At 41.8% G+C, this 144179-nt stretch overlaps 2 protein-coding genes across 3 annotated transcripts; one reads left to right on the top strand and one right to left on the bottom strand.

Annotated features, from left to right (window-relative positions):
- Positions 1-49954: 49954 nt before the first annotated feature.
- Positions 49955-59704, top strand: gpr26.L (G protein-coupled receptor 26 L homeolog). The gene is made up of 3 exons (XM_018225137.2): positions 49955-51129; positions 55494-55607; positions 59363-59704. The coding sequence occupies exons 1-3, from the start codon at positions 50462-50464 to the stop codon at positions 59595-59597; spliced, it is 1017 nt and encodes a 338-aa protein (XP_018080626.1). The 5' UTR covers positions 49955-50461; the 3' UTR covers positions 59598-59704.
- Positions 59705-61893: 2189 nt separating this feature from the next.
- On the bottom strand, positions 61894-121531 carry cpxm2.L (carboxypeptidase X (M14 family), member 2 L homeolog). 2 transcript variants are annotated; one of them, XM_018225136.2, is made up of 15 exons: positions 121238-121527; positions 120630-121015; positions 115116-115214; positions 108933-109042; positions 106026-106165; positions 96662-96746; positions 91609-91759; positions 91186-91274; positions 90829-90952; positions 88615-88811; positions 87149-87328; positions 85410-85707; positions 83981-84120; positions 80537-80636; positions 61894-64284 (listed from the first exon to the last, which is right to left on the bottom strand). In XM_018225136.2, exons 2-15 carry the CDS (start codon positions 120940-120942, stop codon positions 64034-64036), a joined length of 2277 nt encoding a protein of 758 aa, XP_018080625.1. In that variant the 5' UTR covers positions 120943-121015; positions 121238-121527; the 3' UTR covers positions 61894-64033. The 2 variants fall into 2 exon arrangements, with proteins under 2 accessions (XP_018080625.1, XP_041426196.1); XM_041570262.1 differs by lacking the exon at positions 61894-64284 and adding an exon at positions 80211-80317 and having other exon boundaries at positions 121238-121531.
- Between the last annotated feature and the right edge of the window lie 22648 nt (positions 121532-144179).

Raw genomic sequence — 144179 nt, 5'->3', positions numbered from 1 at the left:
AAGTAGAAAGTATGCTTGTGAACCAGTCAATAAAACCCCCAGCAGTGGGCATAAGGATTATGTGCTGGTTCCTTAAGACACAAAAGGATGAAACTGAAATATTATTACACACAACAAACACCCTTGTTATGTTTTACTGATACAAAGCCGTGTTGTGTTAACCTGGGGTCCTACAAGGTTTTTGGATGGCGCTAGAGCAGACCGGCTAAAATCCAAACTTGCGGGGTTCCAAAGGGGTGGACATAAAAAATAATGTACCTGTACTGTAAAATATGAGGATCGTAGAAGTCACTGAGGGGTTCTGTGACCATATAAAGGCACAACGCTGCAGGCTGAGTTATACAGGGAACTTTGAGTATCACTCATGAATTATAAGGGATAATGTACCCCCTACTGTAAATTATAAGGATATTAGAAGTCACTGAGGGGTTCTGTGACCATATAAAGGCACAAGGCTGCAGGCTGAGTTATATAGGGAACTCAGAGTATCAATCATGTATTATAAGGGTTAATATACCCCCTACTGTAAATTATAAGGTTATGAGAAGTCACTGAGGACCATAAAAAGGCACAAGGTTGCAGGCTGAGTTATACAGGACATGGAACTCCAAGGTGACTCCTAATAATGACCTCATTATAACCGATGATGTCACTAAGTACTATTTATAAGGATATAAGGATATTGAAAAGGAGCCCCCACTGAAACATGGATTTTTAAACAGGTGGGTTATAGACATTCAACTGCATTTTGCTCTTTATTAGAACCATCCTCTCAATAGTTCATTGAAGCTACATTCTTATTTCTTTAAGGGTTCTGCCTGGCCCCCTAACAGAGGCCACCCTAATCCTGCCAATAACTGCTCAATAGAAAAGGCAGTACAATGATTGGAATACAGATTCTCTGTTCAACCTTGACACAAGGTCCTTGTAATTCTTTTGTCAATACACAGTACAGTGAGTTTGGCTCTGGACCCTGACACTCCCTGAACAAATCAGCCATGCTTGTCTAAATATTGTGAGCAAGAAAAAAGTTTATTTATAATTTATTAACGCATCACTTACATGTGGAGATGTCTTCCTATTTGCGCTTGGAAATTATTTGCATGAGAGTTGCCCAAACAGAAAGTCTTAACGAATACAGGTATGGGGCCTGTAATCCAGAATGATGGGGACCTGGGGTTTTTCAGATAATGGATCTTTCTGTAATTTGGATCTTCATACCTTAAGTCTACTAAAAAATCATGTAAACATTAAATAAACCCAATAGGCTGGTTATGCTTCCAATAAGGATTAATTATATCTTAGTTGGGATCAAGTACAAGCTACTGTTTTATTATTACAGAGAAAAAGGAAATCATTCTTTAAAAATCTGGATTATTAATCTATGTGAGACAACCTTTCCGTAATTCAGAGCTTTCTGGATAATGGGTTTCCAGATACCTGTACTACAATTCCCAACATGCACTGAGAGTCTTCATTAAATATGCTAAACGTGATTTCAGACAGCCGCTGAAGATACTGGGAGATGTAAAGGGTTAACACAGATGCTTTTCCTTCCCAAAATTCTAGTGTCAACTGCACCGGATGTTTCAAAACGAAGCGTACCAATAGTGAGTTGCATCGACAGCCATGACTTGCACCCAAAGAATCAATTGCTAACAGCGGAGTAGCTAGAATGTGCTGGGCCCCACTGCAAAAAAAACTTCAGAGGGGCCCAGCGCACTCTGATTCCCATCCTGCCTCTGCCCACTTCCTGTACTGCCTCTGCCCACTTCCTGTCCCGCCCGACTCCACCCACTCCCGCTGACTTTCTTCCCTTTTCCTGGCCAGTAAGAGAGAGTGGCTGGGGAGAGGGATTTTTTAATTAACTATAGAGGAAGCAGACCCCACAGTCCAGGCCCCCTGCGACTGCGGGTTCTGCTTCCTTTATAGTTACGCCACTGATTGCTAATTCCATTTTAACACCCTAAATGATGCAAAATGTTAGCAGCAATTGGCACCTAATTCATAAAAACCTGCAAGAGCAATTGTGTCTGCAAATCAAGGCAAGGGCACAATAATGGCAGAATTCACTGACATAAAACCAACTGTATCCACCAATGCTTATTCAAACTTGGTTGCCTCCTCTCCCATTTAAACACCAGCAGGATATTAAAAATGCATGGTGCATCGCTAATTAGCTACTAAATTAGATGCATGCAGCATACTGCACTTATTTCTGTGCAACCAAGCATACTCCATCTACTGATGGTGAGTCATTCAGTGAGCAGATTTTAGGGGCCACTTTGTAGGGGCCCTATGAATGACACTTTTGTGGCTTTCCATTGAGAAATGAATCATAGGGATTTCTGCAGGTAGAGCAGATAAAGGTGTTTGGGTGCAGCCAGTGTGTGCATATGAGTGGCCTCAATTTGTCAGCGGTATTGGAATGCCTGTTTGGGTGTAACCGGAAATCCTTGCGTATGTCACCCAGGCACCCACCCGCATCATCACACACAAATAAATGAGTTCGGTCAAACACTGTAGATTTTATCTCACTGTGAACTGAAAACAGAGTCGCTCTCGCGGCCAAAGGGGCAGAGGGGGGTCGAATTGGACAAGTGGTGAACCCTTTTTGACCTACGAAGAGGGGGAGGAGGAAGGGAAATGGGGGGTAAGAGAAGGATCAGGCACAGGTGCAGCTACACACATCTCAATATCAGAGTCAAGTGTACGCTCTTTGTACGAGCTCTGAGAACGCAGTGTCTGTCTCTCTCTCTCGCAGCTCCCCTGAGGATGCTTTGTATTCTCACTGTTACCTGTGCCAGGTGAGGGGGAGGGATCACTAAATCTGCCGCTCTCAAAAGAATTCAGCGCTGGCATTCCTGTGCTGGGAATGGGAAAAGGCCAGGCATTAAAGGGGAAGTTTCCCTGAGACCGACGTTAAAAAAATATGTTGTGATTAAGTGTCGAGGACAACGACATGAATGCCATTTCATCACAATCGATAATTATGTCATTATATACCCATGATGTTACATAGTCATTAAGGAGTTCCATAATCAGATAAATATATGATCACTATAAAACACGCCAGTGCGTCCAGGACTTTAAATGATGTTTTGATTGCCACTACTCAGCAATCACATACATGGAGAGTAACAGTAAGGCTTAGGGTAGAACTACACGGGCGTTTTGACATCCAATACCTTCCATTCCGATGCAAAGGCGTCATGTCGGATGCGCCTAATCAAAAGTAAGGAATAGAAATGTCAGACATTGACGCAGCGTGCATGTGACATGACACAACTCAGTTTCAGGTGCAACATGCAGTCCGACATTCCTATTACTTACCTTAGATTTGGCGCATCCGACGTGACGCCTGCTCTTCGTCGCATCGAAACAGAAGGTATCAGATGCCAAAATGCCTGTGTAGTTCTACCCTTAGTCCTGCAAAAAGCAATATATAATCCATACAATATAAAAATAGTGAATAAAGTAACCCCTATTGTAAAATATATAGTGAATAAAGTACCCCCTTTTGTAAAATATAAGGATATTATAAGTTACCGAGGAGTTTCATGACCATATAAAAACACGAGGCCGAAGGCCGAGTGTTTTTATACAGGTCATGGAACTCCGAGGTAACTTCTAATATCCTCATATTTTTCAACTGGGGGTACTTTATTTATTATAATACACAAATTTCAGTGAATCATGTGACAGAAATGACATCAGAACTCACCGTTTATAACAGATGACATCAGAACTCACCGTTTATAAGGATATAATTTACAAGATATTTATGGCTTTTGTGAATTATAAGGATATCACCAAGGTGACTTTATTTAGTACATTATTTATAATAATACATACGTTTCATTGAGTCATGTGAGAGAAATGACATCACTACATACCGATCATAACTGATGACATCATTAAGCACCGTTTATAAGGATATAATTTGCAAGATATTACAATACACAAGAGTCGTGAATATCCTGTAAATTATCCTATAAATGATGTCCTTATAAACAGTGCTTAGTAATGTCATCAGTGATGATCAGTATGTAGTGATGTCTTATTGAAACTTGTGTATAGTAATAAATAATGCGCCCCCTGTTAAAAAATATGAAGATTAGAAGTCACCTCGGAGTTGCATGACCTGTATAAATTGGCCTTGTGCTTTTATATGGTCATGGAACTCCTTGGTGACTTATAATATCCTTATATCATTATATATTATACCGTTTATATATTATATAATACACAAAAGCCATGAATATCCTGTAAATTATATCCTTATAAACGGTGAGTAGTGATGTCATCAGTTATAAACGGTGAGTAGTGATGTAATTTCTGTCACATGACTTACTAAAATTTGTGTATTATAATAAATAAAGTACCCCCAGTTGTAAAATATGAGGATATTAGAAGTTACCTCGGAGTTCCATGACCTGTATAAAAACACTCGGCCTTCGGCCTCGTGTTTTTATATGGTCATGAAACTCCTCGGTAACTTATAATATCCTTATATTTTACAAGAGGGGGTACTTTATTCACTATATATACATTATTATATTTTATTTAATAAGAGCCTGATGATGATGTTGCTTTTATCATATGACCAGTGATGGTTGAATCTGGGGCGTTTCGCTTTGCCGAAAAATTCGTGAATTTCCCACAAAATTTGCGAAACTGCGAAAAATTCGCAAAACGGTGCTGGAGTCCGTTTTTGGAGAAATTGTGCCGGCATCCAAAAAAACACGCTGGCGTCGTTTTTTTTTTATGCCGGCTAATTTTCGCTGTGGTTTCGTGAATTTATTCAGTGGTGAATTGCGCGAATTCGTGCCTGGTGAATAAATTCGCCCATCACTACCATTGACCCCTTATCTCCAGCGGGAGCTCTTATGAGAATGAAAACGTCCCAAACAGCCCCTTGTAGGTATAGGGGCAGTCACTGAAGTCATAGAAGAGATGTATTTCCAGTTGTAACCATGAACAGTTATCAGGCCCTCCTAATAAATATCATTATATCGTGGCAGGAGCAATACTGGGTGTAGGTTCCACTTCATTAACTGGCATAGCATCAGTTGCTTAGTGTGCACCTCAGGTGCAAAATACAAAAAGCAGACACAAGTACACTGATTTTTTGTACTTTGCACCTTGCCTTTGCTTTTAGTACACCTAGAATAAAGTGCAAAGTGTTGCATCTTGCTCTGAAAACACCACTACCTGCAATTTGCCTGCACTACATTTTTAGTGGGCAGGAGGTGGAAGGGACATGGGCATCCTCTGGAATCCCCCTTGCTTGTGTGCCATTCAGAGGGTGCCGTGCCAGGGGTGCTGCAAGGTGCAGGGGTTCAGACACAAGTGCTGTGTGCATGGGCACTAAGAGGTATAACTTCACACTTGAGTCTAGGTCAATAATAGATAAGCCCTAACACTGGTTGTCTTAAATCCCACCCTTACTTGTGACTATGAGTTTTTACTGAGTGTATACAGAAACTACATCCTAAACAAAAGAGATCCACTATAATTCTAAAACCTACCAACTTAGATTTACAAACCAATAAAAAAAAGTAATTGATCTGACAGGTGTGCTTGGCTGCAGTTTTATTGTCATAACTATTTTTTTGGCATTGATTTAAGTTTTGACCTCTCAAACGGGCATTTGTCCCATGTGTGGGCCCAAAACAATCATCTACCCAACTGTCATCTGTCCAGGACTTGTTTAGTTTTTGGGCCAGGTACAAAAATGCTGGTCTTCAGCCAATGGTTCTTCATATAATTCCATCATTGGCTTCAGATGAGCTCCACCAGGCCCACCACTTGGTAACTGGGATTTGCTGCCTATTCATGTAAGAGGTTCTTGATATCTATGGCTAGCTTTCAGGCAGTTTTGGCCAGGTTTTAGAATATCCCATGTGCTTATGCCCAATTGCACTCAATTAGGACATCCAGTAAAATAGCTGGGCCACTTTGTGTGCAAAGAACTCAAACCTCATTTTCGAGCACTATTGTAGTGGGACTCCTTTATCAACAATGGGCAAATTTGCACCTGGGCAATAAACCATAGCAACCAATCAGTGATTTTGATATTTTTTTCAGCCAGCTGCAGGTAGAACCATCACTGCCACAATTTGATTGGTTGTCATGGGTTACTGCCCAAGGGCAAATTATCCCCAGCAGTTCTTCTTATTCTGCTTGCTCTAAAATAAAAAAAATGGATTGCACACTCTAATACAAAAAGAAAGTTTTATTCACAAAAAATGTTAGAAGTGATACTACTAGCATGTGTATACTCCCTACATACCAGTATGAGATGACAATCCCACGGAAGCTGCCCATGAAAGTCTCCTATTTAATAATGGAAACTGGATTGCATCATCAGGTAACTTGCCCTACGCGTTTCGACCAACAAGTGGTCTTCATCAGGGAAAAAATTACAAAAAAGTTGGTAGTTTTTGTCCTTGATGAAGACCACCTTGTTGGTTGAAATGGGTAGGGCAACTTACCTGATGATTTAATTTTTTGTGAATAAAACTTTGTTTCTTTTTGTGTTAGAGTGTGCAATTCATTTTCTTTATTTTTGAGTATTACTGTATAGGAGACTTTTATGGGAAGCCTCTGTAGGATGAGCACCTCATATTGGTATGTAGGAGTATGTGCTTTCTATTAGTTTTTTTGACTCACTTCTACCTGCTCTAGTAGAAGTAGAAACTCAATGGGGGTAATTCATCAACACTGGGCAAATTTGACCATGGGCAGTAACCCACACAACCAATCAAATTGCTGCATGCATTGTTCTGCTTGCAGCTGGCTTTAAAAAGCTAATCACTGATTGGTTGCTATAGGTAACTGCCCATGGGCAAATTTGCCTAGTGTTGATAAATGAGCCCCGATATCTTCAGCTGCTGTTGCACTACAACTCCCAATATCCTTAATGTTGTAGTTCAGCTACAGCTGGAGGCAACAGAACGCTGCTCTATGAAAATTAGCGTGCTACTGAGAAGGAGGAAAAGCCAAATGCTTCATCCAGAGACAGGCCCTGTTTAACAGAAACAAATTGCTGAGCAGTTTTCCATGACACGGCCATAGGCGGGAGCTCCTTCTACCCACTGAGCTCCCAGTCTGCCCAGGGATCCGGTTCCCCTGCCTTTGTTCCCCCAGGTCCCCTGGAAACCATAGGGAATAGAGAGCGGTTAAGTATTGCACTGGCAGCTCACACATAGGGCTGATGAAAAGTTCAGAGCAGCAGCACCGGTAGTGAGTCCCTCAGCTGCAGGCTGTGCCCATGAAAGGGGCTTCTGTCCGGGCTCACTCAGCCGAGCACTGTAGGAGCCCCATGAATGAAAGACTCTTGTTTTCCTTGTTCTCTTAAGTACGGAAGCACAAAACTGTATATTGGTACTAGCGCTGTTTGAGGTGGCCTGATCTGATGGGCCTTGTGTGTGACTCAGTCGCATTGTTACTACCTGTCCCTTTGAAGGTCACCGTACCTTCCTGAGATCTTCACGGCATGAGGCGAGGGGGACCAGCGTGCAGCAAAATCAATAAATCCATTTGTAGCCCTGGCATTTATATTGACCCTCATTCATAGACTGAATGTGAGAAACGACATATTCCTTTAATATCAAGGGTCGCGGGGGCACAGAGCACTGGCACAGTTAACCCGTAAGCCACAGTGGGCTTAATATATTCTGGCTTGTCCTTAATTAATTAACAAGGTGTATCAGCTGCGCCTTTTGTGCTGGGCTAATCATCCGCTGATTTGCATACCCTTTGCATATCATAATTATTATTATCGTCAATTATTTACTCCTCTGAGCAGAACTAATGGGCAATAATGGATATGGATGATGATTAAATGAAGGAGTGCCTAAGAGAGACGGGCGCTGGATTTACACAATAGCATTTGCTTCAATGGAAAAAAGGCGATATTTGTCCAAATATTTTGGAAAGGGGCACCACTGTTACTATTATGGGAGAAGGATGGAACCATTATTTACGCTCGGGGGCTGATGTGTTAACCCAGGTACAGATATGGCTCTTGTTATCCAGAATGCTCAGAACCTGGGGTTTTCCAGATAACTGATCTTTTCATAATTTGGATCTTCATACCTTAAGTCCACTAGAAAATCATGTAAACCCAAAAGGCTGGTTTTAATTCCAATAAGGATTAATTATATCTTAGTTGGGATCAAGTACAAGGTACTGTTTTATTATTACAGAGAAAAGGGAAATCATTTTTAAAAATTCAGATTATTTGAATAAAATTGAGTCTATTCGAGACGGCCTTTCTGTAATTCGGAGCTTTCTTGATAATGGGTTTCCGGATAACAGATCCCATACCTGTACTACATTGCACCGGTGCAGATACACACAGCAACCAATCAGAGCTTGGCTTTCTTTTTCTAACCTATAGCTGACCAACCAAAATGAGTTATTGTTATGGGTGCATATTTTTGCCCATGTCAGTAAATCAACCCCACCCTCCCTTGTTTTTTGTGAGGTTAAATAGACACAGGTATTTTAAAGGTGTTCTTCACCTTTGAGTTCACTTTTAGTATGATGTAGAGAGTGATATTCTCTTTATTTTTTATTATTTGTGTTTTTTTATTCAGCAGCTCTCCGGTTTACAATTTCAGCAAGCTGGTTGCTAGGATCCAAATTACCCTGACAACCATGCAGGGTCGGACTGGGGGGTCCGGGGCCCACCGGGACTGGTGTCCAGGGCCCCCCTCTGGCCCCCGCTACCTACTTGTTAGGCGAATCCCTGCTCGGCGCCCAGGCGGCGCATCGCGCATGCGCAAACGGCGCGCATGCGCAAACGGTGCTGCTATGCGCCGAAATTTTTTTTATTATTTTTAAAAAACTGTTTGGGAGAGGGGGACTGGCCGGGCCAGTCCGACACTGCAACCATGCATTGATTTGAATAAAGACTGGAACATGAATAGGAGAGGGCCTGAATAGAAAGAAGAAGAATAAAAAGCAACAATAACAATACATTTTTAGCCTTACAGAGCATTTGCTTTTTAGATGGGGTCAGTGACATTTAAAAGCTGGAAAGAGTCAGAAGAAAACTGCAAATGATTAAAAACTATAAAAATAAAAAAAATTAAGTCCAATTGAAAAGTTGCTTAGAATTAGCCATTCTATAACATACTAAAAGTTAACTTAAAGGCGAACCAACCTTTTAATTCCAATATTATTTGTAGTTGAAAAATGGTTTTGTCACTTGCAGTACCACCTCTCACCTCTCTGGGTGGCAGTGGATGGTATACACTTGTATACTGTTGGAATTGGGTCTTGTAAGAACAACCAGTCCCCGCAGTACACAGGTGCTCATTCCACACCGCCAAAGCCGTGGCCTCGTGGCTGTATTTATGGAGTTAATTTCTACAAATACCAATAATATTCATGTTATCACGTGCAATTAAATAACCTATATATGAGGAACATTAAACCACAAATTAACTGCACAACAAAAGAAGCAAGGCTTTCAGAAATGGATGCCACAAAACAGTGCAATGCTGCCACCTATAGAAGGAACAAAGAATTAAATACAAAACAATTGCAGTAAAGTGAAAGAGACAGAAATGAAGTCATTGGACAGAGGTCCCCACCAGGCTCCACAGAGTGCCCAAGGGTAAAAAGGCTGAAAATTGTTTAATATATTACTTTTTTTTATATGGCTGCCGTAGTACAGGTGTATCCTGGCAGTGCACTAGTGCCCCAGATGTTTTCTGTTATTTATGTAGGCAGACACATTTTATACAGTGATCAGTCCATGCTTCAGTGGACTCAAGACCATTGTTTGTTACCTAACTAGAAGGTACTTGATGTCAAAGTCAAGAATCATCTAAGTAAAAATCATCTAAGGCCCCCCTGAACTTTAGGAACAAGACAATTTTTACACACATATATTGAAATTGCTTATCAGTCCCACTGGGCCCCCAGCAAACTCTACTTTCTCTACAGTTACAGACAAGACAGAAGTTCCAACAAATGAGCCATCATATTCCCCCAAACATGCTTTTCCACTCCTGTCACCCAATGTTCTTCCCACCCAGTCACCTACTGTGTCAGACCGGACCTTCTAGGGCCAACCTTGAAAAGATATGTCAAGGGCCCATTCTACAAACCATTAGGTATAATATATAGTAAATAGTATTAGTATGACACTATGGTAGGAAGTGATTTCACAAGAATTGACCTACACCCCCTTGCACCCTGCCACCCATTCAGACAGTATTCTTCCAACCCAGATACCCAATACATCCCCAACCATTCAGCCAATGTTCTACCCACCCATTTACCCAATGCTCTACCACCCATTCACCAAATGCTATAGCCATCCATTCACCTATTGCTCTACCCACCCATTCATGCATTTATCTACCACCCATTCACCAACTGATCTACCCACCCATTCACCAAATCTACCCATCTTTTCACCGAACACTCTACCCACCCATTCATCCATTGCTTTACCCACCCATTCACCCACTGCTCTACTAATCTATTTCCTGTAACTCTGTTAACCCAGTTACCCAATTATCTAGCCACTCCCACTCACACACTACTGACCCCTGAAATGCATTTAATGAAAATGATACCTTCTAGAACCAGTAGACATAATTCATACCAGAAAAGCACATTAATGTCTTTCATAACCTCTTTGTTGGGATTCTTAACCTATAATGATCCTTAACCTCATGATCTTCCTTACTACAGTGATATTTCTTCCTTTGATTGATAATAGTAGATTGAGATATAAAAAGTCATTTTAATTCTTAGGTGGTCAAACACACCCCAGCATTTATATTGGTCTCATCCAGTTCAGCTCAGATCAGCCTGCTCAAACAAAACCTCAGGTCACTGGTAAAGAGCCACGGTCACCTATACTTTCCTGTTGGATGTGCACTCAATCATATGCTCTTTCTAAAAACCTCCAATTATTATCCTTTATTTAATTAGCACGGACACACTTACATAGTGAACTTGCAGAGATTGTTAATCAGTCATATTAGTGGAGTTTAAAATCTCATTAGCCTATCACATTCACAATGGGGTCATCCATGTAATTTGGCCATATCTCACTGTACTGATGGCTGAAGATCACAGGTATGTGATGCATAATTGTTACATCGGCCCACAGTTTCCCAACTTGAAATGTCAGAATGGCTTTATTGATTTGCTATATGTTATTACTGACGCCGGGCAAAGGAAATCAAGGACCCATTTACCGTTTGTCTGCTCATACTCTAAGACTTATTATCTGTCCTGAGCGTCATTGGATCAGCATGGATATCAATCATGCCAGATGCTACACATGGCCTTTTCAGCTCATTTATGGATCTTTGGGGTCTACAAGAGTATCTATAAGGAAAGTCAAGATAAATATGCTCACAAAATACCAGTTCTGAAATACAGCTCATCCCGCCTAGCTTGTACATGCTTTAGGGACCAGTGGCTTAGAAAATAAAGATATTCACCTACAAACATTGTATAAATGCCCTATACATTAGCCTATCCCTGAAAGAAATACTACTGAGCTGGATGGACCTTGGTATAGCAGGAAAAATGAACTACAATGCCCATCACACCCATAACGATTGATGCAAATGCTGCATTGGGGCAAAGTTTTCTTTCTTTGCATGTTAACTGCTCTTAATAAATAAGACCTATAGTCTCAGTGTCCAAAGGACATAAAAACGAATGGAAGGGTTACTGTTTTTGAGTAGTTTAGACTTCAAGTCTAAAACTGCTGGGTTACAGCAGTTTAGTCCATGTTATATGTTACTGTATAGCGCCTATATTTTATATTTGACATTTACCAACACAACAAGTATTAGCAAGACACTGCCTATACCTATTGCCTATCCCTTAGTAATGCAGGTGAAGGTAATTGTTTAGAAGTGGACATGAGTTTGCCTAGGGTCTTTGAATAACACTACAGGCATGTGGTGCTAGTGACCCATGGAGACCTAGTTGTTGATGCAACACTCCTATGGGTAACCGTTAAGTAATTCAGGTTTCTTAGAAGTTTGTTGGCTTTCATTGGGTGGACTTTGAATAAATTGCATGTGCATGTGTCCACCTAGGTTCCTCTTGTCCTTATCCCTGTCCCTTGCCATTCTCCTATCCACAGTCCACTTCATCTTTAGTTATCCGCTCTTCTTTTTTTACTTTGATACTCCTCTCCTACTTTCCCTTGCTACTTGTTAACTTCCCCCACTTCATCATACTACACTTCTTGCCTTCTCTTTCTCAGAATTCCACTGCACAATTGCTTTAAGTGCAATAAGATACCTGTCCCTAATGTTACAGAAAGGCCGACATTTCCTTGTATGCCACAAAGTACACTGCCAATTTCCTTCCCCTTTAGATAAGGACGAGGCAACCCTTGCCCCTTACATTTGACTCTTTGAGCATTAATCCAATGTTGATACATGGGATTCCGGAGTGGATTTCTGTAAATCTTACTCAAAAGACCTCATGACGTTTCTGTCACTTGTTGAAGACTCTTGTAGGCTTGTTTCCACTCCTTGTTACTTTCAGTCAATCACCAATTCAAAATAGTCACTTAAATGTCCATCGGTCTAAAAAAAAGATACCTACAATGACACAGCTCTGTGGGATTTCATTGGCTACCCCTGGCCTGTACACTTCTTTGGATGCTGTAATAAGAGGATGGATTAAAGTCTCAGGCTGCCCTTTGTGTGGGAGAACTCTGGATAATCCCTTGCTTAATCTTCTTTACCTCGGAGCAGCATCTTACGGTAAAACGATACTCCTGGGATCTGGCCGTGCTTCCTGCATTGTCCAAGGTTGGCAGATAAAAGTCCATAAGAAAAGTCCAAAGTCTCTAAACTCTAACCTGACCCCGGCCTCCCTGAACGTTATTAAATTAATCACAAGTGTAAATGGCCAATGCATTCAGGAACGAGGTGGCAGTGGTGCATCTGGCGCTTCGACTGAAGCCAATTCATGCAGATGTTTGGTTCATCAGGTCTATCAAGAAGGATTAATTGTTGGAGAAGTTGCGCAGGGGTCGAAGACAGTTCAGACTTCGGGTTCAATCCCACATAATGATCCTGTAAAAGCAATTTGCTTTAAAAAATGGGTTATGAAGCAATGGCTACGCATATCTGCAAATAATATTAATTGTAAAAAATGAGAGTTGGCCTAACTTTGCCTTTTTGTTAGTGGGGATTGAAGGGAACGGGAGGACAAAACTAGTTATGGACCTTTCATCATTCCCAACAATGATGCATATCCAGCAAATGCCTTATCCATATTACAGCCAACATAGTTTGGGAATGAGCACTGACTTTGCATTGCAAGGGCCCTGGGAAAGCAGAACATGCTGAATTTTACACTTTATCCTCACATTTATTATAAGGATGCAGTGAGAATAATGACCGCATTTCCTCTCTCCTAGTCAGTGCCAGCAGATGAATAGAGGGGTCATGGACCCAATGGCTAAAATGGATCCAAGAGAGCCCAAGTGATACCCATGACCACAGGCATCTGTAACTGCAGGGCCCTAGCACATGGCCAGAGGGACAGGTGTTACACACAAGGAGTTTCTTCCCATAAGTAACACACATTTGAATTTTATAATAAGCAGTGCCACATAGTATTAGTGCCTAAGGCAACACTATTTGGTCCAGGGCCCAAGTATGTTTTGGCCACACCTGCCCTGCAACATCCTACTCAATTCACCTGCATCTCAGTCACCTGCTTGGTCAATATGCCAAGTCTTCATCTGCTACTCGCTCCCCCATTGTGCCCTCCAATTTGCGCCTGATGCCTCTATGGCCTACTCCCCAGTTCTAGCTGTAGTAACAGGTGTAAATAATGTAATTCTAGTAACCCATTTTAACCAATCAGATCCTTTCCTTCATTATTTTAAAAAGAAGTAGAATTATAACTGCTGCTTGCCGGGGGGAAAAAGGAGAGACAAAAAATGTGCACAGCAAAGGGAAGAATTTAAATTAACTTTTAGTAGCTAGAGACAATCTAGATACCCTAGCAACCATGCACTGATTTGAATAAGAGACTGGAATATGAATTAGGAGAAAGTCTGAATAGAAAGAAAAATAACAAAAAGTAACAATAACAATACATTTGCAGCTTTACAGAGCATTTTTTTTTTAGATGGGTCAGTGAACCCCCACCTGAAAGCTTGAAAGGGTCAGAAGAAGAAGGTAAATAATTCAAAAACTATAAAACAGAAAATTAGAATTAGCCATTCTGTGACATATTAAGGGTCAGGGCACACGCTCAGATTCGGGGAAATCTCCTCTACTTTGGGGCCACTAATTTCCCCGAACTGCCTCCCGCCGGCTAGAATGTAAATTGCCGTCGGGATGGCACTCGGAGGGCTTTGTTTTCTGAATTCGCCCAAAGTTTCCTCTTGAGGCAACTTTGGGAAACTTCGGAAAACATATCACTGCAAGTGCCATCCCTCCGGCAATTTACATTTTACCCGACGGGAAGGCAGGGGAGGCAGTTTGGGGAGATTAGTCGCCACGAAGAAGAGGAGGTTTGTCACCGGGCAACTAATGTCCCCGAATCTGCCTGTGTGCCCTGACTCTAAAAGTTAATTTAAAGGTGAATCCCCCCTTTAATTTAAAAACATAAATAGACCGGAGGCATTCACTGTTTCATATAGTGCAAGCTCTTTATTCACCCTTTGAAAATATGCCTTTAAATACCCTATACAAGGTATAGACAACAGTGGTGAACTCTACTCTCACTTTTTCTTAAAAATGCCCCAAAGTGTCAACTTTGCCAGGGCACAATCTGGACAGACTGGTGCCCAAATGGCAGTGGAGGTTAAGTGCAGGGGAGGGAAGAGTGGCATTGGGCTGTAGGTTAAATGATCTGCCCCTGACACCAGATCCTAAGCCAGTTCAAATACCTGTGGCAACTCCCAGTGACCTTGGGATCTTTGGTAAGGACACACCTAGGCTAGGAGCATTCACACATAACAGACTCAGAAGGGTGTAGAACCTCCTCATCTGATGATATAGTGCAGCTTTTTTAAGTATCTATATATTTACAGGATATCCGCTCTGATTCATTTGTAACTACAAGTCTACAATAATGTTCTGATAAAATATAATGTTTTTCTACCTGTTCCCTTTATGCAGTGTCTTAGTGTCTTTATTCTCTTTGGCCATACAAGGGGTAGAGAACAGAGACCAGTTTAGCATTCTGTAGTTTAACTAACAAATTAGAAACACATTTTACAAAACAGGATCCAAATACATCTGAAGACTTCTGCTCTTAGACGGTAATAAAGTATAAGAACAAATGTATTTTCCATTGAAAGGTACATTGGCGACACCTCCTGGTGAGACTGAGAATTGCTCTTCTTATTATCCTGTATAATAAAGTTGAAGTGTCTCTGCGTCCAGTCCCTGTGTCCGTGGGATTGCGATACTGCGCATGTGCCCCACGGACCGTCTCTGGCGAATGTTTGACTACATATGTTCTAGCGCCCGTTAATTTAACGGGCTTAATGTCTAGTAGAATATAAAAAGCAATTTGTAGCTCACCAGAAAGATTCACAAAGGGGTTGTTCACCTTTAAGTTAACTTTTAGTATGATGTAGCGAGGGATATTCTGAGACAATTTGCAATTGGTTTTCATTTTTATATCGTTTGTGTGTTTTGAGTTATTTATCTGGTTGCTAGGGTTTTTGAATATTTGAATAAGAGACTGGAATATGAATAGAAGAGGCCTGAATAGAAAGATGAGTAACAATAACAAACAATATATTTGTAGCCTTACACAGCATTTGTTTTTTAGATGGGGTCAGTGAACCCCATTTGAAAGCTAGAAAGAGTCAGAATTAGAAGGCAGGTAAATAAAAAACTATAAAAGATAAATAATGAAGACCAGTCGAAAAGTTGCTTAGAATTGTACTGTTTGCCTCCTCTTGTCTAAAGTCAGATCCCCTCCTGGCAAAACTGAAGTTCCCACAATACCTTGCAGGCCTATGAAGAAGCATGCAAGGCATTGTTGGGTTTAAGAAGAAGAAGACGACGAAGAAGAGGGTTGTTCACATTCCAACACTTTTTTCAGTTCAGTTGTTTTCAGTTCACCAGAAATAAAGACTTTTTCCAATTACTTTCTGTTTTCTATGTTTTTCTAATATTGAAGTTTAAAGTTTCACCTTCTTATTTCTTTCTACAGCAGTTCTGGGGGGGGGTGAAGTCACCATTACTCTTCGAAATTATAGATTAGTTGACACATTTCATATCATTGTCTCCGCTGAGCAGAATGCCTGAGTTTAATTAAAGGCAGCGGTTAGAATTGCTACAATAATTGCTAGTACTCCAGAGATGCTGCTGAGAAACGGATCAACTAATGGAGCAAATTATAACAGTTAAGAGCTCTGCACCTGAATCATTGAGCTGCCAGACTCAAACACCAGAGAAAGGCAAATTTTAAAAGTTAAACTTTTGGAAAAATGGTCAAAAATAAAACATTGAAAGCAAAAAAGTCTCTATTTCTGGTGAATAATCTGAGATTAAGACTAGGACTAGGGATGCACCAAGTCCACTATTTTTGATTCAGCCGAACCCACGAATCCTTCGTGAAAGATTTGGCGGAATACCGAACTGAATCCGAATTTGCATATGCAAATTAGGGGTGGGAAGGGGAACATTTTTTACTTGCTTTGTGACAAAAAGTCACGCGATTTCTCTCCTATGCATATGTAAATTAGGTTTCGGATTCGGTTCACCGAATCCAAATCCTGCTGAAAAAGGCCAAATCCTGCCTGAATCCCGAATTCGGTGCATCCCTACTTTAGACAGAGTGGTCCCTATGCTGTGCATAATATAGTATCATAGCCCACGCTCTTGAGTTCATTACATACAGTATCTCAAATTGCACCACCTCTGGCTTGCATTGCCTTGCCCACCCAGTGTCCTCTCTGTTGTGCATTCCTAAAGCCACACAGCACCCGTCACAGTCTGTGAACTCCATATGATTGGCCTTTCCTTGTGCCGTTACAACTGCAGTGGAGGAAGCTCTGTGAGCTCTGGATCCAAGAACCCTACTTCCCATATCTAACCTCCAATTGGAGTCCTTCAGGGAGGAACATTATAGGGGGAACCTTTATGGCACAATAAAAAGACCTTGGTACGCTGTAATATTTTTCAACTGTCCAAAAAGTGCTCTTGTGAGCATTTTGTCACCCACAATTTACTAAGACTCAAAAGACTCAACGCTTCTCCCTCTGCCATTGCCCTTGACAGTCGTTTTGCTTTCCAGCTGCCATTACCTGCCTTTCTTCTACTTTTCCATTACTCCGTCACTCTGGTGGTTGTTGTGCCTAGTGCTAAACCCCGTTGCACTTTTAATACTCTTTGTTTCTAGCGTACAAATCACCTTGTCTGGCTCAGGCCACAGCCTGCTCACAAGACTTTTATCAGGGGGAAAAATGTAAGGAACAAATAAAAAGGCCTTTGTCTAGGGAGTATTTAATGTAATGTGATGAAAACACAAGACTAAAGAGTGGAAAGAAAGTGAGGGACGCAAGGTGAGTCCATGGGGTGGTGTAGGGGAGGGGAGGCAGCGAGCAAAACCAAGTAAGCAAAATTACAGAGAGGACAAATACGTTGGAACAGGTTCAGAAAAAGCTTAGGTTTTTTTTAGTTTTGCCAGTCATGAAGGTCATACGTTTTCAAACCTTATGGGTCCAAGCAACCCCTCTCACCGTTATAGCGCTCACCTCCAAATACTGAATACCTAATTAGCTTTTAGGACAGCAACCGATCAGCTTTGTTCAGCACTACTACATTGGATTTAGAGATTACGAAGCATCTTGCCTGCGATGGCATCAAGGGCCACAAGATCTTGGGTTCCTCCTGTTTATCATGTTCATCTGATGGACATAAAGGAAACAAATGCTTAATTAAAGAAGTAAGGCCGACATTTTGTACATTATGTTTTTGGCTTCTATACCAGCCCAAGGCAACCACAGCCCTTTAGTAATGAAGATCTGTGTCTCCAAAGATGCCCCTGTAGCTCCCGTCTTCTTTTCTGCTGATTCACTGCCCACGCCCTATTAGTAAATAAGTCAGATTATCCAATTATTATCAGAATTTAATAATGGGCCCTGCAGCATAAACTTGTATAACAGACAAACCTCACTTTCTGCTTGATGATTAGTGACGACCCCAAAGCTTAGCTTCTCAGAGCTCACTGAGCATGTGCAGTGCCACTGACACTCCTAACAATAGTCAAAATGAGAAACTCCTATGAAAGGTTTAAAAGTCTAGATCGTTACAACTATAGAGATACTAAACAAGATGCTTTAATAAGTTCCATATATAAAATACGGCATTTCTAGCCATATTCATTATTAAAGGGATACTGTCATGGGAAAAACATTTTTTTTCAAAATGAATCAGTCAATAGTGCTGCTCCAGCAGAATTCTGCACTGAAATCCATTTGTCAAAAGAGAAAACAGATTTTGTTATATTCAATTTTGAAATCTGACATGGGGCTAGACATATTGTCAATTTCCCAGCTGCCCCAAGTCATGTGACTTGTGCTCTAATAAACTTCAATCACTCTTTACTGTTGTACTGCAAGTTGGAGTGATATCACCCCCTCCCTTTCCCCCCCCCCCAGCAGCCAAACAAAAGAACAATGGGAAGGTAACCAGATAGCAGCTCCCTAACACAAGATAACAGCTGCCTGGTAAATCTAAGAACAACACTCAATAGTAAAAACCCATGTCTCACTGAGACACATTCAGTTACATTGAGAAGGAAAAACAGCAGCTTGCCAGAAAGCATTTCTCTCCTAAAGTGCAGGCACAAGTCACATGACCAGGGGCAGCTGGGAAATTGATAAAATGTCTAGCCCCATGTCAGATTTCAAAATTGAATATAAAAAAATCTGTTTGCAATTTTGAGAAATGGATTTCAGTGCAGAATTCTGCTGGAGTATCCCTATTAACTGATGTGTTTTGAAAACAAACATGTTCTCTGATGACAGGATCCCTTTAAGGATTAGTTCTCCTTTAAAGGAGAAGAAAAGCATAATTCCCTGGAGGGGTACCAATACATTTACTGACACTTTCTGGTTCTGGCATCCAGTTCATACAGTATGAAGCCCTGAGGTGTACGCTGTATGTGCAGAGGGTTACCATCATATGTGGGAAATTAGGAGAAGAAACATTTCTCTGTTCAGATCAGATTTGCTTTAGTGATGTCATAATGTATCCCCTACTGTGCATTGTAAGTCCAGTCACAGCTCCATAACCCATATAAACAGACTCTGTACCTTTATACCCCGTTTAACATTCACAATTTGTGTTGTTTTTGATCTAAAGTTGAGTTGTTTGCCTTCCTGCACCCCTGGCTTCCCTCTCCCCTCCAGCCCTGGCTGTAACTGACCCAAGTCACGGGATCTTGCAATAGATTTCTGTATAAATATTATTCCATTGCCTAAGTAATTGGTGAGAAGTGTGTGTGACTGTCTTCCCTGCCGACCCCTGCCCCCGCCTGTACAAACTGATGGAACAAGAGGCTCCCGTACATGATCTGCAAACAGCACTTTTATTGTTAGGTTTGTTCTTAAGTTTTCATATCAACTCCGGGCTAAATGAGAGCATTCAGGTAGGTACGGGGTGTGTGTGTGTGTTGGCAGCTCCAAGCAAAGTCTGATGCTCTGAAATGTTTGTTTGGGGTCAGGCAGGGTTGTTATTATTATAAATGTGCCCAGGTTTGATTGAGCCTTTGGATATCCTCATGCAAATATTTACTGCAACTTGGGTTATCGTTAAAAGGAGAAAGCACTACAATAGCAGGGATCAGGTTATAAAAGGCTCCTTGTGTACTAACAAGTATTCATCAGCTGATCAATCTTTTGTGCGGTTTACTGCTTCCATGTGTACAGTTTATATTCTGGGTTGTGCCCTCCCAGCCTGTGTATTATCCATATAGCAGGGTCCCACCTTCATCTCATAGTAGTCTTGGTGATGACAGTTTTTAATATCTGAATGCAAGCTGAATGGCTTGTATTGGAGTCGCCTGCATAAGCTTGGGCAAGGTTAATAAGCAATAACTCAATAACCAATAGATAGAGATCGCGAGCCCTCTGGTCCAGTTTCTGAAACATGTGCCTGTGACCAGGGCCACCATCAGGGGGCCACAGGGATACTGCTGCACTGGGCCCAGGCCTGAAGGGAAAAAAACCCTTAATAAAAAACCCCTAACCCCTTACCCAGTTGTTTTGCGACAACTGCACATGCACCGAAACTCACGAAAGTCATCGGTCTCAATCCAAAGATTAGAGAAGCAGCTGAAGATGGCGCCCGTGAGCTCCGCTGGACAGAATCTGCACGGAGGGGTAAGTAAATAGTTAGGGGCATTTGCCCGGGGTAGAAGCTAAGCTGGGAGGAGGAGAGAGGGGGGTTTATGTAGGGTAGGGTTTTTTTTATTAAGGTTTTGTTTCTCATTTAAACAAATTCTAAACTCTTGTCATTATGTTAACCCCTCTGCCAACCACGTAGAAAGTAGGTTGCTGGCAGCCAAAGTAAAAGTATAAAAGAGATTGGTACGCGGTGCCAATAAGTGTACCATTATTAATCAAAAAGCAAAATATCCAAAGCAATTAATGAAAAGAGACAATACTCACAGTTCACCCCAGTCCACGGGTGCAAAAGTCCAAAACAGCAAAAAGTTGTGAGTTTTCTCCAAAAATAGGCTCTGGGCCTATGTGCAAGTGCCCCAGTAGGCACAAAACGCGTTAGGCGGTTATCTGTATGTCCTAATAAATTATTTGAATTTTTACTTATAATCTTGGTCTTTACTTTTTGGAGAATAATGTGTGTGTAGGTACAGTATAATGCTGGCTAGCTTTGTGAAAGAGCAAAAAGTCAAGAGGGCAGACACCCTTGACCCTTACTAGGCTGGGGGAGAAGCAAACCCAAAAGTTAAAAAAACCCTACCCTCCTACCCTACATAGACCCCCCTCCATCCTCCCCCCAGTCTAAATGTTACACTGGGCAAATGCCCCTAAGTCTTTACTTACCCCTCCATCTTCTTCTCTTCGGTAATCTTCAGAATGAGACCGGCGAAGAGGCGCATGCACAGTTGAAGCAATTTGCTGTTTCACGACAGCGCATGCGCCTAAACTCGCGAAAGTGCCGTTTTCATTCCGAAGATTACCAAAGCGGCTGAAGATGGCGCCCGTGAACTCTGATCCCTGAATCTGCACCGAGGGGTAAGTAAAAAGTTAGGGCCATTTGGCCGGGGTAACACTTAGGGAGGGGGGTCTATGTAGGGTAACATAGTAACATAGTAACATAATAAGTAAGGTTGAAAAAAGACACATGTCCATCGAGTTCAACCTTTTTTTTTTTTTATTATTATTAGCTGCCAGTTGATCCAAAGGAAGGCAAAAAAACCCATCTGAAGCCTCTCCAATTTGCCTCAGAGGGGGAAAAATTCCTTCCTGACTCCAAAATGGCAATCGGACCAGTCCCTGGATCAACTTGTACTATGAGCTATTTCCCATAGGGGGGTAGGATTTTTTTAACTTTTGGGTTTGCTTCTCCTTTAAATTACAGACTGTTACCCACCCCACCAAGGTGAGTCCTGGTTGTAAAATCAGAGTCAGTTGCATAGAATAAGTCAGCAAATGTTAATCCTCCACTGCCTTGTAAAATTCTATTGCCTCTGAAGGGTTTCAAGCCTTATCAGATCAGATACTTGATCTTACAGGGAGCAGAATGCCACCGAATGCTAAGGGATACCTCATATCTACATGTCAAGATGGGGAGACAAGTATCAGATCAACCCTGCACAGGCTCCTCCAGCAAAGGAGAGGTTAAATTTCGGTACGACTAAAATGGACTTCAAGGGCAGAGAATTAGCCTCCCTAATCTCTGCAAAAGGAAAAGCAGTGTCTGCTGAAATCAGAGGAACGTTTTGTCAGAAACCGGAGGCTAATCCTCTTCCATTTAATGGCTTGAGCGGAGCGATTGGAGAGTAAACAGTCACGCAGATTAAACGGGGAAACCTAATTGGGCGTAACCAACACCAACCACAGCATCCAGGCTTAAACCCCTCAAAGGGACTCACTCTCGTGTCTTAAGCCCCTACTATAGCTGCCATTCACAATTTATTTTAATTCAAGCTCAGATTGGAAATGCTGATATCAGGCCCAGCCATCAAGACGCTGTCCGGCCCAAGAGAACGAGCCCAGATGACAAAGAACGGCTCACATAGTTGTGCTTCACTCAGGTTCAAATGGACCCTCTGTATATAAGAGAAGACTGGCAAGTCTAATGAGCTTGTGCCACCTAGTTAGCTCATTAACTAGGCAAAGAAACCATTCTACAAACAATTACACTCATTGGCAATTGGCATGCATATACATACAGTATTTTCTTTCATTACCTATTTACTATGCAAACCGTTCCTTGGATTTAATATTGAGACTCAGTTAGGGGCCCATAGACATATTCTTGTATGCAAATAAATTCAGGCATTTAAGCTGGAGGACCACCAGTTGGCTTTAATAACCCTAGCCTAGTCCATCATATTCAAGGGTAACTGCACAACTCTATAGTTACTTGTAAAGTTACTATTAGGCTGTAGGGTTGAATCTAGAGTTTATCCATTAATGGATTACCATCCATTAATGGGTAAACTCTAGATTCAACCCTTCACTAAATATTGCCATCAGGGACCCCGTCTATGTGGGGAGGCAAGTCTGCCACAAAAGGGGGGCATTACCAATTTAAGGGATGTGGTTTTGATAGGTTGAGCGTAGATGGATTGGGGTGTAGTTAGGTAGGTGTAGGGGGCCCTATGACTTCTTACAGCAACCCTGTATTTACACACATACACTAGTTTCAATTAATCTGCCTGTATATTTTTGGAGTGTGGGGGGAAACTCACGCAGACTAGGAAAGAACATACACTCTCATTGCAGACTGTACCCTGGTTGGAATTGAACTCATGACCCCGCTGTTAACCAGTGACTTAACTTTATTTTCACCCTTTCATAAATATGCGATAGGCCGAAATGATAACTAGTCCTCTATCTGGAAGTGTCACGTTCGGCACCCTAAATCCAGAACGAGTGCTAGGCTCCCTGGTCTCGGCTCTCGCTTCTGCCTTTAACAGCCGCCTTTCACCTTGGGAGGAGCCCTCGGCTAATTGGATGCCGCCTGGTTTTATTAAGAGAGGAGCAAAGTTACAGGTTCTGGATGAGCAAAGGGGCACGATCGTCTCACCAAGGATACTGGATGGAAGAACACAACTTGGAAGGCAGGCCAGACAACACAGCGTGAAACAGGCAGGCCGGGCCAGCACAAGCAGAGTAGAATTAGTCAGACAGGCCGGAATCAGAGTTCAGAATAAACAGCCTGGCAAGGGTCAGGATACAGAGTTCATAATAGTCAGTCAAGCCAAGGGTGACGTCATCACGCCAGTGCATAAACATGGGAAAACCTGCGCGCGCCATAGGAAAACCACATGCCCCATTTTTACTAAACTTTACTAAACTATATTTACTAAAACTAAAATTTTTCTGGTTGTGCTTTTTGGGGCAAAAATTAAAATTTTTCATGGAAAAAAACCCTCAAATTTTTCGAGATTTATGATACCCAGATGCTGCAAAAAGCCAGAATCCAACAATCCGCCATTTCAAACCTGTCGAGGTCATGTATAAGTTAGAGATGCACCGAATCCAGGAATCCTTCTGCCCGGCTGTCACGGTCGGCACCCAACACCAGAACAAACACCAGGCACCCTGGTCTCGGCTCGTGCTTCACCAGTAGTGTGACCGCCTTTGGGCCTCGGGAGGAGCCCTCGGCTTACTTGGATGCCACCTGGACTTAAACGAGAGGTGCAAGATGAGGGTTCTGGATAGGCAGAGGGGCACGACTGTAAAGCAAAGTCTTTGGACAGAAGATCGTAGTACAAGGCGTTTAGGCAAAAGAGTAGTCAGATCAGGCCGGGTCGAGGCAGGCAGAGAATAAACGTTATCAGGCAGGCAAGGGTCAAACCAGGAAGTCAATCAGAGGGTTAATCAGAGGAGGTAGTCGGTAATCAGGCAAGGGTCAGAATCCAGAAGTCAGAATAGTCAAAATAGCCAGACAGGGGTCAAAAACAGGAATCAAACAGGTTCAGAATATAGCACAAGGCTCAGAAGCACCAGGAACAGGCCCGGACTGGCAATCTGTGGGTTCTGGCAAATGCCAGAGGGGCTGCTTATAAGATGCCATAGAAATTCACTATTTAGTGGGCTAATGGGGGCTGTTTGGGCCTCTATGTGGGCTGATCGGGCCTCTGTGTACCTGAAATGCCAGGGCCTATTTTAATTCTCAGTCCGGACCTGACCAGGAAACAATATCCTATCACTGGCAATGTGAAAATCCAAACTGTGCCTTTAATACTTTTAAATTTCGCACCACTGCGCGCTGATGTCACACACCAGCGCGCATGCGCACATAAATCAGGAAGAAACGCACCGCGCGCGCCCTAACCATTCCCCATTTGCGGCCCAGAGGAGCAACGTGGCGGGCGTCCCCGCCGAGGGGGCTGCAGGCGTCCCTGCAGACCCCCTCCCGCTAGACCACCAGGTAAGGTTGTTACACCGGCCAAACTGAATCTGAATCCTAATTTGCATATGCAAATTAGGGGCATTGAGGGAAATTGCGTGATTTTTGTCATAAAACAAGGAAGTAAAAAATATTTTCCCTTTCCTACCCCTAATTTTCACATGCAAATTCGGATTCGGTTTCCGAATCTTTCGTAAAGGATTCAGGAGTTCGTCCGAATCCAAAATAGTGGATTCGGTGCATCCCTAGAATAAGTCAATGGGAGATGTCCCTATCCCAATTCAAAGTTATCGTGATTTGTGCTGGGTTTAGCCTTGAAAATCCGAAAAATTCTGGGTTTTCGGCAATAACCAGAAAAAACTGAGCAGTTCAGGTTTTTGCTCAATTTTATCAAGTTCTACCCCGATCTGACTTTTCCAGTTATTTTAATGATAAATAAGGCAAAATCGTGGATGGGAATTTGGTCGGGATTTTAGTAAATAACCCCCTCAATGTCTAAATCCCATTGCACTTGGATCAGAACATGGAGACAAATTCAGGGTGAGTCCTGTCAGGTAAGGTGAGAACATTAACTCGGGATTATCAGAGGATACAAAACAAATTGGGCACAAATTGGGCTTTTTGGCAATTGCACACTATGCACTAGCGATGCAGCATTGGGAAGGCTCAGGGTGGTGTGGGGGCAGAATGGCCCCTGGAAATGATCCTAGTACATTCCAGAGTAATTTGATTACTTTATTGCATACGGCTCACCATAGGACACATACACCCTTCTCTTGCCAATGTAGAATCGCATTGCTATATATTCCAATATATAATATTGGAATATTATTCCAATATAATATATTGCTACTTTTTATTGCTCCTCTTTCTATTCAGGCCTCGCCTATTCATATTCCAGTCTCTTATTCAAATCAATGCATGGTTTCTACGGCAATTTGGTCCCTAGCAACCAGACTGCTGTAATTGCAATCGGGAGAACTGCTGAATAAAAAGCTAAATAACTCAAAAACCACAAATAATAAAAATTGAAAACCAATTACAAATTGTCTCCCATGTCACTCATACTTAAAGTTAGCTCGAAGGTGAACTACCCTGCTCACCTTTAAGTTAATTTTTAGTATGTTATAGAATGGCCAATTCTAATAAACTTTTCAATTGGCCTTTGTTGTTTATTTTTTTTATCGTTTTTTAATTATTTGCCTTTTTTCGTCTGACTCTTTGCAGCTTTCAAATGGGGGTCACTGACCCCATCTAAAAACAAATGCTCTGTAAGGCTACAAATGTATTGTTATTGCTACTTTTTATTACTCGTCTTTCTATTCAGGCCTCTCCTATTCATATTCCAGTCTCTTATTCAAATCAGTGCATGGTTGCTGGGGTAATTTGGTCCCTAGCAACCAGATTGCGTTGTTTATTTTTTTTATCGTTTTTTAATTATTTGCCTTTTTTCGTCTGACTCTTTGCAGCTTTCAAATGGGGGTCACTGACCCCATCTAAAAACAAATGCTCTGTAAGGCTACAAATGTATTGTTATTGCTACTTTTTATTACTCGTCTTTCTATTCAGGCCTCTCCTATTCATATTCCAGTCTCTTATTCAAATCAGTGCATGGTTGCTGGGGTAATTTGGTCCCTAGCAACCAGATTGCTGAAATTGCAATCTGGAGAGTTGATGGATAAAAAGCTAAATAACTAAAAAAACACATATAATAAAAAATGAAAAGCAACTGCAAATTGTCTCAGAATATCCCCTTTAACGTCACCCTTTAACTTTAACCCCTTTAACTTCACTGGGCCCTACAGACTCCTTTTCATCCAGGGAAATAGCTGAGTAAAAGAGCCACTGGCCGATCACAATATCCAATTCTTTGCCTGCAAAGAGCTCTGTGCTGGGGCCTTTGATAAAGGTGGAGTGATGACAGCAATGGATAAAGTCACCTCTACATCACCTTTAAAGCTATAGTCACGCTGATACCATGCCGCCCTCTACAGGATACATTTTTCTTGAACCGTATTACTAGCAAACCTACAATATTGTTATAGGAAAATATTAATACTGAAAATGAAAAAAAAAACAAAAAAAAAACAGCAGGATAATGTCACACGATTTTAACAGTATTAAATAGCCAGCCAACGATGTAGGGAGCCAATCAGTCAGTTGTATTGGACAATGGGGATCTATTCACAGTGCATTATGGGCTTAAAGGAGAACCAAAGCTTAACTAAAGAAGAGGCTACAGATGTTGTACATTATATTTTGTGCTTCTGTACCATCCTAAGGCAACCACAGCCCTTTAGCAGTAAAGATCTGTGTCTCCAAAGATGCCCCAGTAGCTCCCCATCTTCTTTTCTGCTGATTCACTGCACATGCTCTGTGCTGCTGTCACTTACTGAGCTTATCGACCCACTCACACTATACAATACACATAGAATAGAAATGTCACAATATAAGGCTGATTAGTAATTAATACAGATAATTACTACATGGCAGCACAGAAACCAGTGTAATTAGCATCAGAATTTAATAATCAGCCCTGTAGCATCAGCTTATATTACAGACCAACCTCATTTCCTGCTGGATAATTAGTGACGAGCCCTAAGCTCAGCTTCTCAACAGCTGCTCAGAGCCCACTGAGCATGTGAGTGTCACAGACACTTTCCAAGATGGTGACCCCCTGTGACAAGTTTGAAGTCCTGGATCATTGCTGCTATTGACAAGCTCAAACTTTAGCCTCGTGCAATAAGTTCAGTACATGAATGATGGTATTTTTTAGCCACATTCATTTTGAGGTTTAGTTTTCCTTTAAAGGGGTGGTTCACCTTTAAGTTAACTTTTAGTACGTTACAGAATGGCTAATTCTAAGCAACTTTTCAACTTCATTTTTAAATTTTTATAGTTTTTCAATGATTTGCCTTCTTCTTCTGGCTCTTTCCAGCTACCAAAATGCAGGTCACTGACCTCATCTAAATAAACAAATGTTCCGTAAGGCGACACATTTATTGTTATTGCTACTTTTCATTACTCATATTTCTCTCCTGTTTATTTTCCAGCCGCTTATTAAAATCAGTGCATGGTTGCTAGGGTAATTTGGACCTTAGCAACCAGATGGCTGAAATTGCAAACTGGAGAGCTGCTGAATAAAAATAACTCAAAACCCACACGTAATAAAAAATGAAAACCAATTGCAAATTGTTTCAGAATATCACTCGCTACATCATACTAAAAGTTAATTTAAAGGTGAACAAACCCTTTAAGACTAAAAACATTTGATTCTGATATGGCAACAGCACTTGCTACAAGGGAATGGTCCCAGACATCCATAGAGCTCCTTCAGGCATTGGGTTTGTTTAATGGAGGTTTGTGCCTGCACCAAATAGTACATAATTTGAATGAAACCTTGGCATCCTTGGCCAGGACCACTTTTGGGCAAGCTGCCACCAGAGTCAGAAAAGCCATTGTAAATTTACCCTAGAGGCAAATTTATCAAAATCCTAGTACAGGTATAGGATCCTTTATCCGGAAACCCGATATCCAGAAAACTTCGAATGACGGAATGGCTGTCTCCCATAGACTCCATTTTATCCAAAGAATCCAAATTTTTAAAAATGATTTTTTTCAGTAGGCCAACTGCAGGTTGGGGACTCAGCATCCCCAAAATCTAATGCTGAAATTTTTTTTAATGCAGGATAGTCTCAGCTGGCATTTGCTTGTGTGGCATACATGCCATTTGGGCTACCTCCTCTAGGTCCCTTAAAGGAGAACTAAAACCTAAAAATATGGTTAAAAATGCCATATTTTATATATTAAACTTATTGAACCAGGCTAAAGGTTCAGCATCTCTGTAGTAATAATGACACAGGCCTTCACATGCTCAGTGGGCTCTGAGCAGCTGTTGAGAAGCTAAGCTGAGGGTCATCATAAACATCAAGCAGAAAATGAGCTTGTATGTCATATAAGTTGTGATGGGCGAATCTGTCCCGTTTGCTTTGCCGAAAAATATGCAAAATGGCGAAAAAATTTGCGAGACATCGAAAAATTTGCAAAACGAATTAAAGTCAATGGGAGTCAAAATTATTTTGACACGATCAACAATTTTTATACGTGCGACTATTTTGTCAATGGGCGTCCGAATAATTTTGATGTGCAAAATTTTATGCACACGACAATTCTGACGTGCTCCTTTTTTGTCGTGGTGGATTTTTCATCGGTGAATTTTTGCCGCAGTTTCGTGAATTTATTCTCGGGTGGCAAAAGGCGGAAATTCGCAGCGAATCCGTGCCTGGTGAATTTATTTGCCCATCACTACATATAAGTTGATATTACAGGGCTAATTATTAAATTCTGATGAAACAATACTAGTTTCTGAGCTGACGTAGCAATAATCTGAATTATTTACTTTTTCAGCCTTTTATTGTGACATTTCTATTCTATGTGTACTGTATATTGTGAGTGGGTCCCTAAGCTCAGTAAGTGACAGCAGCACAGAGCATGTGCAGTGAATCAGCAGAAAAGAAGATGGGGAGCTACTGGGGCATCTTTGGAGACACAGACCTTTACTACTAAAGGGCTGTGGTTGCTTTGGGCTGGTACAGAAACCCAAAACATAATGTTCAACATTTCTAGTCTACTTTTTTAGTTAAGCTTTAGTTCTCCTTTAAAATCCAAACCCAAAAATACTCAATTTTTAACCTGTTGAGGTCGTAAGATTCTAATTTGAGATTTTGGCGAGACTTTTCGCACCTGGCGAATTTATTCGCACACCACTAATAATTATTGGTCTACTGAATCCCCTTTTGTTCTAAATTCTGCCAGTAGGTGGTGCTGCATGACCGGATTTAAATCAGTTTGGTCATTATTCTTACCGAGAAAGATTCTTAGGGGCAAATTTACTTACCTTCGAAGTTGCAACAGCGTTGCCTTTGTCACACTTCGCCGCACTTTGCCGCACTAGTTACGCACAAGTTACCGATCGTTTGCGAAGTTGCGCTAGCGAAGTAAGCGGTTCGAAGTTACACTAACGATCGAAAATTTGCATACAGCGTGCAGTTAAAGTACAATGGCCGTATATGCAGCAGAAAACACATTACACTACACAAGGCCAGGGAACCTTAATAAATGTATTCTAATGCCCTACACATGTGCCCACAGTATAGTTTACGTGCCATATGTTATCAAATGTAGGGGGGAAGGCGGGTACCCTAAAAAAAAATTCGCTCTTTTTCAGCCTATCACCCTAAAAAAAAGTAAAAGACGCCAGCGTTTTTTTTGGACTTAGAAAAAATGTCAACTCATTTTGAACCATTCCTTTCCCTGCACTGCTGCTTCTGACTCAAAACAATGTATTAGAAGCCAGGCGTGTGGAGAAGCATTCAAGGCACTGTGCAAATTACAATCTGACCTGGAGGAGAGCTGGCTTCTGCTACTTTGTTTCAAGAGTCAGAACAAGAAGTGCCTTCGATTGCAAGATCTTATTTTTAGTTTACATGCCCTTTAAGTACATTTGGAAAGGCATAATGGGTGAATTCCATTGGGGGCGCCTCGCTGGGGGGTAAGAGAAGCCACACAGATGCCAATTATCAGCTCCAGGACTCCAGGACCAGATGTGTGTTTGCTTGTGTGTGTTCTGTCCGCGTGCTTATGTATCTGGTGTAGAACTAGGCTAACGATATGTAAATGAGGTGTATGAATATTCATGAGGCTTCTAAAATAAAATCGGAGCCGCCAAAGCCACGCACAAACGGAATCCGGGTGTCGTGAGATAAACAGACTTCAGTGTGTATTTGTTTTACCTTTCTTTTTCTGAGAAACAACATACGCTTTATTAACCATCATTTCAAGCCGCGCTGGTATTTCTCCTTTACAATTTAAAGGAGAAGTTTACCTTAAAACAAACTTTTTGCATGATGTTTGCAGTGACAGAATTGCGCTACCGTGTTACCAAGGCCAATTAACCCGGAAACCGAATTAATCCTGAAGCTTGATTTTTAGTGTTATAAGAGGTAATTAGTGATGAGCAAATTTTTTCGCCAGCCGTGAATTCGCTGCAAAATTGCACATTTCGCGATCTGCAAATTTGTTTGGACAAAAACAGTCGCCATAAGAAAAAAAACCCATTGACAAATGCATTTTTACAAAAAGTCGCCAAAAGAAGAAAAAAAAGCCATTGACCTTAATGCATTTGGACCGAGAAAAATCATTGCGCATGTAAAAGTTGTTGTGCGTAAAAAATATTGACACCTGTTGACTTTAATGCGTTTTATTAATTTTTCACCATTTTGTGAATTTTTTCCCATTCCTTAATTTTTCCTCAGTTTCGCGAACTTTTCAGCAAAAGCGAAGCAGAACAGATTCACTCGTCATTAGGGGTGATTTAAACTGATTCTCTTCAAGATTAGTAAATTAGGATTAGAGAATCATCCCAACTACTACTACTACTACTACTACTACTATGTCACTCATCTCATTGTTATCTAACATAGAAATTCTTGCTTTGGGATTTTACACTGTAATGAGACTTCAGAAGGGAGGGCAGAATACTATATTCATGTATTCAGAGTAAGATAAAGTATTTCATGTGCTTTGGCAATGGTCATACAACAACTCCAAGAATGGGGATCCTTATCAGATCGGCTGCATCAGTTGGGGTGCTGGCCTTGTAGGACCTGATAAAAGTTTTAATGTGCACTGTTGCTTTAAAAAAACAAACATCTTTTTGGTTGTGTGACAACAGATTCCATCATGCTTTAACCTGTGATAATACACTGAGGAATTCTGGGAGTTGAAGTCCAGCAACATACTGTATGGGTACAGCAACACTGCTATGTCCTCTCTAAAGAAGAGGTTCACTTTTGAATATATATGTGTTATAGTCAGACCTAGTCTAAGCAATGTGGTTTTCAAATAACCAGACTTCCTATTCTGACTCAATATTGTGTCCTGCAGAAATAAATCTTATCTGGTTGCTGGGGTCACTGTCCCTGGCAACCAAAAAAAATGAAGCTTTGGTTTTATTGTTATGATTATGTTATTATTGGTTATATTTCTGTTCCGGCCCTCTTCTATTCATCTTCTATTGTGACTTCCAGGAGGCCAGGGCCGGACTGGCAATCTTTGCGTTCTGGCAATGTCAGAGGGGCTGTGAGTTGCCATGTACAGTCATTATTTATTGGGCTGGTGGGAGCTATTTGAGCCTTTGTGTACTTGAAATGCCAGGGTCTATTTTTAATCCCAGTCCAGACCTACAGGAGGCTGTCTAGGGTTGCCACCTTTTCGATCTGACCCTACCAGCCGGTGACGTAAGGATGGGGGCGGGCCAGAGAGGGGAGGGATTGTACCGGTCCAGGGGTGGGGTTGTGTCAGTCCAGGGGCGGGGTTATGATGTTCTGGGCGGGATTATGATGTTTTGGGGCGGAGTCACAAAGTTTTGCCAGGAAGGATTGTGCCCTTGGATTAGGTGAGTAGGGGAGAGGAGCGGATCTGAGGACAGGGGCGGAACAGTAGGGATTACAAATTTACTGTCTTTACTACATTGATGGTAAATTCGTAATACCGGCCAGGCCTTGGCTGGTATTTTACTGGCTAGGCAGGTGAAATACCGGCAGGTGGCAACCCTATTGGCAGCCTATATTATAATTGCATATTCTACACTATTCTAAAACTTGGTTTTAGGCTGAATTTATATTTTTTTTGTGCATATTGCAGCCTGCCTTTTAAACTAGGGATGCACCGAATCCAGGATTCGGTTCAGGATTCGGCCTTTTTCAGCAGGATACTGCCCTGCTCTCTGCCTGTTATTTTAGCTGCCTATATCCTCCAAAAGCAAGACACCAATGCAAGAGACCAGTGTAATGCACTAAACATTTCTCTTTGTTTTCAGCTATACAATGACATAGTAACTGAGGTTGACACACTCCCTTGGTCAGTGGTCCTGAAAGTGGTTCAGCAGTTCAGATACATGGAAAAGCAGCTGCCGGGAGAGAGTGATGTAGATAAATGCCCCACTGCTGGTCCGGGTCTAGATGAGCTGATAAAGACATGGATTTGCTCAGAAGAGGAGTCACACATCACAACTGACAGTTAGTGCTTAGCTCAGGCATTCCTGCTCTGTGTCAGGACTCTGATAAGTTCTGTTCGGACATGAATGGGACCCGCCTAGACCCAGGAGCCCTGTAAATTCCTGTGTGTGTACTCCATGAAAAGAATCTGAAAACATGAGTATTTAAAGGGAAACAGCCATGTCATTTTATACCCCTTGATACCAGGCTTGGGCCAGAAAATGAGGAATGGAGGTACCAAAGCCAGAAGGGTAATAGTTCACAATGGCTGCTCTTCAGCAATCCATACAGATGTCTAGTTGCTAGGGTCATCCAGCCTAGCAACAGGGCCAGTGTTCAAATACCAGCAGGGAGAACTACCAAATGGAACTGTATTTCTGCATGGTATCCATTATCCGGAAACCCTTCCAGTCTTTTATTCAAATCACTGCATGCTTGCTAGGGTAATTTGGACCCTAGCAACCAGATTGCTTAAGATGCAAATTGAAGAGCTGCTGAATAAAAAACTAAATAACTCAAAAGCCTTCAATAATAAAAAATAAAAAAAATTCAAATTTTATGTCTAAATCATACTAAAAGTTATCTCAAAGATGAACAACCCTTTTTTTAACAGACTTAAAGAGGTGGTTAACCTTTTAAAGGGATACTGTCATGGGAAAAACATTTTTTTTCAAAATGAATCAGTTAATAGTGCTGCTCCAGCAGAATTCTGCCGTGAAATTCATTTCTCAAAAGAGCAAACAGATTTTATTTTATTCAATTTTGAAATCTGACATGGGGCTAGACATTTTGTCAATTTCCCAGCTGCCCCAAGTCATGTGACTTGTGCTCTGATAACCTTCAATCACTCTTTACTGCTGTACTGCAAGTTGGAGTTATATCACCCCCCTCCCTTTCCCCCCCAGCAGCCAAACAACAGAACAATGGGAAGGTAACCAGATAACAGCTCCCTAACACAAGATAACAGCTGCCTGGTAGATCTAAGAACAACACTCAATAGTAAAAACCCATGTCCCACTGAGACACATTCAGTTACATTGAGAAGGAAAAACAGCAGCCTGCCAGAAAGCATTTCTCTCCTAAAGTGCAGGCACAAGTCACATGACCAGGGGCAGCTGGGAAATTGACAAAATGTCTAGCCCCATGTCAGATTTCAAAATTGAATATAAAAAAATCTGTTTGCTCTTTTGAGAAATGGATTTCAGTGCAGAATTCTGCTGGAGCAGCACTATTAACTGATTCATTTTGCAAAAAATCTTTTTCCCCATGACAGTATTCCTTTAAGTTAACTTTTAGTATGTTATAGAATGGCCAATTCTAAGCAACTTTTCAGTTGGTCTTCATTATTTATTTTTTATAGTTTATTTGCCTTCTAATTCTGACCCTTTCCAGCTTTCAAATGAGGGTCACTGGCCCCATCTAAAAACAAATGCTCTGTAAGGCTACAAATGTATTTGCTACTTTTTATTACTCATCTTTCTATTCAGGCCTCTCCTATTCATATTCTAGTCTCTTATTCAAATCAATGCATGGTTGCTAGGGGAATCTCTCCTATTCATATTCTAGTCTCTTATTCAAATCAATGCATGGTTGCTAGGGGAATTTGGACCCTAGCAACCAGATTGCTAAAACTGGAGAACTGCTGAATAAAAGGGTAAATAACTCAAAAACCACAAATAATACAAAATGAAAACCAATTAATGTCTCAGAATATCACTCTCTACATCATCCTAAAAGCTAACGTAAAGGGGAACAACCCCTTTAAGGTATTAAGATTCAAATGATGGAAAGCCCAGTTATCTGGAAAACCCCAGGTCCCCAGCATTCTGGATAACAGGTCCCATACCTGTATTAGAAATAAAGCAAATTGTCATCTATATATTGTTGTAAAATATCACTATCCCTTCCATTCTGTAAATGAATTGTAGCAACACAAGAACCGCTGATTGCACCGTATGTGAAACGCGTCAGCCTTAGAATGTTATGAGAGGAGAGATAAAGACATTAGCCGCACAGACAGGAGGCAGCGCAACACATTCCACAATAAGGAGAAACATTACAGATATTTAAGCCGCGTCCTACTGACAATCTGCAATAAAGAGTCCCGAGGGGATGATAAAATGTCATGGAATCTCATAAAGAGACAAAAATAACAACATGTTACCCGCTGCAGCTCTAACAACATAGATCCACAGACACCTGCTTCCAGGATAAAAAGGAATCTCATCCTAATGACAGAGCCGGAGTTGGATAATATGTGCCGGATCGGCCGTGTACAGGGTTGCCACCTGGCCGATAAAAATGATGTTTAATCCCAATGTTATTAAAAGATAAATAGATATCGGAAGGCCGGTATTTTTTTCCAGAAAAGGTGGCAAACCTAGCCGTGTAGCGAGCAAGAACAACATGTAATAATATATAATAATAATAAACATAATCAAGTGCTGGACCTAAACATCCCTCTCCACCTAGATCCACTTCCAACAGTATCTGCTTAAATGTCAAATATCGGCAGCATAAATCTTCCATTTACCCAAGTGATACCTACCTGCTGTCGTGTGTAATGTCACAGGACTCTCTCCTTTTTCTATTGAATTGGAAGTGACTACTGTAAATGATTGGCCCTAACCTACACCAGAGGCCGAGAAACCACAGGGCTTATTCATAACTGCTACAGGCAAAGGCACATTTAGAAGCCTTTAGGTCCCTCAAATCCAAAACCCTATCTGCTCCACTTGCACTGGGATTGCACTGCTCCAGTTGCCTGTAGCATTGGTCTCAGAGGGGTTGTTCATTCATGTTCGAGTTAACTTTTAGTATGATGTAGAGAGTGATATTCTGGGACAATTTGCAATTGGTTTTCATTTTTTATTATTTGTGGTTTTTGCGTTATTTAGCTTTTTATTTAGCAGCTCTCCAATCTGCAATTCCAGCCATCTGGTTGCTAGGGTCCGACTTACCCTAACAACCATGCATTTATTTGAATAAGAGACTGGAATATGAATAGGAGAGGACTGAATAGAAAGATGAGTAATAAAAAGCAGCAATAGCAATACATTTGTAGCCTTATAGAGCCTTTGTTTTTTGGAAGGGGTCGGTGACCCCCGTTTGAAACCTGGAAAAAGTCAGAAGAAGACAGCAACTAATTCAAAAGCTATAAAAAATAAATAATGAAGATCAATTAAAAAGTAATTTAGGATTGGCCATTCTATAGCATACTAAAAGTTAACTTAAAGGCGAACCACCCTTTAAGTAATCTCATGCTGCCTGAAGCTTCAGATATTTGAATGATATGCTCCTTCAACAGCTGGAAGTGCTTCTATAAATATCTGTGCTCATTGTTGTCAGAAGTCAACAGCCTGTGAGCTCTAAAATTTGCTCATGTTCAAAAAAAATCTGAGGTTTTATGGATAATGGATCTTTCTGTTATTTGGATCTTCATACTTTATTAGAAAATCATGTAAGCATTAAATAAACCCAATAGGCTGGTTTTGCTTCAAATACGGATTAATTATATCTTAGTTGGGATCAAGTACAAGCTACTGTTTTATTATTACAGAGAATTTGGATAAAATAGAGTCTATGGGAGACGCTCATTTGTAATTCGGAGCTTTCTGTATAATGGGTTTCCGGATAACGGATCCCATGCCTGTACTTACTTTTAAGTATAAACTGTTGTATTTAGTTCCACTGGGGAGCTCCTTATGGTTGACTCGGTTAACCGGGGCTCATTTATAAACAATGGGCAAATTTGCACCTGGGCAGTAACCTATGGCAACCAATCAAATGTTTGCTTTTATTATTCAACCGGCAGCTGCCTGTAAAAAGCCAGTCCCTGATTGGTTGCTATGTGTAACTGCCCAGACGCAAATTTGCCCAATGTTTATAAATGAGCCCCACAGTGTGCCCAGATTTCATTGTGTGCCCAGGACATTGTCAGCTTCTAGCCCATTCTCTTCCCCATCCCACATGAGCAGTACTGTGTTGCCATGCAGAGGAGATCTGGGGGAGCTGCTTGTTTCTATATTACAATATGCTTGGCATTTAATGAAAGCTGTTTGTGCTCTCACCATATGGATGTGTGGATGTATGCAATTTGTGCCTGCCGTTGCTTTTAGTACAATACAGAGCTGCGCTGCCTCTGTTATGCAATGACTGAATAACAATTCACATTATGTGTATACGTTATATAACTGTAACCCTATCACTAACACTGCAGTCCCTTTATACTCAGACTAAACCTTCTGGTATAATATCTAGTAAATAAATTATAGGTTACGGAGGAGTTCAATGACCATATAAAAGCACAAGGTCATGGAACTCTGAGATGACTTCTAATATCCTCATATTTTGCAACCAGGGGTACTGTATTTATTATAATACACAAGTTTTAGTGAGTCATGTGACAAAAATGACATCACTACTTACCGTTTATAACTGATGATATCACTAGTCACCATTTATAAGGATATAATTTACAGGATATTCATGGCTCTTGCTTATTATAACAATATATGGTGATTTCAGTTACTTCTCTGTACTTGGCTTTCCAGTTGTATTTATCTTATGCTTGTAGCTCATCTGTCCTTAGGAGATGTGTCCCATGCCCAAAGGAATTCTCTTGAGTCAGCAGGGACTATTGGACTGTATTTGTTAAGTTTAGTCTTCCTGCCTCGGCCTCGGCTGAAGCAACGTTTGCCCTCCCCACATTACCCCCTTATTCATACCTCCCAACTGTCCCATTTTTAGAGGGACAGTCCCTCTTTTGACAGCTCAACACCCAGTCCCTCGTTTCTACTGGAAAGTCCAGTTTTTCTCTGCACTGAACAGCCAGAAAAAGAAGCAATGTTTCCAACTTAATTGGATTTTGGCAGAGACCCCAGAACAGCCACAGTAGCAGATTAGATACTTTTGTAACAATTTTGAGATAAGCAAATGAGTAATTGTAACAATATAAGATAACAGGTCCCCTAGTTGAAGTTAGACTCACAATTCACCTTCATTAGCAAGACTGTAATAACTGGGAAAAAAACTTTATGAAAAAATATGTTCAAATTTTCTTAACCTGCCAAATTGTGTAAAAAACATTGTAATTAGGGGGTGTGGCCACAAAAATGGGCATGGTCAAAAAATTGCCACGCTATGCTCGCCAACTTTTTTGTCTCTCTTTTTATTTCCAGAATGTTGGGAGGTATGCTTTATTGTCCAGATGCGCTTTCAAATGCTGCTCTTCAAATGCATTTATTTGCAAAGAAGTCATAGGGTGCTCATTCACCCCCTTTTGCCTTTATGAGCAATTCCAGAACTAATTCTGAATTTAAGGTGGATATAACTGCAAACAGAACCCCTGGCAGCAGCCTAGAAGCCTAGCTGATAATGAACACTTTGCACTTTGCACTACAACCCGCAGCTACAGACTTGCTGCTACCCACCATGCCCGGTACAACACTAAAGAAAAATTGACCAGATTGTGGGCAGGGGACCAATGTATAATATTATCTCACTCTCACCCTTTATGCATCTTTTATGCTGTGCAGTATTTGCAGAAGATGCCAAGCATCGCCCCTCTTAAAGTGCAAATGGGATTTGCAGCACTTTCTCTTCCCTAGCTGGGCTCTATTGACTCAACAACACAACACCACCCTCCTGCTTTATTTGCCCTATCCTAACACCAGTTCTGTCCTATGTCCATATTGTCCTTCACATTACTGTCTCTCTAAGGTTTGCTGCCAGAGAAGGAGGAGAGACTTAGCAGCTCCCCATAGCTGTAAGAGGTTCATACTGTCCATCCCCATAATTAGCAGTTTCGGGAGCTGTGGAGCAGGCTGACATAGCAGCACATACACAGGCTCTCAGTACCACACATAAAATAAAAAGATCTCTTCTTGTTGCACTAATGGCTTTTTATCTGGGCACAGGGAAAGCTGCAAAAAAATTTCCAATTAATGTTGTTTATTGCACGTCTGCCCTTCCAATTTTAGGCAATTAAATGACAGTACTACAAGGGGGAAAACACTTTGCAACATAACATAATTGGCCCACTGGGACCAGCCAGCAGCATCCGTATAGGGCTGCACAGGGGAACCAGTGATGGGGAATCGGGACCCCCCCATTAGTGTCTGGCTTCTATCATTCACCCCGGTGGAATTTTGGGCTCAAGAACAAAGCATTGATGCTCTCCTTCTCCACAGACTGTGGATTCTGGTTTCCGCTCTGCTTCCAGCGATCATTATCCTCTCTTCACTGGGTAATAGGGAGATTTCAGGACTTGGTAACAGTGGAGCTCTGACAGGTCTGTGGATGCACAGCACAAGCAGAGCAGAAACTGCTGTAATAAGCCAGAGAGCGGAACCCACCCACTCACGCATCCCCACTCGCCCCCACACCATGGCTCCTTCAGGAATCATAGTGCCTGAGCCAAAGTGGCACTTGCTCCCCCTTCCTCTCCATTGTCTTACAAAATCCTCAATACACATGAACATAGGTGTCACTTAAGTAGACGTTACACCAATCAACCTTCAAAAGTCTACAGATCTCACTGGGGCATCCACCCAAGGTCCATAATTCATATAGTTTATTTATAAAGTGCTAACATATTCCATGGTACTGTGCAAGGGGAGACTAAAATACTATGACATTGACAACGGAAGAAGCATAAACTGAGACATTATTTCAGAAAGCACAGTGCTTGAGAACTTACAATCTCGTGATGCTGTTTTTGTAATGTTTGAGCTCAAGCACACTTTTGAGGGCCAACTGAAGGGCTGAACTATTCTAAGGAATATTGCATGTGCAGCTTTATACAATATATACTTTATGGAAGTGTGTAGGAATTGTTTAGAAGACTCAGGACTTCTCTGAAAAGGTGCATTTACGTTAACATTTTAAAAGCAGGTAAGTAGGATTAGTTACTTATGGCCCAGAGAAGGGAGCTCCAGAGATAGGGTAATGCTCTTGAAGAGTCTTGGAGGAAAGCATTGTAGGAAGTAATGTTAGAGGACAAAAGAAGATCATATGTAATGCTCTTGAGAAGTCCTGGAGGCAAACATTGTAGGAAGTAATGTTAGAGGATGAAAGAAGATCATGGGTAATGCTCTTGAGAAGTCCTGGAGGCAAACATTGTAGGAAGTGATGTTAGATGACGAAAAAAGATCATGGCTGTAATGAAGGTGATGGGTAGTTAAGGTAGTAGTCTTGGAGTATTTTGAAACAAGAGCAGTGATGTATGGAACTAGATGGGCAATGCTTTAAATGTAAGTAATTCTGGAGGCAACAGGGAGCTTGGAGAGGGTTTGGTGAATGGAGAGGTAGAAGAGAAGGAGCTTGTAAGGTGGAAGAGTCTTGCAGAAGCATTCATTATTGGCTCTAATAGAGAGTTGAAGTAGTCTCAAAGACATATGATAAGGATATGGACATAGGCGGTACCTGTAATGTGGTGGGGCAATGTTTTTGTAAGGTAGAAATGAAAGGATGAGAGAGATCGATGATGTAGAGAGTAAATGAGAGGATTAAGTCATGTATAAAACCCTAAACAACTAGCCTGCCAGTTATGAAATCATGGAGATGTTGCAAATAAGAGATGTCAGGGGGCGCATGTGGCATTTGATGGGGAAAAATATTAGTTCTGTTTTCAAGATGTAAAGTTTAGGATAGTGTAGTGACATCTATGAATTTGTGAGGGAGGAAGATATTTAAGATAAGGAAGTGTAAATATTTGTGTCATTAGCATAAAGGTGTTACTAAAATTCATAGGATGAAATTAATTTGCCAAAAGAGAATTTATTAGATGGAGTTAAGAAGGCAGCAAAGGATTGAACCCCAAAAGTCAGGTCTAGTGGAGTGGAAGAAGAATAAGAGATACTAAATAGACGAAGACCAAGAAAGAACTTTGTCAAGTAGAGCCAAATGAGAGCAGTGATGATAAGAAAAAAGGAGGACAATTGAATATATCCAAAAAAGCAGAAAGTTCAAGAAGAATAAGGATGGAGAAATGTCTCTTAGACTTGGGGAATTTGGCAGAAACAAGTAGTCTACATATGCAGTGTGACAAATTTTATGTACTTGTGCACAAGTCTTCGTTTTTTAAGGTAAGGTGGAGATGGAAATTTGTTTGATAGATATTGCTGGGTTGAAGGGTGGGCTTGCATGGCAAGGACATGTTTGAAGGCAGAAGCAACAATTTGGTAATTAGATTCATTATACTATACATTGGGGGATATGGAGCTGATAAGCTGAGAAGAAATTGAGGCAATTGATGGAATAAGGAAAGAGGCTTGTTATTTGTGTAAGTGCTACATCAACATTTATTATAAGTTGAGGAGTATTGTAATGGTAAACACTAGGCTGCTAGGGGTTGCATTTCAGCAATAGCTGGAGGCAGCAAGTTGGACATCCCTGTCAAAGTCTTCTCTTATTGTGGCACTATGAATATATCTGAGCACAGATCCCTAACACACCAAGTTTAATGAGAAGGAGCAAGGCTGTAATGCCCCAGTGCTGATGACAACCAATATCCCAAATGGTTCCTGTAAAATGGGAATATGTTAGAGGTGCATTCTTATTTTATAGACTGGTCCATGTTATCATAAAGCAAATGGCAGTAGTAGTGTACGTGGAATTTATCAAACTATGCAAGTGCCTGGCCCATAATGCTTATAGTGAAAAATATGGTCATGGGTAAAGAGAATTGGCCAGGGTTATATCTGAAACTGAATCTGAACCCTGAGTTTATGGAGTTCCATTTTAGTCATGTAACCAGTTTCCATAGGAAATTGAGCCTTTTAAAGGGGTGGTTCACCTTTAAAGGTGAACTAAAGCTTTACTAAAGAAGTAGCTAGAAATGTTGCAGGTTGTGTTTTTAGCTTCTGTACCAGCCCAAGGCAACCACAGCCCTTTAGCAGTAAAGATCTGTGTCTCCAAAAATGCCCCAGTAGCTCCCCATCTTCTTTTCTGCTAATTCACTGCACATGCTCTGTGCTGCTGTCACTTACTGAGCTTAGGGACCCACTCACAATATACAGTACACATAGAATAGAAATGTCACAATATAAGGCTGATTAGTAATTAATACAGATAATTACTACATGGCAGCACAGAAACCAGTGCAATTAACATCAACATTTAATAATCAGCCCTGTAGCATCAGCTTATATTACAGACCAACCTCATTTTCTGCTGGATAATTAGTGACGAGCCCTAAGCTTAGCTTCTCAACAGCCAATCAGAGCCCACTGAGCATGTGAGTGTCACAGACACTTTCCAAGATGGTGACCCCCTGTGACAAGTTTGAAGTCCTGAATCATTGCTGCTATTGACAAGCTGAAACTTTAGCCTGGTGCAATAAGTTCAGTATATAAAAGATGGCATTTTTAATTTATTCATTTTTAGGGTTACTTTTAGTATGTCATAGAATGGCTAATTTGGAGTAACTATTCAGTTGGAAAAATTTATATCAAAAAAGATATATGTCCCAAGGCCTCTTAGAGTAAAAATAAGAATAATTTATTGAAATTCACATTTAAAAAGTATTTTTAAAAAGTCGACACACCTATGATTAAGCGCCGGAAGGTGCGAAACGCGTAAGGTGGGATATGTGGGGTGGTATGTACTGAATACTTTTTAAATGTGAATTTCAATAAATTATTCTTATTTTTACTCTAAGAGGCCTTGGGACATATATCTTACGCGTTTCGCCGGAAGGTGCGAAACGCGTAAGGTGGGATATGTGGGGTGGTATGTACTGAATACTTTTTAAATGTGAATTTCAATAAATTATTCTTATTTTTACTCTAAGAGGCCTTGGGACATATATCTTTTTTGATATATATTTTTCGGACTTTGACTGCCTTGGAACTGGGGCTGGTCCCTTCGGCCATGCTGAATAGCTGTATGGATTCCTGATCTTTCAATAACTATTCAGTTGGACTTCATTTCTTCTTCTTTTAGTTTTTAAATGATTTGCCTTTTTTTCTGACTCTTTCCAGGTTTCAAGTGGGGGTCACCAACCCCATCTTAAAACAAATGCTCTGTAAGGCTCCACAGTTATTGTTATTGTTACTTTATATTATACTCATCTTTCTAGTCAGGCCTCTCCTATTCATATTCCAGTCTCTTATTCAAATTAATGCATGGTTGCTAGGGGAATCTGGACCCCAGCAACCAGGTTGTTGAAATTGCAAACTGGAGAGCTGCTGAATAAAATGCTAAATAACTCAAAAACCATAGATAATAAAAAAAATTAAACCAATTGCAAATTGTCTTAGAATATCACTCTCTACATCATCCTAAATGGTAATTTAAAGGTGAACATCCCCTTTAATACTAATAATTGTGATGGTGTAAAAGCCGGAATATTTCATTAGGAAGTATAACTAGGACACAAAGTCAATATATAAGGGCATTATATAGAAATAATCTGTTAGGCAGCATTCCTTCTGCAAGCAATGTGTGTGGGCAGCCATCTCCAAGCTAAGTGTCGACGCACCATGTTTAGTAAATAGTAAAATAAGTGAACACAAGAAAGAAAATGTACAAAGAGTGCTGGGTCACCTCATTCCTTGCGGTGAGTTGGAGGCTCGTCTTCCGGTGACAGAAGTGACGGCACAATGCACACTAATGCAACCGGGTGCTAAAGGGGAACTCAACATCTCAATTTCCTGATTCATTTGTTGTGAGTGTTCAGCTGCACACACACAAAAGAAATAAGGTTAAAAATAACACATTCTTTACCCTATGTTTTTAGAGCGAGGTGCCCTTGAGGATGATTGAAAATTCCAGGTTCACAGATCAAAGCCAATTTTACAGCTTTATAAAAGGGCTACATTAAACGCAGAGTGGAACTTGCAGCCCCCGCGCATTATCTTACCAAATGAAACACGTCTGTTCATGAAAAGGTGTTACTGATATAATGAAACAAGGAACGAAGCCTTAGAAATCGTATAGATTTATAAATGGTACTTAGTATTGGAATCAGTTATAATATGTGCTTTGTGATGTCTCGCTCAATGTTTCATGACTCATTGTAAGTTGTGTATTGGGAGAAATAATACAGTACATCTCCTACTTTATAATATAAGTACGTAGGAACTGTTTCATTCAGCCTGTGGAGCCTTGAAATGAAAATGCATGAAAAGTACAAATACATCAGTAGAACACCTTAATGAAAACAGTCTGATTACTGGTAACTTGTAACTTACTTGGTCTTACCTAGACTCACTTCTGCCCATTGCAACTCCTGGTAGAGCACGGGTACATACTCTCTTTCCCTCTCAGGTGGGCCCTCTCTATACTGTCGAAGGAAGGGTAAACCAAACGGAACCACACACAGAACTTGATCTCTCGCTGTGAGCTTTGCTAAGTGAAGCTCACAGTGGACCTCACTCCAGGAATCTCCTATCCCGGAGCCTAATCACTTGAGTCTCTATACTGGTGGGGGACACTATAGGGTACTAACCAATCCTGGCCTCCTTGTTGGAGCCTCTGGCTGCTGTACTAACTATCCTGATCCTGCCTCTCATGACGCCCATAGACTTTAATGGGCGTCAGCGACATTTCACCGGCGGCGAATTTTTGGCGAAATGAAACGGGTCAAATTCGCCCATCCCTAGTAAATACAACTTTCTGGTCACTAGAAGTTCAGCAATCACAAATAAAGTGCATCTGTGAACTAGAACCAGTTGACTGAATATTTTGCCCCTAAGGCAATGGCCACATGAGTCAGATCTTGGTGAAACGCAAAGGGCTGCTGCCCTTCTGTCCACTGTGCATAAACTCAGAAACATTACCTATGCTCAGGTGCAGGTAGACGTGGCATGAAATGCAAAATCTTGCGTTTCAACCCAGTAATCCTAATGCCCCAACAGCAAACAGAGATGCCCTGCTTCCCAAAAGAAACACATCACAATTTCTGATTCACTTGCAGGTCTTTGATATCATTGTTTTTCTGTGCCAAGGGACAGGGTAAAAGCAAAAGTGGGTGTTTATAGAGCAGGCATTGCGATTTATCCTAGCTGTCACTGCCATCCTGTGCATTTCAGACAGGGAGTGAAGCTCTTTTATCTGTGCCATATAATGAGGTGCTGTCATTGCAAGGAGAGGTGTGTGTGTGTGTGTGTGCTGTCGGGATGATACATATCTCTATCCTGGCGGAAGGAAAACAAATAGGAGTGGGAGGTGAGCCATTTATATCTCATATTCTGAATAAATAACTCTGTGTTTAATTTGTTGCATAGAAAGTCTCACCTCTGAGTAACCTGAGCCTCGTCAACCTGAGTGTTCAAAATAATGTGTCCTGCACTTTGCACTACTGGTGAGTTTCTGATGGTTTGTGAGGCTTAATAAAGAGTGAAATGCTTTACAGGAAAAACTTCATTATCCCTGTCATAGACCCAGGGCCAGAGTTCTGCACCTTATGGCAAAATAAAAAAATGAGTGCAAGCTACAGAGTGCAGCAGACAGTTGCAAAGGGCCCTGCACTTGCCCTGTACTTCGAGTCCCGGTACTCCCCAGTTTGTACATTGCTAATGTTGCCAAATCTAGCGATATTTCAATGGATGCCCATGTGTTACCCACTCCCTTCTGTATGCAGTGCTGCCAAACAGAAAGCCAGGCCAAGTAATTGAGAAAATCTATTATCTATCTATCATCTATTATCTTTCTCTCTATTATCTATGTCTATCTATCTATCTATCTATCTATCTATCTATCTATCTATCTATCTATCTATCTATCATCTATCCATCTATCCATCTATTATCTATATATCTATCTATCATCTATTATCTATCTATCTATCTATCTATCTATCTATCTATCTATCTATCTATCTATCTATCTATCTTCTATCATCTATCTATCTATCATCTATCTATCTGCCATATCATCTATCTGCCTGCCTGTATATTTTTGTCTGTCTATCTTTCTCTATTAATCTCTATCCAATCTCTATCCAATCTCTATCCAATCTCCTGATTTATCTAATTCTTCTTAGCTAATCTAATTGTATCTTTTGATCTAAGCTTTCTTTATCTAGCATGAATCCCTTCATTTATCTGTTAAACTATGAAGCAGTGGGCTAGACTAGTGTATAGTGTATGTATAGGCTTGCATTAGCAATTGCACAGAGCTGATCATTTCTGCAAGTATCTCTTACATTCCAGACAGTTAACATCTCTCCCACGGATATCTCTCTGGGGAGATGACTTGATATCTCTTGGGGGGATGAGTTGTTGCAAGTCAAAACAAATATAGGAGATGAATTATGGGGATGATTTATTAGCCCACTAGCTGGAAAGAAACCAATGAATGCCAGAGATAACTAAAAGTATGGTATTAGAGACCTGTGATATAGAGGTATATTTTATTGTACCAAGGTAACAATCATGGGCGCTGTGATGGGAGACTGAAGGTATCTAGCTATGTGTATAGAAAATATATTCAGTTCATGATGGATTTACCCACAGGCCTTTTAGTTTATCAAGTATTAGATTTTCTCTTTTGTTCCTTCCATACATTGGTTAGTATTTCTACTTTCCTTTAGACACCAATTTTACCTACCTCCTCTTTCCTTACTCGTATTTTCTCTGTACATCTTTCCTCCTCCTCCTCCTCTCCTTCTCACTTTATCAGTGTTTTGCTATTTCTCCCTCCCTTTCCCATTGTTCGTGCACTACCTTATTATATTTGAGCTTTGCCTAGAAAATGTTAATCCAACTTCATTTATTGCTTTTATAAAACATTATAACTTTCAAAGCTTGATTGATGGTAAAGTTATTTTGTCAAAGCACTTGTTCCTACTTCTCCTTACCCTGAGCTGTGCCAGGCATGGTTAGTGGATTTGGGAAAGATAATAGTAGTTAGCATACAATCTGTACAATGCTTCAGGCAAATTGTCATCAATATATCCACATGTCTTATATAGGATGTGTTTATTCCTGTCTCAAGTACTCCTGTACTACATGCAGCTATCACATTAATCCTGCAATGTCTGCAAATACAACTGCTTTAGAGATGTTATAATTCACGGAGATAAAAGAAAATTTCAGATTACTGTTCTTGGCTAAAGGTAATCCCATTATGACTGCCCTTTCTCTTTGCAGCGTGGTTTCTAGTGTTGACTGGACCTAGACAAAAATAGATTTTGCAGGGGTCTATTATTTACCCACAGGCACTTCCCAGAGGTTATTATCCATACTGCTACAATAGGCACCATCTCTCTCTACTATACCTGCTATCCCACAGTCACACTCCCTTCCCAGAGACTATTATCCACTGTTACTATAGGCACCATCTCTCCCTACTATACCTGCTATCCCACAGTCACACTCCCTTCCCAGAGACTATTATCCACTGTTACTATAGGCAACATCTCTCCCTACTATACCTGCTATCCTGCAGTCACACTCCCTTCCCAGAGACTATTATCCACTGTTACTATAGGCACCATCTCTCCCTACTATACCTGCTATCCTGCAGTCACACTCCCTTCCCAGAGACTATTATCCACTGTTACTATAGGCACCATCTCTCCCTACTATACCTGCTATCCCACAGTCACACTCCCTTCCCAGAGACTATTATCCACTGTTACTATAGGCAACATCTCTCCCTACTATACCTGCTATCCTGCAGTCACACTCCCTTCCCAGAGACTATTATCCACTGTTACTATAGGCACCATCTCTCCCTACTATACCTGCTATCCCACAGTCACACTCCCTTCCCACTGTTACTATAGACACCATTTCTCCCTACTATACCTGCTATCCCACAGCCACAGTCCCTTCCCAGAGACTATTATCCACTGTTACTATAGGCACCATCTCTCCCTACTATACCTGCTATCCCACAGTCACACTCCCTTCCCACTGTTACTATAGACACCATTTCTCCCTACTATACCTGCTATCCCACAGCCACAGTCCCTTCCCAGAGACTATTATCCCACTGTTACTATAGGCACCATCTCTCCCTACTATACCTGCTATCCCACAGCCACACTCCCTTCCCAGAGACTATTATACACTGTTACTATAGGCACCATCTCTCCCTACTATACCTGCTATCCCACAGTCACACTCCCTTCCAAGAGACTAATATCCACTGTTACTATAGGCACCATCTCTCCCTACTATACCTGCTATCCCACAGTCACACTCCCTTCCCAGAGACTATTATCCCTCTGTTACTATAGGCACCATCTCTCCTTACTATACCTGCTATCCCACAGTTACAGTCTGTTCCCAGAGATTATTATCCCACTGTTACTATAGGCACCATCTCTCCCTACTATACCTGCTATCCCACAGTCACACTCCCTTCCCAGAGACTATTATCCCACTGGTACTATAGGCACCATCTCTCCCTACTATACCTGCTATCCCACAGTCACACTCCCTTCCCAGAGACTATTATCCCACTGTTACTATAGACACCATCTCTCCCTACTACACCTGCTATCCCACAGTCACACTCCCTTCCCAGAGACTAATATCAACTGTTACTATAGGCACAATCTCTCCCTACTATACCTGCTATCCCACAGTCACACTCCCTTCTCAGAGACTATTATCCCACTGTTACTATAGGCACCATCGCTCCCTACTATACCTGCTATCCCACACCGTCCTCTCTCTGAGATTATCTCTCCTTGATACCCACAACCCTATTTACCTGTCTTGCTCGGTCCCAAGCTGGGACCAGTGCACTTTGTCCTATATTGGCCTACCCAAAGACCATTTCAAATAAGAATCTTTCCTACAGGTCCACAAATAACACCCCTGGGAAAGATCATAGAATTGTAATTCTTTCATCCTGTTTTTTTTTCAGTAGGTTTCAGAATTCCACTGGTCACACTCCCTTCCCAGAGACTATTATCTCTCTGTTACTATAGGCACCATCTCTCCCTACTATACCTGCTATCCCACAGTCACACTCCCTTCCCAGAGACTATTATCCACTGTTACTATAGGCACCATCTCTCCCTACTATACCTGCTATCCTACAGTCACACTCCCTTCCCAGAGACTATTATCCCTCTGTTACTATAGGCACCATCTCTCCCTACTATACCTGCTACTCTCCCTACTATACCTGCTATCCCACAGTCACATTCCTTTCCCAGAGACTATTATCCCTCTGTTACTATAGGCACCATCTCTCCTTACTATACCTGCTATCCCACAGTTACAGTCTGTTCCCAGAGATTATTATCCCACTGTTACTATAGGCACCATCTCTCCCTACTATACCTGCTATCCCACAGTCACACTCCCTTCCCAGAGACTATTATCCCACTGTTACTATAGGCACCATCTCTCCCTACTATACCTGCTATCCCACAGTCACATTCCTTTCCCAGAGACTATTATCCCTCTGTTACTATAGGCACCATCTCTCCTTACTATACCTGCTATCCCACAGTTACAGTCTGTTCCCAGAGATTATTATCCCACTGTTACTATAGGCACCATCTCTCCCTACTATACCTGCTATCCCACAGTCACACTCCCTTCCCAGAGACTATTATCCCACTGTTACTATAGGCACCATCTCTCCCTACTATACCTGCTATCCCACAGTCACACTCCCTTCCCAGAGACTATTATCCCACTGGTACTATAGGCACCATCTCTCCCTACTATACCTGCTATCCCACAGTCACACTCCCTTCCCAGAGACTATTATCCCACTGGTACTATAGGCACCATCTCTCCCTACTATACCTGCTATCCCACAGTCACACTCCCTTCCCAGAGACTATTATCCCACTGGTACTATAGGCACCATCTCTCCCTACTATACCTGCTATCCCACAGTCACACTCCCTTCCCAGAGACTAATATCAACTGTTACTATAGGCACCATCTCTCCCTACTATACCTGCTATCCCACAGTCACACTCCCTTCCCAGAGACTATTATCCCACTGTTACTATAGGCACCATCGCTCCCTACTATACCTGCTATCCCACACCGTCCTTTCTCTGAGATTATCTCTCCTTGATACCCACAACCCTATTTACCTGTCTTGCTCGGTCCCAAGCTGGGACCAGTGCACTTTGTCCTATATTGGCCTACCCAAAGACCATTTCAAATAAGAATCTTTCCTACAGTTCCACAAATAACACATTCACCCCTGGAAAAGATCATAGAATTGTAATTTTTTCATCCTGGTTTTTTTTTCAGTAGGTTTCAGAATTCCACTGGTCACAACAAAATGGACCAGATGAGATACCTCAGTCATTGCACTTTTTATTAAAACCTTTATGTATAATAACTCTCAAGGCTCCCCATATCTGAATGAGCCCCCTTAAAGAGGTTGTTCCATCAGCATCTTTCCAGCCCATGAGCATAATGTCTGGCGCTTCTTAGATCCCCAGATGTTCCTGCTAGAAGGTGGGCATCAGAAGGTTTCCTGTGATTCTCAGAGAGGCAGCAGCTCTGTGTCTGGTTAAACCCTCCCCTAACCATGCAATTCACTGTACAGCTTTCTGCTCATTTTCCCTTGTAGCACAGTGGGCTCCGTGTCTAATCGCAGAGGAAGAACCTAATAAGGAATGAGTGATAAATCCACTATCCCCACTAACCTGCTCACCTGTGCCTAGGGCAGAGACCTCTGTTCCCTGCAGCTCTACCCAAGCTCTGCTAATCAGCTCATTTGAAGGAAAATCTTTTGGATTTTTAAATGCCTGGAATAGGAAATTGTGGCACCCTCAGGATCCAGCTCCGCTGGGCAGGAGATTGTGCCAGTCCAAGCAGAATGGTACAGAGCCTGGGCACCCAGCATGCTTAGCCTGAGAATGCTCCAGCAATGGAGCTGTGGGGGGTGATTGGCTGTCTCTGGCTGGCAGTGCTGATCCTTGCAGCGTTGCTGTCCAACGTTGTGGTGCTGATCTGCTTCCTCAGCTGCCCCGATATCCGTGGGCAGGTTCCTGGCTTGTTCACTCTCAACCTGACCTTGTGCAACCTGCTGCTGACTGTCATTAACATGCCTCTGACCCTGGTGGGGGTGATCCACGGCCACCAGCCTGACGGGGAAGGGTTATGCATGGCAGCAGGCTTCTTGGAAACTTTCTTGACCAGTAACTCCATGCTGAGCATGGCTGCCCTAAGCATTGACCGTTGGGTGGCTGTGGTCTTCCCACTCAGCTATCACTCAAAAATGCGGTACCAGGACGCGGCTGTCATTCTTCTTTACTCCTGGATCCACTCTCTAGCTTTCCCCACTGTGGCTCTGTGTCTGTCCTGGATTGGCTTCCACCAGATCTATGGCTCCTGTACGCTGTACAACAAGAGACCAGAAGAAGAAGCTTCCTTCTTGGCTTTTATAGTCCTCTTCCACCTGCTGAGCTTCCTGCTCTCCTTCCTAGTCCTATGTGTCACCTACCTACAGGTGCTCAAGGTGGCCCGCTCCCACTGCAGGAGGATTGATGTGATCACCATGCAGACTCTGGTTCTACTGGTGGATCTGCACCCCAGGTAGGTCATGCCCAAAATAGGTATAGGAACTAGCTTATTTCCACCCAGAACCCAAGGGCATCACATGGCACTTGAACACTTGAATGGTTTAGGGACAGAGCTATAATAAACCCATACAATTTAATTTTACTTTGCCTCAGCAAGGTAGTTAAAGAGCAAGCTCCCTTTTAAATGCAAAGTGTGTTAAAGATGGAAATTATGATAGCAAATGTGCAGTTGGTCTTATTTCTTTGGTTGGGACCCTTTGTTTTTCAGGCTCTAAAGTAAATCATAGAATGCTATCAGCTTACTAAGGTCATTCAACCCACAAAGTTTTTTTTGTTTATTTATTCTTCATTCTAACAAATGCCTGGTGGCTGGGATCAGTGGACCCTGCAACCTGATAGGTCCATATGAAAGTATGATAGAGCAAACGTTAACCATGAAAATAAAACAGATAAGAAGCACATAATGTCTCTGCATCATCCTTTAAAGGAGTGGTTAACTTTTAGTACGTTGTAGAATGGCTAATTCTATGCAACTTTTCAATATGGTTTTTGAATTATTTATTATTCTTTTTCTGACTCTTTCCAGCTTTCAGATTCAGTCCCTCTCCTATTCATATACCAGTCTCTAATTCAAATCAATGCTTGGTTACTAGGGCATGTTGGACCCTAGCAACCACATTGCTGAAATTGCAAACTGGAGAGCAGCTGAATAAAAAGCTAAAAAAAAACACAAATAAAAAATGAAAACTGATTGCAAATTGTCTCATCATACCGAAAGTTAACTCGAAGGTGAACAACCCCTTTAAGTTACTTTATGGTGAATCTTTCCTGTAGATACCCTGCTGGTTTCTACGGTGAGGTACCATAGCATTTTCAAGAAAACCAAACTGCCAGAAAATACAGATACACAAGCTCTTCCTGAGTGTATAATTGCATTCATTGGAAACATTTGCAATGTCTAATTAACAACAAACACAAACAATCAAGGGAAATTACATTTAACTTGGTTTCTGCAGTGTTTTTGAATCAGAAAAATAGTATTTTATTGATTTATATTTTAATGTTTTAATATTAATTTTTGTATCACCATTATCAGATGGGTTACTGTATGGCCAATGTCAGCAGGTTTAGAGTATAGTCACCATGAGTACGGTTAAAGTAAACCTAAAACAAGGACATTTATTTGCCCTAAAACATTTAAGGGCTCATTTATAGACTGTAAGGTAAAAGGGACAAAGTGCAAAAAATAGGCACAGGCCAGTCTGTATTTGCACTGCCCTACACATTATTCAGATACATAATTTAGGGGGCACTTGAAGGCACAGGGTGCAAAGGAGCCCAGTACAGTTTCCATATGGTAGGTTGTAATGACAGTGCTGCCATGCATTAGCTGGGGGTACGCATTGCACCTTGTTCCAAACTTGATATGGTTTGAGGAAGAGTGCAGGTATGCTCCAGATACAAGCTCTTTCTTAATGAGCACTGTGCAATTTTGTAACACTTAGTGCTCTATCATCCAGGGCATTGAAAAATTAGACTTTTAGTCTGCACTATAGCCACTATCAATAGGTTTGCTGTAAGGTCACTATTGGGTTACTGTATGACCACTATAAATAGGGTTGCTGTATGGTCAGTATTCAATCAGTTACTCGAGGGCCATTCTAAATAGGGACACTGTATGGTCACTCTCCATTGGGCTACTCTATGGCCACTATCAATAGGGTTATTGTATGGTCACTCTCCATTGGGTAACTCTATGGCCAATATCAATAGGGTTACTGCATGGTCACTCTCCATTATGTTACTATATGGCCACTGTCAATAGGGTTATTGTATGCCCACTCTGCATTGGGTTACTCTATGGCCACTATCAATAAGGTTACTCTATGGTCACTCTCCATTGGGCTACTCTATAGCCACTTTCAGTAGGGTTACTGTATGGGTCACTCTCCATTGTGTTACTCTATGGCCACTATCAATAGGGTTACTGTATGGACACTCTCTATTGGGTTACTCATTGGCCACTATCAACAGGGCCACTGTATGGGTCACTCTTCATTGGGTTACTCTATGGCAACTATCAATATGGTTACTGTATGGTCACTCTCCATTGGGCTACTCTATGGCCATTATCAGTAGGGATACTGTATGGTCACTCTCCATTGGGCTACTCTATCTATCTATAAATAGGGTTACTGTATGGTCTATATTCATTGGATTACTCTATAGCCACTATGGTCACTATGAATAGAGTTACTGTATGGTGGCAATCAGCAAGATTATAGTATGGTCTAGTGCAGGGTTATTGTATAGTCACAGTGAATTTAGTTACTGTACAGATATAGATACAGAACTGAGATTACTGTATGGATACTAGTAGCTGGGCTTCTCTATGCTCACTATGTATAGGGTCACTGTATGATCACTATCTGCAGGATTACTGTACTGTACTGTCACAGTGAATATAAAGAAATGTGGGTCAGTACTATACTGCAGTTTGATTTAGATTTGATTGATTAAGGCCATGGGCTCTGGCTACTCAAGCTTTGCACTGCCTCTGGTTGTTCACTAGTAATCTCCATTGTCCATGTTTGTTTTTAATTCAGTTTGGATTCGTATAAGCCAATGTATATGCCGTCCATGCAATGGTTTTTGAAGAGCCCCACCTACCCCGCCCTTGAACCACATTCATCCTGCCATATGTTTAATGACTGGTTGCACCACCTCCGTAGGCTTAGCCCTGATGTTAAAGGGTTTGGACAAGTATATTCAGGATTGGAAGCTATGACCGAGAAAAGCATAATCCAGTGTTCTGATATTCCCCTAAAGCACTTCTGCTCAAGTGAGCAGAACAGCATCTTCTCTATACACTTTCCTCCCTAACCTTTCCCTTATTCTTCCTGATATTTTCTCTCTCCTCGTATATTGTTATCTGCTCATCTGCCTCACCCCCTCCTCTGCACAATCCCATTACTGCCTTCTAGTATATTTTTGTCAAATATAAATATGAGATCAAGATCTAAAACATAAGAACAAAATTATGTACATACAACAATCAAGTCCAAATTCACACCAACAAAGGAAAGGCACCCAGGGCCGGAATATATTATTTCAGACGGCTTAAATGTGACCAAACAATGCGAAAGCAGCGGGAAGAAACAGAGGAACATTATATTGCTAATTAATAAATCTGAACCTAAGCTTCTAAACCTTTTATATTTTCCCTATGTCAGATAGAGACATTAAGCTGTGTGTAACAGTATTTCTCTTTTACCCAACTGTCCACCATGGAGTTATTACTGGCTCAGTTTACATTTTAGATTTAAAGGAAAACTATACCCCCAAACAATGTAGGTCTCTATTAAAAGATTCTGAGTAAAACAGCTCATGTGTAAAACCCTGCTTCATGTAAATGAACCATTATCATAATAATATACTTTTCTAGTAGTATGTGCCATTGGGTGATCATAAATAGAAAATTGCCATTTTAAAAAATAAGGGCCGCCCCCTGAGATCGTAAGATTCACTGTGCACACATACAAACCACATGTAAGGTCACATGAGCCAATTAACAGACAGAGTTCTGCCTTTTGCCTCCTCACTTCTTCCTGTTACAGTTAGTGTTGTAGTATTTCTGGTCAGGTGATCTCTGAGGCAGCACAGATAGAGTCACGAAATGGTGGTTCAAGGCAAGAGATGTAAAAGGGCAATATTTATGTAAATATATATTCCAGTTTGGTAAGATTCTTTAATATGTCATTCAATTTGATATAAACTGTTGCTTAAGTATTCATTTTGGGGGTATAGTTTTCCTTTAAGATGTCATTGTCTCACTGGACCAAACCACCATATGCCTCCTATTGTGTTATATACCCTGTAGCAAAAATCCAAAAAAAGGGCATGTGGTGGCAGTCTAGAGGTATAGAATGGCTATTAAGGGGACATGGTCAATTGAACAGGGTTGTAAATAGAATTGATCATAGATATGTTAAAGATGGACAGACAATGGCCATAAATCAAAATGTATGTCTTCATTCAGCCTTCATCCCCCTCACCCGCCAGTGTATGTTTTCCTCTGTATGGAGCACAATCCTCTAGCCGTAGCGCCTTCACCTATATATTTTTTTTCTCAAACAGCATATGACAATTCCAATCCCCCGAGAAGATATTTCCCTCCTGTCTATGTGACAAGTGACTGCTCTGTGCTGGGTACAAGTGACATGTAATTGTGTTTCCCCAGCTGTTTACAGGGAGCACAGGGTATTGCATTAATAAACATTGCCCAAATGTGTTTAACAAGAAGTGCTGGAAATTTGCTATTGTTTATGTTAAATAAGACTAGATGTCATCTTGGAGCTAACATTATTTTGTTGTCAGTGTCAGGCAGAGATGTCTGGAGGAGCAGAAGAGAAGGAGGCAACGGGCAACTAAAAAGATCAGCACGTTCATTGGGACATTCCTACTTTGCTTTTCTCCATATGTCATTACCAGGTAAGTCACCTATTCCTGTGCCGGTTCCTGGAACTTGTTATCCAGGACCTGGGGTTTTTCAGATGACGGATCTTTCCTTCATACCTTAAGTCTACTAGAAAATCATTTAAACATTAAATAAACCCAATAGGCTGGTTTTGCTTCCAATAAGAATTAATTATATCGTTAGGATCAAGTACAAGGCACTGTTTTATTATTACAGTGAAAAAGAAAATACTTTTTTTTAAAAATTTGGATTATTGGATAAAATGGAGCCTATGGGAGACAATTTTTTTTATAATTTGGAGCTTTTTGGATAACAAGTTTCCAGATAAAAGATCCCATATCCTTATCACATTTAGGCAAAAAGGTAATTTCACAGCAACAGCTGTTGGACTCCCACTCCAGCCGGTTGCAGGTTGGACATGGATGGTGCACAAATAGATATATACACCAGTTCTATGCAACCCCTTAGAAAACTACATTGGAATAAAGGATAATAAAGGATATTCTGAACCCAAAACCCTAGACCAGTAGTTACATGATTGTTATAGTGAACGGATTCCTGCACCCAAATGCTGTGAAAGCCTTTAGAATTAAATGGCAACTAATGATAGTGAAGAGCTATGTCTATGAATGTCTCCCTAGCCTGTTTCCAGGTGTCAGTGGCACTGCACATGCTCAGTGTGTTCTGAACTAGAGTCCTATATTGGGTCAGGTCCGGCAGACAGTTGCAATTCCCTGTGCAGGGAGTCCGTGGGTAACCCATCTGGGTACAGGACTACGGGACTTGTCCCTTCCACTCTTCACCGAGGTTCTCCACCTACTCATCTGATTAGGTTCTGGTGTGATGTCCGGTCCATTCACAGTGACGTCACTTCCAGTTGGTGGGTCCCGGGTCTGAAGATAATTTATTTGTAGTCCAGGTTGGGTAGCAGGTCTAGATAACGGAACATACTAGGTGGTGGGTCGGGTTGCAGGTCCGGGTTGGCTGCAGGTCTTTCAAACCCGACCCATGCAGGACCCTACTGAACTGCTCTAAAGGCAATGGTACAAAGAACATTTTGCTGCCCTGGGGTTTGTAGCTCCATGGTTGAGGAACAAAACCAATCCATCAATTTGCCCCTACATTAACTTTGAATTGAAGGCGTCTGTGAAGGCAACTGATACACTTTCAATTCCGTGTATATGGAGGGTTGATTTGGAGCAGCCATGCTTAATAAAAATGCCAGGGCTACAAACGCTCCTAATTTCCCCCGTGCCATTATCATGGATATGTTTAGTGATGAATGAGAAATTTAGCAGCTGAATCAAAATGGATATGGAACTTTGGGGGCATTTGTACTACCTAATTATTCTCTATTCTAGCATCCCTGTACACAAGGTGTAGCCTAAACCTTTTTTTGAATTTTGGTTGTCCTCCTTTAAAGTGGACCTGTCACCCAGACACAAAAATCTGTATAATAAAAGTCCTTTTCAAATTAAACATGAAATCCAATTTCTATTTTTTATTAAAGCATTCATAGCTGTTGTAAGCTCATTTAAAAATCTCAGCTGTCAATCAAATATTGTCGCCACTCCTCTATGCCCGTGGCATAGAGGCGGGGCAGACAATTACTTTCACTTTCCATTCAGCACTTCTTAGATGTCACTGCTCTCCATATATTCTCCCCGTTCTTTTTACCATTTAATTGTGTAGCCAGGGCATGGGGATGGACATTGTGTCCCCCATTTTGGTGCACAAACAAGATTCTGAGATGATGCAAGGCTTGTCTTAATAACAGTGTGCACAAAATGGCTGCTGCCTGTTTGATATAATTTTGAAATCCCAGACTGAAGGAAACAAGATTAAAATAATTTATATAGTGTAAATAAAGTTCATTTTGCTTGACTAATGTGATAAAATAGGATTTTGAATAATTTTTTTGGTTGACGGGTCCCCTTTAAGCGCATTTGGCGGCTGTTATTTAATGCTGTTGGAAGTTCTCTTTCCTGCACTCATTTCAAGGTCATAAAATATAATAATAAAAGCTGGGAGCTTGGACTCCAACCAACCTTTTAATTCAACACAACTGACTCTTTGATTTTAAAATCAAGTGCAAATGTTACCCCCAGGGTACAAGTCCCGTGCACTGCAGGCTCAGCTTCCTTCATGGCACAGTATCAGAAGGCTTTTGGGAAAGTCTAAATATACAGAGTTTGTTACAGAATGTGCACTCATTTGTCATCATCTGTGGTTTCTAAATCCAAGCTTGTCGGCACCAATGAGTTTCATTTGCACAAGGCACAGCAAAGGCTGTGGGGAGGGGTTGCTGGGAACTGTAGTTCCAATGGGAGGATGCAGGTTGGATATCCCTATATTACTGTACAATTCAGACTAATTAGTGTCAGCAAGCTCAGATTTAAACAGATGAAGGCAAACTCATAGACATACTATTGAGATTAAGCTGTGTATTTCCCTGCTGATTCTGTACTGAGCCTATGATAAAGCCTAGGGGCCCTCCTGAAATGTCAGGATCTACATAAATTGTTTATACTTATCTAGTGAAATCATATTGCAGGCCTACGCAGTATGGGAGAGGACAGCAACCTAATGCTCACTTGACTCTTTTTGGGCGGGAGCTGACACAAAGCTTCAGGAGGCAAGTAGACAAGAAGATTCTGCTACCGGTCGGGGGCTGAAATCAGCCCACAGATTTCGGCAGGCTGATTTCTCCACCTTCTGTCTAGGGTTGCCACCTTTTCTGGAAAAAAATACCGGCCTTCCTATTTTCTTACCATTCTTTCCTATTAATAATATTGGCATCAAGCACCATTTGTATCGGCCAGGCCAGTAAAATACCGGCCAGGTGGCAACCCTACTTCTATCCCTAGCCTTAGTTACCAGGAGAGGCTTTTTTCCTCCCCTGATAACTTGCAGGGCGCCACTCCAAAAAGCCTCATGGCAGGAGCACCCCTGGTAGGTGCCATAATCTTAGGCTCCCCACAGTGATTATAATCCCATAGCCAAGACTCCAGGTCAGTGTTCCTGTTTGCTGAAATCTGAGGTTCTTCTGTAGGAGCACAACAATGAAATCTTCTGCTGCTTGGATGTGTGCATTAGAGTGAATAGCCTAGCCTATGATTTAGTGCCCAAAAGGCACGAAACGCGTAAGGCATTTGGGATGTTGTTGTCCTAAATAAATACATTTTTTAACTACATCGTGGAGAGTGATCCAGTTTGTGCCAACCTTTTTCATTTGATATTCTGTCACAGTGCCTTCCTGAGCTGAAGGCTTAAGGTGTGAGCACCTGGATCCCCAAATGCATTGGGTAAGTTAAACCCTCAAAAAATTTAAAAAATTTATAATTTGGAGCTTGAAGCACTATACAAATTATTTATGTATATATGCCCTGGATCTGGTCTTCTCCCAAGAGCCTGCATGGACCTCCGATCGTTGACCCTATTTACTGGATAAGCCCAATATGGCCCAACCAAATTCAGTTGTATGGCTGCCATAAGAATGTGATTTCCAAATTGTTGCAGTGTATGTGTTTTTGTGTATTTGTTTAATGTTATTGGAACCTTAGATTGTAAGCACTACCAGGGCAGGGGCTGACGTGATTGTTATATAATCACTTTATATAATGGATGATTATATTTGTCTGGAATAACCCAAGATACCCCTTAGGGATAACCTTGGTTACATCTGTCACTTATCTCAATATCAGACAATCTAAATATGATTACGTTTGTGCCTTAATGTCACTTCCTATCGTTTTCTCTGCCCATTCAGGTTAGTGGAGATTTCATCATCGACTCCCATTAGCTCTCACTGGGGCATAGTGAGTCGGTGTCTGGCTTACAGCAAAGCTTTGTCCGACCCCTTCGTCTATTGCCTGTTACGGAATCAGTACAAGAGCTGCTGCCGGGAACTGGTGAACAAACTGTTAAAGCGCAGCTCCGCCAATTCTTCCGCCCAGAGGATGAACTCATACGTGGGAAGTTTGGTGTTAACCACCGAGCAATAAGTCTGGCAACACAACCAAGGAACAAGCAACCAAAAAATAACATCACACCAAAATTTTATTTATAAAGACAGATGTTTTTGTATTGTGATGGTTCTCCAAAAATGTAATTCCTGGAATACAGTATGTCCCCAACTGGGAAAGCCACATACAGTATTGTATGGTTTAGTGGGGAGCTGCAGGGCATTTAGGGTAACACTGTTTGGTACTGTACTTGATAGATGAATCAGCATTGTAAGAATGCATTTACATTTCTATTACATTTTTTAAATTGGTCCATAGGACTGCTGTATTATTCCGTGCCTACAGCAGTGCTACGTAACTTGCAGTACCCAGTGGTGTAAATAGGGGCAGCAGAGCCCATTGGGAGTACAGAGAATACTCAACCCCCATGTCCTGTAATGGATAGCACCCCTCTCCCTGCATGGGAACATGCACCATGACTGTGGGTGGCAGGGGTGTGCAGGGATCCAAAGTTATGTCATAGAAAATCAATTGTCTATCTGTTCTGTGTAATGGAGACAGTATTAGGACAAGAAAGAAAGGATATTTACCCTGTGCCTCTGAGCAAGAGCACCACCTTTCTCAGAGAGAGAGAATGTCCAATTTTACTCATGACGACTATTTGGTGGTGTATAAACTGGGAAAATCTTTTCCAGTTTAATTTTTGGACAAAGATTTTGAAATGTTGGAAAATTCACGTATTGGCAGAAATATGGAGATGGGGAACATATACTGTTTTCAGGCATTACTATTTAAGTCAGTGATGGCCTTTTAAGAATTGCTGGACTCCTAGCATCAGCCAAGGATCACAAGTAGACCAATAAACAGCTGAAGACCCACCAGTTGCCCCAACACAGACTTACTCACTACCCATTTAGCTTTCCCAGTGAGTAACAATGGAGCTCTGGACTTCACTTGGAAATAAAGGATGACATTTTTGTTTGGAAGGTTACCAATGGCTGGTTGTCTTTTTGAGGGGAGGCTAAACCTCCATTATTCTCTATGGCAATGTGTTTACCAACATCAATATGTACTACGCCCTGATGTTACCAGTCCTGTGGAATATTTCCTTTTATCGTACAGTCATGCCCATAAGAAGAAGGTTCCTTTGTTCTATTCATTCCAGAAAGATGCCTGGCAGCCTCAAGCACCGATTTGGAAATAAGCAGCCAAGTCTCAATCTCCAAATGGAATTATTTCTGCTGATTCTTGAATAGCAGCAGGGGACTTATCTAATGTGCGTGCAATCGTAATAGAGAGGAAAAAAAAGGATAAATGGAACATTGAGATCTGCAATAACTGCATAATCGACACTAGAAACGCAAGTGTGAAAATGATATTCACAGGGGACGCTGATAACGAACCTGATTTAGGGAGAACAGGGAAAGGGGACATATATTTTTAGGTTACTATAGGAACAAGACGACAGGGACCAGAGGTAACCGCAAAACTTTCTTGTGTCAGCTTTCTGCTTATCTGATGTGCGATTGGATCTCGTCTCATGAGCCAAAGGGACGTGTGGGAATTATTACAATCTGTCCAAATCTCAATCCATTAAATGAAAGATAAAACCAGTTTAGAGCTGTGTTCTTGATCGCATGTATCTTTGATGAACCCAGACCCCAAGATGTGTAAAAGTGTTATTCAGCTCGTACTCCCAAGCCTGATGGAGACTGAGCTTGCAGATGAGTCTTTATTTAAAGGGGCAGTAATACCAGAATGTGAAAATATTTATATTTCAATATGATTGGGCGTAAAAATTATTAAGCAGGTGCAACTCTAGATGCATTTGCCTACTGTGTGGGCCACTGTATGCGTTTATCATCTGCCAAGCACTGGCAACAGCATGTAACATGCTTAGAGATAATGGAAATATGTCACACCATGTATATGCAATACATATGTTACTACAGGTGAACAGGGTCGGTGGGACACTGAGAAAAAACCCAGCGGGCCCCTACCCTTGTGGGACCCATGCTGGAGCCCCTAGGAGCTGCTCACTGACTTCCCTCACTGGCCCCAATCGAACCTGTAATAAGAAAAAACAAGGTACATGCGGGGGGAGGGCTGGTGGAGGGGTGTTGTAGCTGGGGGCACAGCTGGGACAGGGGCCTCTGGCAACCCCAGAGGGCCCTAGACCCCCAGTCCGAAAGAAAGAAGGGAGAGCAGTTTGTGTGGTAGGGGATGGTCTCCATGGGACGTGTTAGTTGCCTTCCCTTTACCCAGCTCACATATAAATTAGATGGCTCAGGGCATCATCTGGTCCTATTATAATCCACCATAAGAACTAAACAACATAGTTCCAACAGGTCACCCACAATAGAATTCCTAGACAACAAAGGTTCAAGCCACCTAAACAGCTGAGGGATACCACATCATCAAACCTGAAATACAGAGTAATGTTACTTCGGTTGTTTCCTATTGCCGATGTGCATTTCAAAGTGTAAAGTTTAAAGAACAAGTACTGTAGGGATATTTTGAACCAAGAAGCAGTTAATTTGTTAAACCTGTGCCTTTTGTCCAATGTATGAGCTCCACACTCAAAATGAGTTAAAGCCAACACATCTGATGGCAGTTATTTCACAGGAGGGGAAGCGCATTCCGGATGAAATCTGAGCAGCTGCTGTCTTATAACTAGTAAGTCTACCAGCCAGAAGTACCTGTGAATCACATTAAAGTTGGGTTGGGATGTAATAGTAAAAATTTTTAGCAAGCACAATTTAAATATCATGATGGCTGCAGTAGTGATAGAGGATTTCAGCACATGTTGGACTGTGAATCCCTTGATCCTCTGCTTCCAGAAATTGGCTGAAGGTGGCCCATACAGGCTCTAATATGGTCAGGCAGATTGGATAATTGAAGGTGCACCCTCTGGCCAAGGACCTCCTTAAAAGTTAAACCTTTAGTCAAAGCCCCTTAGATTATGAAATGAATACAGGTATAGGAAAATCAGTCATTAAGTCATAGTTCCATGAATATCTAAGACAGCAAATACATACTGAACCCAGATCTCACTCTAACCATTCAAGCTGGGCTTTCTGGAGTATCTAGGAGATCATTTTCCCCCAATTCTCAACCTAACTGGCCTTCAGGCAAGGCCCCTCTGCCACTGTTTGGGAACCACTGTGATAGTAGACCAAAAAAATGACAGTTGCACATCATTCCAACTTTGGCGCAAAGTAATTTAGACAGTCGACTTGAACAGTGCAATGTTATCATTCATATGGATGGACATGGGTCAATGTAGTTGAAATAAAACTGGAGAACATTGGTCATAAAGTTAGGAACCGCCATCTGGGTTTAGTTATCTCTTTGAAGTCCAACATAATAACAAGATTACACATATTTGAAATAATTGTTGCAATAGTTTTCCTGTGGGTTGGTCATTCGGGTGGGCTTACATTAATATAAGTCAGTATTCATCAGGCGTCTTATCTTAATTGGCCTCAAGTTTCTTCTCAGTTACTACACACTGATCTGAGTCACCATGGAATGAGGGGGGCTACAAAACCCCGTTGTTACGGTCAATATTGGCGGAAAGACCTCCATTTTGCTCTTTGTAATGTATTTATTTCTAAGATTTTAAACACCTTTAGGCTATTCCTGATACAAGGCATCTAATCATTCTAGGGTAACAAGGTAGTACACTAAAACAGATCAATCCGGCTTCGAGGACTAACGCATCATTTCGTCTCACTAACAGAAAACTGATTAAAGATCACGTCAATTAAAACCAGAATCTCTCGGCAGGAACACTTTCAGAAGGAACAGAAGACAATCAAAGGGAAACACATTAAAAATGAAGAACTGCACTTGAGTCTGAATATAGGAGCTAAAATATCACCCCCCCCCTGATTTAAAGCACAATGTGCTTTAATCACTTCTCTTTAAAGGCTGTTGAGTTCAGTCATTTCACATTGAAGAGGCTGATTTACTTTTTTAGAAGCAAGAGAATTTTCCATTTTACTGTTGAGTAGACCGTAGTCATTAGGTTAGTTTGACATGTCTCACTGTGGCATCATTTGTGCCTTGAAAAAGAATGTGAAATGTAGAACTCGTAGTTCCAAAGTCTGAAGATGAGCTTCAGCCCCACGATACTATATATTGATATATATATGTTGTTTTTACCATATACTTAACCAGCAGTTGGTTATATAACTTATTTTAAATTGCTGAAGTTTTTTCATTTGAAACAGCGACTCCTTTGGAAAATGTCAGCTTAATGACGATCTAAGCATAGCGTACGCTAAATATCCTTAACAGGCACTCATAAAGTGTTATCTTCCAGGAACCAAGGAAAGACTGGGAGCAGCCACAAGAATAGGTTGCTCTTAGTAAACAAATGGCTTGCTGTTTTTATTTCTCCAGCCTAATGTGTCCAGAGGAAATGTTCTAGATCTATCAAAGTGTGTTCTCCAAAAGAATCAAGGTGAATTCTAGGCCTGATGTCCCATTCGGAATCGAATTCTTCTCCGGCGAAGAGACATGCTGACCGGCTGTTTTCCGAACTTCTGCATGATCTCTTTGATGCGTGCCAGGTTTGATTTGGCGAGAATAAAGTCGCAGCGCGTAGCTCCCATCTCATATCCCACCGCACAGTTCTTTGTTGAGGGTGTGAATCCTTCAGCTCGAGCTGTCACTGCATACTCTCCCGGGTTTAGCAGCCTCCAGTAATCTCCATCACTTGCTGGGGACAATAAGTAAATGGACATGATGATCATATATATATATATAATATTGTATTTATATTTAACTGACAGAAAAAATTAAACGGTATTGATGAAGAACAGGGGTAGCTCTAGAGTTCTCAATAGAGAACGTTACCTGGATTAAACATGATATGAACAATATGAACAAACATTTTGTTCCCTAAATGTACTAATGCTCTGAGGGGCTACACATCACCAGAAGAATCTCAGGCTGCTGAGTAACAAGGTTGTATAATGCGCACACTGTCTTCAGGCTGCGGGTGGGTGCGGGCAACCTTTTACAGCCCCACTTTCATGCTCGGCCTTTTATATGCTTGAGTCACCCGTGCCCCGCCCCTTCTGTGATGTCACATCGGGGCAGGTATATAAATGATGTCTCACTACTACTCCTTCAGTTACATTGAGTAGAAGAAACAATGGCTTCACTGAAAGCAGTTCCATCATGAAGCGCTGACTCTTCATGGCTGCCTTCACACCAATATTACAACTAAAAATATATACTTGTTGTTTCAGGTTTCGAATTTAGAAATAAAAACTGCACCATAAAAATCATGACAGAATCCCTTTTCATGTTAAGTGTGTTAATTGCATATAATACACAAAAGCCATGAATATCTTGTAAATTGTATCCTTATAAACGGTGAGTTCTGATGTCATCAGTTATAAACGGAGAGTTCTGATGTCATTTCAGTCACATGACTCACTGAAATGTGTGTATTATAATAAATAAAGTACCCCCTGTTGCAAAATATGAGGATATTTTCGGAGTTCCATGACCTGTATAAAAACACCCGGCCTTTGGCCTCGTGTTTTTATATGGTCATGAAACTCTTCGGTAACTAATAATATCCTTATAATTTACAAGAGGGGCTACTTTATTCACTATATTAACATTGAATGATAATAGATTTACTGCATCTAAGAATAACAAGTATCTCTGTAAGAAAGTGTAAGGGTAAGGGATTCATTTTTCCAAAAATTTCCTACTCTTTAATCTTATGTCTTATGAAAAGCATCAAGTGGAAAAAGAAAAAAGCAGCAGTTTAACAAATGAAACTTAAAGGACATGTAACCCCCTCCACAAAAATGTAATCAGGGAACAGCCTCTTTGAAATATTTAGATAAATGCCACTCTGGTTGTTAAAAGGTTAACAGTAAGGCTGCAGCATCCCCTTAATCACTCTGCTCCCTCCCTCAGGAATTGACTTTGGCTGTTGGCTCATGAGCATGCTCAGTTCTTCTCAGCTCAGATTACTAAACACACCCTCCGATCTAACAGCCAATGAAGAGCTAGTATTGCTGGTTCCCATAGAAACTCTAGCTGTCTGATCCTAAGTTCAGCTCAGCGTAATCATTACAGTGTTCAACCCCAGCAGAACTTCTTATCAAACTATGTTGTGCCTGTGTAAAGCTGCATTCTGCATTGTATGAACTTTACAGCATACATGTCCTGTTTGCACATGTCACTGTTACTGATGATGGGTCAGAGGGAAAATGGCTGCCGAGTGAAAGCCATTTGTTTTAGGAAAATGTGATGGCGCTGGCAAATGGAGGGGGTATATGCAGTACAAATGATGTGGCTTGGGTGGGGGAGATATGCCCAACTTATATACATGGTAGGAAAATGTAGGCTTTACATGTCCTTTAACTGCATCAAAATGCAGTTCTAAATAGGCAGTATATAACGAAAAATAATTATCTGATGCCTTTAGGTGTCAAACATGCATCTCAAACCCACAAAAAAAATGGTCATGTGTAGAAACCCTTAAACTAAGCAGTAAATCCTGCTGCACGCGGGTTCAACAATGCATGAGAGATAACTGTGCCCTCAAACCAATAAAATGTTACAGTAAGGCAGCGCGTGGGAGGCTGAACTAATCTTGGCAGCAGCTACACTCAGCATGTGCTCATTGGAACGGCTCCCAGTATTGCTGCTAGCTTCTAATTACCGAACTGTTAATTACTTGGGGAAATATACACTTAATCCTTAGGCAGAGCACAAGATTACTTGGGGCTTGTGAAAGAGGGGAGTGTGTGCTTATTAGGATTTCACTGATATAAATACCCTTGTATAGGAAGAAGTACCTTAATCATTTTATGGCGCTTGCAGCAGAGAAGGAGTCAAAAAAGCAGGAATAAAAATATTGGTTAGGTAGTATTTATATTTAAAGGGAAACTACCCAGAAAATGCTGTTCAAACTAAGAAAAAAACTTTTACTTTAAAAGAAAAACAAAATTAGAAAGATAAAGATACAAGTATAGGGTCTGGAATGCTCGGGACCTGGAGTTTTCCGGATAAGGGATCTTTCTGTAATTTGGATCTCCATACCTTAAGTCTCCTAAAAACAATTTAAACATTAAATAAACCCAATAGGATTGTTTTGCCTCCAATAAGGATTAACTATATCTCAGTTGGGATCAAGTACAAGCTACTGTTTTATTATTACAGAGAAAAAGGAAATAGTTTTTTTAAAAAAGTGTATAATTTGATTAAAATGGAGGCTATGGGAGATGGCCTTCCCGTAATTCGGAGCTTTCTGGATCAAAGATCCCACATTGTACTTAAGGAACACCATCCCTTTGCTTTTACTTCATTACCTTCAGCATTCCTGCCTATATCTACTGTATGCGCCATGAATCTCACAGTGCTGCTGATCTCGACAGACTTTTGAAGGAAAGGGCTTCAAACTGACTATACAGCCAGTAAAGTATTGATTTTTTATTTTTTATGAAAACCTACTGTTTGCAGCATGAGTGAATTTGCAGCAGGAAACAGTTGTTTGGTTATGGGAGGTAAACAACATTTTGCAAGTTAGTTTTGGCACTAGTCTGCTTGGACTTGTTGCATTTGGAATGCTTGGGACTTGTAGTTTTCCACATTAGGGATTTTTTCTGAAAATTGGATCTCCATACCTGCTAAAATAATGTAAAGATTAAATAAATCAATACAATTGCTTTTGCCACCAATATGGATTTAGGCAGCGTAGTAACCACTGAGTACAAGGTACTGTTTTGTGATCATAGAGAAATAGGAAATCATTTTTAAAAAATTAGAATATTTTTTTTTTCAAAATTGTCTCTTTGGGAGATATTCCCATAATTCAAAACTTTTTGGATGCGTTTCCATTATACTAAATATCACTGCAATGTCTGAACCGTGGGACGGAAATATGTTTTTTAAGAATAGGGGCACTTGAGTTTGGAAATAAGGAGTGCTGGTATGTCTGGAATGATGAAATAGGCAGTACTTTCATGGTGCACTGCTGTTAATAATGACCTCGAGCAAGTAGGAAAGAAACAGATGTTGTGGATCATACACTTATAGCAGCAAGGTACAGCGGGACAGGCAGAATTGAGCCAAACTTCTATCCATCCAAATGCTAATCACAACACTGCTTGCGTTCTTACAGGCTCCTCTATACTTGTGCCTTGCATTTAAACATCAACGGCACTTGCATAAGGTGCAAAATATAGGAATGGAGGCAAGGGAACTCTGGAATTAACACCTGCCTTTAGACTTGGGCAAAGTTGGCCGGGTGCCCTAGGCTGAAAATTACTTCTCAGGCAGGAGTGCTGAGGGTACTTAAAGCCACGCAAGGGGAGGAGTGTGCACAGAGGAGTGATGGAGACAAGCAGCAGCTAGGGAAAAAGGTTCCAGAGCAGTGGTAGGTGTCCCCTTCTGTTGAGCCAAAGGACGTGCCTCTTCCATCAACCTCGAGTTCCAGCCCTGCCTGCCTTCAAGCATTGCTACCCTAGGCCCACCCCATCACTGCCCTTCTACGACCCACTTGAGCTAGGGCCACACAGCGCCAGGCCGGCCAGGTGCCTTCTACAGAGAAACACAGTCCGAGAATCCGCTCCCCAGCTGCTCCTTTACTGCAGCACTGCGCCGAAATCCACCACATCTGTGTGCACCCAAGTGAAGGTAATGTTTTTGAGGTGCATGCAGCGCAGCAGAAGAGGAGCACCAGTGGATCAAATTCTTGGACTTTGTTTCTCTGCAGACCTATATCCATATGGTGTGGCCCTAGCCCTAGAACATGAGTCAACCTGGTCGGAGGCAGCCTTCAGCTTTGGGTCAGTAATTTCCAAGCATGGTCTTATAAACTTATACCAGTGCAAGATGGCATATGCACAAATAGGCCCAAATGGCCCACACATCTTCCCAGTATCCCCTATGCCATTTGTCCAGTCTGGGCCTGGAGTTTACATTTCAGAAATACGCCCATAAAAATCCTATCCAGGTGAATAATTGTCTTCTGGAAAACTCTGTATTCACCGTATTCATAAATATGTCCCTAAGGAGAGCCACTTCCCACAGTCTTGAAATGTAGAAAAGTTATTATCAACCATATCATATCTCCCAACTGTCCCTTTTTCGGAGGGACAGTCCCTCTTTTGACAGCTCAACCCACAGTCCCTCATTTGTACTGGAAAGTCCCTATTTTCTCTGCACTAAACAGCCAGAAAAAGAAACAAAGTTTCTAACTTAATTGGCTTTTAGCAGAGAGCACAGAACAGCTAACAGGTGCAAATAAGATACTTTGTAACAATTTTGAGACGCAAAAAAAAATGTTTGTCCTTCTTTTTACTTACAAAATATTGGGAGGAATGCCATATCAAACCATCATTTTATTGGGAAAAAAGTAATTTTTATCTAGTGAAAAATGTTCTGGCTGTGAGTCAACTCACACAGATTTTTTTAGAAGTAAATCTTAATTTAACCCCATCTCAATCAGTGACCTGCAACTAATAGCCCATTCATCCACCCTAATGCTGGCCATAGACGCAAAGATCCGCTCGTTTGGAGACATCGCCAAACGAGCGGATCTTTTCCCGATATGCCATTAACAAGCATGGCTATATTGGGGGTAATCTGATTGTTTGGCCGTATGGCCGAACGATCCGATTACGATGTGCAATGGGCTCGGACGGGTCAAAATCAAACCTGACCAAACGACGATCTCCGCCGGACGAAAGCTGTCGGCACTCTCCAAACACGATCCGAAAATCGTACGAATCCTCGATTCGTACGATAGGATCTGTGTGTCTATGGCCAGCTTTAGGGTAACCAGGCAACACTATTTCACCAGCTACAGCCAGGACAGATTACAAATGTTCTGTCAATGTAGATGACAGTAAATTAAAGGGGTGGTTCATCTTTAACTTAACCTTTAGTATTCTATAGAATGGTAAATTCTAAGCAACTTTTCAACTGACCTTCATTTTTTCTTTTCATTTGCCTTCTTTTGATTCTTTCCACCATTCAAATGGGGGTCACTGGCCCCATCTAAACATACAAATGCTCTGAACGGCTACAAATGTATTGTTATTGCTACTTTTTATTATTCTTTTTATATTCAGGCCTTTCCTATTCATATCCCAATAAGTGCATGGTTGTAGGGTCATTTAGACCTTGGCAACCTGATTGCTGAATAAAAGTTAAAACCACAAATAAAAAATGAAAACCAATGGCAAATTGTCTCAGAATATCACTCTCTATATCAGGGGTCCCCAACCTATTTTAGCCACATTTAAGTGTAAAAAGAATTGGAGAGCAACACAAGTTCCTGTGTGGCACACACAGGAACTTGTGTTGCTCTCCAATTCTTTTTACACTTAAATGTGGCTAAAATAGCACCCGCACTTCCGGGGTCCTTTTATAGACCCACCCACCGATGATGTCACAAAAGGGGCGGGGCAGCAGACGCAAGACTATAAAACCGGAACCCGGAAGTCAGATGCCGGCATTTGAAGGTGGCCCGTCACCCGCGAGGAGCAGTGTGAGGTCGACAGTACACTTGGTTTTTATGCAACTAAAACTTGCCTCCAAGCCTGGAATTCAAAAATAAGCATCTGATTTGATGCCACTGGGAGCAACATCCAAGGGGTTGGTGAGCAACATGTTTATCCTGAGCTACTGGATGGGGACCATTGTCTATATCATGCTAAAAGTTATTTTAAAAGTGAACCATCCCTTTAACCGGTTAAACATGGGTGCTCAAGATGTTTTGCCATGAGCTATTACCAATCTGCACTAAGCTCTCCTCCTTTCCACTGAGCCTTGCCCCTTTAGAATTAGAATTCTGAACTGTCTCCACTGAATTACATACGCTCCAATGGGATTATTGGTGTGTACACACCTTCATTTACAGCTATGAGGATAATGATTAAACAACATGAAATATGTTGCCTTCATTTGAATTTGAAATGTACTCTGATCAGATCATCCCGTTCCACAAGATTAAAAACACAGTTTTCCGCATATTTATTGAGAAGAAAAGGCGCTTATGAGCTCACATTTTTGTGTTATTATGGCAGGCCTTTGGCAGCCCCACACTGGAAACAGGCAATACGGTTAACAAACGAGACCCAGTTTTCAGCAACGGAAAATCCTAATTAGAGTTGTCATCTGACACAGCTTGCCAGACTTCTCTGCTGTTTAACTGGAAACAAATCCACATTCCCAGCATCACACCTGGAATACCGAGAAGACATTACGTCATCATGGCTGCCATTTTGGGAAGGGATCAACATTTTGTGGCTGCATTATACCTCAAGCATGTAAACAACAGCCTGACTTCCTCCATTGTTGTTAGAGCTAGCATGCAGCAGTCTCCTAGCAGGGCATTCTCTCACATTAGTAAACGTAACTCCCTCATTATGTTACATGGCTCAGTCATTATTCATCAGCACACAAAGATGACAGAGTACTACTGAATTCAGTGTGAGGAAAATGGTTTGATCACAAGAGGAAGCAATAGAGTTGATTCCCCCCTGTAGTTATCACAAGAATGGTTCAGGCCAGGATATTATATAAGGAAGTCTGGGTTTCAGCAGGGTTGCCAGGTTGGCAGGTTTTCTAGCCAAATTGGGCTAGTTTTAAAAATTAGTGGCGGTCCAAACTCACCAATGTAAGGATTTGGAATAGCTTTTAAAGTTGGGAGCACAGGTTATTATGAAATGTTTGGGACAACAGTGTTATTAAATGTGGGGATTGGGAGGGAGGGTCACAGTGGGGCTCATTTATCAACACTGGGCAAATTTGCCCATGGGCAGTAACCCATGGCAACCAATCAAATTGCTGCATTCATTGTTCTACTTGCAGCTGGCTTTAAAAAGCTAATCACTGATTGGTTGCTATAGGTATCTGCAATAAGAAAAGGTTGTGGGAGCACTCCGTGGCTTAATAAAATGTACTAAAATACAATGGGAGTGCTCTTCTTCTTTTTTCTATGTCTGTTGCTATAGGTACCTGCCCATGGGCAAATTTGCCCAGTGTTGATAAATGAGCCCCAGTATGTGGTGAAACATTTAGGGCCAAACTGTCGCCATGAAATGCTGGGGTCAATATGGAACATGGGAGACAAGTGTTACAGCAGCAGTGAGAAGGACAGAGGCAGGCATAATTCTGGAACTACATTCATTCACTTTGGAAGGCTCTCCATTGTTCTTCATTCTATATAATTCTGGAGCCCCTGTGGCCTGCCATCCAGGTAGCCCTAGCTAAGGGGTCGCCAAAAATATGGTCCAAATTGGGCCCTGTAGTTGAAAAGACCAGCCCTTATAAAGTGTATTAAAGGAGAACTAAAGCGTAACTAAAGAAGTAGGCTAGAAATTTTGTATATTATGTTTTTGGCTTCTGTACCAGCCCAAGGCAACCACAGCCCTTTAGCAGTAAAGTTCTGTGTCTCCAAAGATGCCCAAGTAGCTCTCCATCTTCTTTTCTGCTGATTCACTGCACATGCTCTGTGCTGCTGTCACTTACTGAGCTTAGGGACCCACTCACAATATTCAGTACACATAGAATAAAAATGTCACAATATAAGGCTGATTAGTAATTAATACAGATAATTACTACATGGCAGCACAGAAACCAGTGCAATTAGCATCAGAATTTAATTATCTGCCTTGTGGAATCATCTTATATTACAGGCCAATCTAATTTTCTTCTTGATAATTTGTGACGACCCCTAAGATTAGCTTCTCAACAGCTGCTCACTCAGCCCAGGAAAGAGGTTGGAAGAACTTTGTCATCTCTTCCCTAAGCAGAGCAACATCAGAACATTTTCTATCTGAACGTACCATTCTCCTTTCTCTCCACACATACTGACCAGTACTGTTACGAGAAAGCAAAATATGGACCGCACAAGCTCACCGTTCATCCGCCGGCCCAGGTGCTCAGTCACACAGTGTCCCCACTGTGAGCATTGCGAAGATTCAAGGAAACAGACGGCACTTCTGAGACAGGGGTTTATTGGAGTACCTGCTGGTAACACCTGACGCGTTTCGGGAAATATCCCTTAATCATAGGTGATATTTCCCGAAACGCGTCAGGTGTTACCAGCAGGTACTCCAATAAACCCCTGTCTCAGAAGTGCCGTCTGTTTCCTTGAATCTTCGCCAGTACTGTTACAAAATGTATTATATTGGCAGTTCATACAAATTTAAATAACTCAATAAATAAAATAAATAATGTTAACTGCAAGTGCAATTAGAACATTTTTGTTGAACCTGTGCATTCTGGGAAGAGTCTCCTCAATGTGATGTAATATTCTCATTCCTCTGGTTCTTGTATGGAGAAGAAACCATCCACTATGCTTGTAACACCCTAAATTGACGAGAGCCCTAACTGTAACTGCATCTGAAGATTATCCCTACACTCTGCTAGCAGAGATATTTACTAAAGATATAGCTAAGGAAAAGGTGACTGATGAAGAACCAAGATTAAGGAAATTACCACAGGTCTGCATTGGGTGCAATAAACTGCTAAAAGACCCGCAGAACCAGCAGTGTTCTCTATTACTCCATAATCATTTACAGAAGAAATTAGAGGACATAAGAATAACGAGAATTGATGTAAACACACGGGAGAGTCACTTATATGCTGGACCACCAGCTGGGAAATGCAGGTAGTCTGATATGACAGAAAGCTGAAAGGGATGTCACAATGGAGATTTTTTTTTAATGAACTGATGCTTGTAGGAGACCAATACAGGGAAAAATGGCATCACTATGAGTTTCTATTGCTTAAAAATGTAGAATTGGTTGAAAGTGATTTATATGGCAATGTCTCTTTAAATTCAGGGATATCTTTAGCAGCAACTGCAGGTTCTTAGCAAACAACGTGAAGAACATTAGTATGGCAAATGAAAATAGTTTTCATGATGATTTGGTGAAAACCAGCAATGATTAGTATATGACCAGTGGCACAAAGCCTACATAAAGGGACCTACGTCATAAATGTAGGTGTTGGTTGGATCAACAGTTGAGAAGTGCAGGTGGTTTGTTGGTGATGGAAAGCTGCATCAGAGAGTTCCTGTTCATAATTTGATTAGTGAAGGAGACTGATACTGGGTGGAAGGACATTACTACGAGTTTGTAACATTTGCTCGAACTGGGAAGCAACGTAAAGCTTATTAACATGAATAAATTCCATTCAGTGACGTTTCAAAACGTTTTGTGAAAACGATTTATGAAGGTTGAAAGTGTTTTATATGACTTTGTCTCTTTAAATGCAAAGATGACTTTTACCAGGGAGAGCACACTGTTTAAGGGGAGGGTCTGCAAGAAACCTGAGAAACATTTGAATTCCAAAAATATATGGTGGGCCAGCTCTTTTCAATACCCCAGGACAAATTATTTTTTAGAATGTAAAGGTGACCATACACCTATTATTCACCAAATGAGCGGATCTCTCCCCAATATGCCCACCTTCAAAGTGGGCGACTAGGGCTGATCTGAGGGGCCCAAGAATGGGATCATAATTAAAGCAATACGGGCGTTCGGATAGCAGGACCGCATCAATGAACAGATGCAATTTGCGATCTGATGGGATTTTCACCCCTGCCCGATCGACATCTGTCCAACTCTCGGGGAGGCCCGTCGGAGGGCTCCACACACGGGCCAATAAGCTGCTGACTCGGTCTGTCTGAAGCTTTATCGGCCCATGTATGGACAGCTTAAGAGACTAGCTACCCCCAGTAGGTTCAACTTTCCTTGTCCTTTATGGTAATTACATATGGAGACTGTTGGTTGCAATTGGGGGCCAGCTGATTATTGCTTGAAATGCAGTCATTTGCGAGCCTGCCCATGAGCTAGGTAGTAAAACACTCTGTGCTCTATTACACTAAATGGGTTTTGATTAGCAGAGTGGCCGAGATAAGATTTCTAATCAAAAGCAGGGGAAAGAAAACCACTGTAGTATTCAAATATGTCATTTTATGAAATCTAAAATTAGAGATAAAACATTCCGTGGGCGCAAGTGCAAGAGCACGAAAGAGTGCACCTATGTGCCCCCCCTCGCCTGCCTCATTTGAATGGAGGCTGCAATTAAGCTGGACATAAGACGCAAATATACCATTGTGCGAAACAAAGGTTCATTCGATTTACGGACAGTGTGTGGAGTGTCCAGACATTTTTCGTACCGTGGTGATCGGTTGTTCAGTTGATTGGAAAGGCTAAAAGTTTTATAATGGCTCATGATATCTCTGCACGTATTGCCTATCTGACAATATCAATGGGTGACTGTCACTTCTATTTGGTGGACATAACATTCGTACGATTACTGATGATCAATGTCCCGAGCATTATGTGATTTGTTTTCTTTACTACTTTATATTAATCAGAATAGTTAGTTGCAAGTCGGAAGATTAGACCGGACGTTTGTTTGTCCAATTATAGCCTAATAATCTTCACGTCTATGGCCAGCTTTAAATTCAAATCACAGTCTATATAAAACTGAGCATGCAGTAGGCAAAGTGCCAAAAAATGTGGCCTTTTGAAAATGAGCCCTGAAACCCCTTGAAAGCATACCCCTATGTAATGATAACACTGCAAAGGTATGCTGTTAAACTCTAAAGCTACAGCAGCCTAAATGTAACATTATATTAATTTCAGACAGCTTGGCTTCCAGGTCCACTTTGCAGTCCAACATTTTCATTTTCTCATCTCCCACCTAAGTAAGCCATTCTGGAAAGCCCACGTTTGGAGAACTTCTGCATTGCATCCTTTCCACCTGTCAATTAGAATGGATGATACATAGCTCCAATGCACAATTACAGGGAAGCTCCAATGCACAATTGCATCTGCTGATATAAGGGGGTGACCTAAATGGGGATCGAAAAAAGACCTGAAATACCCACAAGACTGACACAGTGCAGGGAGGTTAAATGATCAAATGCAAACTGAAAGTCAAGTCAGACTTTATTGTCATCTCACTTAGACAGACGACCTATGCAGTGCGACAAGATTTTTCAGGCAAAAGTGAAATTCCAAAACATCAACAATACAATAATTCCAAAATAGCAATGTCCAAAGAATGAACAATCCAACAGTTCCAATTCCCAGTCCCTCAGTATTGGGAATTGGAACAATACACCTCCACCAGTTGCAAACTACAATTCCCGGCATTCTTTTTCTGCTTTCATAGCAGGATGGTGCCAGTATTTGTAGCTCCACAACAGCAAGAACATCAAAGGTTGCCTATGCTTCTCCCAGTGTGGCATTGTATAAACTACATCTCTGAAAACAGTGACACCCATTTCTAAGTGTAGAGTAAGATCACATTGCGTGAGGCGTGACTATGGCACAGTATGTGAGTCGAGGTTATATCAGGAAAGGGGGGCTGTTTTCATAGGATATTACAAACCAAATATGTTTAAGCATAAAAACTTTGCCAGTAAAATAACTCACCAAATTGAACAGGTGGCCCAGGTGCTCCTGCCCCAGGCCCTCAGCCCAAGGGAGCGGACTATCCGTACATAGATAAACAAGATGTTGGAGCAAGGCACTCTGGTAAGTCACGAACAGATCAGACTAATAGTAGGTAAAAATATTTCAAAGTTTTATTTACATAAAAATCTCATGCCTAACGCATTTCGTGTCAATAGGACACTTAGTCATAGGCTTATGACTAAGTGTCCTAGTGGCATGAAACGCGTTAGGACATAAGATGTATATATAAATAAAACTTTCTCATAGGATATTATACATAGTTGGGCAAGATGTTATTAAGGCAGGGGGATGCAATGGTGAAATTGGAAAGAATTTGTGCAGAAAAGTGATAGTTGAAGCAGACGTTTATGAAGAGCATTACTCATGTAGCTAATGGACAGTTACTCCATGTTACATCTTTCCTAGGAGAATCTCCAGGAGAAATGTGCTCCCCAAGACAAGAGCCTAAATTTCACTAATGACTTCCAACCGATCTGTTGTACAGACACTTTTAGTGGCCCAGCTGCTCCTGCCCCAGGCCCTCAGCCCAAGGGAGCGGATAATCCGTATATAGATAAACAAGATGTGGGAGCAAGGCACACGCATAGATCAGACTAATAGTAGGTAATAATATTCGTGCCTAACGCGTTTCGTGTCACTAGGACACTTAGTCATAGGTTTATGGCTGTGTCCTAGTGACACGAAACTCGTTAGGCATGAGATGCTTATATAAATAAAACGCTCTCATATGATATTCAGGGCTGGATTTATATAGTGGGCGCCCCAGGGCTAACTACCCTTCGTTGCCCGGGTCCCCTCCAGGGGGACAGGAGCAATGGGGATTGGCGCATGGGAAATTAAAAAAATTATTGTACCTCCAGAGCATCCCCAGTGTTTTTGAACCAATGTGGGTGTGGTTGGACAGCATGCCGCCCCCCTAAAATCCTGCCGCCCTAGGCCCGGGCCAAGGTGGCCTTTCCACAAATTCGAGCCTGAGGATATTATACATAGTTGGGAAAGATGATATTAAGGCAGGGGGATGCAATAGTGGGATAATGCCTATTCGGAGTAAAAATGTGGCTAGGGGTGGGCGGTAATTGTGGTATAGTGTGTGCCATAGTGTATAGTTAGAAGAGACACCAGCATCACTGATATCTGGACTGCCCTGCATAGAGCTTCTAACTGCAACTGCACACCAACGTGCAAATATCATTTTTCTCCACTGCTTTCCAGCCTTGTGATCAGGACTGTTCCAGCCAAATAAACGACTCTCACATTTATACAGCGTTTGCTTCAGACTGTGACTGGCAGAGGCTCTGCAATAAAGGGGTTACAGAGAGGGGCTTTGGGGAGGGGTAGAGGGAGCTGAATATGCCAGAGGAGGGGTGTGGGTTGGAAAGAGATAATTCAGCTTTCCATCAGGAGAAGTCATTAGTGGATCTTTCCAGAGAACATGTTACTTGAGGTCCCCAGTGGCAAAATTGGCTCAGAAGCCTCAAAAGCAGTAAAAATCCATTGCGTGGGCAGCTCTGGCACTGCAGGAACACTGTGCAGTCGTTTGTATGTACTGGGGTGCAGGAGAATGGCAGCTCTCCACTGGTACAACCCGGAGACATGACAGGGAAAGAGGTCGATTGATTTAATAAACAAAAATCAGATTCTAAACACAGGCATGGGACCTGTTATCCAAAATGCTCAGGACCTGGGGTTTTCCAGGTAAGAGATCTTTCTGTAATTAAGATCACCATACTTATGACTAGTAAAAAAATATTTAAATTTATAGGGGTTGTTCACCTTTGAGCAAACTGATGTATGATGTAGAGAGTGATATTCTAAGACAATTTGAATTTTTTTTATTATTTGTGGTTTGTGACTTATTCAGCTTTTTATTCAGCAGCTCTCTAGTTTGCAGTTTCAGCCATCTGGTTGCTAGGGTCCAAATTATCCTAGCAACCATGCATTCATTTGAATAAGAGACTGGAATATGAATAGGAGAGGCCTGAATAGAAATACAAGTAATTAAAAAGTAACAATAACAATAATTTTGTTTAGATTTGGTCAGTTACCCCCATTTGAAAGTTGGAAAGAGTCAGAAGTAGAAGGCAAATAATTAAAAAAAACAATGAATGGCAATTTAAAGTTTGGCCAATTGAACGGTCCATTCTAAAACATACTGGGGCTCATTTATAAACACTGGGCAAATTTGCACCTGGGCAGTATCCCATAGCAACCAATCCGTGATTAGCTTTTTTAAGCCAGCTGCAGGTTGAACAATGAAAGCAAGCATTTGATTGGTTGCTATGGGTTACTGCCCAGGTGCAAAATTGCCCAGTTAATAAAGCCTTTATTAATAAATAACTTACCGAAACTCAGATTCTGCTCCTCTTCAGAAAAGGTGACGGTGACGATCCATCGTGTGGCGCTCGATATCTCCTCCCTGGCTATCTCCTATAAGGAAGGCAGGGAGGAGAAATCGTGTGCCGCACAATGGATCGCCCGATCGATTTCTGAAGAGGAGCGCATGCGGAGTTTGGTAAGTTATTTCTTAATAAAGACTTTGAGATTTTAAAATTGAATTTGTCTTGATGGTTTTTTTAAAACTTTTTTCATGTTACTGGTTCTTTTTTCATATGTTATAGAATGGCTAATTCTAAGCAACTTGTGAATTGGTTTTCATTATTTATTTTTTATAGTTTTTGAATTTTTGCCTTCTTCTTCTTTCTAGCTTTCAAATGGGGGGCACTGACCCCCTTCCAAAAACAAATGTTTCAGGAGAAATCTGTTCCCTGAGACAACAAGAGCCTAAATTTCACTAATGACTTCCAACCGATTTGTTGCACAGACACTTCCAGTGGACGAGAGGCCATTTATTCCTTTCCTAAATCTAATTTTGTAGCAGTGAATAGGACACTACAGACAAGCACCCTAATAGCTCTACAGGTGCACCGAGTACAACTAATACAAACCAGACATATTACAAACCAGGTATAATGAAGCTGTATAGTTGCTACTGAACTACAATTCCCAGCATCCTCAGGAAGCCATTGTCTAGCAGCTAGACTACAAAACACTGAATCTGGAGTTCAGAATGACATTTTGTACACATGGCATTTTTCCCTTTGCAAAAGAAAAGAGCACAGCAGGTAGTAATGTATCTGCAACGTTTTGCAAATTAGGCCATATAGGAGCACTGTGTCCTCTCCTAGAGACCTGAGATCACCCTGGCAATAAGCCCAGTTACCAGTGGCATAACTACCAGGCAAGCAGACCCCACAGGGGGGCTAGGGGTACAGGTGGCCCAGTGGAGGGTATTGCCAGTGGGGGACAGTGCTGAACAGCCGACTGGGTGCCATAGGCAACCTAGCCGGCCACCGAGCTCCCACCGTAGGGGAGGGTGGCAGGAGAGAGTGCCGTAAGGGAGGGGGTGCCGGAGGTGAGGGAGTCAAGAGAAAGTGCCGTGGGGGGAAAAGCACCAAAGGGGAGAGAGCACCAAAGGGGAGGGAGCAATGGAGGGGAGGGTGGCAGGAGAGAGTGCCGGAGGGGAGAAAACGCCGTAGGGGAGGGAGGCAGGAGAGAGAGGCCGGAGGGGGTGGGAGGCAGGAGAGAGCACCGGAGGGGAGGGATCGCCGGAGGGGAGAGAGTGCCATAGGGAGGCAGGAGAGAGGCCAGAGGGGAGGGAGCGCCATAGGGGAGGGAGGGAGGCAGGTGAGAGTGCCGGATAAGAAAGGAGAGAGCACTGGAGGGGAGGGAGGCAGGAGAGAACACCTGAAGGGAGGGGAGAGAGTGCCGGAGGGGGAGGGGAGAGAGCGCCATAGGTGAGGGAGGCAGGAGAGAGTCGCGGAGGGGAGGGAGCACTGCAGGTGAGAGAGTGCCAGAGGGGAGGGAGTGCCGCAGGTGAGGGAGGCAGGAGAGAGTGTTGGGGGGGAGGGAGGAGAGAGCAGCGAACATGGACTAGGAGTAGGCAGAAGACAGGCACCTGACCAGCGCCCCCCTTTTAGTTGCGCCCCAGGCAGGTGCCTCTTCTGCCTACCCCTAGTTCCGCCCATGGTGCTGAATCCATGGGACACATGTAGGTCTCTGCCATATATTTTGGAGAACAGAGACCTGCAGCAATTCACACAAAATACAGGGCAGGGTATGAGTGAAAAAAATGGCAGTTTGTGCATGGTTTACATACTTTGCACCCTGCCCTTAACTTGGTAAATTACTCCCCAAATCTATTTAATATAAATATTAATATAAACTGGCCTGAAAAGTATGTTTTCCCTCTGGCTGCACCACTGCTTAAAGATAAACCTGAAAAGTAGAATGTTTTAAGTCAATGTGATGGGCACAGACCATGCAAATATATTTTTAAGATATTAATTAAATATTGAAAAACCTGAGAGGTTTCAATAAAATATAACATTGGGACATATCAAGATCATCAATAAAAAGATTAGTTCAGCAAGAATACGCTCCCAAAGGATTCGGGAATTCTTTGATCTTCAAAACAATCAAAAGGGAATATATTACCTGTGCGAATGTCATGGTTAATCCCTTCCACTGATATAATGGCACTGGCAATCCCTCGTCCATACACATCTCTCACAACTCCCTTTACCCCACGGTGAACCTGGATAATGAGCGAACAAAATAGCATGTCGTTATTGTACATTAAACCACAAATTCAATGCAGATGGGAAAATCATTAACTGGATACTAAATCTCCTCAGCAGGCAAACAGACGACGCCATTAAATAGATGAATCCCAGCTATGCAATAAAGGTCAGCACTGGCCCAGTAGAGCCGTGAGTAGCCCAGAGACAGGGCTCTCACAGCCACAGTCTCTTCCCAGAGACTATTATCCACTGTTACTATAGACACCATCTCTCCCTACTATACCTGCTATCCCACAGTCACACTCCCTTCCCAGAGACTATTATCCACTGTTACTATAGGCACCATCTCTCCCTACTATACCTGCTATCCCACAGTCACACTCCCTTCCCAGAGACTATTATCCCACTGTTACTATAGGCACCATTTCTCCCTACTATACCTGCTATCCCACAGTCACACTCCCTTCCCAGAGACTATTATCCACTGTTACTATAGACACCATCTCTCCCTACTATACCTGCTATCCCACAGTCACACTCCCTTCCCAGAGATTATTATCCCACTGTTACTATAGGCACCATCTCTCCCTACTATACCTGCTATCCAACAGTCACACTCCCTTCCCAGAGACTATTATCCACTGTTACTATAGGCACCATCTCTCCCTACTATACCTGTTATACCACAGTCACACTCCCTTCCCAGAGACTATTATCCACTGTTACTATAGGCACCATCTCTCTGCCTACTATACCTGCTATCCCACAGTCACACTCCCTTCCCAGAGACTATTATCCCACTGTTACTATAGGCACCATCTCTCCCTACTATACCTGTTATCCCACAGTCACACTCCCTTCCCAGAGACTATTATCCACTGTTACTATAGGCACCATCTCTCTCCCTACTATACCTGCTATCCCACAGTCACACTCCCTTCCCAGAGACTATTATCCCACTGTTACTATAGGCACCATCTCTCCCTACTATACCTGCTATCCCACAGTCACACTCCCTTCCCAGAGACTATTATCCCACTGTAACTATAGACACCATCTCTCCCTACTATACCTGCTATCCCACAGTCACACTCCCTTCCCAGATACTAATATCCCACTGTTACTATATACACCATCTCTCCCTACTATACCTGCTATCCCACAGTCACACTCCTTTCTCAGAGACTATTATCCCACTGTTACTATAGGCACCATCTCTCCTTACTATACCTGCTATCCCACAGTCACACTCCCTTCCCAGAGACTATTATCCACTGTTACTATAGGCACCATCTCTCCCTACTATACCTGCTATCCCACAGTCACACTCCCTTCCCAGAGACTATTATCCACTGTTACTATAGGCACCATCTCTCCCTACTATACCTGCTATCCCACAGTCCACACTCCCTTCCCAGAGACTATTATCCCACTGTTACTATAGACACCATCTCTCCCTACTATACCTGCTATCCCACAGTCACACTCCCTTCCCAGAGACTATTATCCCACTGTTACTATAGGCACCATCTCTCCCTACTATACCTGCTATCCCACAGTCACACTCCCTTCCCAGAGACTATTATCCACTGTTACTATAGGCACCATCTCTCTGCCTACTATACCTGCTATCCCACAGTCACACTCCCTTCCCAGAGACTATTATCCCCACTGTTACTATAGGCACCATCTCTCCCTACTATACCTGTTATCCCACAGTCACACTCCCTTCCCAGAGACTATTATCCACTGTTACTATAGGCACCATCTCTCTCCCTACTATACCTGCTATCCCACAGTCACACTCCCTTCCCAGAGACTATTATCCCACTGTTACTATAGGCACCATCTCTCCCTACTATACCTGCTATCCCACAGTCACACTCCCTTCCCAGAGACTATTATCCCACTGTAACTATAGACACCATCTCTCCCTACTATACCTGCTATCCCACAGTCACACTCCCTTCCCAGATACTAATATCCCACTGTTACTATATACACCATCTCTCCCTACTATACCTGCTATCCCACAGTCACACTCCTTTCTCAGAGACTATTATCCCACTGTTACTATAGGCACCATCTCTCCTTACTATACCTGCTATCCCACAGTCACACTCCCTTCCCAGAGGACTATTATCCACTGTTACTATAGGCACCATCTCTCCCTACTATACCTGCTATCCCACAGTCACACTCCCTTCCCAGAGACTATTATCCACTGTTACTATAGGCACCATCTCTCCCTACTATACCTGCTATCCCACAGTCACACTCCCTTCCCAGAGACTATTATCCCACTGTTACTATAGACACCATCTCTCCCTACTATACCTGCTATCCCACAGTCACACTCCCTTCCCAGAGACTATTATCCCACTGTTACTATAGGCACCATCTCTCCCTACTATACCTGCTATCCCACAGTCACACTCCCTTCCCAGAGACTATTATCCACTGTTACTATAGGCACCATCTCTCCCTACTATACCTGCTATCCCACAGTCACAGTCGCTTCCCAGTTTTTTCTCACCTAAAAGACTGCATGAATACACAATATGCAGGGCTCATGGCATTTACCCCTATGTGGACCCCCTTACATAGAGCTCTGACATGAATTATCCAAGCTATACTCTTTATGTGAAGATATTGCAAACAAATGAAACGTGTCTGTACATAGCACATGCATCTGATTACTTGGCTGTAGTATGAAATTTGTTTTATAGTTTTGTCAGACTATCACCATAAATTAAATTCCTTTTTGGTTCATCATCTGGTCTTATTTTGTGTTCTGCAGAATAGCAATATACAACAATTTTCCAGTTCAGCAGTGAATGGAAAGGGAACATTAACATCTCCGACATTCCAACCCCCCAAACCTCCCTGCCCCCCCAACTCTGCTACAGTTGAGCAAGAACAAGTTGAAGGTCACATTTTTCTCTTTGAAATGTCTCTCTTTTATAGCTGCTGCTGTATGAGCAGGTACATCCAACCTTATTGCAATAATTTTGCCTCCCCAAATTCTTTTGTATCTCTGGCTCTGTGCTCCTTTACCTTTAGTCACCTCCCCTCACCCTTGAGGCATAAATACTTTCCAATTTCTGTTAAGAGCTATTAAGCAAGTTGTGCTGCACAAATGAGAAAATATACAGACCGGACTGAAAATTCTATATTTCGGGCTTTGACACCTACTGCTGCTAAAGGTACTGACATTCCTTCCTACATATTTCATATCCACTGCTGCTGCTGCTACAGTAGAGGCCCAGAACCCTGCACGGACCCCACTTACTGAGCTTTGGCAGTGGGGTTGGAGTTACCATACTGCACTGTTTAATTAACAAGTCCAGGTGCTTACCTGCTCCATAAAAACAATGAGGGACTCCCTGTTGTTTTCCCATTGCTCAGGTAACTCACTCGCATGAGGGAATTTATCACAGTCCAGATATATTGAAATCTCGAAGCAATTGGTGTGCAGGTAGCTGAAGTCATTAATGCCTGTTAATAAAAAGATAGAAGGCCTGACATTAGATAATACAATGGGCCATTAGTCTAATCAGTTATACATGAAAACAATTCAAACTTTGTCTAGTTTTTATTACAGGTGTGGGATCTGTTATCCAGAATGCTCTGGACCCGGGGGTCTTCCAGATAATTTGGATCTATTAGAAAATCATGTAAACATTAAATAAAGGCAATGGGCAGGTTTTACTTCCAATAAGGATTAATTGTATTTTAGTTGTGATCAAGTACAAACTATTGGTTCATTATTACAGAGAAAAAATAAATTATTTTTAAAAATTTGGATTATTTGGATAAAATGGAGCCTATACCGGGTGGCCATTCTTTAATTCAGAGCTTTCTGGATAATGGATCCCATACCTGTAATAGGTATATACTAATCCTGCCAGTAAGCACAGCATTAGGGCCTAGATGTGGTCCTCTAAGGATGGGTCTAGATTGACCCAATTAGACAAAGATCCAGTTAAATGACCAAAGAAGTAGATCTTTCATGTGTAGCTTGTTTAACGTAAGTTGAAGTGTCCTTACATGAACAAATTTAGTTGAGAGCTTTGGCTGGTTTCAGACTCACTGAGTGACCATCTGTGTAACTTTCAACCTCCCAGAGGGCAGCAATGATAGTCAGCTGGCCATACACGGGCTGATAAAAGCTGCCGACAGATCGAGATGGTAGCTAACCGGCCCGTGTGTGGGGCCCTCCAATGGGCTTCCACAATCTATATCTGGCCGAAAGTCGGCCAGATGATGATCAGGCAGGGTTAAAAATCCCGTCGCATCTGTTCGCAATTGCGGTCCCGCGATCCGACCACCCGTATTGCCCACATTATGATCCGATCATTGGGCCCTAGGGCCCATGACCGGATCAGCCCAATATCGCCCACCTCAATGTGGGCATATCGGGGAGAGATCCACTCGTTTGGCGTGTATGGCCACCAACCAGTGATGCCATCAGAGTTCAGTCAGTGATGGGATTACAGGATCTCATAGGATGATGGAAGGCATTGGGAGATCCAGTGATCATGACTGGGGCCACACTTTTGTTCAGCCATCAGCCAATAAGAAAAGATCAAAGCTATTTAGGCATTCACAAGGATGGAATGATATGTATCTGTATCATGTTCTGCTATGGAAATTAACGTACAGCATATGGCCAGAATTAGAGGCACTGCTGTTTAACACAGGGGAGTACAAAGGGAAGTGACTGCTATCAATAAATGCAATTTGGATTACAGAATTAAATCAGGTTCTACTGTACTTGCACCTACTTCCAGCCACTGTGTGCCAAGATGCCCCATTGACCGTGCCTTCTTCTTTGTTGAAGTCCTCAGAGTGGCAAGGTCTGCGGCTGGAGTCAGTCATATGCCGATGGGTAGAAGCATAGGAATAGGCCAGCCAGCGAAAGACATGGTCATCTGGGGTTTCAGTATACTCCTGGGTCTTCCAAGGAGAACGTACCATGTCATAAGGGTAGGACACAACCAGCTCCCCACCCTGAAGATTTCCCCCTAGCACAAAGGGGATCTTCTCCATCCAAGTTATAAGGGCTCGTGTCTCCATGGCAACCTGGAAAAAGCCAATATACAGAATAATCTAAGGACCACACCAGACTTGTTTCTGTTCTGTATACTTCAACCAACAGCAATTAGGCCTGTGAAGCTCCATAGAAGTGTCCTGGTACAGATCACAAGGTTAGACCGGTGAATTACAAGGCTCAATATTGCTATATTCTCCTTTTCTTATAGCGATGTGCGGGTCAGGAAAAACTCAACCCACACCCAACCCTAACCCGCAAAACCTTAACCCGCACCTGAACCCTAACCCGCAAAAATGTTACTATTGCAGGACCTGTATCCAACCCATACCTGATTTTTTTCTCTTTTTTCCTGCGCTACTTCTGTGCACTAGTGATGTGTGGGCCGGCTGATACCCGCGGGTATAGCACCCCCATTTGCTCTCCCCACCCGCCACCTTACACTACCAACTTCCGACTTCCTGTTTTATAACCGTGGACCTGCTCGCCCCGCCCCTTTTGTGACATCATCGGTGGGGTGGCGCAGGTCTATAAAAGGTACCCGGAAGTCGGCTCGGGAAGGCGCGTGTGGGCAGGTCTGGGTTTTACCCGACCCGAACATCACTACTGTGCACGACTCTGGTTCCAAGACAGGGAATCTTTGGGAGCAGTGGAGTGTTCTTCCCCATCTGACCAGCACCTAACCTAACCCACAATGGTTGGCCAAATTTCAACCCAAACCCATCTAACCAGTAATCAACCCACAGGACACATCACTATTTTCTAATAAGAATGAAGGGCCAAGCATATGGAAAACAGAAACCTTCTGCTGCCTACCACAGGGTTCTTAGAAAGGAATGCCATTACTTAAATACTGAGTATAAAGTGGAGGGTGGTAAAATATGTAGTTTAGACAAAGTACTCATCTATTTTTCTCCATGTTATTGAAATATAATGACCACAACATGTGCTTTTTATCAGCAGGAAGAACAAAAGCAGTCTTTAGGCCCATGACACTTGTGGAGTTGTCTACGTGGCTGTGCAGGCCGTCATTTACTGGAAAGTATCTACACTAGCAGATTTTATCCAGAAAGTGCAGATTTGAATGTTTCGATCACTGGTGGAGAATACATCACATGTACCATGGGCCTTAGAGACTTTAGATAGGCAGGTGGTCAGGGAACAAAAGTTCAGAGTAACACTTCTTTCTCATAATGGAAACTAATGGAATCTACTGAAATCCTAAACCCCCTGTTCTCATCCACCCACTTAAAATTCACTTCTACGGGAACTGGGCCAAAACACCTGCAACATTTCCATACAATTGCTCAAATGCTTCCAACACACTTAACAGAAAAGAATAGCTTACAATACTAGGAACACAATTTTTAATAACATTTCACGCTGAGATCTTTAGATGCACAATTTCTACTGTATGCCTAACAGTGGGTCATGCCTGGCATGTGCATTTACAGAATGGATACAAAGTATCACCGTGGCATTCTCATGCTGGTACCATTCCGGAATGGGGATGTGATGGTTGGGGACTCTACGGATATTCCTTGGTCGGTCCTCAGCCTCCCACAGCAATGAGTTTAAGTCTGGAAAGTTGTTATTTATGTCGATGCCATCAGAAGTCCAGCGGCCAAGTGACCACCCTCCTAACTCTGAGCCCTGTGAATAAAAGAGCAAAGCAATGTATGTGAAGGAGTTTTACTTGGGACTTGTTATATCTGCAGAACCACAAGTTCCATGCAGACTAGAAAGACCCATACTATATCTGGGGGGCCTAGTCTGAAGGCGAACACGTACATACTCACTGATCTATATTTGGAATCGTGGCTGCATTTTTGATAAAACAGATTTTAATACTATATATGTTGGTAAACTTGTGGTAAGGGGCACTGAACCTTAAAGGGGTACTTGAACTGAGCCCAAAGGTATTACCTTTTCCTAACCATTAATATAATCCTTATCTATACAACATAATGGCTCATTCATGACTGCAAACACTTTTTCCCAAAGATGATCTTCGCCCTTCCTTATAGTTGCCTCCTGTTCAAATTGTTTATTGATACAGGGGAACCCTGGTGCTACCATCATCTTGAACCTGGTGGTAATTCCAGGCTTCCAACAGGAGCGTGAGTCGATACTTGCCTCATTTTGAGGCTGAGCACAGAAATAATATCATCCCACCAGCCCAACTGCATCCAATTTAGTCTAAGATGCAAGCACAATGACAAATTTGGCACCATTGCATGGAAGGGACCTCCCCATTAAGCGAGTAATTACACTATAAATATGGGGGAAACACTGCTTTCTGGGTAAAACAAAACATGCCGAATTGCATCTGAAATGGCATTTTGCACACTGCAATTGTAAAGTGAATAACTCCACGTCATTTTCATGTGCACCCAACAATGCTGGTCCAAAGACTGGTCCAGTTTGTGGTTTGGAATCAGGTGGATATTCCCCATACCAATGGACACAACTTTAGAGGGGACATTTTAATACAACAAAAGCATTGATATAATGGACGTTTATCTTCTTAACTGGTAAGTATGGCACATACAGGACATATCATGTGATTGTTACCCAACACGTGGAAGCAGTTTCAGCAGAGGAACTTTCCATAGAATGGCAGAAAGGCAGTCAAAACAATATTGCACTGTTCTACTGGAACTTATACTGTATTTATATAAATACCTTAATTTCAGAGCAAGAATGTTCTGTGTGCCATAGACTATTATGTGTAGTTCATTTTAAATAAATGGAAGATGGCACACTTTCTCTCTCGAAATCTACAGTTTCCCTCAAGTTCTAATCAGCCACAAAAATGTTTGTAAGAACAGACATTCCTTCTCCACCAGTATTGCCTTGCAGAAAGCAGCAAACCTGGGGAAATTGTAAAACAAAGAAATTTATTCTGGGAAATTTAGCAAAACTGAAAAATTCCTCACCAGGTCAGCAGCCTTCTCGAAGCCATCAGGGTTGACCGCCGGCAAGAAGTGTAAGCGTGTATTGGTGATTAGGTGGCGAATGCGCTTGTTGCCAGCTTGATATTCCTGGCACAGGAACTGCATCAAGAGCAGAAGAAGCTCCCGACCTAAAACCTCATTGCCGTGCGCTCCAGCCATGTAACGGAACTCTGGCTCCCCTGCAGAGGTGGAACAGCAACACCTGAGGAGAAGTCTCCCATTGTGAGAAGCTCAAAGCCAGTCAGCATCCTTCTCAAATAAAAGCCCATAGCATCAGCCCACTGGAGAAAAACTGGCATGTCGGGTTGGGGTGCCTGGAGGGGGGTTTCAGCTGGGAGGCCCAGAAGGGGGTGGGGGCCCCTATGGTGGAAGCCCAGGTAGGCCTCGGACCCTTCAAGCCTATGAGTAAGTGCCCCAGTAGGCACGAAACGCGTTAGGCCTTTTTGTCCTAATAAATGTTTTATTTTAACTAACTCAACGTATGTCAATTTTGAAGATCCTCACATTTGAGTTTTGTAGTATATTTATATGTACATGGACTAGGGTGAATCGCGAGTTCTTCTCTTTTTCCATTTATTTTTTTTGTTGACTGCCCTGCTATATTTTGGCAGTGCTTATATAATTTATTTTGGTATTCTGCACCATTGTTTATAATTACCTCACTGGTCATTTGCTGCATTTTATAAAGTGGGCACAAAGCCCAAAAATACATACTATAATCTGGGTAGCTCAATCAGGATTCAACTATTGCAGGGGCATAACTACAGTTTGGGTGAAAACCCGGTGGGCATGGGTAACTAAAGAACAGGTGAGAGGGTGTCGGGTTGGGGGGCCTGGAAGGGGTGAGGGCCCCTATGGTGGAATCCCATGCAGGCCACGGACCCTCCAGTCCAACGCTGACTACAGAGGCCTTGTGTTTGCAGGGGACCCAGGGGTTTAGAGGGCCTGGTAAGACCCTAATTAACGAGCAGTTTCAATATATCTTGGTAGAATAGGTCAATTTACCAATATTTTTTTGTGGGGCTCAGTATCGTCTCTTTACACCACTGACCTATGGTCACCTAATGTTGTTTGTCTATAACTTCCAGAATGCTTTCAATATAGATTATATTTAGGAGAGAGCTGGGAGACATAGCAACAGTTAGTAGCTCAGGTTATCCATCACTGTTCCTTTTGTATGCTAAAAATGATACATACAGTATGAATGAAGATGCCATATTGCATTATGAGCATAAGGTGGTTCTCAGAAAGTAGTACTTTCCAATCTGTGACCTTTTGGCTGTTGTTAAATTATCCCCCACCCTCCCCGAGAGCTCCTGCTACTGCATTCTCTTGTAACAGGCTTGTCAGGAAAGTAGTATGGAGCTAATATATAGATACAAGCAAATACATAGGTATGAAGCACTGAACGCATGCCATGAGCTGTATTGTGTATTTGCTGTTCAAGGGAAACTGTGTATTCCATCTTTAAAGGAGAAGGAAAGCTACGGAGGCATTTTATTGCCAATAGATTAGCTGCAATAGTGCAAGTTAGAATACTATATTTATTCTGTAGAATGTTTTACCATACCCGAGTAAAAAGCTCTAGAAGCTTTCTGTTTGTTTAGGATAGCAGCTGCAGTATTAGCTTGGTGTGACATCACTTCCTGCCTGAGTCTCTCCCTGCTCACTCATAGCTCTGATCTCAGATTACAGCAGAGAAGGGGGGAGGGGGGAAGAGGAGCAAACTGAGCATGCTCACTCCCGGGGCAAGGAGGTTTAAGCTAAAGGCAGGAAATCTGATACAGAAGCCCATGAGTACACAATAGAAGGAAAGAAATACTGTGTTGCTTTTGACAGAGGACTCAGAGCAGCATTACTTTGAGGGTTTACCGTTATATTTAGGTGGACCTTTCTGATAAGGCTTACTTAGTTTTAACCTTTCCTTCTCCTTTAATTCCATTTTAATCCAGCAATGCCAGCACAAAAAAAGACAGTGGATATTAAAATATAGAGATGCAAATGATGATGGAATGGGGTTTCAGCGCATACTATGTGCAAGCTTTACATTACATACACAGACAGGGAAAATGCAAAAGGTGCTAAAAGGGGCAAATAAAATGTGAAGCTGCCATACAGGAGATGTTCAGTGCAAAGAGCAGAAAAGACACAGAAGAGACAGGCAGGACATACACAGAGCGGGTTTATTCTCCTAACCAACTTCGTGCTCCCCGGGGTTATCAGACATTTCCATTGCATACAACTTCAGGCCTTGGTGGCTTCGCCCAATGTTATAGACACGTGTGATGCTGGGGCACATCTCATTCACCACCTTCATCAGCTAATGCAAAGGAGACAAATTGCAAGAGACAAACAGAGGTAAAATAGGTAACAGCGAGAAAGAGAGAGAGAGAGGTACAGTGCAGTATGTAAGAGAGTGATAGGTGAGAAAGGTAGATTGTGTATAGACAATGTAACAGGGGTAATAGATAACAATGAGAAAGAAAAATAAATTGTGTTTACCGATAGAGAAATGTAAAGAATATAGCAGTACAGTTTGGAAGAGCCACATACCTGCCTCATCTCCTTATAATTGTGATGTCGGAAATCCAGGTTGTCTGAGGTTGTCATCTCATTGCGTCTGTGATAGTAATTATTTGGGTCTGTATATAGGATAATGTTAATAATTCTGCCCTTAGTGAGCCCTTATACACAACTTTATATTGATTTAAAATGCATTCTAATGAGAGGATGGGGAAAAGTAGCTATGTTAAATGTTACTTTCTACTTCTAAACAGGCTGGAGATACAGGTATGGGATCCATTATACGGAAACCCTTTATCCAGAAAGCGCCAAATACGGGAAGGCCGTCTCCCATAGACTCCATTTTATCCAAATAATAGAATAGGCCAGCGTGGTTGCTATTGGTTAATAAACCAGAATCAAACATTTATTACATTATGCCATAAGATCATGTTCAACAAAACATCTACTAACCTGGTAAAGGACATCCAAGGATTTCAACCCTCATACAGATGTTCCCATCTTCATACCAGGAACGAGGGTTGATCCTAATATAACGTCCTATCAAGGGCTCTGGAAGCTCGTTTAGAACCGGAATCTCTTTCTCGCTGTTCGCCTGAAGAATCTGTTACGGTACAAGCTTATCATGTAGCTACTTCTACAGACAGTGTTATAGCATTTGTACTAAACTAACAGCTAGGGCCACTCAGCAAGTTGACCATGTGGTGTTTACTTGAATAACAATAGGAATGGCACTCATATTCGTTATTATTAAGCCATGGACTGGATTGTGATGCTGATCAACATTCTGGGTGGGATAGCCCTTCCTTTGTTGGTCATCCATGTTGGCTTTAGTGGAGTCTCCCATGTGGCCTTAAGGCCCCCCAGGGGCTGAGCCGCTCGCCTCAGGCGGCAGCGCCAGAGAGGATTCCAGAGGCGAAAGCCGCTCCTGCACCTTTAAGAGCCGAATTTCCGGTTTTTAAACCGGAAATTCGGCTGCGCTATTGCGAGAGAGCGCAATTGCGCTCTCCGCAATCGTGTTCCTGCCTCCCCTCCCGACAGGTAAGTCGGTGCGGGGGCGGCATTGCAGGAGCCGCCTCAGGCGGCTCCTTCCCCAGAAACGGCACTCAGGCCCCCATACACCGGGCTGATAAAACCTGTGACTGACCGAGTCGGTAGCTTATTGGGCCGTGTGTGGGGCCCTCTGATGGGCTTCCACAATTGATATCTGGCCAAAAGTCAGGCAGATCTCGATTGGGCAGGTTAAAAAATCCCGTCGGATAGCGGTTGCATCTGTCCTTTGATGCGGTCCTGCAATCCAACCTCCTGTATTAACAGCATTGTGATCCGAATCATTTTATTTCATGACACCTCAAGCAGCCTGAACATTTCCAAATCTAGGCAATCAGTATAAGGGAGTGGTTCCCAAACCACAGGAATAGCCCCCTTAGGAGAGTAGTGCAATGGGGGCTCAGTCCGAAGCCTATTTGCTCTTCTAGATGCATCTGAAAGCCCAGCTTGAATTAGGGTAAAAATGTATCTGCTGTGATATTCTTGGACCTATGGCTAAATGGCTGATATCTTCCTACAGTATCTGTAACTTTGTTATGGGCTAATGGGGAATTCTGAGCAAAGTTTAAACCTCCTAAGGAAATTGAACTGATAAAATTTGTGTAACAACCACTAGTAAAAGGGCAATGGCACACAGGCTGAATGAAGATTATCAATCTGAAAAGTTTACTGGTGTTTTTCTGTCTGACACTCGACTTAACTATCCAAAGTGAACAAAATGCCTGTGCATTCTAAATAGTCAGCACTTACTGGTAGCAATCTCCCATGTGCAGAACAATTGTCTTGATCAAGGGAATGCTGAATGCCAGCTCACCCCCTATCTATTTCCCCTGCAGACTTAAATTAGCCATACATGGGCCTATATAAGCTGCCAACAGATTAAGTAGGCAGTTTGTTGGGCAGTGTATGAGGCTCTCCCTTCCCCTGATCAATATCTGGCCAAAAATCGGGCAGGTTTCAAAATCCCATCAGATGTTGATGAGGTCCTTGGTATGACCGCCTGTATTCTTGTCATTGTGATCCGATTGTTGGGCCCTACGTCCCATGATCGGATCAGGCTGATTTCATCCACCTCAAGTTGGATATATTGGATATATCGTTTGGCATTTCTGCATGTTTGGCCACCTTTAGGCCAGTGTCATATTTGCGAGTTTTTTGTTTGGGGTAAATATTCCAATTAGCTCCAATACACTCCGTCTTGTGTATCCACCAGTGGAGTAACTAGATGTTACAGGGCCACACAGCAAATTCAATTTAGGGCCCCAAAATATTGATAAGTTAGCCTACTCTACCAAGAAATATTAAAATTGCTCATGAATTACAGCATCACTGGCCCCCCTACATTCCTGGCCCCTCTGAAATCGCAGGGTCTGCTTCCTCTGTAGTTACACTCCTGGTATCCATTGATCAGCCTGTCAGCACACAGCCGGCTCGGATTTATGCACAGAAACGTGAAAGTATGTAGGTTGCTGGGAGATAATGGATGAAACATTTTTCATTGTAGGTCTCTCTTTTCATTAGTTCTGCTGCCTAAGCTAAATGAATCACACGAGTACTTCCAGGAATGAATCGATTAGTGAGCTAAAGATCATATATATCCTTAATTATGACCGACATTATGATGCTGGAGAAGGGAGAAAGGGGCTGTCCGTAATTAAATATACATGCAGAAATAAAAGAACAAGGATCCTGGAGATCTACCCCTTACTCAGATTCAGCTTTTATGGGACCGGTTCATAGAATTTAGAATGATGGCACATCTGAAAAAAGGGCAGAAAGGGCATTTGCCCTGGGACCCCACAATCAAAAAGGCCCCTGGGGAGGAATAATGTAGATAAATACAAATCAGATGTTATATACGGTTGTATAACTTCTGTTAGATATTTATATACATACAAGTCTGGGATGCTCAAGCTGCATCCATCCAGCAGAAGCTAGAGCCAAAGATTCAAAGGTTTCTCCTGCATTTTTTCATTGCCAGGGCCCCATAATTCTCTGTCTCCCCTCCTGCCTCCTTTATATATTCTCATTTAAAGGTCCTAGAGGAACTGGTACTTTCTGCACATAGTCATCTGAACTAAAAACCACAAACTGCAATAAAATAAAGTTTGTGGAAATATTCTCTGTTCCAGATGAATTCTGGCAGGATTGTGGTCACTCTGAGGGCTTTTGTCCAAATTCCTTTTTGTGATTCGCTGGATCAAATAACCTTAACTGCTACTGATGCTGGTGAAAGAATGGGCTTAGTGCAAAGATTCTAATTATTACCCTTGAACCGAATATCAACAGTAAGCCTTATGGCAGCAAACTACTACTACAGAACCTCTTGGGAAAACTAATGATATGCTTATTTCTTGTTCTTAACTAACTGTAAAGACTTAACAGAGAAGCTATAGCTACTTGACTAGACCGTAAACTCCAGAATAATGTAACACTAAAGGTAGACTTGGCTCCAGGTCTTGTAACTCATAGCAACCAATTGGTTGTCCAGCAGATTAGACCGTATTAATCACCTATTGTTTAATAAAAAAGATGAAGAAAAAAAAATATATCTCCTAGCCCAGAGCTAGATTTCTCTGTAGACTGTTTTCACATTTTTCTCATGGAATTGAATGTGGCTCAAACTTTGGAGGCTGAATGTGACTTTTTATGGCTGGACATTCATTTAAAATGGAGGCTGTATGCAAGCACCTGTTTCATATAAATATTATTTGGGACAAATTACCTCTACTGTCCATAATTTAGCCAAGGTGCCCAATACTCCAAAACAAGTGTTCAACCATGATGAAGTGCCCTGTAAGCACAAAATGCCGTAGTAATGATGGCGTCTGGGAAATTCCGTTACTGGAGAGGTGAAAGAAAGTTTAATTGACACAAGCTCTGTGGATTCTAAACTCAAAGGGTCAGAATCCCAAACAAAGGAATCACAAGGTTTTTATAGAGGGAGTTACCAGTGGGAGAGCATAGAGATATTGATCCACAGCTCAGAACAACAAAGAACTGCTCTTACAGCCAAGCAGATGGCTCTGCCCCCAAGGCCAGGGTACTAGTGGCCAAGGCTATTTTGAGAACAGAATTCGTCCAAGTCAGAGAGGCTCATGGGGAAATCTGCATACATGGAATTTTATCCTGTCTCAATGGTATAAAGCTTTTTTTTTTATTACTTCTTTAGGATGGCTTGTTTTGTGGATCTTCAGGGTTCCTACATCTTTTTTGTATCTTTCTGGTTTTATCCGCTCCACTTAGCTGAGGATCTGGGCCTGGAGCACCATGCCATAACCCTGGTGAGTTACTGACTACAAATTATGTTTCGGTGCCTCTCTCTTATTTTTCTTTGTGTTCATCCCAGTCTAGAGGTGCAGAATCTATAGAACAAGCCAAGTCTCACCTTTAGGGTAAGGGCACAAACAAAGATTCGGGGAGATTTATTAGCCCGGCCTCTTCTTAGGGCAACTAATATCCCCGAAAAAGCCAGCTAGAATCAAAATCGAAGGCGGGATGGCACTGGGAGTGATTCGTTTTCCTAAGTCGCCCGATGTTTCCTCTTGAGGCAATAAATTCTAGCCAACGGGTAGGCTTTTTCGGGAGATTAGTTGTCCGAAGAAGAGGCGATTCATCGCGGGGCGATTAAACCTCCCCAAATCTTAGCATGTGGCCTTCTGTAAATATCTAGGACAGAAAAGAAATATTCACGCCACACCTTACCCTATTTGACCTTATAAATACACAGGAGAGCTAATAGACATCAACCACTGAATCTAAGACCGTTAAGACTGCCTCCACTGTGCACTAATCCTGTCTCTCAAACGAGGCCCGTTCCTCTAATTTTGCTAAAGGCCCTGCTGAAAGCAACAGGCTAACAGAGCAGAGGGAAGAAATACATATATCAGATCTCCTGCTGTTACACATTTAAAACATTAATCAGGATTGTGAATTTGGTTCCTCAGAGATTTTTCAATGAGTTATTGAAATAAAAGAACCTTATAGAAATCTAGGGCAGAAAGATTTCCTGGCTCCGGTGGGAACTGCGTTGGGGTGGCAGCTTCATCCAATCAAACGCTATGTGAGGCAGCACACGGAACACACACTGAATACATGCCACTGCACACGCCTGACACCCATTTGTTAGGCACTAACCTTCCGCAGGTAAAATTAAAAGCCGGGATGTCTGGGAAAAAATTTAAGGCTAACCCTGTTTTTGAGCATTTGTGAAAAAGGAAAAGCCATTTGGGCTTATTTTAATGAGCTTTTATACAATGGCATTGGATCAAACGTTGCACCGCATATCATTTTTCTCAGTAAAAAGCATTTTTCCTAAATGGAAAAATGATGATAAAACCAGAACAATGCGCCATGGATAAACCCTTTAGACGCCAGTGACTGTGCCTGGCATCAGTAAGGGGCATTTATGGAAGGCACAGACAGTCCTGTTCTTGCACTAAGTACTTGTACTCACCATTTCTCCAGATTCATTCCTGGAAACAACCCAACTGTGACTATCGTTGCTGACCATTACTCGGTAGGAGGTCACCCAGTCACTCCTAGAGAAAAAAAACAACATACATCACTATCAGCACTGAAACAGTTGGAGGCATATTTATCAAAAAAACTTCTGTTGGTATTTTTTTTGATCGAATAGGTCCATTTTCGATCTAATAGGTCCGTATTAAGCCGAATTTGTACTAATCAAAGGAATATCACATTCTATTGAATTCTAGTAACGGGCAAATTTATTCACCAGGCGCTAATTTGCAGCGAATTCCTGCGTAACGGCCGCAAAAATTCACGGCATAAAAAAAAGGACACCGGCGTCCATTTTTCCTGGACAAAAGCGAGATGCCGGTGCCGTTTCACAAATTCTTTTGCCGTTTTGCGAAATTCACTGGAAGTTCCATCAATTGACTCTAAATAGGTTCTAGGAGGTCCCCCATAGGCTAAAACAGCAATTCGGCAGTTTTTGGATGGCGAATGCTCGAAGTCAAATTTTTAAAGAGACAGTACATGATAAATTTTGATATTCAAATTTTCAAACTCTTTGCAAATTCTAATAGAATTTGGACCATTCCCTAGTCGAAGTACAAAAAAAATTTGCTCGAAATTCACCTCGACCTTTGATAAATCTGCCCCTTAATCTAGGGTCAACAGCCCCACCTTACTGCCCCAGTGCACTGCCAATAATAAGTTTGTGATCCTGCACTTTGTTGAATATATTGCCGTAAAGTGGTGCCCTGTGGTGAGACTGAGTGATGTTAATCCAACCCAGAAAAACTACACTGTGTTAAAGGGGTGGTGCCCGTTCAGTTGGCCTCCATTTTTCTTTTTTATCTAGTTTTTTAATTATTTGCCTTCTTCTTCTTGACTCTTTCAAGGTCACTTATCCCCTTTTAAAGGGGTTGTTCACCTTTTTCCAATTCAGTTGTTTTCAGATTGTTCCCCAGAAATAAAGACTTTTTTCAATTAATTTCCATTATTTATTTTTTTACAGTTTTTCCAAAATCTGCCGTATATACTCGTGTATAAGCCGACCCGTGTATAAGCCGAGGTACCTAATTTTACCTACAAAAACTGGGAAAACTTATTGACTCGCGTATAAGCCTAGGGTGAGAAATGCAGCAGCTACTGGTAAGTTTCCCAAAATTTCTCTAAATAACAGATAGCTAGAATCTCAGCTGCCATAAAGCAGGACAGGACTGCTGCTTACAATGGGGATCAGATAGGATCTGTGCAGCCACTGGGACAGAATGCTCTCTTATACAAATAGCTAGAATCTCAGCTGTACCCCACTCGAGTTTACATACTATTGTATTTACAATACATTGCCTTCCAATAGCAGACACCTGTTGCTTGTTGACAATGCACTTTCCCAATACATTCCCTATACATAGAGCTCACAGGCGGTAATCACCACAAACCTGCATTCACATCACCCCTGCAACAGCAGATTTTCCAAGAGAGCCAAGATAGGCATCACTATCTCATCTAACAAGGGAAAGCAGCCGGAACCAGGGTTCCCACAGCATCCTGCATGAATACATGCAGTATGGCTCTTGCAAGGAAAGCTGATTCCATGGAATGAGCAAGAGTTACTGAACGTGAAAAAGTGCTAGCCAAATTCTGGAAAAGTGACAGGATTCTAAATGAGGAGGCAGCACTAACATATGATAAATGGCTTCAATAACGGGACGAGAGAGAGAGACCGTCATCCAGCAGTATATTACCGTTACGGTGCAACAAACCTCACAAGTGCGTCGGCAGAGAGAGAGACCGGCATCCCGAGTATATTATGCGTCAGCAGCACTTCCTACACAATGCGCTGGACGTCAGATGCGGGAGGCTGCTGATCATTCTCGCGAGGCCAGCGGGGGGACAGGTGATCTTTTCCTCCATGATAGCCTGGCCACCCAGACCCCTTCAGCTAGGCAGACCCTCTACAGGGCCCCTAAAACTAGCCGGTTTTCCGGCTAATCCGGCCCTGGCTGCGGCCCAATTACAGAAGATGTGGAGTCGGAGGGGCTATCGGAAGCATGTAATGCAGGGAAAATGGCTGCCGGCTGAACTAATCAATACAGCCAGGAACGAGGCAGCTGTGTGGGGCACAGGAGGATTTCTTCAGCGCAATTGATGCGGTTTGGGTGACTGACCCGCGTATAAGCCGAGGTAGAGTTTTTCAGCACATTTTGGGTGCTGAAAAACTCGGCTTATACGCGAGTATATACGGTAAGTTTAAAGTTGAATGTTGGTGTTTCTGGTGTTTGAGTCTGGCAGCTCAGTAATTCAGGCGCAGACTCTGATCTGTTACAATTTTGCAACATTTAGTTGATCCATTTCTCAGCAGCATCTCTGGAGTATTAGCAACTATTGTATCAATTCTAACAACTGCCTGTAATGAAACCCAGAGATTCTGCTCAGCAGGGACAAACATAAGAAATGTATCAACCAAATTGCAGATTTATCAAAGGTCGAAGTGAAAATTCAAATTAAAAAAATTCGAATTTCAAGCTAATTTTTGTGTACTTCGTCTAGGCAATAGTCCAAATTCAACTTGAAAAAAATTCCAATATTAAAATTTATCATGTATGGTCTCTTTTAAAAATTCGACTTCTAAAACCTGCTGAATTGCGGTTTTAGATTATGGGGGACCTCCTAGAACCTATATGGAGTCAATTGGTGGACTTTGAAAAATCAAAGATCGAATGCGCTGTTACTTCCATTCATACGATTCGAATTCTAATTAAAATGGCCTATTCACCCCGAAAATAAACTTAGATTTTTTTGATAGATTTCAGTTGGTCATTTTTTTTTCGAATTTCGAATTCATGGAAGTTCCCATTACTTCGAAATTCGACCCAAGATAAATCTGCCCCTATGTTACAGAATGGCCAGTTCTAAGCAACTTTACTTAATTATCTATTTTTTATAGTTTTTTTTCATTATTTCACTTTTTCATCTTTCAAATGGGGGGGTCACTGACCCCATTTAAAAAAAATAAATGTTCTGTAAGGTTACAAATGTATGGTTATTGCTACTTTTTATTACTATTACTTTATCTTTCTATTCAGGGCCTCTCTTGTATTCCAGTCTCTTTTTCGAATCAATGCATGGTTGCTAGAGCAATTTGGACCATAGCAACCACATTGCTGAAATCGCAAACTGGGGAGCTGCTTCATAAAAAGCTAAATAACAAAAAACACAAATAATAAAAAATGAAAACCACTTGCAAATTGTCTCAGAATATCGCTCTTTACATCATACTGAGTGGCAGATTTACATAGGGTTGAATATCGACGGTTAATTAACCCACGACTACCGAAGGTAAATCCTTCGACTTCAAATATCAAAGTCGAAGGATTTAGCGCAATTAGTTCGATCGAACAAAAATCGTTCGATCGAACGATTAAATCCTTCGAATCAAATGATTAAATCCATCGATCGAATGACTTTTCTATGACCAAAAAAAGCTTAGAAAGCATATGGGGACCTTCCCCATAGGCTAACATTGAAGTTCAGTAGGTTTTACTTGCCGAAGTAGGGGGTCGAAGTTTTTTTTAAAGAGACAGTACTTCGACTATCGAACGGTCGAATAGTCGAACGATTTTTAGTTCGAATCGTTCGATTCGAAGTCAAAGTCGTAGTCGAAGGTCGAAGTAGCCAATGCGATGGTCGAAGTAGCCAAAAAACAATCATTCGAAATTCTGAGTTTTTTTTATTCTATTCCTTCACTCAAACTAAGTAAATGTGCCCCTAAAAGTTAACTGAAAGGTGAACAACCGCTTTACAGCCGACACAGCCTGTATAAGCTGGAGCAGCAGGGTGTGAATCCCCTTTAAACTGCACCAGAGAATCTGCCCTCCAGTTTTTACAAGTGTCCCAAGAAGAGCACCAGCGGCAGGCGTCTGTTTTCCCATTTGTGTGTCACATCTCCAGTCTGTTGTACAGAAACAGCCGGTGCCTTGTAAATAGAACAATTAATAGAGACAGATAACTCCCCCAGGACACCTGCTACAGCCCACGCAGTGCGTTCCACATACACGAGAACAGCCATACAAACTGCGGGCTACTGTTAGCCTCATTATAGAAGGATTTTTGGACAAGGTACGATTGAAAGCGAGTCGGCATTGCACCGCTGGTCCTCTATTAACCGGTTATTTTTGTAGAATTTATTTTTAACTGCCGGAACACTAGTGCCAGCCCCGCATTGTATAACAAGATGTTAGGCGATTGCAATGGTGGATTTCAAAGGAGAATGTTTCATTCCCACATAAGAAAAGAGGAATAATTTAACACTCTATGGGGTATATTTATCATTACTACATTTCTGCTTGGAATAGCTGTGGCTCACGTAGCAACAAGAAAGAACGAGATAAACTCATACCGTGCCGATATCAGCCTCCTACTGGACCCCTTGACAAAAGGCAGCAGCTTATTGGCCCCTGTATGGAGCATCCCTGACAGATACAGTATGTGACCAATAGATTTTAAATATCTAAAAATATAAAATCGAAGTTTCTAAGGTGCTGATCTCCATGATATCCATTGGCTCCTCTTCACTTTCTCATCTGGAAACACATCTACTAGTGATGGGCGAATTTCTCCTGTTTCGCCGAATTTCCAACGAAACACGAATTTTTACGCCTGTGTTAATTTTGACGCCGACGTTAATGTCAATTGGCGTCCGAATTGTGTTGACACGCAATGGTTTTGACGCAAGCGACTTTTCCGACGTGAGCCAAAATGTATTTCGCCTGTGGCGAAACACGGAAATTTGGGCCTGCCGAATTTATTCGCCCATCACTAACATCTACAAACATGGAGTACAAGCATCACACAAGCCATTATTTGCCATCTTACAATATCTCAGAATATCCCTGTTAGAACCCTCCCTGACTTGCCACACACACCCAGACAGTCGGACAGTACGGCTGAAATTGGCCAAACTGCCACATTCATGGCCAGCCAACTTGAAAAATATCACATTTTTTAAATTTGTGTGATAACATGGTACAGGTATGGGACCTGTTATCCAGAATTCTTGGGACCTGGGGTTTTCCGGATAACAGATCGTTCTTCTTTGGATTTTAAGGGGCAAATTCATCAAGGGTTGAATATCGAGGGTTAATTAACCCTCGATTTTCGACTGGGAATGAAAATCCTTCGACTTCGAATATCGAAGTTGAAGGATTTTGCGCAAATACTTTGATCGAACGATCGAAGGAATAATCGTTCGTTCGAACGATTAAATCCTTCTAATTGATCGATTCAAAGGATTTTAATCCAACGATCGAAGGATTATCCTTCGACCAAAAAAACTTAGCCAAGCCTATGGGGACCTTCCCCATAGGCTAACATTGGGTTCGGTAGCTTTTAGGTGGCGAACTAGGGGGTCGAAGTTTTTTCTTAAAGAGACAGTACTTCGACTATCGAATGGTCAAACGATTTTTAGTTTGAATCCTTCGATTCAAAGTCGAAGGTCGAAGTAGCCCATTCGATGGTCGAAGTAGCCAAAAAAACACTGTAAACAATTCGAAGTATATATTCTTCTATTCCTTCACTCGAAGTTAATGAATTGGCCCCTAAGTCTACTAGAAAATCATATAAATAGTAAATAAACCCAATAGGCTGGTTTTGCTTCCAATAAGGATTAATTATATCTTAGTTGGGATCAAGTACAAGCGACTGTTTTATTATTACACAGAAAAAGGAAATCATTTTTAAAAATTTGGTTAAAGTGGAGTCTATGGGAGATGGCCATTTCATAATTAGGAGCTTTCTGGATAATGGGTTTCCGGATAATGGATCCCATACCTGTATAATTATATGACAACAGGAGAAAATGGCACACAGGGCACAGCATTTTCTGTTGCTTAAATAATACAGCACAAATACTGTATACGTTGCCTATAATATTAGGTAAAAAGAAATAAAAAAGAATACCCTTGGAACCGCTGACCCATATCTTCACTATTTATTGTATTAGAATACTAATATTTAAAGGAATACTTTAAAACATAATTAGAATTGATTCAAACCACTTTTACCAGTTTTAAGGAAGAAGATTCTACAAGGGAACCCTAAAACCTTGTGACAAAAAAAAAACCATATCCATATCCCGAGTCATGACATTTCTTTTTGTCATGTGAACCATGTGATCTTCAGACAGGTCAGGCTCATGAAGGCAAAAACATACGTCTGGCTGTACAAGTGTAGCTGTAATATTCTGGAATTCAGATCAGGGAGGTCTGAGAATACCACCTCCCCCACGTTATTTTCTCCGGAATTCTTTTGCTTTAGTACATTAAACTCCTCGTTGGCGCCAGTGCAGAGAACTCTCAGGGTATGTAGGTGGTTGCCCGGGACTTTCAGAGAAGTTATAATGCGATGGATAAAGCAGAAATAGAACCTCACTTAGACTACAGGCTTACACAGAGGTTTAGGCAGCTAGCAAAATCATGGTTTGTTACTGCTCAGTTCTGTGCTTTATTAGGAAAATATTTAACATATAATAAATAAAGGGTAAACATGAAACAGCTGCTTTACTGGAGACTAGAGGATAAAGGCAGACAACTTCCGATTTCCCCAGGAGTTATAAAGTTTTACATCCCCACCCCTCCGTGAGAATATGAGAAAGAAATGGGAAGGGAGACTCACATGAGAATAAATGTAAAGCATAATACAATCAACGGATGTCCAACTACAACAGTGAAGCCTAACTGCAGTTTATTGGCTGTGGAATACAGGGACAAAGATTGGCTAATTCTAAGCACTTTTTCCATTGGTCTTCATTTTTTTTTTTTTATATAGTTTTTTAAATGATTTTCCTTCTTTTTCTGACTCTTTCCAGCTTTCAAATAACTGTCATCCCATCCAAAAAAACAAATGCTCTGTAAAGCTACAAATGTATTGTTATTGCTACTTTTTATTACTCGGCCTCTCCTATTCATATTGTAGTCTTTCACTCAAATCAGTGCATGGTTGCTAGGGGAATTTGGACATTAGAAACCAGATTGCTGAAATTGCAAACTGGAGAGCTGCTGAATAAAAAGCTAAATAACTCAAAAGCCACAAATAATAAAAAATGCAAACCAATTGCAAATTGTCTCAGAATATCACCATCTACACCATACTAAAACTTTATGTAAAAGATGAACAACCCCTTTTGTGAAACCCAGGGATTCAGTTCAGACTTAAGATAATAAATGGATCAAATACAGTAACGTATCAATTTAGAACAGTTTACAGAGTCGGTGACCCCCCCCCTCCCCAGCAGCTTAAGAAAAATATAAAAGGGTAAGTCCACACTGGGCGTTTTGGGGAGATTTGGTCACCCGGCGACCAATCTCCCCAAACGCCTTCCCTCACTCTGCGCTGGCTTAAAATGAAAAAAACGCCGGCGCTAATCACGCGCGGTGGTTCGTTTTTCGAAGTTGCCTCACGAGGAAACTTCGGGCGAATTCGGAAAACGAATCGCCACATGTGATTAGCGCCGTCGTTTTTTAAATTTTAGCCGGCGCAGAGTGAGGGAAGGCGTTTGGGGAGATTGGTCGCCGCAAAAACGAGGCGATTAGTCGCCAAATCTCCCCAAAACGCTGTGTGGCCTGACCCTAAAGGTGAAAATGCAACTTTTCACTTCAATATTAGAAAACTGTCACACACATAAAATAATTGAAAAAAGTCTTTATTTCTGGTGAACTATCCGAAACCAACTGAATAGTGATGGGCGAATTTATTCGCTGGCGAAAGTTCGCCCGCTTACAAAAAAATTTGTCGCCGGCTTCAAACAAACGGGCATTGGCCTCAAAAAACGGGCGTCTGCGAAAAAAACTGGATGCCGGCATTGAAAACTATATGCCGGCACAGTTTTGTGAATTTTGCGAATTTCGGCAAAGCGAAACTGCGCAAATTCGCCCATCACTACAACTGAACTGAAAAAGTGCTTGAAGGTGAACAACCCATTTAAGACTGAGACTGTTACCCAGTTTACATGAGAAGTTGTTGCAAAAGACGCACCAATTTGCACCTTTGTGTTTTAATTAAACCAAATGCAGAATTCTTTGCAAAATGTTTGCCCACCATATTTCAAACCAAACCGGCACCTCCAATGTACATTTCAATATGAGCACAAGCAAAAAGCCTGCGCCATCCGTGAACAAAAAAAGTAGGACTTTCCATTGTCCAGGGCTTCCAGGGATTTAGATTCAACTGGGCCGAATCCTAAAGCTTTATCATTATTATTTTTATTAACTTATTTATAAAGTGCAGTATAGTGAATAGGAGAATTCAGTATACACTGAACAGTACAGATTACATACAAAAATACAACCGATAACCAACGCAAGAATTAAAGCGGGCCCTGCAATTATTCAATCAAACCCAAATATGCGAAAAAATGTTATCATAATTACTCATCACTATATACACCTCATGTATGTGTAAACTGCTTTGATACTGGACAGATGAAAGCAGGACAAAACGTGAATATACTCGCATACGCAAGGCTGCAATCAGATGGGCCCCGTGGATTTCTACTTATAAAGGTCGCCATACACGTAGAGATCTGCGACTTTGCCACACAAACCACATTGAGGTGGGCGATATCAGGCTGATCCGATCGTGGGCCCTAGGGCTAAACGATCTGATCATAATGTAGGCAAAACGGGTGGTCGGTTCACGGGACCAAATAAACAGATCCGACTGGATTTTTAGTCCTGCCCGATCGACATCTGGACGACTTTCAGCCAGATATCAATCCGGGAAGCCCGTCAGAGGGCCACACGCACGGGCCGATAATCTGCCGATTTGGTCTGCCGGCAGCTTTTATCGGCCCGTGTATGGCCACCTTTTTTAGGGCGTCCTGCTTTCATTCATTTAATTCATTGGTGGGCAATGGCTAATATGATTGGATGAAGAAGAATCTGCTGCTGCTGGATAAGGATGAAGAAGCTGCCGGAGAAGGACAAAGCCGCAGGAGAGGGACCCAAAAAATATTGTTACACAGGGCCCTGTGATTTCTGATGGCAGCCCGAGCATACTTGTATTAATGGTATAATTTACCATAGCTAGATCTAATAGTCAAAACACATCAAACGTGTTACCTGCTACTAGTGGATGGAGCAAAATGAAGCAAAATGGCTGCTAAGTGCACAATTAGAAAAGCTGACTGCTCGCAAGGGCACAGACAAGTCTTGTAAAGTAGCTTCTACATTGCAATGGATTCAGCTGATAGCAAATATTACCTGCCCTTTATAATTAGCTATAAAACATTGCATAGGGGTATTGTAAGACAGAATACAAGAAATATAAAAGCATAAGCGTGATATACTCACAGCCAGAGTGAGTTTCTGCCTTGAGTGATGACTCCTGTGAATTTGGTCAGCCTGCGAGCGTCTATCTCTATCCACTGGTGAACATCATTCCTCCCCGCGCACCAAGCTCCATCATAAAGGTCATTTTCATTCACCCCGGCCTGCAGGGAAACAGTCACATTGTGGGTCAGCTGGAGAAATGCCTGAATTGTTTCTACATTACTGTCAGTAACTGTGGGCATCAGTACGGGGTCAATGGGAAACCTTGGGGGCAGTGGTGCAACTATAGTGGACTCCGTAGTCGCAGACTGTGGGGTCTGCTCCCTCTATAGACAACAAGAACCTCCCCCCCATCCCCAGCCACGTTCTTACCTGCGGCATAGGAAGTGGGGTGCAAGGGAGTGGGAGGAGGTGAGTGAGTAATGGGGTTCAGGGTCCCCTCTGAAGATTTTTTTTGCAGGAGGGCCTGGCACAGTCTAGTTACGCCACTGCTTGAGGGAAGAGGGAGTATCCAAGAAGTACCAGTAAATAGGAAGAGTTTTGGGAAGCAAGAAAACATGACATATTCTATAAAATCTGGACTGAACCTATAGCTCAGCAAAACTTGTAACAATGGCGAAATTAATCTGAGACGGGACTGTGCCTACCGTCCACCATATGATTAAAGCCAGTTTCTGTGCATCTTTGGCCTTAAAAAACCATCAGTCCCCAACGGTTTCCATTCATATCAATAAAAGCACAGAGGGGCATCAAGCATTTCTCCAATGGATAAAAAATGACATGTGCTACTATCCTAAAGCTGACTGTGCACGTACCCATGCCTGGACCTACTGAGCTTGTCGATTGGTTCATCTATTCAGTTAGAAAATGTTATATATATATATATATATATATGCTGATGCACTTTATCTGGCAAATGGGGGATAAGTCACAGCACCTCTGAACTTAAAAACACCTGTTTGCCCTCTGTAAATGTTACTTTTTAAGAAATATTTTGTTTTCCCATATGCTAAAGGGTGGGTTTGTCTTTAAAGGAGAAACAAACCTTAATTAAAAAAAACCCTACCCTATATAGACCCCCTCCCCCGGCCTAGCTGTTCCCCTGGGCAGTCCACACTAATTCTACAGTCAAACCTCAATTTTTTGTAGTATATAAATCAAAAGATTCCACCAGAGAGAGAAAACCACAATCTATACATAAAACGTATGGAAAAATAAATTTGCCCCTCAATGTTCAGTATATGGGAAACTTTTCCATTAAAATTACCATAACATCTCCATATATACAGCCATGTACAACACAGTTCTTCCTTTCAGACTGGAGAGTTCCAGCTATTTTATTGCAGAAGCTGATAATCAGCAGATAAGTGAGAAAATGTATACCTGTTAAGCTTTTATAATGCCTCCCGAGCGACAACTTAAGTACTATTAATACAATTCACAGTCGCGTCGTCTGTCAGTCTGATGTAACAGTCTCCCAAAAAAAAAAGACTTTAACTGTCAAAAAGGATTCTTTTTAAAGAACACATTCTTTAAATAAATGTGATATATTAGAGTAATACATCAATCTGGAAATTGCATTTGGTATATCAACAGAACGGGATATTATGGAATAAAAGTGACTTCATTTTACAGGAAAGCCTTGTTTTATTGCTATCAGCTCCTTGATCAGTTTTTCCCAAAAACACCATAAATTAGATTGCAAGCTCTTATGCAAAGAATGTACTTTGCCTGAAAAGCCTTAGAGAGAAAAAGTTCCAACAGATGGAGAAGGAATGAAAAACACTTTTCCTAGTTTAATGGTTTGAGCTGAGGGATGCACCAAATCAATGATTCGGTTCAGGATTCAGCCTTTTTCAGCACGATGCGGTTGAATCCTTCAGGGCAGGAGGGAAATCACAAAAAAGGAAGTAAAAAATGTTTTCCCTTCCCCACCCCTAATTTGCATATGCAAATTAGGATTCCGATTCGGTTCGGTATTAGGCTGAATCTTTCGTGAAGGATTGGGGGGCTTGGCCGAATCCAAAATAGCGGATTCGGTGCATCCCGACTTCAGTTATCCGCTTAAATAATAAAAATGGCAAGTGTAATAACATGCTATGAAGGACCCCAAAAGCGGAGTATAAACACCCAGACAGGACATAACACCTTTTCGGTTTTCCAGGTAATAACTTCCATCGCTTCATGTTTACAGATGATTAGTCACAGAGACAACACGGAACCATTGCATTAGCACCATGATGAAATGAACAAAGACAAGTGGTTGCTAGAGAATACAGAACTGAAAAACTTGAAAAAGGACAGACGGGAGATAGAGAATAGAAATGGAGAAGAGCTGAAGAGGAGAGAAAACTGAAAAGATTATATTTGACCTTTTATTTGGAAGAAGCAGTATGAAACAAAAGGCTCAGGTGTATTTGGAGGTAATAAGGAATGAATTTATCCCTCCAACACTAAGATGATAAACAAAATTATAGAGAGGAAACACTAAGCTGTGGGACTGGTGAAAATGGTGAATGCCCCCTGCATGCTGGACTGCTGGTACTCATGGGTAGCTGTGCATTAGCAGGGACAGTGAGAAGCACTAAAATCAAAGCAATTTAAACACTATATGGCCAAAAGTATCCAAACACCCCTTCTAATAATAGGAATTGGCTATTTAAACCAAAGCCGCTATTGCCAGTAACAGGTAAAGCAATGTGTAATATCAGTGGTGTAACTATAGAGGAAGTAGTCACGGGGGGTGGGTGGGCCTGGACCGTGGGGTCAGCTTCTTCTATAGCCACCTTGCCACCCACTGCCTGCACTGGTAAGCACCAAGGAGGGAGGGCGGGTAGGATGTACGCCAAGCCTTCCAAACATTTTTTTTGAGGGTTGGCCCGGCACAGCATTTTTACACAGTAGGGTTTATTACATTATTGAGTTCACCTGAATGTTGAGGCGGCCTCTGTGGGCTCCCAGTCCGTATCGTTTAACAGTAGATGCGTGAAGCTGAAAGTCTGTCACCTTTAATGTTTCTAGTCCAAGAGGTGGACAACCTGAAAGACAGAGATAAAAGCCAGTTGCAAATTGTCGCAGAATATCACTCTCTTCATCATACTAACAGTTTATGTAAAGGTGAAAACCCACTTTAAGGGTCAGGACACAGTTTTCGGGAGATTAGTCGCCCGTCGATAAATCTCCTTTTCTTTGGGGTAACTAATCTCCCCGAACTGCCTCCCGCCGGCTAGAATGTAAATCGACATCGGGATGGCACGAGGAAACTTCGGGCAACTTCGGAAAACAAAGCGCTCCGAGTGCCATACGGCGATTTTGATTCTAGCCTGCGGGAGGCAGTTCGGGGATATTAGTCGCCCTGAAGAAGAGATATGTCGCCGGGAGACTAATCTCCCTGAATCTAAACGTGTGCCCTGACCCTAAATCTTGGACCAGAAATTGCAAGGATGATAGAAGAAGGTAAGAAAGGCAAAGATCACAAGGAGAGCATAGGGCTCCTGAAGTTTAGTTGAGAAGAAAAGGGAAGCCATATAAATAGAGAAAGAACGAAGGGATAAAAAGAAGCTCAGTGAATCCCAATTTTAAGTGGGAGTCTATGATAATGTTAATGATAAAGAGGATCCCAATAATACTGCACAAAATAGGCACAATATCCATTTTAGACTTGAGCAAATGGCCTGGGATGATTGTGCTCTGTTTTCATGAACTTGATGAAAAGCTTCACTTAATCCATCCTAGATAAACAATATATTTTCATTTCATATAAATGCAACAAAACCATGATGTTTACTGACAGCCTTTTGGGGCCTGCGGGCCTCGAGGCATAAAATCAACTGTTCTTCTGCCAGAGTTGGATTTAGAAAAGGCCAGATTATATCATAGACAATAGTATTAGCAGATCAGAAGAGTAAAGCGAACACGAAGAGCTACTATATCTAAGGAACATGTGGTATTTCAGCAGAGAAATCTGATACAGCAGACTGTTTATTATGATTATTATTATCCTTTATTGATAGAACACTGGCGATTATTAGGGCTTTGGAGCATTACTCGTATCTATCTCCACTTTGTGGTAGCTGGAAAAAATAAAGAAAACAAACAATATACAGATGATAATTAACTAAAAGGAATCTTGGCAGCTTTATGCTTTCAAAGTACACTTCATGGAATGCTGCTCTTCGCATCATCAAGTGTATCAAGTGGGGAACATCAGTAATGGAGAAAATAAACAAAGGAGAAGAGAAAGACAAATGGGTTGAGAATACAGTACAAGCAGCTGCATCAAGAGGAAATTTCAAGCCATTTTGGGAGACTGAAGCAACACATGGGTTCTAACAGCAGCAATTCACATTATTGTCTATGGGAAAGCTTTTACAGATTAGTCTCCAGCAGAGGCAGAGATTCATCGCTGGCAATTAATCTCCTGGTGTTTCATTGCCCTAAATGAGGCCATATTTGGGCACATCTGCTAGTTTGGAGCGGGTGAAAAACGAGCAGATCTTGCCTTGATATGCCCACCTTGAGTGGGTGATATTGGTCTGATCCCACCACCAGGAATGTAGGCCCTCAATGTGACAAGATTTTTAAACCTGCCCGATTGTAATCTGGCCGATTTTCGGGGAAGCCAGTTGGAGGGCCCCATGCAGTGGCCAATAAGCTGCTAACTTGGTCTGTTGGCAGCTTTTATCGGCTGCTTTTTTTATGGCCACCTTAAATGGGTGGTTCACCTTTAAAGGAACAGTAACGTAATATAATGCAGTGTTGCCCTGCACTGGTAAAACTGCTGTGTTTGCTTCAGAAACACTACTATAGTTTATATAAATAAGCTGCTGTGTAGCAATGGGGGCAGCCATTCAAATGAGAAAAAGCTCAAGTTACACAGCAGATAAGCTCTGTCTGTCTAATGGCGTTATCTGTTATCCATTCGTTAACCTGTACCATATAGCTGTTTTTCAATTTCCACCATTGCTCCACAGCAGCTTGTTTATATGAACTATAATAGTGTTTCTGAAGCAAACAGATCGGTTTTACCAGTACAGGGCAACAGTACATGATGATATTTTCATTACTTTAAAACACATATTTTTTGGTATGTTATAGAATGGCTAGTTCTAAGAAATGTTTAAATTTGTCTTTATTTTTTCTAGTTTTTGAAGAATTGCCAGCTTTCATATGGGTCACTGACGCCATCTCAAAAACAAATGCTCTATAAGGGCAGAGACACACGCTCAGATTCGGGGATATTAGTCGCCCGGTGACAAATCTCCTCTTCTTCGGGACGACTAATCTCCCCGAACTGCCTCCCGCCGGGTAGAATGTAAATCGTTGGCGGGATGGCACTGGGAGCGCTTCGTTTTCCAAAGTCACACAAAGTTGCCTCACCAGGAAACTACAAACAACTTCCAAAAACTAAGCGCTCCGAGTGCCATCCCACCGGCGATTTAGATTCTAGCCAGCGAGAAGGCAGTTTGGGGAGATTAGTCGCCCCGAAGAAGAGGAGCGACTAACCTCCCCAAATCTGAGCGTGTCTCTGCCCTAAGGCTACAAATGTATTGTTATTGCTACTTTTTATTACTCCTCTTTCTATTCAGGCCTCTCCTATTCATATTCCAAATAGTCAAAAGTCAAATCAATGCATGGTTAATATGGTAATTTGAACCAGATTGCTGAAATTGCAAACTGGAGAGCTGCTGAATAAAAAAATCTAAATAACTCAAAAACCACAACTAATTGCAAATAGTCTCAGAATATCACTCTCTACCTCATACTAAAAGTTAATGTAAAGGTGACCAAGCCGTTTAAAAGCGAACTAAACCCTAAAAATGAATATGGCTAAAAATGCCATGTTTTATATACTGAGCTTATTGCACCAGCCTAAAGTTTCAGCTTGTCAATAGCAGCAATGATCCAGGACTTCAAACTTGTCACAGGGGGTCACCATCTTGGAAAGTGTCTGTGACACTCACATGCTCAGTGGGCTCTGATTGGCTGTTGAGAAGCTAAACTTAGGGGTTGTCACTAATTATCCAGCAGAAAATGAGCTTCCCCTGTAATATAAGCTGATGCTACAGGTTTGCTGATTATTAAATTCTGATGCTAATTACACTGGTTTCTGTGCTGTGTAGTAATTATCTGTATTAATTACTAATCAGCCTTATATTGTGACATTTCTATTCTATGTGTACTGTATATTGTGAGTGGGTTCCTAAGCTCAGTAAGTGATAACAGCACAGAGCATGTGCAGTGAATCAGCAGAAAAGAAGATGGGGAGCTACTGGGGCATCTTTGGAGACACAGATCTTTACTGCTAAAGGGCTGTGGTTGCCTTGGGCTGGTACAGAAGCCCAAAACATAATGTACAACATTTCTAGCTACTTCTTTAGTTCGGCTTTAGTCGTCCTTTAAATCTAGCACCAGAAATTGGAAGGATGGATGAAGAAGGTAAAAAAGGCAAAGATCACAAGGAGAGCAGAGGGCTCCTAAAATATTGTTGAGAAGAAAAGGGAAGCGATATAGATAGAGAAAGAACGAAGGGATAAAAAGAAGCTCCGTTGTTAATGATAAAGAGAGGATTAATGTCTTTGTTGTTGCTAAAATAAATAGGCGAGTTCAAAGTTGAGCAGATGAACATTTGGATTTGGCAAGAGATGTAAAAGATAAAGTAAGATCAAAGATGACCCCCTTAGAGTGGTTGGAAGAAATGGACTAAAAGAGTAAAAATATCACATGACTTCTTATTATAGTCTTTTTTATTTTGCTTCAGCATACTGTCTATTTATTTGTCTGACTTTCTATCTATTATCGATCTATCTATCAATCTGTCTTTCTATCTATTGTCTATCTGTCTGTCTATTTATCTATCACCTGTCTGCCTTTCTGTCCATCTATTTATCTACCGTGTCATCTATCTGTCTATCTATTTATCTATCATCCATCCATCTATCTATCTGACTTTCTATCTACTGTCTACCCATCTGTCTATCATCTATCTTTCTATCTATTGTCTATCTACTGTATCTATCAATCTATCTATCTAACTTCCATCCAGTTAATAAATATAACTAAATTGCAAATGATAGAACTATAGTGAGAATGAAACTTGTACCATGGCCCTGCTATGTGCAAAGTCAGATTTCTCACCCCTGAGGGTAACATTTTCCATCTCAATGTGAGTTGATCTCAGCTCTTACATAAGGTAAACAAAAGGATAAATTCTGCTGCCAGAGCCAGAAGATAATATTTATGAAACAGTCTGTGCATATGAGAAGTGTGTATGGAGGAGATTAAGGACGTGACAGGATAATTAATCTCCCTCTTCCGTTCATGAAATAAAACATTAGCTATTTCACATTCCCGGCACCTGAAATTTTATGTTGGTTTAGGAAGATGTTACCCATAGTTTATAAACAAAAGTGGAGCAAGGCAGTAACTAGGGCCCCATGTTACGGACCATTACACTAACCAGTTAGGAGCTTTGAAAATAATATATAGGACTTGAAACTGAGATTTTGCTTAATGAAGTCAAACAATTACAGTTTTAATGCCCAGTTGGCCACTAGGGACACTTTTATTGAAGTCACTGTCCTGTTTGTAACTGCAGAGCAAGCACAATTACCATGACCAAGGTCTTCAGCCCTTTCTTGTTTTCCCCATAGAGTCTATTTGACACCTGCTACAGTTAAGATGTATAGAGATTTGGACTGGGTGTCCAGGGCCCCCAGGGCCATAAGAGACTGGAATATGAATAGGAGAGGCCTGAATAGAAGGATCAGCAATAACAACACATTTGTAGCCTTACAGAGCATTTGTTATTTAGAAGGGGTCAGCGACGCCCATTTGAAAGCTGCAAAGAGTCAGAAGAAAAAGGCAAATGACTATAAAAAAAATCAATAATGAAAACCAATTGAAAGGTTGCTTAGAATCGGCTGTTCTATAACAGAATAAAAAGTACCTTAAAGGCGAACCACCCCTTTAAGGAGAGGCCGCACATTACAAAACACAATAACTGCTTATTTTTCCAGCAGGATCTCGAAGCACGTGAATGTAAAATCCAGCTGGGAAACCTTATTCCAAATGCTGCCTGATGAGTAAGTCCATAAAGCAATATTTTTGTAAGGGAAAAGAATTTTCCTTTATGGCTATTGTTTTCATTTAAGTACCCCGTGCCATACAGCGTGGCATCACTTTATAGCTTGGTCCAGTGTTTATTAGAATATAAGGGCAACCATGGGCCCTCCTGACTGCAGAACTACATGTATGGAAAGCTGTTTGGCACGTATGATGCATCATGTATGTGTTTCTATGTGAATCACATAGTGGGTCAGCTTGGTGGAAGCATCCAATCACTGAGCATGACAGTACAACTCCCTGCATCCTCTAAAAGCCTAGGGTTGTTTTTTTAGTTTAACATCATCTAAAGGGCTGCTCGTTTCTACTTCTAATTGCCTTAGCAACAATGGCATCTATTAACGTGTCGTGCCACCGGGGACTATTTTATTAATTGCCGCAATATGGCAACCCCCAACTTGCGTACAGCTATGTACAGTATACTGAGAAGCTGTTTTCTATGCATGCTGTAGGCATTGTCCGTATACTTTGATGTCTAATTACTACTGACTAGTGCAGAGACTGGATTATAGCGACTGGAACAGGAAGGGTTATGTCCATATAGGATACAATGAGCTCTTTCATACAAAATAACCGGCTATTTATTTCACTACGATTAAATACACAGCCGTTTATGTAGCAGCAGTCTGGAGACAAACATATTAAAGATAATGATTTAAAGGGGTCGTTCGTCTTTAAAGGAGAACTAAAGCTTAACTAAAGAAGTAGGCTAGAAATGTCTAAAAGCCACAAAGTCAGAAGCTTTTATTGGACCATGCATGTCCACAGTTATACCTTCTTTAAGTGGAAGAGAAAACTGCAGCTAAAAAGGTCCAGAGCACTGATACGGGTAAAGAAGGAAATGGGAAATTAAAGTCAATGTTGACAGCTCCTGGTGATTAAGAAGCTAGTGTTCCACCACCATTATACCGTGATAATCATTGCAATGAAAGAAAAGAAAGAACGAACATTAACTTTAATTATAATGCCTCCCCAATTATTACTCACTTTCTCTGACTTCTTGGAAAGCATTTTCTTCGGTGGCTCCAAACACAAGCTTCTCAGGGCTCTTCTTGTTCTTCTCTGACTTCTTACTGCCATTTTTGGCTGAGAATAAAGAAAAAAGGGTTGGGAAGAGTTGTGTTGTTACACTTATGGCTGGAGGTCGACAAGTCACTGAAAATGATAATGGGAGGCACAGATATACGGCTGCACGGGTTCCAAATCCACCATCAAATGATATCAAGGAAGCCTTCTTTATATTTTCTTGGCACGTTTTCTGGTGAGAGTTGTGTCATTTGAAAATTATACCCAGTTTACTTAGGGCAATAGTCTCCTAGAACAATAGCTGGGGAAGCCTAATTGCCTAATTGCTCTTTGCAAATGCCTAACTAGAAGGTTATTTAGGGTGATCTGGAGTGAGCACATGATTTCTACATATTCTTGGAATTATGGTTGAATGACTGACACAACAATATTTTGATTACGCTTTATCCTTGTTATGATCAAAGGGGGGGACTCAGGACCTCCTAGAGGGGCTTAAAGCAAAATATTTGCATACCACTGATGCAGAGTAATATAGAATATGTTATAAACATTTGGGAGGCAAATACAATATTAAGCATAGAATGGTTTTGTTACCATGCCAACTTCTTGTGGTCCCTGATGTGGAGCTTGCAATTTAATCTTCCTACAAAGACCTAACTAGTCATATGGTTTGCTTTCATCGGGAGACAATTAACTTGTAACTGTGTTTTTGGACTGTGGTGGGAATTGCATCACCAAGAGAAACCCACGGATTTGAACCCAAGATCCGCCCTCCAAAGAGAAAAATATAAAATGCTTATCTTCTGCTTGGGCAACACATGCATAGAAAGTGCTGTACATAGTGCTATAAACGGAAGAAGTCAAGTACAGGTCAATTTAAACAAGCTGTCTAACCAAATCTTGACATGGTGTGGCCAGCTTTACCCTAGTAAAGACCTATTCTCTCCAAGTACAATGGGCCCCTTGAGGATTAACCCTAAACAACCTCCCTTTTCCGTGCTGCCACCCTTCTGTGCCCAAAAGTCTAGGTCAACTTAGACTTAGAGGACCCCAGTAGGACCCCCAGTAAAACCTTACAGAAGGCCATTGAAGAACAAAGTGATGTCCAAGGTTGAATCCCTATAGCCGTGATCCCCATCCAGTGGCTCGTGGGTAACATGTTGCTCTGCAGTAGTTTGGGAAAAAAAGGGGCCCCAGATTATATTGTGAACGACTAACCGTTTAGTAAAAGTGGTCCGGGTGCACCAGCCCCAGACCGCCAGCTTTAGGGAGCGGTACGGCACAGGATTTGAAGAAGAAGCAGGGCCGACTGGCACTCATACGGATCCACAGGACCAGTGAAGATTAGTTAAAAAAATATCTTTTATTTATACAAAGTTAAAAATGTATATTTGCATCTCCATCCAACCTTTGTGTTTCACACCCACCCAGGGTGCTTAATCATGGGCTCCTGGAGTGAAACGCGTAGGGCGGATGAAGATGCAAATATACATTTTTAACTTTGTATAAATAAAAGATTTTTTTTTAACAAATCTTCACTGGTCTTGTGGATCCGTATGAGTGCCGGTCGGCCCAGCTTCTTCTTCAAATCCTGCAACATGTTGCTCACCAACCCCTTGGATGATGCTCCCAGTGGCCTCAAAGCAGCTGCTTATTTTTTCATTCCTACAAACACAAAGTAGTGCTACACACACACTCTCACCGCTCTTTGCAGCTTCGGGTGCCATCTGTGACTCTGTCTGCACAGGTCTGATTCATGTACAAGAAAATACTTCAGCAGCACTCCGATTATGGTGAAAAAATTGTTGCTTTATTCGTGCCTCAAGCTAAGCGACGTTTCGGAGTGCTGCTGAAGTATTTTTTCATTCCTGGCTTGGAGGCAAGTTTTGGTTCCATTAAAAACCAGGTGTGCTGCCAAACAGAACCTCCTGTATGGTGCTAGTCCACATAAGGGCTGTTTAGTAGCCAATCACAGTCCGTATTTGGCACCCCCATGTACCATTTTTATGCTTTGTTGTTCTCCCAACTCTTGTTTTATTTGAATGTGGCTCACAAGTAAAAAAATGTTGGGGACCCCTGTCCTACAGTGTTCCCCTGAGGACCACAGACTGACTTCTGGTCTCTGCCATGTTTCAGCCATGATATTGCAATATTTTCCAGTAATGTTCCCGCGTCTGGAGTTGGGTAAGCATATGGAATTCGCTCGTGCTCATGCTAATAAAACCGTCAGGTGGATGGCTTGGGAGGGAGTGAAGTGAAAGGCCTGGCGTCCTTGGGATTTGGCTACAACCCATTACTTGGCTTTGGGTTCAGCCTAATGCACGTAAAAGGGATGGAGAATATTTCCTCCAAAAGCAACAGGAAAACTTACAACACAGCAAAACATACTCAATAAGATATCTGATGGAAAGTAAAGGGGGCTGAGAGCCAGACACCACAAAGCTGCATTTGTTGAAGCCTGGCCTCTCAGACAATATGAAGACTTTGTACCCATTTCTTTTTCCCTACAGAGCAGAGTGCGGATCTTCTCCAGATGAACACTCTGGTACCAGTCTTCTAGCAGCATTTGGCCTAACCACTGTATATGGGGCAATATAGTTATGCAAAAACCATGAATATCCTGTAAGTTATATCCTTATAAATGGTGATTAGTGATATTATCAGTTATAATTGGCTCTTGGTGATGTAATTCGTATCCCATAAATAACTGAAATGTGTGTATTATAATAAATAATGTATCCCCTGGATGTTAGAAGTCACCTTGGAGTTTCTTTACCTGTATCATCATGGAACTCCTCAGTGACTTATAATATCCTTATATTTTAAAATAGGGGTACATTATTCACTATATAATGTATATAATGACCCATAAGTGTTTGCATTATCCAGCTTTAAATATAAATGATAAGCAAACCAAACTGCTCTGACACAATGGGACACCTTTATACCATGTGTAAATATTTCACACTGTTTCTTTGCAGTCTACATGGAATTACCCAACATCAGCCTTGAGCAAGTGGTCACCATGAGAATATTTTTGCTATGTTGTGCTGGTCGAGCTTTATAAACCTGACCTATCTACATCACAGTTTGCCAAAATATGGGCTACCCATGCTAGGGGCCCAAAGACTTGGATGAGAACTCAAATCAAAGAGGAACACTTATTTGCTATCATAAATATTCCCAGAAGCTCAGGCCAATTAGGGTAAGTGCTGATTTAGATGTTCCTGGAACAATAGTGTGTAGTAGTGTGACTGATACAGCAATGTTCCCTTAAAGGAGAAGGAAAGGCTTTGTGTACTTGGGGGGGGGAATGTTTGACACCCCCAAGTGATTGTATTGACATACCTGAAACCCCGGGCTGGTGCTCCTATCAGTAGAAAACTGCACTTGCCTGGGGTTATACCAGTGAGCACCACAGAACGATCCTCTTCCGGCTTCTTCTTTCTTCAAATTTCCCAGGGCAGACGCATGCGCAGTTGAATGAAATAGCCGAATTTTTAGTTAAAGTTCAGCTTTTCGCTCTACTGCACATGCGTCTGCCCTGAGAAATTTGAAGAAAGAAGAAGCCGGAAGAGGATCGTTCTGTGGTGCTCATTGGTATTACCCCAGGCAAGTGCAGTTTTCTGCTGATAGGAGCACCAGCCCGGGGTTTCATGTAAGTCAATATAATCACTTGGGGGTGCGTAACATTTGGCACCCCCAAGTGCAAACAGACTTTCCTTCTCCTCTAATCTATTGCCTTGTTATGAATAAACCAAAGTCATGCCAGACCATAGGTTTTGATCCCAGAAGAAACTGAAAACCACAAAAGTAGGGAATCCATCAGTAATCACGAGGCCCCCATACTTCTAAAGGTGGCCATAGATGTAACAATTACGATCTTTGTCTCAGGAAAGATCGTTCGTTTTCAGTACAGACTTATTAGAGCTGAATCGTCAGATATACAGGTAGAAACAATTAGGGATGCACCAAATCCACTATTTTGGATTCAGCCGAACCGACGAGTCCTTTGCGAAAGATTTGGTTGAATACCAAATTGAATCCTAATTTGCATATGCAAATTAGGGGTGGGAAGGGTAAAACATTTTTTACTTCCTTGTTTTATGACAAAAAGTCACGTGATTTCCCTCCCCGCCCCTAATTTGCATATTCAAATCCGAACACTGCTGAAAAAGGCCGAATCCTGGCCAAATCCCGGATTTGGTGCATCACTAGAAACAATAGAATTCTACCTGTATCTAACTTTTCAGCATTAACAGTGGCCGATGTTCGGGTGCCTGATCAAAATTTTCCGGACAGCCCAATCGATAAGCTGACCGATATCCAAGCCTTGTGCCGATATTATTTTTGTACATTATCCGTGCGTCTATAGCCACCTTAAAGGCGGCCATACAGGAGCAGATAAAGCTGCCGATACCGGTCTTTTAGACCAACTTGACAGCTAATCTGCCCGTGGAGGCTTCCAACGGGTTTTTCCAATCGATATCTGGACACCATATCGATTGGGAAGGTTTGATTTCTCTCACGACCGACCGTCGGAGTCCATTTCGCTCGTCGTAATCCAATCGTTCAGCCATAGGTATTTTTTGGTTGTAATATTGGTGTGTAGGTGCATCTCAGGTCATTTTGCCTGGTCATGTGCTTCCAGAAAGAGCCAACACTTTAGGATGGAACTGCTTTCTGGCAGGCTGTTGTTTCTCCTACTCAATGTAACTGAATGTGTCACAGTGGGACCTGGATTTTACTATTGAGCGCTGTTCTTAGATCTACCAACAGCAAAATGTTTCAATGTCTTAAATATATTGATAATGGATGGGTTAACAAAATCCTTTCTTGAGGTTTGTCCTCCATTTAACAGTTACCACTTCATACATCTGCTGCAGCTGCTAATACATTATCCTTGTACTTATCGGAAAGCTTAGTACCCTTTTAGCTCACTTTAGTGCCAATCCAAACACTCACTGATCTCCATGGCTCACTGTCCCCTCGTCAGTCTATCGTCTTACACCCAATAAAATAAAAAGTAAGAAGCCAGCACATTAAAGGACTCCTGTAGAGCCAGTAAAATTGTTTACTGGCAACAACAAATGTAAAATTACACCCAATACAGCTTCCAGATGCTTGGAGTTGAATCCGTGCAGTTAGGGAGCCTGCTTGGAGTTAATTAAGTTGAACTGAACGGATCAGCCTTAAATACTTTGGTCGGTAGTTAACCCATTGTTGCTGAGCAAAATCACATTCGGATAAAGTTTGGTGGCTCACTAGTCAATACGTTAAGAGGCAATAATCAATACATGACATTTAGAGATGCCAACTAACACCATGCCATTAGAGTGATGATAATAACTGATTTTTTTATGAAATCCAATTGCTTTTGTTCTATTAAGTGAATTAAGGTCTCAAAAATGCCCAGTGTAGATCATAATTACGCTAAACTCCACCATAGGTGGATTATACACGCCAATGAATTACCTGGCATCTGCACATGAGTTTTGTCCTCTTTCTTATTGATTTTCTTGGGTTGGAAATCCTTCTTGGACACTCGGTAAATTTCATCTCTGGTGTCCTGTGTCTCATATGTGACTTCCATTCCAGGTTCCTGAGGTTCTTCAGGCTCTGGATCAGGCTCCAGGGGTGTCTGTGACTCCTCGGGGTCCGGATAAGCATAGTAATGGTCCCTGGTCAGGATTTCTTGGTGATAGTAATCCTGCTCATCAGGTGGCCTTGCTAGACAGCCATGGAGAAGAATTGTCCCCATGAGCAAAATCAGCCCATTGCCAGTCATCTTTTTAGTTCTTTGATCACCCCCAAGGGTCACAACAGGAGGCTACTGATTGCAAGAGGAATAGAGAAAACGCCTACAAATAAGACAAGATATTGCAAAGTGATTGGGCATGCTGGGAGTTGTAGTTAAGCAACACATGGCAGGAGAAAGAAAGTAAAGAGGAAGTACCACTATAAGACAAGCTACAAGTGTCCCATGGACAGAAATGCTTTTATATTAAAACTAGAGCTCGCTGAGCAGGGCGCGGAGCTGCAGGATGTTGCGCGCCTAGCGGAGCGCTCCCCGCGGTACCTACCGACTTGCTCGGGTCACTCACACAGCGCGGGGCTCCCTAACTCTTCTCTCCACTTCATGGGGCAACAGAGAGCGACGCCTTTCCGAGAGTCCCCTCAGTTTGCGCATCTTCCCGACCCCTGCTGGGGACTCCCACTCCTTAGCGCTATATGAGAGTCGGCAAATAGAAATGGAAGGAGGTCGGGGCGTTACTGCTGTAGATCCCGGGTGGAGAGGTCGGTGCTCTTGGGCTGTCTGATTAATCTGCTGTAGAGTCTATGGGAAAGTGCTGGAAGTAGAAGTGAATGTACAGAGACAAAGCTCCGCCTGCTGTGGGGGGGGGGATAGATTTCTCAACTGGCTCCCAAAAAGGACAGGGGCTAATCAGAAACCGGTTGGGGTCGCAGGTGCATTGGGGAGGAATTGGGCATGTTCTAATTTGTCCTGCTGTCTGATAGTCAAATATTGGGAGCTATAGTTATATCTGTTGCCTTCTGGTCAGAGTTACCAGGTCTAATTTTCAAAAGCCAAAGTCGGCTACAAAACCAGCCCAAAGCTAGCCAAGAGGCACTTCAACAGTAGCCCAGAAATAGCACAATATGTGCAGCGAGAAAGTCTAAAAATAAATGAATATATGGAAAAATATTCCTTTTTCAAAGTCACTGTTTCACAAACTTTTCCATGAAACAAAATGGGCCAAATTTGCCCATCCAGGGGCGTAACTAAAGGGGGGGGGGGGGGCAGGAGGTAAAGGGGTCCCATAAGGTCTTAATACATATACAATTTCAATTAATATTGGTGAAACAGGTCAACCTCTAGACATTTTGGTGGCCAGAAGATTTTTGACCAACATTGTCTGAAATTGAGGAAAGTCACTGGAAAACACGAGAATGGGATAGGAGACTGGGGTACAGAGCCCAAAATCTGGTAACTCTTGACTTAGGGTCAGTACCGTAACTAGGTGCCGGCGGGTCCTGGTGCGGGCTGTGCAGCCCCCCCCCCTCCGTGCCGTTTTTCTTCGCGGCTGCAGCCGACTACAGCCAGTTGCAGCGGGCGCGATCTGTCGGGGGGACCTGCGGGGGTGCGGGCCCTGGTCCAATTGCACCCTCTACTCCCCCGGTAGTTACACCAATGCTTAGGGTTGCCACCTTTTCCAACGGTGGAGACCGGGCTGGGGGCATGATGTAGAGGGGGTGAGATCATGACGCGGAGGGGTGGGGAGGGGCATGGCTATGATGCGGCGATCGGCCAATCGACATGTCAATCATGGGGAATCCTGCCCAGTTTTTCTTATTTGGAAAACCGGGCAGGAAGTTTTGACCTGAGCAGCCCTTCAAAATACCGGGCTGTCCGGGTCAAAACCGGACTGGTGGCAACCCTATCCTGACTTCTACACAAGTCAGTCCCATTGCATGCTGGGTATTGTAGTCTTACATTAAATTTGGCAATTGGCAAACTGTTAAACAAAAACTACATTACCCAACATGCATTGGGAGACACATTAGGGCAAGAGAAAACGTTGGCTGGTTTCCAAAGCACAAACCAGCGAAGGGCCCAAAAGATAGCCCAAATCTATACCTTGGCTAGTTTGCACTTTCAAATACCTCCTGGGCTTTAAATTAGTAGACAAATTTGACTGGAAAACTGCCAACCTGCCAACCCTGCTTCTGGTCCTACTGTTTCTATCTTGCATTACTTTTCTTCCTCTGCTGGCCATATTTACTGTTCAGATGCCAAACTAGTAGATCTCTGCCCTAATTGGTCAATCTTTGCTGATTTTCAAACCTGCCCAATACATATCTGGCTAAAATCAGGGTTGAGCTGGGCCAGCGGAATACCAGAAAACCCAGTGGCAGACACTGAACCCCAGTCTGACACTGCCTGGTGGACCCTGGGCTTCATTGCCCCGCTCCCCTCGGAACTGCAGATACACCCGGCTACCTCTTGACCGGCCGCAGGGTAAGGTAAAAGATGTGTGCCAGTGGCGAGGGACAGAGAGGTGGTGTCAGGAGGGGGACCTTTATAACGCAAGGAGGGCCCTTGAGTTCAGAGCCCCACTGGGCCATATAACCCCAGTCAGACGCTGGCCAGAATAGTTTGAGCTGTCCCCAGGGCTATTAGTGCCAATAGGGGCTAAGTCAGCAGCTTTTATTAGACTGTATACGGCCACCTTAGTTGCAACCGCTGCTCTACAGGTCCAGCAAAGTTACCCCTATTTCCATCCCCTCAAAAGGTGCCTGGGAAGTTTTTGGCAGCTATAACTGGGGCATGTGGGCTGTTACTGCCATTTCCCTTTATATATGGGTATCTGGTAGACATGCACTCACTACATTATATCCTTCTACCCTTACTGATCCTCCTCAAAGTAGTAGTCAGTCACTGCTCTGCCTTATAGAGCCATGGCCACTGCCCTGTGTAGCTCCTGAAGTAGAACCATGATTGACAGCTCCAGTCTTGGGTGATCAAATCCTGCATCACTTGCTTCTTATTTGGGAACGAGGTCACCTACTGGATACCAGCAGTTCAATCACCCTTGACTGTCTGATGGTGATGGTACAAGCGGCAAATCACAATAATCCTGCCGGTCCAAGGAAATAAAATGCATTAATGGACCATAAACAGCTAAAACCTTTGCAGCAGTACCGGTGACCCTTGTGTAGACATGAAGCTGTTGGTTTGACCATTGATTCACATCAAAAGACAAAACTAAAAATGAGAGAATTTAATTTGGGATTCGCCTCTTATGCATACATGTGGGCTGGAACCAATTAAGAGCATGATCTCCTTCATTCAGAAAAGTCTGCTGTTATCTCAGGCAGCATGGGAAACATCAATTTTGGCAGGGGTGGACAACATCTGGTCCCCATGAAAACAGTCAGAGGGCTCTGGCTTATATGATGTGTCAGTGTCACAGTAAGTGTTTGGAACGTGTTTGCTGTTTTTTTTTTTAATATTATTGTCATTATTACAGGTATGGGACCTGTCATCCAGAATGCTCTGGACCTGGGGGTTTCCTAATAATGGATCTTTCCATAATTTGGATCGTCATACCTTAAGTCTACTAAAAAATAATGTAAACATTAAATGAACCCAATAGGCAGGTTTTGCTTCCAATAAGGATTAATTATATCTTGTTGGTATCAAGTACAAGGTACAGGTATTGGACCTATTATCCGGAATCATAGGGACCTGGGGCTTTCCGGATAATGGGTCTTTCCGTAATTTGGATCTTCACACCTTAAGAGTACTAGAAAATCATGTAAACATTAAATAAACCCAATAGGCTGGTTTTACTTCCAATAAGGATTAATTATATCTTAGTTGGGATCAAGTACAAGCGACTGTTTTCTTACTACAGAGAAAAAGGAAATCATTTTTAAAATTTTGGATTATTTGATTATAATCGAGTCTATGGGAAACAGCCTTTCCGTAATTGGGAACTTTCTGGATAACGGGTTCCGGATAACGGATCCCATACCTGTACTGTTTTATTATTACAGAGAAAAAGGAAATCATTTTATAAAAAATTTGATTTTTTTGGATAAAATGGAGTCTATGGAAGACTTTCTGTAATTTGGAGCTTTCTGGATAACAGATTTCTGCATAACAGATCCCATACCATTATTTTTTTTTTTTTGCAATTGCATCCTGGTTAGGGCTCCATCTACCTTTGAGTCCCCCGATACAGAGAGGTTCCTCCTGGTTAGGGGAAGGAGGCAGTTGGGTAGTTTCATATTAATTGTTCTGCACATGCATTTGGTACCGGCCTGTTGAAGAGAACTGCAACAATTATACTAGGGATGCACCGAATCCAATATTTTGGATTCGGCTGAACCCCCGAATCCTTCTTGAAGGAATCGGCCGAATACCGAACCGAATCCTAATTTGCATATGCAAATTATTGATGGGAAGGGGAATATTTTTGCTTCCTTGTTTTGGAAGCCCGTCGGGGGGCCCCATACATGGGCCAATAAGCTGCCGACTCGGTCTGTCGGCAGCTTTTATTGGCCCGTGTATGGCCACCTTTAGGAAGACCCATCCTACAGAGCACAGGAGCCCAACATTACAAGGGCCACCTCTTTGCCACTCTTCAAAAAGTACCACCTAACACAAGGTTCTTATTGTGCCTGATAGTAGGTCCTGCACCAGTGTATCAACTAAATTAATAAAGATATAATTTTCTTTCTTGACCCAGGGTTGGACTGGGCCAGCAGGACACCAGGAAAAAAGCGGTGGGCCCTGCCGTTCATGGTAGAGTCCTGCATCGGGTCGGGTACCTGTGGTTACCCAAGGGTTACCCGCAAAAAAAAGCGGGCACCCTGCGGAATGATGGGAACATTTTATGGGTGTGGGTATAGATGCGGGTCGCAGGTCTGCGGGTCGCGGGTCAGGTTGTGGGTCTCATCTAAATTTCTTATCTTATGTAATATTGTATATATTTTACTCCTTTTAAATGGTGGTCGGGGGTTGCGGGTCAGGTAGCGGATAAGGCAGTTGCGGGTCTGGGTCGCAGATCAAAGTGGGGAAATATGCGGGTTGCGGTTTGGGTTGCAGGCTGTGCATTGCGGGTTCGGGTCGGGTCTTAGAAATTGGTTCCGCGCAGGACTCTGGTTCATGGGACCCAGACCCTTTCCGTGTGACACTATGGATGCACTCCACACCCTCTCGCTGCGTTGCAAGTTAAATGTATGGAGGGACAGAGAGGAGGTGAACATCAGGAGGAACCCCAGTCCAGTGTAGGACTTGGCTGGCGGGACACTGGGAAAAAACCCGGCGGGCCCCGACCCTCATGTGCCCCCACCACCCCAGACCTGCTCCATAGTCCAAAAAAACGTAGCCGTGGCAGTGTTGGTGCGGGAGGGTGTTCCTTCAAGTTGAGCTCTGAAAATGTATGAAAAACACATCATCTCCCAAAACAAACACAGACTCAATTTTAATCAAAAATAATCATTTTCACTGTATGTATGTGTATGTGGGGCAGGAGTGAAACCAACGCAAGGAAAATGCTGCACATCTGGTCGCAATAAGATTAACATACCACTCGGCTCAGACTTGTGTTGTCCCCCCAACTCCTGCCTATAAAAGAAACAACATAAATCTGTTATATAATAATATTTATATGTTGTTGAATAATGTAAAGTAAAAAAAAAGAATGGTTCCGTTTTCTTGAAGGCTAGGGGAAGTGATTGGCTTTGCACTTCTCACTGTAACCTAACCTATCAAATGATTTGTGACCAGGAAGTGAGGTGTGCAACACTAAAATGCTTCCCTCTCTGTAAATGCAGCGGCGCTTATTGTACTTTAAAGGGGATGCAAACACTTACATAAAATGTTTCTTGGGGGTTATTTTATCACAGAGAAAACGATTAAAGAACCAGAGGTCTCCCCTTTAGGCCAGAAAAACTGAACTTTCATTTGAAGCTGCATTGATAGTTCTCCAGGATGAGGGCAGTGAGGTTGGGGACTGCCCTGCTGGTTGATGTTAACAGATTTTATTAAATAACGGATTCTATTAAAGGTATTATGTTTTATGTCCTATTCCTAGCGACTTTTCAATTGGTCTTAATTATTTATTTTTTGCATCGTGTTTGAATTATTTGCCTTTCTCTTCTACGTCTTTCCAGCTTTCAAATGGGAGGGGGGGGGGTCACAGACCCCACCAGTCAAACTATTGCCCTCTGAGCTTACAATTTTATTCTTATTGTTACTTTTTATTCTTGATCTTTCTATTCAGTCCCTCTCCTACTCATAATCCAGTCTCTTATTCAAACCTTGTTGCTAAGGTAAGCAAGACCCCGGCAACCAGATAGCTGCTAAATTTCCAAACTGGAGAGCTGTAGAACAAAAAGCTAAATAACTAAAAAAAATACACAAAAAATGAAAACCAAATGCAAATTGTCTCTGAATATTGATGCCTGCGTCATACAAAAGGTTAATTTAAAGGTGAACATCTGATTTATGCTTGGACGGGCTTGGATGATTTCTTGGACAAGCATAATATCCAAGGCTATTGTGAATGTAGCAGAATCCAGCTAGAGGCTGGAGGATAGCTGGGTTTTGCTACATTGTTGAGTAGTCAGAACCAGCAGTGCATATACATGTTTATGGTGTTCTGTTTATACCCCAAAGAGCCGGTACAGGAGAGTCAGCACAGGCTGAGAAGCTTTTGCATGGCCGTTCATGTTGCTGCAGGCAATCTCATTCCAGCTGCTGTGTATCAGGCTGCTGGGAGTTGCTCCAACCCTCACAATGGAACTCCAGCCAAGAGAAACGTATCGTGGCCCTGAAAACTCCAGCTCTGATAAGCAATCTGCTTCAGATGCCATAATAAACACAGTCACAACAAAATTCCCTAGATTCCCTCAATAATAACAATTTAAAAAATAAATCCAGCTTCTCCAGACAAGCTTCCTGCTGGCGAGTGGGAAAGAAATAATCAGGCAAAAGAAGCAGCAGCAGCAAATGAATGCGCCAGTGATGTTGCCAGATGGATTTTCTGGACGTGGTTTCAAAATCAAAGACCAAAAAAAAGATCTGCAATGTATGAATATAAAATATACGTCTAAGGTGGCAGCATCTGTATATCACAAGCATAAAAAATAGACACAGCCCAAAGTTCTGAAAAATAATTTTTATTGACCAAGAGCATAAAACCTTGACCGTCGACCTATGGTTGAAACGCGTTGGGGGTATCATGTTTTATTCTATTAAAGGGATACTGTCATGGGAAAACATGTTTTTTTCAAAATGCATCAGTTAATAGTGCTGCTCCAGCAGAATTCTGCACTGAAATCCATTTTTAAAAAGAGTAAACAGATTTTTTTATATTAAATTTTGAAATCTGGCATGGGGCTAGATATTTTGTCAATTTCCCAGCTGCCCTAGTCATGTGACTTGTGCCTGCACTTTAGGATGGAATTACTTTCTGGTAGGCTGTCGTTTTTCCTTCTCAATGTAACTGAATAGAACACAGTGGGACATGTTTTTTTTCTATTGAGTGATGTTCTTACATCAACCAGGCAGCTGTTATCTTGTGTTAGGGAGTTGTTAACTGGTTACCTTCCTATTGTTCTGTTGTTAGGCTGCTGGGGAGGGGGTGATATCACTCCAACTTGCAGTATAGCAGTAAAGAGTGATTGAAGTTTATCAGAGCACAAGTCACATGACTTGGGGCAGCTGGGAAATTGACAATATGTCTGGCCCCATGTCAGATTTCAAAATGATTCATTTTGAAAAAAATGTTTTTTTCCCATGACAGTATCCCTTTAATATTTAACTCTACCTTGTTTTTTATGGATTTCTCTGTTTATCTACGGCAGGGGTCTCCAACTTTTTTGACACATGAGGCACATTGAAATATAAACAAAGTTGGAGAGCAACATAAGAATGCAAAAAAGTTTTTGGGGTGCCAAATACAGAGCCGGGCCAACCCGGCCAGGCGCCCTAGGCAACCTGGTGGGCCACGGTGCCGGCTCAGTGCGTGCGAAACTGCGCATGCGCGAAACTGTGCTCCACCGCATGCTCAAAGCTTCGCTCCAGCGCGCATGTGCAAAATGGTGTGCGAGCATTTGCAGAAGCGCATTTTCGTGAAAGTTACACACAGCAGTCTGGGAGCGACGGGACCGGATACGGGGTAGGTGACAGAGCAGGTACGTGCCTGGCGCCCCCCCCAGATTTGCGCCCTAGCTACTCTGCCTACCCCTAGTTCTGGCCCTGGCCAAATATGAACTGTGATTGGAGATTGGTAGACTGGAAGCCTACAGGAGGCTCTGTTTGGCAGGACATGTGGTTTTTATGCAACCAAACTTTGCTTCAAGCAAGGAATTCAAAAGTAAGCACCTGGATTGAGGCCAATGGGAGCAACATCCAATGGGCAGGTGAGCAACATGTAGCTTGCGGGTCACTGGTTGGGGATCACTGATCTAGGGATTAGGGAGACCATGGTAGGTGGTTGAGCTTACCCTACTGTCCATGAAACCCCTCAAGAAAGCAGCAAAACATGTTGGAACATCACAAATCTCTATTTCATATCTATTTTCCCATAACCACATGCCAGAAGCACATTATTGTGGTCAGTTACAACAGACTTATGTTAGCAGGCATGTTGTCTTACCTAAAGGGGTTGTTCACCTTTGAATTAACTTTTAGTATGATGTAGAGAGTGATATTCTGAGACAATTTGCAATTGGGTTTCATTTTTTATTATTTGTGGTTTTGAGCTATTAAAACATTTTATTCAGCAGCTCTCCAGTTTGCTATTTCAGCAATCCGGTTGCTATGGTCCAAATGACCCTAGCAACCATGCATGACTTTGAATAGGAGACTGCAATATGTATAGGAGAGACCTAAATAGAAATATCAGTGATTAAAAAGTAGCAATCATAATACATGTGCAGCCTTACAGAGCATTTGTTGCTTTAGATGGGGTCACTGACCCCCTTTTAAAAGCCAGAAAGAGTCAGAAGAAGAAGGCAAATAATTAAAAAACGTTACAAAAGAAAAAATGAAGGCCAATGGAAAAGTTGCTTAGAATTCTATAACATACTAAAAGTTAATGTAAAGGTGAAATACCCCTATAAGGGCTCTTACACACGGCCGGTTTTGCCTGCGCTCCCCTGCGTTGCGCTTTCTTCCGTTCAGCCGCAGGGAAGCACAGGAGTAGACGCACTCCATTATTTTGTAGGGGGCTGTACTCACACAGACGCATGTAAGCGCCAAATGCAGGTTGAGACGCAGCATGTTGCATTTCACCTGCGTTCGCCGCATACATGCGTCTGTGTGAGTACAGCCTCCTTCACAATAATGGAGTGCGTCTACTCCTGTGCTCCCCTGCAATTAAACAGAAGAAAACGCAGCGCAGGGGAGCGCAGAGAAAAACGGGCGTGTGTAAGAGCCCTAAGAAAAATGCATTGTGCAAGTGCAAGGTAGTGCTAAAATCTGCAAAGTTCCGTATTTAGCATATTTCATCATCATTATTATGAATAAGTGCTGTGAAGTCGATTTCAGTTCCTGGCAGCCATATGGGACGTGTTTCTGCACAATGTCCTGTCTTCAGGCTTTTCAGTGGTATGTTAATGATTGCTGCGCTCATATTCCACCCCCTTATTAATGGGGAGCGTTGGCTAATAAATGCCCCCCCGAATACTTTCCTCGTTTCCAGACTGGGATCCATGAAGGAGTTACTGGTTTCTCCAGTCCTGGAGCCGAGGGAACGACAATGGGCCGAGTACCCTGCCCTCCCCCCATCTATCCCGTAGGATACTGTTAATTAATTTCACAGTTTTCGGAATGGAAAGCTGACAAGCGACGTAGGAAACTGGTCCTTAGGTGCCAAATGTCCCATTAACATGAGTGAAGGGGAACTGCTTGCATTAATTGGGAACAGTAGTGATATTTTTTTCTATAGGAATCCGGCGCGGCGGATGTGAGCTGCTCTTTATAATGGAAAAAGGATTTCTGGAGCCGCACATGTTGTTTCAATCACAGGCGGGACTCCAGCCTGCCAGGCTTAGCCACCATTAAGCGCCTTTTTTGGAAATGATTAAGAGCTCAGTTTTGAGTTTTATTCCCCCGCAGAAAACACATTGTACTGCCCTGTCCCTCCACCAGTCACTTGCTCTTAGGGTCAGGGCACACGGGGAGATTCGGGGAGATTAGTTGTCCGGCAACATCTCATCTTCTTCAGGGCGACTAATCTCCCCGAACTGCCTCCCCTGCCTTCCCGCCGGCTAAAATGTAAATCGTCAGCGGGATGGCAATCAGACCCATTCGTTTTCCTAAGTTGCTTCCGGGGGAACCCTGACCACCAATCATTTTTAAAAAACTTTTATGGGGGGCCCTGGCACCAGAGTTTCAAAAAAAAAAAAACATATTGGGGGCCCTGGCACCACAGGTTTTTAACTTATAAGGGGGCCCTGGCCATCAATGGCTATTTATAACTTGTGTGGGGGAGTTTTAACATTTTTTGTTTTTTTTTTATTTGAATTTTTATTATTATTTCTTTTTTTCAGGTTGCAAATAGAGCAAAACAAAGAGGTCAACAGAGAAGGAAAGAAAAAAAAAGTTTTACAGTTTTTAGCGCTGATGTCTGTGTGGTCTTTACACTGTGGTGTGGGTGGATCTGGGGTGTGGCCTGAGGTTTGCGGTGGGCGGGGCCCCGTGATTTCTACTGGCGACCCTGGGCATCAGCATTCTATAATGGGCGTAAATTGTCATATTTATAGAATGCCAAGCGGTATGGCAATTGCTAGGCATATGTATAAAATGAAGTAGGTCTACCGTAATATAAATCATGTATATTTCCCCTTTATTACAGGGGGGAAGGGTTGCCATGTTCAGGCACTGGAACACACTGGTAAAAATAACTCCTGCAAATAGCGAGCAGGAATCGTTTTATATCTGTAATTTATATTCTGTCTAATCTGGGTCAGGCATTTTCCCTGCCTATTAACTGAGCTGCGACACAAACCTTTCACTTACTGCTTGTTAGTCTGAATATAGATACGAGACCTTGTGTATTGCCTGAGCTGAATCAGCCAGAGACAACTCAGCTTCTTACCCGACTAGAACTCCCAACAGGTTCCCCTGCAGCTCATTTCTAGGTGATTCCAAGTGACAGATATACTGTAGGTGAGGCCCCTGAGATCTCATTTGCACAGTTCAATGATCTCATTAGAAACAGCTTTGATGGGATAATTAAGAGAGGGCAGCCGGCCCCTGTGCCAATACAACGTGTACCTTCTCTAGAAAAAGGTTATTCTTATAGATGAACTCTCTCAAATCTGCTTTGCCAAAAATAACAATTTAGGAATTCAAAGACGCGTATCTGAGTTGTCAGTGTTTCTACCCAAGCTCTTGATAATGTTTCTAGTTTACTTTCCAAAACTGCTGCTTCTCGCTCTTGCACAAGTTAAAGCTTTATAGGATCTTTAGGGACCTAAACAGGGGCGGGTCATAGGAAAGCAAAATGCTCTGTGCACCATTGTCTATAGCAGTGATCCTCAACTAGTAGCTCCTGAGTAACATGTTGCTCCTCAACCAACCCATTGGATGTTGCTCCCAGTGGCCTCAAAGCAGGAGCTTATTTTCAAATAAAAGGCTTGGAGGCAAGTTTTGGTTGTATAAAAAACAGGTGCACTGCCAAACAGAGCCTCAATGTAGGTTGACAATCCACATAGGGGCTACTAAATGGCCAATCACTTATTTGGCACCCAAAGAACATTTTCATGCTAGTGCTGCTCCCCAACTCCTTTTACTTTGGAATGTTGCTCAAAAGATTGGGGCTAGAGGTAGGATAAGTGACTTTTCCAACAAAAATTAGGATACTGGTAATCCTGTACCCAGGAACTTCATTCCTCTTTCTTCTTTGAGCTGTTGTGGAACAATCAAAAACATCTTGTTCAATGGGGTCACAGTATATTGGGATGGGGTTATATGTGCTGTTCTGTGCACCCATAGCCCTCGTTGTGAAGCCTTGCTAGATGCCTCCTATATAGAGTTCTAGGCTGATCCTATACCTAGCCCATATGAAGGACCTTCATATATGAATACATGTGACTGTGTAGGGAAGTGTGACATTACATTGAATTCAAAGGCATGGATTTTTTTGCAAGGGGCCCCTCAAATTATGCTATGGTGCTGACTGTGCCCAATCCACAGGGCCACCATCAGAGGAGGACAGGAGATCTTCTGGTCAGGGGCTCCTGAGCATACAAACAAATACAAGAGGTCATCTGTTCACAACCCAACATCAAAAACCTCATAAAAAAACACGAACATCATGAAGGCTATTTACATCTTCAAATGGTTCAAGGGACCTCTACCACTGACTACTACATGCCCTCAACAGGATTTAGATGGTGTATTTTCGGATTCCAGCTATTTCCAGGGTTGGGGTAAAATAAATCTCGAAAACTGAGGGTTTTTTTTTTTAACCCGAAAATGTGAGTTTTGACCAAAAAAATCAACTCGAAAACTCAAATTTTTGTGGAAACCTCAAGCCTTAATAAACAACCCCCTTAATAAATATTACATTTTTAGAGCTTTTAAAAAAAATAGGAAAACCACAAATTTTGAGACATTTGTGGGAAAAATGCCCTTTAAACATATATTGTTTGTCAATATATTGTAAAATATTCATCCCTTGTCTGGCCAGTCCTACAGTCAACTTTCATCTGATTCATCAAGACTACTTTTAATCATTACACATTTTAGACAGGGACTGAGTTTTATCTCCAACCATTTGGGAGTTTTAACCTTGAATACAAGCAACTTGCAGGAAAAAAATAGCCATACTATTATCATTTATTATCCGTTATTTATAAAGCGTTGGCATTGTCCATATACACATCAATCCCATCTCTGTCCTAGTGGAGCTTACAATCTAATGTCTCTATCACACACCTAGGACTTCAGTGTTTTAAGGCAGTACTGCCAACCACTATGCCACTCTTCTTGCCTGAATTCTGCCCTTATACTCTAATATATACTCTCAAGCTGTCTCTGCCTTTTTAGGGAAAATGCTCCCTATTTACAAGTGGCCAATCATTCACCTTCATTTTTCTATAAACCTTTATGAAAACATATTGGCATAGATCCATATTGTTCAAGATTTTCCATGCCATACCAACCAGATATCCCAGAATTCTACAGAGATCTTGGGCATGGGGAATATGAGTGGGAGCAGCCATGATTGCTCCGATGAGGTAAACTCATGCAAAATGAGGGCAATTATTCCTGAAATATGGTAGATATGGGAGCAACACACGACACTGCTGAAGGTAAAATGCTGGATGTTGTAGTACAGCAATGTCCAAAAAAAAAGCTGTAAATGTGTCCACATCTGATCTGCAGTATAGTAAAGGGCATACATTAGGGTGAATTTCCCCTTTAATTACTCCGTTTTGAGTCTTAATCAGCTTTTAAAACTAATTAAAAAAAAAAAAGTTTCCCTAGAGGAAGGAAATAAGCGCAAAATGAAAAGAGGATTTTATTGGCAGTTCTGCTTGCCAGTGGCTCTGGAGTAGCGTGCGCTACTTGTTTCCTACTTGGGTGGGGAGAATCAGCGGCTGTTGGAGGATTTATAGATGATTTCTCCCTGACCAGGACTGGTCTTCCCATCCAGCAGTGATTATCAGCTGGAAGTCTGGGTTCCAAGCCAGGAGACACAAGGAGTGTTTGCAATAAACCCCATCCCTATGGGAACCCTGGATCCTTCTCTTTATCTCTTGCACTTTCCTTTTTTTTGTTCTGGTGGTGGAAAGTGATTTAAGATACAGAAGAACGGACCAAAAAATTTAATTTAATTATAGTTCTGCTATTTTTTTAAAAAAAAAATAAATCATACATAACATCAGCTCTGAATTCAAAGTACTCCACTGCCCAAGTTCTTTAACATATGGTGGTAGGCCCCATCCTACTATTCCCATGCAAGCCATGTTGATTTTTCTGCACTTGTCTAGTAACTATATAAGCTTCAGACCAAAGGCTGCTAAAGCTCATTTGGAGAGCCCAGAGAGAAGCACCTGTCATGTGACTCAAATGACCCTCAGAATTAGAAGGCCCTGCTAAAAATGCCCATTGCAAGATGGTTCCAGGGAGGCCTAAGCAGCTGAATGTCTGTGATCCTGTGAAAGAGCCCAACATGACCAACTGTCATTATTGAATTAGAGAGGTTCCAGAAAAATACATTCCAAAAAGTTTATCTCACCAGTGATACTGTATGTGGGGTCTGGTGCTCATGCCCCAGACCTACAGCTCGAGGTGGAGGTATCCAACCAAAGGAGAAAACAGCAGGCACTCACAGATTCCACAAACAGGCTTGTAAAAGAACTTTATTTATCCCACAAAATAAATTAATATATACCCTTACATGTTTAGTGCCATCCGGCACTTAATCATAGGCTCCAGAGAAGGGAAACTAGGCTGGTAAAAGGTATTGGAAATCTTAGCTATGAGGAAAGACTGGCCAAGTTGGGGATGTTCACGCAGGAGAAGAGGCGCTTAAGGGGTGATATGATGACTATGTATAAATATATAAGGCAGGGCCGGAACTAGGGGTAGGCAGAGTAGGCACGTACCTAGGGCGCAAAGCTGGGGGGGCGCCAGGTACGTACCTGCTCTGACGCCTATCCCCATTGTCCGGTCCCGTCTCTCCCCGACTGGCACGAGTATTTTTTTGTAATAATGCGCTTCTGCGCATGTACTTTCGCGCACGCACTTTCGCGCACACCCAAGCACGCACTCAGCCGGTGCCGTGCCCGGCCAGGTTGCTTAGGGCGCCTGGCTGGGTTGGCCCAGCTCTGATATAAGGGGATCATATAATAATCTCTCTAATGCTTTATTTACCAGTAGGTCTTTCCAGCTGACAACACGTCACCCATTCCGATTAGAAGAAAAGAGGTTCCGCCTAAATATTGGGAAGGGGTTTGTTACAGTGAGAGCTGTGAAGATGTGGAATTGTCTCCCTGAATCAGTGGTACAGGCTGATACATTAGATAGGTATAAGAAGGGGTTGGATGGTGTTTAGCAAGTGAGGGAATACAGGGTTATGGGAAATAGCTCATAGTACAAGTTCATCCAGGGACTGGTCCCATTGCCATTTTGAAGTCAGGAAGGAATTTTTCCCCCTCTGAGACAAATTAGAGAGGCTTCAGATGTTTTTTTTGCCTTCCTCTGGATCAACTAGCAGTTAGACAGGTTTTATATAGACTTAAAAAGTTGTACTTGATGGACACGTGTCTTTTTTCAACCTGACTTACTATATAACTGTAATGTGACATCTCATCAGATCTTCTTTGAAGGGTCTGGCAGTGCAACGGAAAGGTCTGACAGCGCTCGGCTGGCTCACAGAGTGGCTTTCAAGGTGTCTGGTAGAGCATTGATGAGCAGCTTTACTGATAGTATCTGGTGAAGAACATGAGAAGAACGGAACCTGGACCATCTAGTAGCATGATCTCTAGATACAAAAATGTTCTAGAACCCACCAATAGGGCATTTGCTTGGAAGCCCACTGACAGGGCACTTGAGTCACTGATTACTATTATTATCTGTGCCATACCAAATATTCTTGGGCCAAGCCCTTCCATGGCCTCTGGCAGCCATTCCCAAGAATACAAGCCACCCACTCCCTCGCCCACTGGAAGAGCTGACATTTACAACATATTTTAAGGAGACATATAAAAAAAAAAAAACCTAATTTTGTAGGTAATTATAAGTACTATATGGTATTACTTTTACCTGGTGCTAAAAATTTATATTATCTTTAAAATAGCCACAGGCTTCAGTTCCCTATCAGGTTATGCTAGCTGCTGATTGGTCCCTATCTTACATTGCAGTGAGCTGAGTGCCTGGGAATTCAGGGAGCAGAAAGAGAAGGGAGGGATTATTAGGGTTTTTGCAGAAATATTCAATAAATCAGCCTAATTTTTTAAGCACAATTCTTCTAAATCTAAATGAGTATAACGCACCGGTACGTTTTTATTATTTACACAAAACGTCTCCTTTAATGGGCTGCTTTCAAGCTGTATTGGCAATAGCTCCAAACTGCTGGGGCTGATGGAGCAGATGGAGCGCACAGCAGCCTCTCATTGAGATGTTCTGAGTTTTCTCATCCCCAGCGCTCGGCGATGTAAAGCTGATTTCTCAGAAGAAACATCAAAGTTGCAAAGAGAGAGAGAAAGGGCCACCTCAATCTCATCTGGCGTCTCCGGGTCCTTTCATCTCTCCCAGAGCATCTGATGCTTTCAGGGAATTAGCCGCAGTGCCAGGAGGGACATCCATTTCTTAGTGAAGCGCAGATGGAAAATATCTCTTTAAACTGCTGCCAAAACTTTATATCTAGCAAACAAGCAAGTGAGAGTAAATGCACGAGGGGGGGGGGGGATATCCGCCTGATCCGACCTGAACCACAAAAACATTACTGACATGCTGATAAATAGGAGGGAGCTGAAAATCACGGAATAATCGTGCATGTGCTGCAGAGCTTACATTCAGCATCGTATCTGAGCTACAGACTAGGGCAGCTGTTTGTAAGCACTGCACAAAGGCAGGAGAGCAGCAACAAACAGACTCACTATGGACAAAAAACAAGAGGTCCTCTGCCATCACCCGTTATCAATATATATATAGGATATGAAGACATTCTGTGCATTAAGCTACTAAAAAAGCTCTGCCATTTAAAGGGGAAGTAAAGTCTAAAATAGATTAAGGCTAGAAATGCTGTATTTTGTATACTAAACATAAACATGAACTTACTGCACCACAAGCCTAATCAAACAAATGATTTATGCTTTCAAAGTTGGCCACAGGGGGTCACCATCTTGTAACTTTGTTATACATCTTTGCAAGACCAAGACTGTGCACATGCTCAGTGTGGTCTGGGCTGCTTAGGGATCGTCATAAATTATCGAACCATCACAAGTCAAATAATATCTGCCAGAAGCGGATACAGCAAGACTGATTAATAATCAGAATATACAGACTGCACTGAGTCCTGTGTTGTCATGTAATCTAATGTGGATTTTATAGTTTTTGTATTGTTTAATAGAAACTTTCTCCAACTCTACAGAACCAGTGGCTGCAGCAAAATAATCCTCCAAATAGAATCCCAGTTTATCTGTTTAAATCTGGCTCCATGATCTTTGTCCCTGCAGCTGGAGTTGGAAACAGTAAAGGGAATTAAAGGCAAATGTAAAATCCAATACAAATCTCTACACAGTCGCCGACTGCTCTACAGGGAAACAAACAAAGTTGCTTGAGTTCTGCATGGCTGGGAAGTAAGGTGGGGGCTCCCCCTGCTGTTCATAAGTATGATTGTTTCCCTGCTCAGCAGTTAGGGGCTGTCTGACAATTCCTATCCACTGCAGAAAATGAAGGGAAAATTTCTTATAAAAACAGTGCACATTTTTAATTAAAATATATTGGAGATAGGTTTCTTTTTCACTGAAGAAAGTAAAAATGGGATTTTATGTTTTTGCCTTTACATGCCCTTTAAAGATAAATGTTTGGTGAAAAATCTGAAAGCAGATTGGTGATGACAAGAAATCATATGCATTAAAATGGTTGTTCACGTTGAAATGAACTGTTAGTATGATGTAGAGAGTGATATTCTGAGACAATATGAAATTGGCTTTCATTTTTTATCATTTGTGGTTTTCGAGTTGTTTAGCTTTTTATTCGATCTGGTTGCTAGGGTGCAAATTACACCTAGCAACCATTCATTGAGATGAACGAGAGACTGGAAAATGAATAGAAAGATAGCAATACATTTGTAGCCTTACAGACCATTTGTTTTATAGATGGGGTCAGTGACCCCCATTTGAAAGCAGGAAAGAGTCATAAGAACAAGGCAAATAATTTAAAAGCTATAAAAAATAAAAAGATGAAGCCCAATGGAAAATTGCTTAGAATTATTCATAAGGGGGGTTATTTACTAAAATCCATTTCTTTCTCATTGTCCCAATAAAAAAAGCTCGACCAAACTCTTATGCCCGATTTTACCTTATGTATAAATAAATTAACTCGATTTAGTCAGATCGGTATAAAACTTGGAAAAATTGAGAGAAAACCTGAATCATACAATTTTTACAGGCTTTTCTCCTGAAAAGTAAAAATTTTTTTTGGAATTTTTGCACGAAAACCCTGAAACAATCGGATTTTCAGGGCTAAAGCAAGCTCAGACCACGATAGGTGCCTCTCCCATTCCGTTATACAGGACCTCAACAGGTCTGAGATGACGTATTTTCGGATTCGGGCTTTCGGCAGCATCGGGGTATTTTTTCCCACTAAAAAAATCGAGTTTGCCCCAAAAAGCTTGATCAGAAAAATCTGAGATTTAGTAAATAACTTCCATGAGAGCTGCTGCTTTGCTTGTTGTTGCCTTTATCTGAATGCATATAGCGACATCTTGTGGGCATTTAATGAATTGCATCAATTATTCAAGCAAAATAACTCTCATAACTTGGGGCTCAAAAAACAGATTTCAGAATATAAGATTCCTTTAATCCTCTCACAGTCAAACAACGCACCTTCTCTGAACTCCAAACAAACTCCTCATTGGCACCATGAATACCTCCTCCAGCTCTCACACCTAATTCAGAGCAATTTAACCAATGTGATACCCTTGACTTCTGTTAGTAGCTTTGCAAGACTATGCATGAATGGATTAGCCCAAAACGCTTTGATATCTACCATTAACTCCCTCCTCAACACCACAGAAGGGGACCCATTCCCCAAGCACAAATATCCGTTCTCTGTTTTCTTTTTTGCTGCTTGACTTACTTTAATATCCTCCCTGTAAAATATACAGGTATGGGGTCTGTTATCTGGAAACCCGTTATCCAGAAAGCTCGTAATTATTGGAGGGCCGTCTCCCATAGACCCCACTTTATTCAAATAATCCAAATTGTTAAAAATGATTTCCTTTTTCTGTGTAACAATAAAACAGTAGCTTGTACTTGATCCCAACTAAGATATAATTAATCCTTATTGGAGGCAAAACCAGCATATTGGGTTTATTTAATGTTTCAATGAATTTCTAGTAGACTTAAGGCATGAAGACCCAAATTACAGAAAGATCCATTATCTGAAAAACCTCAGGTCCCCATCATTCTGGATAACAGGTCCCATACCTGTATATGCATAATTTCATGTAGGTTTAAAAAAACAGATGAAACCCCCAATAAAATATAACAAAAAAAACCCCAAAAACACTCATAGCTATTAGTGATGTGGCTGAGAAAAATAGAACCCACCCCTTGACCCTAACCTGATCCCTCCCAACCCAAACCCTACCCGAGCGGTAGCTCTGTTTATAGAACCCTGTCCGACCCACCCATTTCTGATGTCACAAAAGGGAGTGGGGCAGGCATGCTCCTATAAATAGAGACTGGTGCAGTCGAAAACCAGACGTTTAAAGTCAGCTCAAACCTGCCAAACCCGTGAGAATAGTGCCGGCCAGCACATCACTAGTAGCCATGCAATTCTACACACATACCTTTAAAGGGGTTGTTCACCTTTGAGATAACTTTTAGTATGATGTAGAGAGTGATATTCTGAGACAATTTGTAATTGGTTTTCATTTTTTATTATTTGTGGTTTTTGAGTTATTTAGCTTTTTATTCAGCAGCTCTTTCATTTACATTTTACCCAATCTGGTAACTAGGGTCCAAATTACCCTAGCAACCCTGCATTGATATGAATAAGAGACTGGACTATGAATAGGAGAGGCTTGAATAGAAAGATGAGTAATAAAAAGTAGGGATGCATCAAATCCACTTTTTTGGGATTTGCCCAGAATCCATCATGAAAGATGAGGCCGAATACCGAACTGAATCCTAATTTGCATATGCAAATTAAAGGAGGGAAAGGAAAAGGTGGGAAAATGTTTTTTACTTCCTTGATTTGTGACAAAAAGTCACGTGATTTCCCTTCCCGCCCCTAACTTACATATGCAATTTAGGATTTGGCCATACACAAGGATTCGGGCAAATCCGAATCCTGCTGAAAAAGGCTGAATCCTGCCCGAATTCCGAACCGAATCCTGGTTTCGGTGCATCCCTAATAAAAAGTAACAATAACAATACATTTGTAGCCTTACAGAGCATTTGTTTTGTAGAAGGGAGTCAGTGACGCCCATTTGAAAGCTGCAAAGAGTCAGAAGAAAAAGGCAAAAAAACTACAAAAAATAATGAAAACCAATTGAAAAGTCGCTTAGAATTGGCTGTCTTATAACATAATAAAAGTTACCTTAAAGGTGAACCACCCCTTTAAAATGAGCGCTCCAATTGATCTTCATCGTTGACTTTTTATAGTTTTTGAATTATTTGCCTTTTTCTTCTGACTCTTCCAAATGGGGGTCACTGACCCCATCTAAAAAACAAATGCTCTGTAAGGCTACCCATTTATTGTTATTGCTGCTTTTTATTACTCCTCTTTCTACCCAGGTCATCTCTTATGCATATTCCAGTCTCTTGTTTAAATCAATGCATGGTTGCTAGGGTAATCTGACCCTAGCAACCAGACTGCTGAAATTGCAAACTAGAGAGCTGCAAAATAACTCAAAAAGCACAAATAATAAAAACCAATTGCACATTGTCTCAGAATGTCACTCTCTACATCATACTAACAGTTAACTCAAAGGTGAACAACCCCTTTAAAGTGATATCAAAACCAAAACCACATTTTGCACCGCGAGCAGCGCACTAATAACATGATGCAGTTACACCCAGGAAAAAACAACTGCATCTCATTAATAAACAGCATCGCTATCTGGGAATAATGGTGAGGAAAGGAAAAAAAAACCCACGGAAATAATTTCCCTTTACATTCGATTTAATTAGCATGAAAAAATAACATTCTGTGACATCACATTCAGGGGCTGATTTATCAAAACTAGAAAACTCTTCTTGTTTATTTCTCAGCAAATCTTGCGAGTGAGATGATGTTTTTTTCCGGTATTTACAGGTAGTGCCCCCTGCTGGACATTTTGTTGTGTTACAACGTGGAAGTAAAATGGATTTAATTGGGATTTTGTAACACAGAGAAGAGCTAACACAACATATGTAAACCGTTTGAAGGTGTAAAAGAGTTATATATAGAATAAAGTAATAAGTATAAGTTACCGAGGAGTTTCATGACCAAATAAAAATATAAAAAAACGAGGCCAAAGGCCGAGTGTTTTTATACAGGTCATGGAACTCCGAGGCAAGTTCTAATATCCTCATACTTTGCAACTGGGGGTACTTTATTATAATACACAAGTTTCAGTGAGTCATGTGACAGAAATGACATCAGAACTCACCGTTTATAACTGATGACATCAGAACTCACTGTTTATAAGGATATAATGTAAAAGATAATCATGGATTTTGTGTACTATAAGTTAATAAAACAAACAAACAAAACCCAGACATTTGTGTAGATAGAATTCCCATTTCCAGTCAATGCTTCTACTTGGTAGAACTTCCTTGGGCTGCAGATCTTTTTGGGGTAAATACAGACAGGATCTGTTATCCAGAAAGCTCAGAGTTATGGAAAGGCCGTCTCCCATAGACTCCATTTTATCCAAATAATCCAGATTTTCAAAAACATTTTTCTCTGTAATAATAAAACAGTAGCTTGTACTTGATCCCAACGAAGATATAATTAATCCTTATTGGAAGCAAAACCAGCCTATTGGGTTTATTTCATGTTTACATTATTTTCTAGTAGACTTAAAGGGGTTGTTCACCTTTCAGTTAACATTTACGTAGAGAGTGATATTCTGAAACAATTTACAATTGGATTTTATTTAGATATTTAGCTTTTTATTCAGCAGCTGTTTGTAATTTCAGCAGTCTGGTTGCTGTGGTCCAAATGACCATAGCAACCATGCATTGATCTGAATAAGAGACTGGAATATGAATATCAGAGGGCCTGAATAGAAAGAGGAATAATAAAAAGTAGTATTAACAATAAATGTGTAGCCTTACAGACTATTTGTTTTTAGATGGGGTCAGTCAGACCTCGATTTCAATGCTGAAAAGAAGGCAATTAATTGTAAAACTATAAAAAAAAGACCAATTGAAAAGTTGCTTAGATTTGGTCATTCTATAGCATACTAAAAGTAAGGTGAACCACGCCTTTAAGGTATGAAGATCCAAATTATGGAAAGATTTGTTATCGAGAAAACCCCAGGTCCTGAGTATTCTGGATAACAGGTCCCATACCTGTATTGTCTTAAAATAGATCTTAAGTCTGATTATGGCTATAAATGCAGTATTTTGTATCCTGAACCTACTGTAACAGCCCAGAGTTTCAACAGCCCAATAGCAGTAATGACCCGGACCTTCAAATTTGCTCACAGCAGCTCCCTATCTTAGATCTTGTCAGGCTATTAGGCTCTTGTGTGTCAGTGACACTGCACATGCTCAGTGAGCTACTAAGCATAAGGGTCATCAGAAATCATCAAGCAGAAAGTGATGCTCCAGGGCTGAATAGTAATCAATTCTCAGGCAGTCTGCAATGATTTCAGAGCTCCTGTGTAATGTGAATCTGAATTAATCAATAATCATCCGTTTATATTATATATATATAGTGAGTCAGCCCAGGAGCTCAGGTAAGTGACAACAGCCCAGAGGATGTAGCAGAAAAGAAGATGGGGAGCTACTCATTGCTCATTGGAGGCACAGATCTTCACTACTAAATGGACTACTTTGGGCTGGTACAGAACCCCGAAACATAATGTGCAGCATTTATACCCCGCCTTCTTTGTTCAGATTTGATTTCCTTTAAGTATGTTGTTAAATCAAATGGTAATAATCCCATTTTACTTCCGGTTTGTAACACAACAAAATGTCGATCTATCCAAGATTGGGGGTAAATATTTATGCATTTGCCTCCGGGGTGAAGGAGGGCGATTTTTTCCCCCCTAAAATTGCACAAGGTTTGATAAATGGAATAATAGAAAGATGTCCATTCAATCACACGCTGATGTGCCCAATGGTCAGAACAAAAACAAAAAGAAAGTTCAATCGCCAAGGAAATGCTGGTAAGACTCGTGAAAAACTAATAAATATCTACAAAAAAATATTGATCTGACGAAGAAAGGTGATCAAAATAAATTTTCATCTCAACCTTTAAGCTTGAATTTCAGGCAGGGCAAAGTCACATGTTCCAGGAAAGGTGATGGGTGGGCAGATGATGGATCCACTGTATGCAGGTAACAGGGTATGTAATGGCACCATTTACGGAGCAGAGATGAACAGAGTTTAAAGGAATAGTTCAGTGTAAAAATAAAAACTGGGTAAATAGATAGGCTGTGCAAAATAAAAAATGTTTCTAATATAGTTAGTTAGCCAAAAATGTAATGTATAAAGGCTGGAGTGACTGGATGTCTAACATAATAGCCAGAACACTACTTCCTGCTTTGCAGCTCTCTTGGTTTCCACTGATTGGTTACCAGGCAGTAACCAATCAATGACTTG

Source organism: Xenopus laevis, chromosome 7L (genome assembly GCF_017654675.1).
Source record: "Xenopus laevis strain J_2021 chromosome 7L, Xenopus_laevis_v10.1, whole genome shotgun sequence".
In the NCBI taxonomy this organism is placed as follows: Eukaryota; Metazoa; Chordata; class Amphibia; order Anura; family Pipidae; genus Xenopus; species Xenopus laevis.
This window is presented reverse-complemented; position numbering and strand designations above follow the sequence as displayed.

Excerpts from the sequence above, each read along its gene's own strand:
- gpr26.L (XM_018225137.2), top strand. The coding sequence starts at position 50,462 with ATGGAGCTGTGGGGGGTGATTGGCTGTCTCTGGCTGGCAGTGCTGATC. Across the intron at positions 51,130-55,493 it reads CTGGTGGATCTGCACCCCAG|TGTCAGGCAGAGATGTCTGG; the intron begins GTAGGTCATGCC and ends TTTTGTTGTCAG. Across the intron at positions 55,608-59,362 it reads TCTCCATATGTCATTACCAG|GTTAGTGGAGATTTCATCAT; the intron begins GTAAGTCACCTA and ends CTGCCCATTCAG.
- cpxm2.L (XM_018225136.2), bottom strand. The coding sequence starts at position 120,942 with ATGACTGGCAATGGGCTGATTTTGCTCATGGGGACAATTCTTCTCCAT. Across the intron at positions 91,760-96,661 it reads GGAATGAATCTGGAGAAATG|ATTCTTCAGGCGAACAGCGA; the intron begins GTGAGTACAAGT and ends GTACCGTAACAG. Across the intron at positions 87,329-88,614 it reads TCGAGAAGGCTGCTGACCTG|GGCTCAGAGTTAGGAGGGTG; the intron begins GTGAGGAATTTT and ends TTTTATTCACAG.